The 104,827-nt window shown below is 43.9% G+C and overlaps 1 protein-coding gene across 1 annotated transcript; it reads right to left on the reverse strand.

The window, feature by feature from the left end:
- Positions 1–595: 595 nt before the first annotated feature.
- Positions 596–90,412, reverse strand: PTN (pleiotrophin). Its single transcript, XM_083701028.1, has 5 exons — positions 90,079–90,412; positions 23,103–23,212; positions 20,201–20,374; positions 18,800–18,961; positions 596–1,234 (listed from the first exon to the last, which is right to left on the reverse strand). The coding sequence occupies exons 2-5, from the start codon at positions 23,209–23,211 to the stop codon at positions 1,182–1,184; spliced, it is 498 nt and encodes a 165-aa protein (XP_083557154.1). The 5' UTR covers position 23,212; positions 90,079–90,412; the 3' UTR covers positions 596–1,181.
- Positions 90,413–104,827: the final 14,415 nt, after the last annotated feature.

The raw sequence follows: 104,827 nt of genomic DNA on the forward strand, positions 1-104,827 counted from the left end.
GCAGATATTGCTTGGCACTGTGGGTTAAACCACAGAGCCTAGGACTTGCCAAACAGAAGGTCAGCGGTTCGAATCCCCACAATGGGGTGAGCTCCTGTTGCTCGGTCCCTGCTCGTGTCCACCTAGCAGTTCGAAAGCACATCAAAGTGCAAGTAGATAAATAGGTACCGCTCCGTCGGGAAGGTAAACGGTGTTTCCATGCACTGGTCTGGTTCGCCAGAAGTAGTTTAGTCATGCTGGCCACAAGACCTTGAAGCTGTACGCTGGATCCCTTGGTCAATAAAGCAAGATGAGCGCCGCAACCCCAGAATCGGTCACGACTGGACCTTTTGGTCAGGGGCCCCTTTACCTTTACCTATTGCTTAAGGACAAAAATGAACAACATCAGCACTGACCCACTGTCAACCCATCCATATGGGTGGGGTATAAACAGACTATTTTCAGGTGGGGAAGACCTTATTAGCTCTTTTAGCATTTCAGTTCATGGTGGCAGAAAGTGAAGCCTGCCGTGCAAACATTATTTTCGTACTTATTCCCTGTTCATTCATGGGAGGGAAAACATTTTCAGGAAACACATTAAGAAATCATTATGGACTAGAGCCTTAAGTTGTTTTATTAAAAGGTGTAAATTACAACCAAGTTAGTTATTTCAGGGCAGGTACAATCTGGGGACAGAGACCCACTCTTGCTGTTATAAAACGTAAAAAGTCTGTTTTACACATCATAAGACGGCCAGTCTGCGCAGCATACGGACAGACCATTCTGACATCATGGAACCTCGATAGAACACGTCCTGTGGGATTTCCATGTGGGTCATAAGTCCTGCCCTTAGCATGCAGAGTCAGGCCTTAAGAAGATTGGACTCCAAAGGAGGAAAGGGGGGGTGGGGATTTGGGATGAATCTAGACTTTCCAATATACAATAGTAAATCAGGTACCTAATGACATTACTGCCTTTTTATGGCAGACTTCTACAAATGTGGTTAAGGTTATACACTTAAAACACTAAAGTAAAAAATAAAAAAGAAGAAGAATAAAGAGGGCGAATTGGTACGTTTATTTCTTCCTATTGTACAATTAAGCTATAAATAACTTCTGGATAAAACGCCTAGCTGTCAATGAAACTTGTTAACCGATTACATTCGAGGAAGTCCCTTTCCCGTGTAGCCCAGCACATCTTGACTATTCCAGTGTCTTCTCCTGTTTCCTGCCTTCTTTTTTCTTTTTCTTGGGCTCTGTTGGCACAAGGGAAAAAAATGACAGTGTTACAAGAGCATCAGAAACAACTCCACAAGGTGCCATAGCTGGACATTTGCTAGGGCCCCAGGATTAGTAAAGGAATCACTGCCCTAACAGTGGTCCCATTGCTCACTTTGGGGATGAAAGCATGCCAGAAGATCAGATGCAGCCTAAGAGAATGCTCACTTTGCATGCCTTGTTTCCTCCAGGTTTGGGGGCTATCTGTGAGTGCCTCCAAAATCCTGGTGCCAGAAATGATCAGAAACACAGCCAGAGTCAAAGAAAGAAGAAAGGTTTCTTCCCAAACATATAGAGTGGCCTTGATCCTACCTGAATTGAACTGAAAGCCTTGCAGACTCTTCAATTTGGGTCGGGAGGAGGCAGGAGAAAGAAAAGCAACAAGGCAGACTCTCCTTGCACCTGCTCCAACCCTGGGAAAATCTAGGGCTGCCTCAACCAGCTCCAGCAAAACCCTGGTTGACTCAAATTAGCCTGAGGAGTTGCAGGGTTCAGGAGTCATCCAGAGCCAGTGCACTGCCGGTTACTAAAGCACACCTTTTTTTTCTAGTGGTATGTTTCACTCAGACAACCAAAACAGAGTTGATTTTAGACTATGAAAATGTAATAATTACACTCACTTAGAGCAGTCCTGGGTCAAACTTTGTAATATCTAAAACCTCTTCCTGAACATTTATTTTTTATTTTTGGTGGGAGGGACATTTTGGGAGGGGGATCTCTGCTCCTCTGAGCATTTTTATGGGAATGGAGTGATTTTTACAGGGATTTTCAATGCTTACCAGAAATAAATGTCTTCAAACCTCCACTGAGCTGATCCTACCATTTTATATTTTCCAGAATGTTTCATTCCAATACAGTGGTACCTCGGGTTACAGACGCTTCAGGTTACAGACTCTGCTAACCCAGAAATAGTACCTCGGATTAAGAACTTTGCTTCAGGATGAGAACAGAAATTGCACGGCGGCGGCAGCAGGAGGCCCCATTAGCTAAAGTGGTACCTCAGGTTAAGAACAGACCTCCAGAACGAATTAAGTTCTTAACCCGAGGTACCTCTGTATATCTTAGGCTGCAGGGGCAATGATCAGAAATGAAAAAGGGGAAAATAAAAAATGGCAGCTGCCAGCCTGATGAGTTTTATCCTACCCCCAAATCACTAGAGAAAAATTTGTCCCTACTTTTGTGGCTTGCAGATGAGGCCATGAAATGGAGGGAGATTTGGATAGAAGATCCTGCTTCCTAGGTTTCTACACAAGTTGCTGCTCTGAGCATGTCTTCTTAGAAAACAGGAACCCATAAGGTGGCCCATACCCTCCCAGTGCCACAAAATGCTGGGATAATCATGAAAACCCTTAAGCCATTGCGGCTTCTCTCTTAGTCACAGAGAGCCAGCCATTGGGGGTGGGGTAGAGGCATTGGGAAAGAGGAAGGAGGGCTTCTTCCTGAAGCCTAGTTAGTGCTTACTAGGCTTTGAGAAGAAGATGGGTGGACTGTAGGACCCTGTCAGAGCCCTCACGCCTCCTTCCTGAAGGACCTGCTTTTACCTTTCATTGCCAGGCACATGCTGGAATGCAGCAGAGAGCTCTACCCATTGAACTTCCTCCCTGGAGGGCTCCTCTCATCCAGGGAAGGAAGAGCAGTTGCCCAGTTATGCCTGTGTGTCTCGCTGCCTCCTTCAATTGCTTCACCAGGCAAGGGAGCCAGCCTTTGTTGACTTCACTCTGTTTCTCCATCCAGTTAATTCCATTGAACGAGGCAGAGCTTACTTCCAAGCAGACGTGTTTAAGATGGAAAGCAAGAGTAAGTTATTCATAGGACAGGGTTGTGCAGGGCTAGGTTTCTTAGGGGAGATGAAGTAGTTGCTCTCGCCGAGCTCGATGAAATGGAGTAAATATGCGAAGTAAATAAGTGAAGAGTCCTACTGCACACAAGCACTGACCTGGGATCAGGTGGGACTTACTTCTGAGTAACCTTATACAGAGGGCGAAGCTCCAGGATGCAATCTTCCGCATACACGTCATGAAAGTAAACGTTCCTAAACATAATGAGACCTGATGTCATGGACTGACTGGACACAAAGGAATAGTGGGAGGCACCAGCTGGGGAACCAACCACCAAGGGAAGTAGGTTCTGAGCCTGGGGAGTGGTGGTGAGACAACGATAAATGGTCAGAGGTAGAAATCTGAGAGGAGTTGTCAGAAGCTGAAGAGGTAACAGGGTTTGTTGAGAAGGGAGTGTCTGGCAGAAAGAAGTCCAGAATCAGAAGCTGCAGCAGGAGAGGATGGAGGCCAAGAGATGGAGATGAGTCAGGCTGGTGAAGAAGCCAGGGTGTCTCCCTCTCCTGCTGTGACCAGCTCCCCTCCCACCTGGTCTCCCAGGATCAGAAGAGGTTTGAAGAGTGAGGAGCAGAGACAGGTGTGTCAGTGCAGTCTCAGATTGCTTGGGAAAGACCCAGAGAAGGAGATTATTTAGGCAGCTATTGTAAGGTTGGGATCTTCAGCCTCCACAACTCTCTCATAGGGAGAGAAGATTTGCTGTGCTCCAGATCATATGCAGAGTACTTTCTCTCTGCTAGAGGTGAAGAAAGGCCAGGACTCCAGTCCCAAAGCATTTTTTCTCTCAACTTCATCAGAATCCAGATGGCTCTCCAAAGCAGCCTCTGTGATTTTATCTCCTCCTCCTCCTCCTCTTCCTCCAAATCCTTGTACAGAGGTTGTTTCCATTTCCACATCACAATCGGCTTCCTTCAATTTAGTGATTCTGTTATCCAGTCCTCCCAACTTTTCATCAATTTGGTCTGAAGCTTCTGAGTATTCCTCATTTCCACCTCATATTCTTCTTCTTCATCCTCTGGCTCATTTTGTTCATCTTGACCAAACATTGATCTGAACATTTTCAGTTGTTCAGTCATCATCAACTGTTTAACAATGCCAATGGTCACTTATTGATCCAAAAGTACCTTTGTCATACTGGATGCTTTTGATGTTCTGGATATCATTAGGCACCCAGTCCACCTTAATCCCCCCCCCTTAGAATCACAGCTACAATAGCACATTCCTTTCTCATGGCTAATGATGGGCAAAAGGGGTGCCTGACCCTTTAAAGCAGTGATGCTGATGTAGGATAGAATGCCCCTATTTTCAGCTGAGGAATGTTGGAGGGCATGCCATCCCACTCTGCTTCCTCTACAGACGTGTGCTAGCAACAGTGCCAATTTCTGGTGAGATCTCAGGAGATCTTGCTGAAACCTTGTGAGACTTCACTGTAACCTGCCACCGCCACAGAATCCAGGTAAGGGAGGCTTCTGCAGGAGGTGGCAGCAGAGAAGAGTGGCACTTTCCCGTTTCACCTCAGGTGTAATGGGATGAGCCACCCCTGCAAGGAAGCAATGATCTACTCCATAGATGGACCACGGTGATGGACCACTGATGTTGTGGACTATTACTCCCATCATCCTTTACCATTGTGCATGCTGACTGAGGCTGATGGAATGTGTAGTCCACAGCGTACCTGGAGCACCACAGTGGTCTACTCCCAGTGCATATATTCAATGCCACTTTATAGACACCTAATACGCATGAGGATTTTTCTTAAAATAAAAATTCAAAAAGAATATTCAGGGGCTCGGAAGCAAGGAAGGAGTGATGAGGAATAGTCTCTGGTTGAGGCAGAGGCGTTCTGATCACAAGTGCCAGCTCTACTTGGCATGCGAGGTATTGTCTCAGGGTCTAGCTTAGAACAAACTGAAAATAGCAGGCAGCTCCTGGAGAAACCAGGTCACGGCTCAGTGGAAAGCAAGGGAAAGGTTTTTACACATACATCTATAAACACAAAGACACCAAGACACCTCCCAGCTTTCCTTCCTTATTTACTGCGGAAACTGGGTTTACTTCCCTGAAAAACTTATTTGACCCTGCTTCCCACCCCCAGTCCCCTTTCTCTGCCCCACATGCTGGCTGTATTCCCCCCCCTGTCTGCTAAGGGTATAGATTTTCCTTTCTTCCAGAAGAGAGGCAAAGACAGAGAGATGGCAGATAATGGAGGCCAAGCTACCGAGAGATTTATGGAGGCAAACCGATCCAAACATGTTATAGGATCATAGAATTGTGGCATCGTAGAGTTGGAATTTCACTACTTATATTTAGAAACATTCATGGTAGTTGTTTTTAAATAATCTGTTGATATTATCTCATTTTGATTTTATAGTGCCTGCTATTTTTAAGTACTATTTTTATTGCTATTTTTAATGCATTTATACCTACTTTTTTGTAAACAACTTATTTATTAAGCAGTATATAATCCTTGTTAAATAAATAAATTACGTAATTTGGAAAATCATATCACAGGAAGTGGGAGGCCTATATTGAATGATCTGAAATTAGGACTAGTTCTAACACTGGGCAAACTGAGATGTCTGGACCAGGAGGCTGTGAGGACAGCAGCCACAACCTAGCTGTTCCTTCTAACGCTCCACCCACCTACTGCTTCCCAGGAAATTCCTCTCTCCCAGGACCAAATTATAAAACTTGTGGTCTAATTAGACAACTGCATGGTTCTTTTGCTCAATTTTACACCATAACTAGGGGTTCTAGTTCAACTTAAAAAGCATACCTTATGCAAGATGGAAGCCATCTATCTCTGGTTTAGGACACAATCCACCATCCCATTATTTTCTTTTGATCTGCCATAGACCAATCTAATTAGCATCCATTTCCGTTTTGGAAAAAGCTGCTCCAGTTTAGGCTACACAGTTGTCATGGACTGGCTGGATGCAGAGAGTGGTGGGAGGTGCCAACTGGGAACCCCCCCATAGAAACCCCCCAGGGGAAGAAGGCTCAGAGCCAGGGGATTGGTGGTGGGACAATGATAAGTGGTCAGAGGGAGAAAAGGGAGCAGACTGGGAGGAAGGTGTCGGTAGTGGAAGAGGCAACAGGGTATAGTGAGCAGGAAGAGACTGGGGCAGAGAGCAGTCCAGACTCAGAGGCAGAGGGAGACCAAGAGGCAGAGATGAGACAGACTGGTGAAGAAGCCAGGGAGTCTCCCCCTCCTGCTGTAACCAGCTCCCCTTCCTCCTGGTCTCCCACAACACAGACAGAAATGAAGATGGAAGAAAAAAGAAAGACAAAATGAAGGAATGTTAGGTTTCTGGGAAAGGAACCAGTGGGAAGACAGGACCATCAGTCCTCTCCCTCATTGGGGCAAGACCTACTGGGAAGAGTTGCTGTGATCATTAGGCCTGCACTGTTTTGGTTTCTTTGAATAAAGAGTTAACTTCACTGGCACCAGGTGTTTTATTGCTAACCTACTCCTGACTCTGGCTCCTCACAACAGTTGATGTCAAAATTCATTATTGCATGCAGTTTGTATCACAGTATAAGCAGCTATTCTGAATGTGAAGTCATTCATATTGACTCCTTAATGGAAGATAACAAAATCAGAACAGTCCAATGAATCAAGTTTACAGGCCTTATTGTGCGGGAATTTAAATTCCTCTACAAGTGTGCTGATTTCTCCAAACGTATGTTTGCTTCGGCAGGTTGGAGCCATGATTCAGCATCATTTGTATGGCTTCCATGGCTTTTTAGGATGCCATAACAACTCACAGTTGTTAAAACTGAGCCAGCCCCTCCTGTTACAGAGAAAAATAAATTGCGAAAAATAAAGGTAGTGCTTCGACTCTTGTTTTCCATTTGTGGCTTTAAATTGTGGGTTGCTTCTAGTCCTTGGGCACTATCTCTTCAACATAATTGCCTTCCCCCTGCTGCTTTTGTAGTAAAGGTTTATATACATAAAGTAAAGGTGATGGCTTAGAAAAGGCCGCCTGCAGCTATTCGGCACCGCTGAGCATTGCTATCAAATTACTAAGAAGTGATGCTAATCCATCACGCCTAGACCCAACAAAATCCACAGGGCTTATTCCTATGTTTGGTTAGGATTGGGGAATTCATTCCCAAGATTTCTTGCTTAACAGGTTTGTGAACTGAGCCTAGTGTTGGGATGTTGACTGTTTGCCAGCTGTAATTGATTGACCCCTGGATCTTGGCATATGACAGGTCTCCTTGTATCACCAACATTTATAAACTCTAAGTGATTCTGTTGGCACTATAACACGAAGCAGTCACTTAACTCTTGTGGCTTTGCTCAAGGGATCTCGGGCTCTCTGGTTTTACAAGAATGATGAAGAATCTCAAAATATTCCTTCACAATGAGATCGGCTGGGCAAGGAAAACTCCCCGGTTTCATGGTGATGGACAGGCTGCCAACTTTTCTCTGATATGGCTGCTATGCCTTTAACAGATGTATGGCCGGCAGAAACTTTGCTGACAAATGAAATGGGAAAAGCCTCCCCTGTTGGATGTCCACTTGGCCCACATCTCTTCAATTCACAGCCTACAAGAGTAATGCTGGAAATCTTAAAGTCCGGGCCATGAGCAGAATACAAGCAGAATACACCAAACAGGTATCCTTTATAGAAAGATCAAGATCTACACTAAATCCAAACTACACATCTTCACGGTCCCCACAAAGCCTCAAGTTGCTCTTTATACAGCTCTTTTCTGTGTTGCACGCTGCTCTGCATTTTCCCACATCTTTGTGTGTTGTTCCGTTCCATAGGTTATGGAAGAAGTGAAGCTGTCGAAAACGTTGCCTGCGAGGCAAAGAAAAGTTCCATGCTTTTGCTGTTGTTGAAACACAGTTAAACCTTCTTCTCTTTCTCCTCCTAAATTCTTTTATTAAATTTACAACCCGATCTTCCTCTCAAAGGAGCTTAAGGCAGCAATCACTTGGAGGCAGAGCTTGTTCCTTGTTACTACGTGGTCTGATGTGCTTCACACCATTGGTGGTGGGAAATAAAATACTCAGCAAAAAAGATACGAAGACATGGAGTAAGTTGTCATTTGCCTCATAGATGGGAAGAGAGAAAACAGCACATGGCTGCCATTTTCAGCAACAACCCACCATTTCTTGTCACATAAAGTTCTGTCCTAGAATTCAAGCTCTTTCTCCATTCCTTTCTCCTTTTCATTTCTATATAAATATAACAACAAATCATAACTGCCAAAACTGAATATAGACAGTTCTTCCAGATGAAGACAACCCATTAGATATCCTCTGCAGATTGAACATGTCCTCTTTCCCAAAGTTTCCTAACAATTTCAAGCTTCTTTCACCTTCTTGTTCTTTCTGAATAACTTTCTGCAGCTTGAAAATCTTATTACATTGCCATTGGAGTCACCATCAGAGCTTCAACATTAGTCTAAACTCCATACCCTCCAACATTTCTCCAATTAAAATAGGGACATCCTAAGAAAAAGTGGGACATTCCAGGATCAAATCAGAAATCAGGACGGCTTCTCTAAATCAAGGATGCCCCTGGAAAATAGGGACACTTGGAGGGTCTGGTATATAGAACTTATAAGTAAATAAATATATGTTGACATAACAGGAAGATGAATGAGCACCACAACAGTTTGGAAGCATAGCAACTATCTTCCAAAGGTTAAAAAAGGCTGGAAAGAAATTGAAAAGAAATTGATAGTGATTTGCTAAAGTCTCCAAGAAGGCTTGCTTGCTTCCTTTTATAAAATGGCAGTATGATTGTGTTGTTGTTTATTGTCATACCAGCTGCATTAACCTACTGATAGGATCTGTGTTTTAAACTGGTGGCACAGCTTTGCTTTTATTATTCCACAGGTGTGAGAATTGCCTCTTGAAAATTCCTGTGAGATGCTTACAGAGGACAAAGGGTGGAGTGAAGGAGACAAGAAGGAAGGGCGAAATTAAATACAAGAAAGAAAGAAAGAAAGAAAGAAAGAAAGAAAGAAAGAAAGAAAGAAAGAAAGAAAGAAAAGGAAGGGGTGTAGAAGCCAGAAAGGAAGGAAGGAAATGATTTACCCATTTAGAATAGTAATGAGAATAAACATTTGCTTATGCTGGATCTTTTTATCACGATAAGCATAATAGCTCCAGGCACTCTTGCTGGTGATGGGCACTGCTGAATGCCAAAATATGCCACTGAAGGAAGAGGCAAAGAAAAATATATATTGCTAGTTCATGCAAGCAGCACAAAAAGTGTCCTAAACTCTTCCTGAACCGTACCACTTCAGGGTGTCACATGTGTGTGCATGTTTGATACTGTTGAATGTTCTCCCCGCAAAAAAAGCTCCCTGCACATATTCAACTAGCTTAGACAATGCTTTTCAACTGTGGGTCCCCATATGTTGTTAGACCACAATTGCTGTCATCCCTGGCTGGAGATGTTTGGAGCTGTGGTCCACCAGGACTTGGGGACCCAAGGTTGAAGAGCACTTGTCAAGCAGATGACCCTTCTCCCTGAAGGAATCCTTTACAACATGCAATGAAATTTTTAGATGGGGAGAGCGTTCGGAATATGTCCCCAGTCCTCCTAAGATCAGAAGTGGTAAACTCCAGAATCCTACCACCACCATCCAGCTCATTTGACATATTGTGTAAATCAGATATAATAAATTATTTGCTATTATGATTTATTGCATTTGTGAGTTGCTTTATATTGCACAAGGCAACCCAAAGTGACTTACAATCCTCGATCACAAATACATGAAAACCAGGGGAAAGGATACATTAAAAACATCTCAGTCACTTCTAAAGGTCACATATAGTTAGGCCATCTTAAAAACATGATCTTAAATGCAGAGACATTACCTTGCCAACAAAGGTCCGTATAGTTAAAGCTATGGTTTTCCCAGTAGTGATGCATGGAAGTGAGAGCTGGACCATAAAGAAGGCTGATCGCCAAAGAATGGATGCTTTTGAATTATGGTGCTGGAGGAGACTCTTGAGAGTCCCATGGAATGCAAGAAGATCAAACCTATCCATTCTTAAGGAAATCAGCCCTGAGTGCTCACTGGAAGGACAGATCGTGAAGCTGAGACTCCAATACTTTGGCCACCTCATGAGAAGAGAAGACTCCCTGAAAAAGACCCTGATGTTGGGAAAGATGGAGGGCGCAAGGAGAAGGGGACGACAGAGGACGAGATGGTTGGATAGTGTTTTTGAAGCTACCAGCATGAGTTTGACCAAACTGCGGGAGGCAGTGGAATACAGGAGTGCCTGAGGTGCTCTGGTCCATGGGGTCACAAAGAGTCGGACACAACTAAATGACTAAACAAAAACTATAGTTAGGCCAAAGGCCTGGTTATAAAGGAAAGTTTTTGCCTAGCGCCTAAAGGTAATGATGGCACCAGGTGAGTCACCCTAGGGAATGCATTCCGCAAATGGAGGGCCACCACTGAAAAGGCCTGTTCTTGTGTTGCTTCTTTCATAATCAGATTTTCACAGTTGCCTTTTTCATATATAGGCTTTCTAAAGGGAGCAATCTTTGCATTTTTCAAAATCTATTTACTGTTGATTGTTCCATTATCCCGTTGAACTCTGCTAAGTAGTAACTGCCAGGAAGAAGCTGAAATTGACAAGCTGTCCTAAGAAAGTCGAAGGACTTGCTCCAGAGTTCAGACAGGCCCCATTTTGATGGACTCACATCAGGGCTGACCCAAAACATTTTGGCACTGAGGTGAACCACAAAATGGTGCCTCTTCCCAGCCAGGAAAGATGGGGGAAAGTGAAGACTGACATCAGGAACAAAGGGGAAAATAAAGAGCTACATCAGGATTCACTGCCCCTGTGGATTCTGCTGCCTGAGGCGTTTGCCTCACCTTGTCTCATGGGTGGGCCAACCCTGCCTCACAAGTGCTTCATTCGTCAAGGCAATGGGCAATGGAGCTGAGCAGGAAATCCTTGGCTGTTCCTTTGGTTTTCCCCATTCTCCAAAATAAGCTCTTTTCACATGCCCAACTTCCAATCAGAATGAAAGTGAAATCATCACTGAAATCATTGGCTGGGAGAATGTTGTTGTTTTTAATGCTTTTAGAGTCTTTTAAACCAATTGTAATGAAATTGAGTTTGCCACCCTGGGTTCCTTTGGGAGAAGATACAAATTGAATAAATAATAATAATACTTTTTTTTTAAAAAAAAAAAACCTTTTGAAGCTGAGAAAATCCCTCACTTTTCTGTCTAATTACTGTGAGCAGCAGCTTATTCTTTTGATTTCTGTAATGCTAATGTATACTAAATTCCTGTGAGTTCACCTAATGAACAACATTAAAGACAGAGGGACATAATAATCAATCATGAAGATGCGTCTAGAAACACAATAATACCACATGAAGGGCAATGCAGGGCCTCATTTCCTATTATGGTTGCATTTTTCTAATAGGACTGATGAATGATTTTTAAACTGATTGCTTGGGTGCGTTTGTTGTTTTTTGCAATTAAGTGTTAGACCTGAATTCTTCTTTCAGTTACCAAAATCATAATTTGGGTGCTTTTACAGGGATATTGAAAGGATGGAACTCTTTTACCTCAAGGATCAGATAAACCAACTTAAAAAAAAAAAGCAGCCATCATTGTTAAGATGAGGCTGGCTTTTATATTTTCACCTTTGGATGTCTGAAGTATAGAATATTGTATCCAAGGAGGCTCTAAGACATTTTGCTGTCTGAATAGAAACAGTAAATGGTGCTCCCTCCCCAAATCAAGCTATAAAGAAACCGAGGCCGGTCAAGTTGTTTTGGTACGTGAGGCAGATAACCTTACAAGTACCTCTTCTTGGGAATAAAAATATTGCAGTTGCAATGGCAACTAGTATACACTACTATACACCAGGACTCACAACTTAAATACCAGTTTGCTGCTCTTTCATCATTAAAAGCAGCTGCCCTCCATTCCTGTTTTCTGAGGCCTTCTTATGATGGCCCCCCTATTTCAAGAAGGTCTTAAGAAACAGGAGGAAAACCTCATTTCCCATTTCCCAAAGTCTTAGAACTTCTTGAAGTGACAGTTTCCTGAAGCAAAAAAAGGCCCCTACTAAAGGTAATAGGGATGCAGGTGGTCCTGTGGGTTAAACCACAGAGCCTACGGCTTGCCGATCAGAAGGTTGGCGGTTCAAATTCACGCGACGGGGTGAGCTCCCGTTGCTCAGTCCCTGTTCCTGCCAAACTAGCAGTTCAAAAGCACGCCAAAAAGTGCAAGTAGATAAATAGGTACCGCTCCACTGGGAAGCTAAACGGCGTTTCCGTGTGCTGCTCTGGTTCGCCAGAAGCGGCTTCGTCATGCTGGCCACATGACCTGGAAGCTGTACGCCGGCTCCCTCGGACAATAAAGTGGGATGAGTGCCGCAACCCCAGCGTCAGCCACGACTGGACCTAATGGTCAGGGGTCCCTTTACCTTTTAAAGGTAATAAGAGATGTGGGGACAAAATGTGTCTTTGACACCTAAAAATGCCTGAAATAGCTAGCAAGGGATGTGTGGATGTGAAGCAAGCAGAAAACTGGATTTAAGAAAGACAATCTGAGGGGGTTTGAGGAGCCACTTTAAAATGTTGGCAGGGGGATCTGGCCTGTGGCACATGGGTTAGCCACCCCTAGGGCTTTTTTTCAGCTGGAATTCACTGAAACTCAGTTCTGGCACCTCTCAGGTGGGCGCCATTGCCATTCTAAGAGAACAAGGAAGACGTTCATGGTGAGTTCCAGCACCTCTTTTTCTAGAAAAAGAGCACTGGCCATCTCTGATGGAATGTGCATAGTTCTCCTAAAATACAAACTGGAAACGGTCCTTCTTACAGTGCACTCCTATACAGTGAAATGGCCATGTGCCTTACTTTACAAAGGTCAATCCTCCATTTGACGGTCTGTCAGTCCTCTGTTTTGAATGTGCCCCCACTTTTAAAAAGGGGTTGTCCAATGTTCAGTGTAAATACGGGGCGAGTTTTTTAAAAGAGGCCCTGTGGAACATGTGTACTCTGTATCCACGGGGCCTCTTTTAAAGGACTCACCCTGTATAAGGAAGGAAGAACAGCAAAGGAACTTGAAGCTGCCCATTAGCAGTTAGCTTCTGAACAGCAGAATTAGCAAGTACCCCAAGAACCTGGTCACAGTCGTTGCCTATAGCAATGATCAATGAATGTGCATCAATACATATGTTAGCATATTTTATGCATATACGTTATACACATTTTATGCAAATCTGGATAATCTTGGGCTGAGTTTGAGCTGAGCAAACTTAATACAGAGCAACTTCACTCCTCTCATTTTACAGGGCTGAACTGAATGGCTGTGGGTGGTTGAGAAGACCCATTCTACTGAGATTCCCTGGGAGAGTTCAAAGAAAGAAAGAAAAAAGATCTTCCTCCTTTTCAGCCCACTAGAGAAACTCTCTCATAGATTTGGTAATTCAGCCAAGATACTCATTGGGTCACCCTTTACAAGAGGCAGTTTCAGGTGCTCTCAGCCTCCAAACTCCTGTTAACAAGTCTCTGCAAATGATCAAGATGAGTGGTTCTCTCCCTGTGACTGTTTACAGCTGACGTTTGTAGGTTCTATTTGTAAAAAACAAGCATCTTTGTTTAAATGTGGGCTGCTTCCTATTTGGGTTTTTGGAACCCTGGTGGAAAGACACTTGTCAGGAAACAGCAGCACCTGCTGGCAGAAGGCGGCACTGCAGGCCACACCATGAGCAACAAGCGGTCGACACAAGCTACAAAAAAGAGGGACACCTAGGGGTGGAATTAGGACCAGAGACATGGCAATGTGTGATGAGTTGCCCATTCAGCTGCTTCCCCTCCATGGAAAAGCCCTTCAAGTCACAGCAGTCCAGATGGACTCTATCAGGCGCCAAGCAGCAGCCACAGAAGGGGATCTCCGGGAAGCAGCAGTCACCAGAAAAGAACTCCCAGGACACAGCTTGAAGGCCCACAATAAAGCAAACATGCCACACCATTGTTGGTCAAGGTCTGGTCACTGCCTAATGGGACTCTGCCTTGAGTTCCAAGGAAGAAAGATGAGCCATAAATGCAATTAATGAATTAAGAATTGATGCTTCAGCTGAGACTCCTGCATTGCAGGTTCCCCAGAATGATGTCTTCTAAAAGGCAGATAGTTGTTTATCTCCTTGACATCTGATGGGAGGTGTTCCACAGGGCAGGCACCACTACCAAGAAGGCCCTCTGCCTGGATCCCTGTAACTTCTCTTCTCACAGGGAGGGAGCCGCCAGACGGCCCTCAGCGCTGGACCCCAGTGTCCGGGCTGAACGATGGGGGTGGAGAAGCTGGACTCACCTTCCACTCTCTGTACACAACTGTACATCTGGAAGGAGGTGCTTGCATGGACACCCCTTTCAGGCATCAATGAAAGCGTCGAACAGAATGGTTGCAGCCCATCACTGTCCCCACCCTGTGTTTATTGCCTTTGTCAGTGGAATATCTAGAAGGGCTCTCCAATGCTGGTGGTTTTAAAAAACCTCATGAGCAGACCCCCATTAACACTCTGTATCCAAGGGAATTTTTTAAAAATTGTATTTTAGGTGGTACTTATTAATTTAACAATAGTGATACCTTTTTTGCTTTGTGGCATCGTAACTATTTTCCAGTGTTGGTGAGACACTAATAGATCTGAAACTACCATTTGCTGACTTTCTGGAACACATTTCTTACAGCAAACAGACCAGATGATTACAGTGGACGTGCAGGTTGCGAACGTGATCTGTGTGGGATGCACGTTTGCAACCCGCAGTGTTCGCCACCTGCGGCGGTGCATCTGGGCACGCATGGATTGCAATTCGGAACTTCTGCACATGCGCAAAGCACATGTGCGACCGCCAAAACCAGGAAGTAACCTATTCCGGTACTTCCGGGTTTCGGTAGGTTCGTAATCCAAAAAAACGCAACCTGAAGTGTCTGTAAACCAAGGTATGACTGTATATGGTATAGAAGCATTCAACACATTCTCTTAATTACTATATTTCAACTTTTTTAAAAAAGCAAAACAAATGCAAAGCAAAACTTTACTGCCACCACATCTGTATAAAACCACCTTGTGTTGCATAATATACCGGTAATTGCCATTCTACTGTTTGTAGTATTGGCAATAATATCAAATTCTGCAGCACTGCGGTGCTCCTCTAAATCTATTGGCATGCAGACTATAAATTGAGCTACCAATGTCAATTGCAAGGAAACGATGTTTCATTTATCTAACTTTTAATTTTATTTATTGGATTGGTATAACATCCTTCTCCCAAAGATCACGGGGCAGTTCACAACACAAAAATACAAAATGAGAACACAAAATACATGATAAAAAGAAGAACAAAAACAAACCAATGACCCCTCTCCCACAAACACTTTAAAAGGACACAGAATGTTAATCAGTCAAAGCCAAAGGTCTGGTTAAACAGAAACACTTTTGCCTGGCAGCTAAAAAAAAAAAAAAAATGAAGGCACCAGGTCAGCCTCCCCGGAGAGAGCGTTCCACAGACAGGGAGCCACTGAAGGAAAGGCTCGTTCTTGTGTTTACACCCTCTGGACCACTCATGGAGGAGGCAAATGGAGAAGGACCTTAGGTGATGGTTGCAGGGTCCAGGTGGATTCTTATGGAAAGAGGTTGTGCTTAAGGTATTGTGGTCCTGAGCCATTTAAGTCTTTATAGATCAAAGCTAGCATTTTGAATTGGGCCTGGAAACTAATTGGCAGCCAGTGCAGTTGAGCAAAGATCAGTGTAAAATGCTCAAACCATCTTCCCCCGGTGAGCGAATTTCCCAAACCGTCTTCAGAGGTCTTCTTATCCTCTCTATCTAGAGCAAATGTTTTGCATGCAGAAGATCCCAGATTCCCTCTCCAGCGTCGCCAGGTACGGCTGGGGATGTCACTGGTCAGAGAGTTAGTTGGTGTAATCAGTGTAAGCCATACTGAGTTAGATGGATTGATAGTCCAACTCGGTAGAAGACAGCTTCCTATGTTCCTACATTTTTTTGTGGCTCACATGTCAACACTGAACAGGAATCAATGATCTTCACACAGCACATAGTCCAACTATGGCTTTCACTCCTGTGGGATGTAATGACGGACACCAACTCGGATGGCCTTAAAGGAGGATTAGGCAGATTAATTGAGGATATAGCTATCAATGGCGACTAGCCACAATATCTATGCCATATCTTTTCTATCAGAGATAGCATGCCTCTTAAAGACAGCTGCTGGAAATTGTAATGTTGTACTCATGTCCTGCTTGTGGGCTTCCTACAGGCATCTGGTTGACCACTGCAAGAACAGGATGCTGGACTAGTTGGACCATTCGCCCAATCCAGCAGGATATATATAGAACCATAGAATTGTAGAGTTGGAAGGGACTACAAGGGTCATCCAGTCCAACCCCCTGCTATGCAGGAATCTTTTTCTCAAGGTAGGCCTTGAATCCACAACCCAATCTCATGCTCTGCCAACTGAGCTATGTTCCCTCAATGTACAGCTAAAGAACAGTGGTGGGTATTTTCTAGCTTCTCCTCTTGGTTTGCATGGAGTCATGATAATTCCTTCCCCCACTCTTCCTCAAATCTTCTGCAGTGCAGAGACAAAACGTCAGCATGAAGTCTTCCCTGAAGGTAAAATGTTTGAGACACACAGCTTTAAAGGGCTCCTGCCTCCTTTGTTTTCTATCCTGCATCCGTCTCATTATCCAGAGCAAGTAAACCAAAAGAAAACTGTGATATTTGATTAGGCTCTCCTGTTTTTCAGGTGGCAGCAGGAACTCTGAACCAGTAAACAAGCATCCATGCAGTGCACCTTTTGTGATGGGCACAGAATTCCTTGTCTTAGACACAGTGGTACATTTCACAGCTTCAGTTCCTGCTATCAGTTCCCCTGTGCACACAGCACTTGTTACAGCTGCAGAGTTCATTAAAAGGCCCAATTAATTAGAACTTCTCCTTTTTTAAAAAAAAACAACCTTATTTATCTGGGATTGACACAGGTATGCCTGTGGTTGAGCATGCAGATCTCTGTGTTCTGGGGCTTACATGGTAAATTATTCCTTCACATTTTTCACTTTTCTGAAGCTGTCCAAAATCCGCAGCAGCAGCAGCAACAGTATCATAAACATCATTACAGTAATAAGTGTCTAATAATACCTGGGCATTGTATATTACAGTTAAACGGCAAACAGAAACGTGTTCCTGGCTGCAGAGTCAAAGTCAAAAATCAACCACTAGGAAGGGTAAGGAAGTAGACATGGTTTAGGAAGAAGGAATCAAATGAAAGGAAAAGCAGAGGTGGAGGGGAGGATTCCAAACCATAAACTAGAACTGCTTCAGTGTTTATAGAAGTTTCAGGGCAGAATAAATAGGTTTTTAATTTAAAAGACAAGAAGGGCAAGGACAGATAATGCCCTTCTTATTATAAGATCACCCTAAATATAGCTCAAGTGTAAACCAAGCACACAGATTTATCTTATCAGAACATTTGTCATTGGGGGACCTACAAAACAAAAAGAATCTTTCTACAACTTTTTTCAGTAGCTTGCCTTTCTTCTTAGACCTTGACAAAATGGCTTAGTTTTATCTTTAAGGCAACATTCCCTATCCTTCACAGCCAAAGGAGGTGTTCCCTTTCTTAATTTATTTATGTATTATATACCTCTTGAATGTAACAAAACCTCTAAGCGTTTTATGGTGGCAAACCTTACTTTCAGTCAATTGTCTATAAATCCTAGATCTCCTTTATCAGTAGTTTCTTTCAGACAATATAAGATGCATTGACAAGATCTATTCTAAAGGGATGCCATAGCCAGTCATTTCATTGGTCGTCTTTAGTTCAACCTGGCTAGAGGGTGATGCAACAATGGGAGCTGCAGCAAGGGATGCTGAAGGATTCTGTCAACAACAGAAATGGCAGAGGAAGATGCCAATGTAAAGAGATGGCTTGATTCCATCTTTTGGTTCCATCCTTCCTCTTTCAGACTGATGCTTACCAATACATCTGATTGAGGTTTCATGCTTTGTGGGTGGTAGCTAATGAAACCATGCAAGGGTACCATGAAGTTATCAACCAATTTTTGCAAGTGTGGGGTGTAGGGAAAAAGAGGGGAAATTATTCAAGTAATAACATCTGACACAAATAGCTCCAGTTCTGCCATCTGAATATGAGGCATTGACAATAGCACCTGGAGAACACAGTGCAGGACTGTCTGTCTGTTCCACTGGGGAAAAATTGGCCTGGACTGATCAGAAAAGTCTTCTCTTGAAGATTACTCTTTCCTGGAGGTGTGTTTTAGCTTGCAGGGAGCCATCTTTGAATGGTAATTATATTCCCTCTTGTGACTGAAGCCTTGTGGATGTTTGTTTTGAATGGTTGCATGATGGCTTTGTGGGCATGTTCATTGTTTTGCACTCGGTAAGACTGGGTTGTCCATTTCCGTTTTGTGGTCTGAGTTTTTGTTCCTGCTTACACAGTCTGCGAAACTCTAGTCAGCTCTCAAACAGGCCTGTGCCCCTGCTTACCTGTCCTTTTAACTAGGGATGCTGAAGACTGAATCTAGGGCTAGCTGTACAGCAAGCCACTCAGCTATGGCCCTTCCCTGCCAAGGCAAGATTTCAAAGAGACCACACAGCTTTATGTGTGGAATGTTGGAATGATGGGAAAGGCTCTACATCAATGATTTGTGAATGTGTGTTACCTTGAGGTTTGGGTTTGGTAAGCTTCCCACAGGGCTTTGAGATGGTGACCGTCTTCTGGCAGTCTGCATTGTGTAGGGCTCGCTTGAGGTTCCCAGTTCGAGTCTTCAAGGCAGTGTTTAGGTCACACTCTCCCCATGCCTGGAACTGGTATTTACACTCCGCTGCAAAAAAAATAAATAAGTGAGCACATAATATTTTATTATCAGCAGTTGAAAGGTAAGAACAAAATATGGCTACTTGAACATCCTTGTATGTAGGGTAGCTTCCTTCCCAAACAGGGCAAGAATGGTATTGCTTTTTTGTTCCAATTACTTTTGCTAATATTTATGTTAGGTCATCTAGGACCAACCTCTTTTATATCAGGGATGGGGAGCCTTTAGCCCTCCAGATGTTGCTGGACTCTAGGGCCACACTCTGAGGCCACATTTACACCATGCATTTAAATGCCTAGGATACCACTTTAAATGGTCATGGCTTCCCCCCTAAAGAATTCTGGGAGCTGTAGTTCATTAAGGGTTCTGAGAGTTGTTAGGGTAACTATATTCGCCTCACGAGAGCTACAATTCCCAAAGGAGCTTAGCAATCAATCCCTCTTCCCTGGGGACTTTGGTTTTTTGAAGCCAAAATCTGCATTACAGAATTTGGAGAAGGGCAAAATCCAAAGGGTAACTGTGTTTCACTCTGCACATTCATCTGGGGAGCTGCAGAACTTCTCAAGTCACACACGCACACAAATGCAAAAAGTGAATTCCTTATACCCAGAATTTTTCAACATGATCATGAAACCAAATGAATTATCTCTCTGCCCACCTGTCTGCCTTTACTTATGTTTTACTACAGAAAATTGCCTTGTGGGATATTGCATTTTCACTAGGTTTTCCTTTCACCCTGCATCAGAAAAATAAACGCTCCACAAATCGTAATCCTAATGGAAGAGAAATGCCTAATTTAGTAGGATGATATGCTCAAATCTCCAGCAAATGAAGGCAACAGAATGTTGCTCCTAATTACTTTTCACCATTGCTTTATCATTTAACTGTCTCATCAAACTGACTTCCTGTTGCTCAAAATTTCCTGTTCTCCCAAAGACTTTGATGAGCTAATTAACCTACTCAGTCTGACATGGCCATCTTAAAAAAAAAAAAAATCACTCTGCTTTTTTTTTTTTTTTTTTGAACTTTTGGAGAAATGAATGGAGCTTGGAAACTCACTTTTGTCCTATGACGCCTCCACAGCTTCCTTTTTCTGATATGTCATCCCATGGTGGCCCACAGCACTTCCTCAAAATTCCAAAGGTGCCCTCCGGCTCAGAAATATTGGTAATGCCTACCCTAACAAATGGTTCAAGGTATGTACTCATACTTAGCATAATGGTTAATCTCAGCCCTGTAAACATTTACCTCCAAATTGCTTCTTCCAGTTGCAGGGGATCTTACACCTTTGTGTCTTCATTGTTTGCTTACAATCAACTCCAGTCCGGGTGCCTTCACGGGTCCCTAGACCACAGTCTCCGCTAGTAGGGACACAAACGCTCCATTGCCATTCTCCACAGTCAGATTTTTTCACCTTCTTCTCTGGAAAGAACCACAAGGAACACAACTCAGAAAAAAATAAAGGTCAGGGTGCACCTAAAGTAACTCGTGTGGACTGCCTGCTTGGGACGGGAGGTGACTGCAATGCCGTAGCGTGGTTTGCCAGCCACCATGGCTGTGCCAGGTAGAGGGGGAGGAAATGGATGGAGTACACATAGGCATTCAACTGCCTAACAGCATTTCCATCACCCAGCGATCACAGCAGCAGAGATAAGAAAAGAAGAGTTGTTCCATTGTCTGGAGAGGTCACTTCCTGGTTTGCATGGAGAAGTTGTTTTCAACAGAGGCTAGCGACGGAAGCACGCAGCTGTATTGAGGCAACATTGAGTGTCAAAATTTTGTACCCCTAACAATTTTGTGCCTGGGGCAGCTGCCTCTGTGCTACGCCACTGGGTAACTGCATCCTTGTTGTACTCTACTTAATACAAACCTTGAGGCAAGTCTGAGATTCCCCTGCTTAACCACTTATATATGATCAAACTGTATAAGATCAGAGCTAGTTCTTTGCTAAAATTAACTGATCTTGGGGTTCAGCAACCTTTTCTTTCTCAAAAGTTTCCCCCTCCCTCACGTAGCGATGCAGCCATTCCAAGACCTTCCTGAGTCAGACAGTTTTGAAGATATGATGCTATATTTCTTCCTTGCTGTAAGCCAACGACTCCAGGGATGTCAGATTCTGCTGCATTCAATTCCTCCATTGCCATTTACAATGAAACACAGCATCAGCAACTTGTCACTTCAGCAAGTCCCCAGTCACTTTGTCAAAAAAAAAGTTAATGGTTTCTTTGTATTTCATAACAAAGCACAAAGTACTTGACATTCTCACATCAGTTGAATCTGTCCCCTGGGAGAAGAGAGAGTTGAGGAGCCTGCCCAATAAAACCCTAATATTTGTCATAAGGTTTTGAATGAGGAACAAGGCAAATTTTGAATGAGGCACAGAACCTGAAAAGCCTGAGTAGTTTTCCTATCCTTCAAATGAATCCTGAGAACCAAACAAGACATTTTCATCCCATAGCATAAGTAATATGACCAAATGATGACCACTACTATGAATAGAGACATTTGACTCAATTTGCAGTGGGCTCAACCAAAGTTACTTAATTTGGGATCATTTCAATCTAGGCATGAATTAAGGTGGCCTCCATTCTGAGCTAATGAGAAATCACTCTCCTGATGATGTCATCAGAGGGTGACCACTCCTTGAGGTCTCCCGAATCCCATTTCCTATGAGCCCCACACTTAAAATGAAACAAAACCCTGGTGGTAGCAAGGCCTCACAATGGCGATGCCTCACTATCAGAACTTTGATATCCAAGTAAGATCTACAGGATGCAAGGATCCCTATGGATCCTTGTGCCTGTTTTGCTGTGATGACGCTCCTGAAAGTGTCATGCAAACCCTATGGAAAGGCTTCCCCCAGCATAGCTGAAGTTTGAACAGAGGTTTATGGGAGGAAATGTCGGGCCAAAGTACCAACAAATATTCATGAGGATTTTATTTATATATAAAAGAAAATTGCAAATGGTTGCAGAAATAGTTCTCGGTAGTGGCGCCCTCCCTGTGGAACACCCTTCCTTCTGATGTCAAGGAGATAAATACCCATAGAACTTTTAGAAGACATCTGAAGGCAGCCCTGTATCAGGAGGTTTTTAATGCTTGATGTTTTGATGATGTTTTTAGATATGTTGGAAGCTGCCCAAAGTGAATGGGGAAACCCAGCCAGATGGGTGGGGTATTATTATTATTATTAAGAACTTATTTTAAGATTGGGAAAATGAGAAACCTGGAGGGATGAAATGGACAAATGTGTCCATATTTTCTTCATACATAGGAGTGGGGTGGCAGTCCAGCACTCTAGCCCTAGACTGCAATTGCTGTCCATCCATCATCTCCATGGCTGTGATGTAGTGATGCACCTACAAAGTGTTTTAGGTGACTGATAAAGGTAAAGGTAAAGGGACCCCTGACCATTAGGTCCAGTCGTGGCCGACTCTGGGGTTGCGGCATTCATCTCACTTTATTGGCCGAGGGAGCCGACGTACAGCTTCTGGGTCATGTGGCCAGAATGACTAAGCCGCTTCTGGTGAACCAGCGCAGTACACGGAAACGCCGTTCACCCTCCCGCCGGAGCGGTACCTATTTATCTACTTGCACTTGACGTGCTTTCGAACTGCTAGGTTGGCAGGAGCAGGGACCAAGCAACAGGAGCTCACCCCGTTGTGGGGATTCGAACCACCGACCTTCTGATTGGCAAGTCCTAGGCTCTGTGGTTTAAACCCACAGTGCCACCCGCATCCCAAGATGACTGATATGCCCCTCCCCAAAAAAGTGGTGGTGTTAATGACAATGGGCAGGATTCACCTGAGTGAAATCAGAGGAAGCTTGCACACAGAATTCTGCAGCAGGACATTCTTCTTCCCCTCGTGCCCCCTAAAACTGGCTTGGGGGGAACAGGAAAACCCCAGAACAGGATGTGGAGGGAAGCATATGTTTCCATCTTGCAAGCTGAAATGCTTGTGATGATGGAACGACCAACATAGCAAGATGTTGAATTCCTCTTCCCAACATTTCCCCAACTAGTCAAGGTAGGGGAAAAGGGAGGGGGGAGAAAACACTTTGTAGACCAACACATGTATAAAACAGACAAGGAAAGTGAAAATTTCCCCACATTTTCGAAATTACTCGTAATAAGCAATAGCATCCTTACCTGGCTTTTCTTTTTTCCCTGCCTCGGTAGTGCTCACGGCTGCTAGCAGGAAAATAAACGCGAAGAGGACAGCTGTAAATACGCGACTCTGTTCTTGCCGTTTCTGCATTCTGGGAATTAAGAGGCGGGTAATATATCAGAAGGCAATACATGGTATATGCAGACAATATATAGGTAAGATGCTCCAGAGCGACTAAATAAACCACTGTTTGTACTCATAATGTACTGCTAATGGAATAAAGCACATTCACGTACAAGGAGATCAGGGATCTTATTAGGAAGCTAGAAGATGAGCTCCAAGAAATGTCCCCCAGATTTGATACAAAGTCGAAGGTTCTTCTAGCGACCTGGGAGGCCTTGTGGTGGCGGCCTCAGTAGCAGCCTAGCAGGCTTGCACCAGTGGCAGCAGTGGCAGGAGGTGGAGACAGAAGCACAACATTGTGGGCAGGAGGCTAAGCATGGAGCCCAATGCTGTGCAGCTTCAATGGCCACAGCTCCTCCTCTCTCATGCTCAGGAGAGGTTTGTCACTGATGCTGTGCCACTCTCAGCTCCACCCTCAGCCCCCTCAATATTGGGGGTGCTGAGCCCCCCTATAAAATTTATTGAGAGGGCTGAAGACACACCTCAGCCCCTAGGAGTTGGCACCTGTGGCTTTCATAATTCCGGGACTGTCCCTGGAAAATAGGGACACTTGGAAGGTATGTGGTTTTCTCATTATAGGTAAAGGTAAAGGGACCCCTGACCATTAGGTCCAGTCATGGCCAACTCTGGGGTTGCAGTGCTCATCTCGCTTTATTGGCCGAGGGAGCCCATACAGTATCTATAGACTTATGAAAAAGACGTGCCCATTTAATCATGCATTCTTTAACTTGTTCATCTTCCATTTCAAATTTCAGCCAGTGTTTATACATTTTTGATATAACATGTTCATCATCATTACACAATTGCATCTCAAAATCCATCTTACTTTGTTCCATGCCCCATCTTTTAATCCAACTTACATCTCTCTGCTAGTTGTAAATAAGAAAACCACTGAAACTCGTGACCTCCCATTACTAATTGCTCCATTAATTTATTTATTTTTGTCATCTCCTTGATGCAGCTCTGTAATAACTCTCAATGGGATAATCATTTCTCTTTTCCTGCCACCATTTTGTTTAGAAAGCTTGTTTAGAAGCTTTCTATAGAAATCTGTTGGGGAGTGCTAAGCACTCTCAAGCCTTCCTCAACCTTGTGCCCTCTGGGTATTGTTGGACTTATCCCTGACCATTGCTTCCTTTGGCTGCTGGGTATGTGGGAACTGGGCACCCAAGAGCACGAAGGCAGCAGCAAATTGGGAAAGGTCGAGCTTATCTTTTGACCAGTGGAATTAAAGGCATATTGGAGAAGTGGGGACTATCAGTGGCAAAGCAGCATTAGAGAAAAGAATGAAGAAGTTTATATCTCAACCTGCCCCCTAATTCTACACTAACTGACCAAGCTAGTGCCCTCTAGATGTTTAAGACTACAAGTCCCACCATGCCCAAGCAGCATACGTCTACTCAGAGGAAAGTCCTATTGAGTTCAGTGTGACTTTTTACAAGAAATGTGGGTTTTGCATTGCAGCCTGATAATGTGGTCTGCCCACATTCACCACAGCAAAAGTTGGAGAAGGGGGAACTGCAGCAACAGAAATGCTGTAGAATCCAGATGCTATGGTTAGCATAAAAGCTGATAACTAAATCGCATGCGGCTGTTTCAACACAAACAGCTAAAAATGCCTTTGAGCTTCTCATAGGTTAATGCTTTTAGGTGGAACAGAATGCAAAAGAGACACATTTTAAAATCAAAAGCACATTCTTTTTAAGAAATCCAGTCCCCCCCCCCATTTGCAAATGGGCTTTTCATGCTACATACACAGGACCATGATCTAGAATCACCTTATAGTTTGCTCTTAGATTATCGCTTTGGGGGTTTTGCTGGTATTATAAATTGCTGTTTATTATTGATACATTATCATTGTGTTTTAAAAGCTTTTCAAAAACTGTTTTGCTTAGGACTCAGTATAAACTACTTAGCTTGTTCATAATAAATGCTGAAAAAAGTGGACCCCCTTCTAGTGATTTGGGGGGCAGTTGTTGTGAACCTCTTCATATTGTTCTGAAACTTCTATAAAGTTAAGGGGGGAAGCATGCTGTTAGTGAGGCAGGGCCATTTTTTTTACAATTCTTATATTCTTGGCAAAATCAGCATATTTGATGCAGCCAAAGTAATCCTTCTTTTTCTCTCCTTAATACACATACAATAATAACAACAACAGCAGCAGCAAGAACCTTAATAGTCACAGTGTTTCAACATTCTTCAGTAGGGCTGTACAACCATTTTGTCTGAAACCCAAACTGAACTGCATTGTTTATTTTAACCATTTGTGCTGAATCTGGATTGGGCTGAGGTAGGGACAGATCGCTACAGAGAGGCTTGAGTGGACCGAAATCAATTTGTAGCCATTTATGCCAATCCATAATGAGAAAAAGGGACATAGGTGGTGCTGTGGGTTAAATCACAGAGCCTAGGACTTGCTGATCAGAAGGTTGGTGGTTCGAATCCCCACGACGGGGTGAGCCCCCGTTGCTCGGTCCCTGCTCCTGCCAACCTAGCAGTTCAAAAGCATGTCAAAGTGCAAGTAGATAAATAGGTACCACTCTGGCGGGAAGGTAAATGGCATTTCCGTGCACTGCTCTGGTTCGCCAGAAGTGGCTTAGTCATGCTGGCCACATGAGCCGGAAGCTGTACACCAGCTACCTTGGCCAATAAAGCGAGATGAGCACCACAACCCCAGAGTCAGCCACGACTGGACCTAATGGTCAGGGGTCCCTTTACCTTTATAGATACTGTAGCTGACAGAGAATCAGAAATCTTTTTTCTTTTCAAATAAAAAAAATTAAAAAAATGTGTTTGAGTAAACACTTACAATTAACAAAAGAATAAGTATAAAAACTATAAAGATGAGGATAGACGGATAAGAGACAATAACAATTAATATAGAGATATGATATGAAGATATCTGAAAGCAAGCAGGGGGAATCAATATGGGGGGGAGCAGAAGAGGAAGTTGAGGGAAGTTGGGGGGGCAAATTGGGGGAATGTATATTATTGAGTTTGATGATCTGATATGTTGCAATATGATAAAAATGTAAAACCTAATAAAAAATTATTAAAATTATTTTAAAAAGAAATCTTTTTCTTTTCACTTCTTCTTTATTTTCTCTTTTTCAGTTTTTATGTTAACCTTTGTACATTGTTTTTTCTTTCCTTTTAAAGCTTTAATAATAACGAAATCTTTCATTTAAAAGAGAGAGCACTCCCTTAATACTCTGCCATTCGGGGGGGGGCTGATGCACCCACAGAAAAGAGGAAATTCATAATCAAACAAAAGAACAAAAGACAGCAGAGATTTGAATACAATTTGCATATACTAATGTATATGTATGGATTCAAATTTAGAAATCGCACCAAGAAACAGTCCTCTACCCCAAGAATGCATAACCTGCAGTTCTCCAGATGTTGCTGTACTACAACTCCCTTTCCATTGGCCTTGCCTGCTGGGACTGATGGGCAGAGGACTCTGACAACATCTGGAGATCCACAGGTGCCCCATCTCTTCTCTACCCACCCTCCAACTCCCCACCCTATGGAGATGGGGGCAACTGGAGGACAGTACCCTCCCAAATAAATTTTATGCAGACTGATATGGGGAAACTGACTTTCATCGCTCTGATTTCAGCACAAGACAAAAGCAGTACATAAACGAGCCTCCAGTCTTCAAAAGCTAAGGCTTTAAGTTCACATTGAAAAGAAAGTAAAAGGACTCTGTCTCTAATCCGACAAGGGAAGAAGCAATTCTCACCATGAAATGTGTTTGAAAATGTCATTTGGCACTTTTAAGTGTCTCCTGCTGGTTGCCTTCTCGCTGAAAAGTCACATAATTGCTATTGATGTGCACTACTGTGAAGGGAAGCCCAGTATCGGGGAGAATAAAGTGCTAACTTCTTCGGCGTTAGAGGACATATTTTAATACATAAAGATGTTGATTGCAATAAAGCTAATTGTATGGCCATGAGATGATGATGTAACAGCATCCCTGAACAGCCCCGTTATGACACTATAGTAATCTGTGAAGAAGAATCCGTTATGTACACACCATTCCCCAAGCATCATTTGACAAATCTTGCATGAGGGTCACCAATGTGGGCACAAATGTACCCACTGGTACCTCTTACGTTGCTCATGAAAGGTTTCTGTAAATATTTCCTCAAGAATCTGCAATGCATGAGGGACTGTTTGTTCTTCCTGCTCACTGCTTGTTTGCACTTGCTTTGCCTTTCAGGCACTGAACATGCCCTATCAAACATGCCCACGTTTCATTAGATGCCAGGATTGGACACCCACACTTCCATCTGTTCTGAATTCAGGAAAGGTGCAAAAAGTCACCCTCCTTGCAGGATTGCCATTGGCTATCAAGCTGTTACTGGGCCAAGTTCAAGGTGCTGTTACTTACCGGTACATATGCAGCTAGACTGGTGACTGGGAGCGGCTGCCGAGACCATATGACACCAGTCCTGAAAGAGCTACATTGGCTCCCAGTACGTTTCCGGGAACAATTCAAAGTGTTGGTGCTGACATTTAAAGCCCTAAACGGCCTCAGTCCTGTATACCTGAAGGAGCATCTCCACCATTATCGTTCCGCCTGGACACGGAGGTCCAGCTCCAAGGGCCTTCTGGCGGTTCGCTCCCTGCAAGAAGTGAGCTTGCTCATGTGCCCACTGGGTCAAAAAGACTGATTCCCCCTATATTCCATGCTTTCTAGATTTTGTGGTCCCACCTGGGAAATGGTGAATCACTCTACTTCCAGCCCATAGCATTTTCCCATTTCTTCACCCTTTAGTCCATTCCATACCTTTTGACTCATTTATTTGTGGCATTAAAAGAAAAAGGTTTTGTGGGGTTTTTTTTGCAGGAAAGCACATTTAAATGCTCATTAAAATTTTTTAAAATGCATTCTTTCTCAGAGCAGGCATTGATATTTTTCTCTCTCAAAATACTTGTTTTCAAGTGTACTTTTTCTACCTTTTTTTTTTCTTTTTCAAAAATATGACCTTTGCATTGGAATGTTTGGGAAGTGCAAAGCTAGAAGGCAACTAAGTTCTGATTCACACATTAGTCCAGGGGCTTATGGAGCAGGTCACTACAGACTGGAATGGACAAAGATCAAAGTCTTTTAGCCCACCCACACATCAACAATATCCAGATTTTGTTTGCAACAGGGAGAGGCAATTACAGAGTCCAATGATTGCTTCCATTCACTCCGTATATATGCAAGACCTGGGGATGAATGGTGTCAATGGCTTGAGTCTTGAGGAAAGTTCAGCCACCTTCCGATATATCCACATTAGACTGTGAAACCAGGCATGCCTCTTATGATAAATCTCATTTCAAGGTGAGACGATCCCATATTGGACCCTAAGGCATATGTTCCGCTCTTCAATTGTTTGGCAGCGAAAAGGTAGCCTCGAATAGCCCTGCATTTCAGAGCAGTCCTCTGCTGAATTTCCCACAAAGATGGATATTCCCTGCAATGGAGAGAGGCAACATACTCACCCAAACCTCCGCTGCATCCAGTCTCATGATCGTGTTGACACACCTGTTCATGGTCATCATTCTTGCAATCTGTTACTGAAGAATACATTTGCCCCTATGGATAAGGCAAGTGGGTTCATGTTCCCTGGCATTGAGATGCTCACTCATGTGCATCCCACTGAAGGTCATGTGATGCAGGGGCATGGCACCTGCAGCTAGATGCACATTTAAATGCACCGCATTATTTCCAGTGAGATAGGCTTTTGAGTGAGTACCTTAATGCCAGGAAGACTTGGCTTGGTTACCACAGTGTTTCCTCTGACCCTTTGATGCCCACCTGCTTGTGACACATGCAGTTTGATCTCCCTAAGGAGGATTCACCTACCATGGAATTGTTGTTGTTACTATTAATAATAATAATAATAATAATAATAATAATAATAATAATACCCTGCCCAACAGATAATAATGATAATAATAAAAAGTGATAGAACATTAAACATTAGAAACTTCCCTAAACACGGCTGCCTTCAGATGCCTTCTAAAAGTCAGATAGTCAGCCACGACTGGACCTAATGGTCAGGGGTCCCTTTACCTTTACCTTTATCAGTCACCTAAAACACTTTGTAGGTGCATCACTACATCACAGCCATGGAGATGATGGATGGACAGCAATTGCAGTCTAGGGCTAGAGTGCTGGACTGCCACCCCACTCCTATGTATGAAGAAAATATGGACAAATTTGTCCATTTCATCCCTCCAGGTTTCTCATTTTCCCAATCTTAAAATAAGTTCTTAATAATAATAATAATACCCCACCCATCTGGCTGGGTTTCCCCATTCACTTTGGGCAGCTTCCAACATATCTAAAAACATCATCAAAACATCAAGCATTAAAAACCTCCTGATACAGAGCTGCCTTCAGATGTCTTCTAAAAGTTCTATGGGTATTTATTTCCTTGACATCTGATGGAAGGGCGTTCCACAGGGCGGGCGCCACTACCGAGAAGGCCCTCTGCCTGGTTCCCTGTAGCCTCACTTCTGGCAGGGAGGAAACTGCCAGAAGGCCCTCAGAGCTGGACCTCAGTGTCCGGGCTGAACGATGGGGGTGGAGACGCTCCTTCAGGTATACTGGGCCGAGGCCGTTTAGGAAGTTGCAGAAACCTCCAATCCTGATTTGTAGCATGTTGTTGCCAAAGCATTATGGGAACACTGCAGATAGTGAAGCTGCTCAGCCCTGACCTCACTCTTCTCTGAACCATTTCAGAGAGTCCTCCCAAGAATTGTTGCTTTCACTTTGGGCAAAGCAGGAAATGGTTCCTATGTCTCTTGATGATCTCTTTAGGAAGGGGAGACGTCTGCTTGTATGGCTTCGCTCATCCTCGCGTGACAAACTTCATCTGCTTAGATAATTCCCTCTTGTGCCCGATTGCTAGAGGTACGGTGGGTAATTAGCAGGTATGAAACAAAAACACAACTAAGCAACACATGAACTGCAAGCTGCCAGTCATGTTTATCATTTACACAGTGCTAATGATGTAGAAGGAAACTGTAAAGGCAATTCTTGAAAAAGCGGGAGGACTCTTGGCAAAACCTGTTTCTGGGGAATGATGCTCTTGGGGTCATTTTCATGATCCAGGAACAGCAGCTTTAGCTATTCATCAACGTTTGTTAGGATGTGTTTAAATCTAATTCCAAAGAATAATGCATGGGTTGGTGGGAAAAGCTGCCAGAACCACGATTTGATAGCTCAGGGATGGATGATCAAGTACAAATGCTTTGAATGGAAGGTCTGTTGTGTTCACATGCTGCCAGAGGTTTTAACGTCCAGCCACTACTAATTCCATTTTTTCTCACAATAGGTCAGTATGAGGTGATCATTCAGGACAATTAAGTCATTCTGAGCTAGAGTAGTACAGTAAAACAGGTTGTGCTTGTACTTTAGACCTATAGGGCTGTCCCTGGTGAACACAGCTGTTTCAGGGAATGCATCCTTAAACCAGTAGGGGAAGCTGGAGTTTTCTGAAAAGGGGGTTTATTTGGACCCTCAGAGCCCATGATGGTAGCATGGCTGTCAAAAGGAGGGCCTGAGTCGATTGTGAGCACTGCTTCCCATCTCCTCCTCAGCAAGTTGTAAGAACAAAACTTTTGTTGTTGTCGGTATGAGGCCCAGCATAGCTTATCTAGCAGTGGCCAACTTTGCTCTCACAAAACTTCCAACATTTTACAATGAAAACAGGTACACTCCTATGCAGGAGAAAGGTTGAGGGCATGATCTGGAAGCTAAAACACAAATGTCCAAATGACAAAAGACAAGCAAGGCATGCCGCTGGCTAGGATAGTGATGGTGACTATTTTTCTGCGCAAGGACCACATTCCTTCATGGGCAACTTTCTGAGGACCACATGCTATGAGTGGGTGGAGCCAGAGGCAAAAGGGAGCAGAGCCATTGATGGGAATTTCACCTTCGTACAGTAGGCAACTTTCTGCATGCACACAGTCCTCTTTATCCTACATCCAGATGAGCAAGAGTTTTTAGTGTTCAGCGACACAGTCCAGCCAGGCCAGAACACTCAGATGTTGTCTGGGGAGCATGGTTGAAATAAAAACACAGCATTGAATTCCTGCACCTACATACTTTGAGAGCTCAAGTAAGAGTGGTAGGAGACATGGGAGTAGTGAAAGGCGGGGAATTCAATCCACATTGAAAGGAGGAGCTACCCAATTCCCACTTTTTGGAAGAATGTGAGAACCAAAACATAGTCATCTTCAAAATTCACACTTATCTGAATTTTGCGATGAAGTTATCCGGCCAAGTAATGTGTACAGATGTGTGCAAAAATGCATACTATGGAGAAAATAACATGTGGAAATGCATTATAATGCAGCAAATTGCTTTGCAAAAATGTGTGTGTTGGGCAAAATCGAATACAAACATAAATATTAGGAAACATTTGCACTAAAGTGCTGATAATTTTTCATTTTTTTAAAAAAAGGTGATATAGAAATCTGAAGAACTGAACTTAAGATTGGAAAAATGAGAAACCGAGAGAAGACAAATTGGTCACATTCGCCCATCACTACACGGGAGTGTTGTGGTTGTGGGTTGTCTGTGCACAGAAATGCACACTAATGTAGATTAATGTGGTGGGGACTTTAAGTCAATAATAGTCTGTCAAATCAAGCCATGGGGTGGGGGGACACACATCACACATCTCTTAGAACAGGTGGTCCCATTGGGTTCTGGGGTTTTAGTCAATTGATTGGTTAGATTAATTAATACATCGATTCATTTTAGCACAAGGCTTTTGAAGAACCACAGGTGGCAGGAAACACATTGGAAGAGGCACCCCCCACCCCATCTTCTTCCACACATGAAGGAATGTCTTTCTAAGATGGGTCTGACATCTTAGCATCCTCTGAAAGCTAAATGCAGCCATGGGCCTATGGCAGAAAATAATGAGAAACTTGAAGGTGCTAAATGGAACACTGGAAACGAGCCCCAACCAGAAATTAGCAGTGGGACCACATAACACCAATCCTGAAAGACCTACATTGGCTCCCAGTATGTTTTCGAGCACAATTCAAAGTGTTGGTGCTGACCTTTAAAGGCCTAAATGGCCTCACCCCTGTATACCTCCACTCCCATCGTTCAGCCTAGACCCTGAGGTCCAGCTCTGAGGGCCTTCTGGCAGTTCCCTCCCTGCGAGAAGTGAAGTTACAAGGAACCAGGCAGAGGGCCTTCTCAGTAGTGGCACCCACCCTGTGGAATGCCCTCCAGTCAGATGTCAAGGAGATAAGTAACTATGCAGCCTTTAGAAGACATCTGAAGGCAGCCCTGTATAAGGAAGTTTTTAATGTTTTATTATTATTATTGTATATGCTGGAAGCTGCCTGGAGTGGCTGGGGCAACCTAGTCAGATGGACGGGCTACAAATAATAAAATTATTATCATTATTAGTGGGCCTTAGCAGGACCCTGAAAGCTACCTGTGGGTTCCGATGTCCTGAATCCTAGGATTTTTGAAAGAGATCTCTTATTGCTACCTAACTGTTAAGAAGATATGCATTTTCCCCTATTTTCTGTCTGGTTCAACAGAATATATTTAGAGAAGCCTATGTTGGAAAGGACCCTGAGCCCTGGAGGTTTGGGCAACTGGCACTCTCCCTCTCTAACCATCCTTTCCCCCACCCCATCAAGTAATACAGCTCCTATCTCCAGAAAAGGGTGGCTAGTTCAGTTACAGAAAGGTTTGATCTGTGTGAAATAAAGAATCCCACAAAGGCACATTCTGTTCTTTCATCCCTGCTTGGCCTAATTGGTTCATGCAGCTAATCAAATATTTCATTATCCCGGATAAATATTCTTCTTTTGTTCTGCTCCTGTTTCTGAAATAGATGGATTCACAATGCCAATGCAGGGCTGAACGATTCCATGTAAGGGCTGAAGCCAATGCTCTTAAATGTGTTTTGGGTACATTTCCATTTAAATGTAAAATCAATGTGAAAGAACGACTCCTCGACTAAGCACCAAGTTAAGGTAGAGGGATATAAAAGGGTTGATTGCCCCAAAGCAAGGAAATGTCTAGTCAGACACATAACACCGCCCCAAGTGTATGGGCTTGAGGAGAGAGCAACCAAATCAGAACCTAAAACAAGTCCTTGTTGAGAATATAGAAACTGTAAGACAGGGCCTTTCTTGGAATAGCTTTATGACAATTCAAATGTAGAATTGTTTATTAATTGATGAAAGTGTTGTAAATCATGTATAATACACACACACCGAGAGAGAGAGAGGTCTCCCTCCATTTTCTCACTATTCTGCTGTTTGCATTCCCTCCCCCATCACTTCATTCTAACATTATGGCAGTATGGCAGAGCCAGAGGCATTACTTTTGCTTTAAACAAACATTTGCCTATAGCATCTTCATTACACTTGGACCACTGAGATGCCAGGAAGCACTTGGAAGCGATCCCTGCTCTGATTTGTACCACCTTGCACAGAAATTATTTGAATTCAATCAGAGAGAGAAAGAGAGATGGTCACAGATATAGGGTGGTTGCCAGTGCTAGTCCTACTCAGAGGAGACCCATTAAAATGAACGGACTTGAGTCATGCCTACTAATTTCAATGCATCTACTATGAGTAGGACTAATACTAGGTGCAACTAATAATCCTGAACCTTCTCTCTCCTTGCCCCTAACCTGTTGTTCTACTTGCTGAAGGAGGAAAGTCCATGATTTGGTTGGGGGGGGGGGAGGCTCTGTTTCTTCAAAGAGTCCTTCTTATCCCTCAAAGTCTCACTGAGGCCACTAGAGAAGGGTTTAGATGAGGAAGTGGAGCTCAGGTTCCTCACTGGGCCTTCTCTCCTCCTGCCTTCTTCCTCAATCTGAGGCTTTTCAGCTAGATACACAGCTTGTAGTTCCTCCACAAAATCCACGGACACTCTCCTCTCCCCCCCCCCCCTCACACCAAGTGTCCTCTTCCCTCTATTGTTGTTGTTTAGTCATTTAGTCGTGTCCGACTCTTCATGACCCCATGGACCAGAGGCACTCCTGTCTTGTCTTCTCTCTATAGGACCTCTTGATTCCATTCTGCCTCCCAGTTTTTCTCATCTACCTCTGAGACTTGGCTATTAGATGAAGTTACTCCTGTCCAGGGGTGTCCATGTGACATCATCTTTGGGTAGCTGTGATTGGACCACATGCAGTCCTTCTTGCAGCGACAATGAAAGGGGAGGTCGGCTAAACCAAAGAGTGCAAGCTGAGGGTTAATTTGTTCTAAAAGTTTTAATGCAGTCAGTAGATACAGTGACAGGAGTCACACGGGGATGCTTCCAGAGAGCATGGGTCTATAAGAGCCAACTGGTAGGGGGCAAGGTCCCTTCAGGCCCCCCTAAAAAAATTTGGAGGACGCCCCCCGAAACAAACTTGATGGGCATTGCCATTCAAAAGGTGTGCTTGTGCCATGTCATGTGATCAATTATTTGGGATGGGGGGTACCTCCCCCCCCATTTTATTCAAGTTGACATCCCTGCATGGGTTGTAAGGAGGACAGTTGGCAGTTGCATGGAGCAAAATGAATTTCCTCCAGCCTTGGTTTATTTTGTATAAAAGGGGCAGGAGATTCATTCTGTTAGAAGCCTATCCTGGTATGTTGTGTTGTATGATGAGTTCCCGCCTCCCCCCAGTGGAAATAAAGTCATATGACACAATTAATTAGGCTAATGGGCTAAAATGGCCAAAACTTTATTGGTTATAGATGATGAGCGGTATTGGCTTAGGCATTGGTCCTAACCAACTATCCGGCTTCAGCCTGATTGCTTGAAGTCCAGGAAGGGTTAACCATCAGTAAGGGGAGACCTGCTGATGCACATGAACTAGGAACTCCCCCGGGGTCAGCGCTGCGTCTGATGCTAGGAGGAAAGCCGCAGGCAGGCAAAACAGGAAGGCAGAGAACACCAGGCAGGAGAAGCTCCCCGGCAGGTGCTAAAACAAAAACAGCAGCAAAGAGGGGTTCCCTTAACAGAGGCGGGAACTGGTGCGGCAGCAGCAGCAGGCAGGGAACTCTGACCCAGGAGGAAACCTCTCTGTTGGAAGCAGGCAACGACACTACTGCTCAGCTCTTCCCTCCTGCGATGCAAGGCTATGATGCTCCAAAAGCAGGAACCGAGGCTGGAAAATTCGCTGAGCTGGGACGGCAAAAGAGGGTGATCCCCGGGCACACCTGTGCTAAATAGGGTAAGCCACACCCCCTAAGCCAGCTAATTGGATGGCTAGGGGATGACGTGGCCAGGGATACCCTCATTCTGAGAGCCAGCCTCCGCGCACGTGGAGAGGGCGTGAAGCCTGCGACTCCACCTCCTCTCCAGTTCAGAAGTGGCTCTGCCATATATAGGACTTGGTCTGTAAACTATTAGGTACAGCATTTTTACTGCTACAGTTTTAAATGGCCTATTAGTTTAGAAGTTTGACGGGTCCTGTGTTTTCTGGATTCAGTCTGTTTTCTTCAGCTGCTTCTGCTAACATGCCTAACCTGTGGCCACAAGGGATGGCAGGAGAATCATCAGTGAGTTAGGGTTGCCATGGTGGAAAATCCCAGGCCCAACAAGGACCATATGGTCTGACTCTGTTCAAGGCAGTTTTACATATTTAGAGCAGCAACGGGAAACCTCCTGGCCCTCCAAATGTTTTTTGGCTCCAACTTCCACTTGCCAAACAACATCTGAAGGGCTACAAACCCTCCCATGCCTGGTTTAGAGTTCATGGAGCAAGTTCCAGCTTCTGAAAAGGGGCAAAAAAATCAGACCACCACTCTGTATTGATAATGCACAAGAGAACCAGATAAAAGGAAGAGGGCTTCAGAACAGTTTAAAGGGGTGAGTGGAGCTCACAAGACAGTTAAAGAGGAAGTGAGAAATAAAATGAGAGAACCAGCAGTTAATAAGAGCTCAGTAGCCGGAGCCACGAAAGCGTGAGACGGATAATGAGAAGGAAGAGGCTGCCTCAGACAACTGTGCTGTCAAGTTGCTTCTCCAGAGGAGCATGAGGGACAAGCATTACTGAGAAGTAATGGTTCATTTCACCATCGATCCCTGGTGGAGGAAAAGGAAATAAAATGCAAGGGAAATAGGCATGAGGTAATCAGCAGAAGTCATTTGAGTTAGCGGAGTTTATGAGAAGCCCTGAAATGAGAACCTAGGATTTCTTCTAGCAGAACAGGGCTTCTCTCTCCCTCCCTCCCCCCCTTTTAGAATATGTCTATTGTAAAAACAACATTTATTTGGAAACAAAAATACCCTGCCTTATTGTGCATAGAAAGCCCAAGGCCCACATTCTCTTGTGCGTAAGAACATAATGTGAGCCTGCTGGATCAGGCCAATGTGCCAGCTTGTTCAGCATCCTGTACTCACAGCAAGCACCCAGGTGCCCACAAGAGCACTCGCCACTCCTGTGGTTTCTAAAATGCATTCAGAAGTATTCCTGCCTCTGACCATGCTGGGGGAGCAAAGCCATCATGGCTTGTAGCCATCCTTGTCCTCATACTTTCTTTTCTCTGCCCTGAATCTTCATTGTGAGCAGCCTTCCAGCGGCCAAGACAAAAGTTGGGCAGGGCATGTAGCTCTTACCTTTTGTACCTACATTTCAGCCATGCAAGGACCAGAGAGGTTTGTGTACACACACATCCATCAATCTGAAGAAGAGGCATTATTGCAGTTGAAAGACATTGTCTAGCCAGGTAAAAGCTGTTGAGGAGGGTGCACAGCATCAGTGAGGGGTTGTTTGTGGGGAGGTATATAGCCTGGGCAGAGTCCTGAGGGCCAAATGGGGAGACCTGGGGGGCTGCATTCAGCTCCTGGGCCTGAGGTTCGCCACTCCTGGTTTAAATAACAACAACAACAACAACAACAACAAAGAACATTTCTATCTGTCACTTCTTTTTCCATATCCAGTCTTAACTAGATGCATTTGTTCCAAGTCAGAACTCCTAGCAGACCAGAGAATTAATAAAACAGAATATCACCCCCTTGTGTCACACACTTGTCAATTCAGAGCAGCTGCCTCACCCTATCTCTCTGATGTCTGCTGAAAGAGAGCTCTGCCCCGGCATTCACCTTTTCTCAAATGTAGAACATGCCATCCCATAAAACATCACCTTAATCATAACAACTGCATTTCCAAACATGGAACGGAGCATTTAATATATAATTGAAAGGTTCATGGGTGTTCCAATGAACCCACAAAATTAGCAAGAAGCAAAGAACTCGCAGCTTGGTGAAAGAGTGCCTGCTTCACAATTCAGGTTCAGCCTCTGTCACCTGTATATATCAAGCAGAAGGTGATGGGGGAAAACTCCAACTACAGTGGTACCTTGGGTTACAGACGCTTCAGGTTACAGACTCCGCTAACCTAGAAATAGTGCTTCAGGATAAGAACAGAAATCGGGCTCCGGCAGCGTGGCGGCAGCAGGAAGCTCCATTAGCTAAAGTGGTGCTTCAGGTTAAGAACAGTTTTCGGTTAAGTACAGACCTCCGGAACGAATTAAGTACTTAACCCCATGTACCACTGTACTACGATGAGAACTTAATCATTTCAGTATCAACCACTGCATGATTATCTGCAATGGGGAGGCATGAATGGAGCTGTCCCTGGTACTGAAGTGAAGTATGCATGGAGGAATCTGCAGGATGTGAACTGTGGAAAACCCCTAGCTGTTGCACTCTGTGCTCCCTGAATTCCCTATCTCCCGTGTCTCTGTTGAGCAAAGAATGCTGTGGTGGTTTTCTTCATTGAACCATTCATTTATTGGGTGTCTATTTGTTGTTTTATTGTTTTATTTGTGAACTACTTTGAAATCTCATGAATAGTGGTGTGATTAAAACATACAAACAAATAATAAAGCACATTAAATGGAGCCAAATAAATCCAGCACCATTTGTTTATTTAAAACATCTAGATGCTGCCTCTCATTAAAACAACGTGAAAGTAGTATTCAACAGAAGTACCACCTCAGAGACACCCATAAAGGGACTCCATCAAAATCTCCTTACCCATGCCGGAGTTACACATATAATGGTGCTAACAACATTTGCCAGACATGTAGGAGAAGAACCCTGAATATGCTTTTCCTTCATTATATGACCATAGGCACTAGTGAAGCATGGTGGAGTGAAACATAGATGCCAACTATAAGCTCTGATGATGCTCCAAAGTGCATGGCTGTTGTGCATGACTACTGCTGCTTGTGGGCTTCCCATAGGTATTTGGTTAGCCAGAGAACAGGATGAGATTAGATAGGCCACTGGTCTGATCCAGCAGGAATTTCTTATGTGCTTATGAAGCGAGCCCTTTTGAGTTCAATGGGACTTACTTCTGAGTAAGTGCTTATAAGATGGGCAGCTCTGATTTTGAAAATCCTCCCATGCTTTCTTCCACCAGTCGGTCACTTTAATCATCCATCACTTTCTTTCCTCTTCCATATCCAAATGAATGGCAACACATGTGGCATAATAACTGTGTAAGAATGTGTAAAAGTGTGAAATAATGTGGAGATATTCTCACTGGTGTGTATTTTAAAGAAAGAATGCATGAAAGACTCATTTTGTGTCAGTTGCTTTTAGAATCCATATCCTGGAGGTGCAAAGTCCTGTTATCTTAACTGATTTATTTTTGACAGCTTTCAGGCATCCACGTGTCCAGCCTTCTTACAAATGCTTTACTCTCCACTGCAGGGTTGGGGTCCCCCGCTGATGGCTCTCAGGCAGTGGCTGATATGATCCCTCAACTTGTCACCCCAAATTATCCTTTTCCTTTCTTTCTTTCTTTCTACCTCCCCCATACAGAGCTCTGCCAAAGCACGGGTTGATCTTTCCCCTTTTAGTCCTAACTGTGCCTCAGGATTCTTTGTTTAATTTTTATCTGTGAGTCACTTATTCCTACACTATTTTTGCTAACATTCCCGTCCCTGAAGCCCTTCTGAGAATAGCTACTGTAAACAAGCAGATAATAAATATATATTTTTTTCTATTAAAATTTCCCATGCTACCACTTAAAACAAATTAAATGCAAATAAAGCTGCAGGAAAGCACAAAATTGCCACTATTATTATTATCGTTATTATTATTATTATTAACAAAAAAAGAAGATTCTTATGATAATTGCTAGTAATTTAAATATCACTTCTAACAGTAGCAAAGTGCTTAATCAGAAGCAGGGCTCAACAAATCATGTCACTAGTGGCAGGAAGCAACTTCTAATGGGTTCTTGGTGAACAGATAGCAATTTGTTTGTACCTCACAGACCCATCGGAGAATATAGTTCTTTCCCCCTCACCCCCCTTTCTTTTTGTTTAAAAATGGCAGGATAGGAGATTCTAATTCAATCTTAAAATGCTCTTTCAGATAGTAAGAGTGGTTTTTATGCAGAGGTTGGATGGCCCTGTGTCATGGATGCTTTAGCTGAGATTCCTGCATTGCAAGGGGTTGGGCTAGATGTGGTCCCTTCCAATTATTCCTCATCACAATTTTCAACCAAAAAAAATCTAAATTGGAAAATAACTGGTACAGGCCTACAGGGATCTGCACCCCAGTCTCTGCGGGTCAAATCCACCACCCTTTTTCTGTATTCAAGACTGAATCTGCACTGGGATTTTCAAAGGCACAACTCTTCAGTGCTCCATTGTTTTCTTTATTATTACTTAAATTCATGTTTGCATAATCTGTCATTTAAGCCATCACAATTATATATAGTCAGTGAATATTCAGTTCACAGCTTCAAAGTGATGAAGCCACAATTCAGATGATAATGAAAAACAAAACCCCTCCCACTTCCTTGAATAGAGCTCATAAAGCTCAGAGTCCATTCCAGTCACTGGGAGTTCTGCATTGACTTCCCTGATGAATTATATTCAGGTCAGTGGATACAAAATGAACAATACAAAGTCAATGAGAAACTCCCTTTGATTGGTATGAAGTCTTTAATATACAGCTGTGCATTGATTTTGTATGGTTTTGTATTTTGCTTTGTCTGCAGCTAATGGGATGGAGAAATGTAATTGCAATTTTTTGGTTGTTGTTTCTAGAAAATGGAAAATGACTCCTGGTTCGGGTGCTGTGCTGCATGCAGAAGGTTTTGGTGCACCATCTGAAATGAAATTGACTCCAAGCAAGTGGGGAAATTAGTGCTACCCCACTTGCCCTTAAAAAAAAATAAAATCTAAAACACAAGTAGCAAATGTGATGCCATCCAGATATTGTCGGACCACAATCAGTCTCATCCAGCATGGTTAATGGCCAGGGATGATAGGGGTTGTAGTCCAACAACGTATCTGGTGGGCACTATGTTGGCTACCCCTGGACTACAACATGCCTAGGGTGAGATTTGCTTCCCTCCTCTGCATTGATAAAAATGGAATGAAAGAATCATGAGGGAGGTGCAGGATCGTATAGGATGAGTGTCCACGTGCCTCTTTTATACTGTAAACTATGTGCAGGGAACTCAAGCCTGTAGCCTCTGAGCTACTTGATGGGTTCGCCCACACTTTGGCTTGTGCTGTGCCAAGAAAGCATGGGTCCAAGTGGTTTTTCACTTGACCTGCACCTTCTAGGCATGGGTCCAAGCAGTTTTCCCCTTGCCCCACTCACTGCCAAGCAATAGATCAGAAGAAATGGTAAACTAGAGGAAACCCGAATTGCCATTTACTCTAGCTGAGTGCTAGGCTTGTTCCACTTCCTTCTTGAGTGTTTTGTGTTGGAATGTGGCTGGAATGTGTCCTTGAGCTATGATAATACCTCTTGCTTGCCTGAAAGGAGAGGTCTGTTTTTGTAGTTTGATGTAAAGCCCACCCTGACTTTTGCATGGCTGGGATGTAGCTTACCTGTAAAGGTAAGAGTTACACCCACTAAACCATTACACCTGCAGCATAATAGGTCAAACGTAGGGTCTACTAGTGAAGTCCTAAACATGTCTACTTAGAAGTGAGCCCTGCTGCGTTCAGAGGGAGTTGACCTCATAGATGCAAGGCAAAGATTGCAAAGTGTTCCAAATCAGCATGTATGCATATTTTAAAAATCAGTGTAAACAAGGCTTCAATTCTGTTGCTTTCTGTTGCATAAATTGTGGAATTTATGTGGTATACCCAGAGGAATGGAACCCTACTCTTGATTTGATTTGTTCATTAAGTATCCTACATTCATGGTCTATTCCCTTGACTGTCTTGAAAAACACAATATTATTAGAAAGCTGTTTAAGATGGACACATATGACCTTTCACCTCTGCCCTCTATTAATCTTTCCACAGATATGCAGGCTGCTTCGATCCATCCAGGAAATTGTTTCCCCTTTTGGAAAAAATATATATAGAAGAAACACTCAAGATGTGGGCTGGAGGGAAAGGGGAACAACTATAAAGAAATGAGAGAGAAAATTAATTCATCGAAAACAAATGCACTGTTGCAAATGACTTCTGTTTTTCAGCCCACCATGTGATTGTAATTACAGAGGCACAGAGCTGGCTTTTCAGTCACTTTCTGGGTAAGTAATTTGTTTTCAAAGAACTGGACATCTGCAGAAGAGGCTCACTTGCACATTGCAAAAGGAGGAAGCAATTGCAATAGTTCCCCCATATGTTGATTAGTCATGTTAAAATCACTCCAATGCTTTTTCTCAGTCCTGTGCATAGGGTATCAAACTAAGCAGGGTGTGACAATCCTGGAGGATTTTTTCTGGCCTAGGCTGACACTACCACCCACCTTGCCAGTGCTGAGCGTCTGCCTATTCCCTAGCCCAGGCATAGACAAACTCCGCCCTCCAGATGTTTTGGGGCTACAACCCCCATCATCCCTAGCTAACAGGACCAGTGGTCAGGGATGATGGGAGTTGTAGTCCCAAAGCATCTGAAGGGCTGAGTTTGCCTATGCCTGCCCTAGCCCGTTAGACAGATCCCATCCCAAGACACAGCTTCAGCTACATATGCACTGCAGTGCACATTTGAATGGTTCTATGACTTTTACCCCCCCCCCAAAAAAAGCCACCATTGTGCTAAATGGGGTGTAACTAGCTCCTCTAGTGGTGGGGCAGGGTGATCCACGCACAGGGGTGCCACATGGGGGCATCGTAGCGATCCGTCCAGGGAGGCAATGCAGCGAGCTGCCCATGGAGTCTGCCTGGCGGGCGCAAGCCCCATGCTGCCATTTCGAGCAATGCAGGGGCCCAAGCCACCGCGTCACTCCTAGGAGAGACGTGTGGCTCAGGTGCACTGCAGGCCAGGCCCCACAGTAAGTGCCGCCCCCACGGTGTGCCATTTTGTCACCCCCCCAAGGGTGATACCCGGGGCGGTCTGCACCCCCTGCACCCCGCTTCCTATGCCCCCACCAGTGTGGTGTAGTGGTTAGGAGCGATAGACTCGTAATCTGGGGAGCCAGGTTTGTGTCTCCGCTCCTCCACATGCAGCTGCTGGGTGACCTTGGGCCAGTCACACTCATCTGAGGTCTCTCAGCCCCACTCACCTCACAGAGTGTTTGTTGTGGGGGAGGAAGGGAAAGGAGAATGTTAGCCGCTTTGAGACTCCTAAGGGTAGTGATAAAGCGGGATATCAAATCCAAACTCTTCTTCTTCTTCCTGTGTGCTAGATCATATTACAGACAAATCTCACTTTGCAGAGGGAGGGATATTGTGATCCTAAATAGATGAGATGAGGAGGAGCTGTAATCAGATCTGCTGCCATTTAAATTTTTAGCACAGACCAAAGACTGGGGTTGTGGGGAAGGAAGCATTTTGGATTGGGACCCAAGCACGGATAGAAGAGCTGTGAATATAAATCAAGAAATAGTGTGCATGTGGGTGGGTGGGTGGGTGGGTGAATGGATGTGGAGACTGAAATTATGCAAGCAGAAGCCTAGGGTAGTTTGCAGTATATTATTACGCAGGTAGAAACCTAGGGTGCCTAGGCAAGGAGGAAGGGCTGGCAATCTAAAACTACATAAATCACACAGCTCTAACATGCTTTATTTTTTCAGCCCTTTGACATGAACTTCCTCCCCTTGTAATTATCCTTCCACATGACACCTTGTTTAGTCCCTGTTGATTTCTCTGCCCTCTTCCCCAACCTGGCTGTTAGTATAAATAGACATTATTTTGATGGGATTTGTTAATGAGTCAATCAGCAGTTTATGCCTCCTTCAGGTGAGGGAATTCTATCCTGATATGAGTGTGTTTGAGAAAGAGGGTGGGGGAGGTGGAAACAAACACAGTGGGAGCTTTACAAAAAAGCACATGTAAGAAAATATTATAGCCCAAAGAAACTAGGCTTTTTTGCACAAGATAGAGGCTTATGTTATCTATTCTCTGGTGGGGGAACAAATAAGCTTGCTTCCTTTTTCTTGCTTGTTAAGATGTTGTTTCTTACTATTTGCAGTAAACAGTCAGCAGTTTAGCTAGACAGGAAGGCAGATTCTGCTCTGGAATCAAAGAATCACAGAATTATAGCATTGGAAGGGAAACAAGGGACCATGCATATTCCAGCCTGAGAACATTAGGCTGGATATTAAAAGGAGTGGGAAAATTCATGGGGTGATCTGAAGACAGAGAATGCATACATTTTCCCCTCCCTACACCCTTAGATCTGCTCTGTATCCCCTCCTTTACTAGTGCAAGACAAGTGAGGATGCAGACAATGTTTTCCTTGGGCACCTTCTCTTAAAGAATAGTCTATCAATACCAATAGCCTTTGGTTATCTCCCTAAGTGGGACACAGGTGGCGCTGTGGGTTAAACCACAGAGCCTAGGACTTGCTGTCAGAAGGTTGGCGGTTTGAATCCCCGTGACGGGGTGAGCTCCTGTTGCTCAGTCCCTGCTCCTGCCAACCTAGCAGTTTGAAAGCACATCAAAGTGCAAGTAGATAAATAGGTACCGCTCCGGCGGGAAGGTAAACAGCGTTTCCGTGCGCTGCTCTGGTTCACCAGAAGCGGCTTGGTCATGCTGGCCACATGAGCTGTACGCCGGCTCCCTCGGCCAATAAAGCGAGATAAGCGTTGCAACCCCAGAGTCGGCCACGACTGGACTTAACGGTCAGGGGTCCCTTTACCTTTACCACCTCCCTACTTAGGCTTTGCCAATGGGTAAATATGTCTCTCTTTAGGAGAGCCTTCTGCAGATAGGCAGTTCTGACTGACTCTTGGGTATGCAATTCTTCACAGGATAGAGCCTATATTTTGATGATTTTAAGTAAGTTTGGTGAGTATAAAATATAGATATTATGTGGGCCACAGACAGCAGGAAACTCTTCAAACAAATGCATAGCCAGTCTTCTTTCCACTGGTCGCTCCAGTATGAGATACATTATGTGGGAGCCTTTTAAACTGAAAGGGATTTCTGAGTCAATATGATTCATTGGTTAAATGGGGCAGGGGGAGCTCTCCTTCTTCACTCAACCAGCGGTATAATGAAAGCTGCCACTTCTCTTGCCCTAGGTTGCCAGACCATAATTACGTTCCAAAATTCCATACAGTATTTTCAGGATGAAGAAACTGGCAAAGAGAGAAAGTGTTCTCTTGGCAGCGGTTCCCTGTGGGGTCATGTCAACAAACAACCATTTGCTTGCTTCCACAGGCCTCCCATTCTTCCAGCCAGATCATTCAGGCCAACTCCAGATCAAGATCTGTCACAAAGCTCACCTTCAAAAGACCCCCTTATTATCAAGAGCCCAGGCGCCAGCAGTTGGGAGTCCCCTGTCCAACTGAGAACCTGCATTGACAAATTCAACTCAAAATATTGTAAGGGAGCACATATTAATAATTTTAGTCTGGACATAACAGCAGGGCACTGTTTGGGCTACAACACTTGCAAGGATCATCTGCTTATCCTTTAACTGTGGCCTGATGGGGGGGAGCTTGCAAGGCCAATTGGGGGAGCAATGCATGACATCCAGATGTTGGGAGCAGCTGGAGGTGGAGACAAACGCGGTAGCTATGCTACTTTGACCCTCCTTCCCCCATGTCGCAGAAGGAGGAGGTGAAGGAGCTAGTCACTGAAGCAGTGACACAGTTGTGTCTGTGCTTCACCTCCACACTTTTTGGACATTGGGGGTGTGTGGCACCTACCCCAAAAATATAAGGCGGGTGGCAAAAGGGCTCAGCTCCCTGGAGCTGGTGTCCCCTGGTTAAGCTACTGATTTTGAGGGCAACTTCAAATCTGCCTTGTAGGAATATGTCATAATCTGTAAAAGACAGGTGAACAAGAATAGTTTCCCACCATAACTAGAGAGCCGTTGCAATGAAAGTGACCCCCACCCAAAGCAACAGCACATTTGTGGTATTAAAAAATATAACATGATTATAGCAGGAAGCTGCAAGACATGCACTGACTGAGCCACTTGTGAACTTTTGAAAGAGCAAACTGTATCGAAAAGGGGAATCATGTACAACCAACGCGAGCACAGATCATCATTACAAATGCACAATAAAATGAAAGCCTACAGGGGTCCTCTGCCTTTGGGAACAGTCGCAGTTCTCAAGCATATAGCTCTCTATATGCAGCTCTGTACCGGGTGTTTATATACAAGCTGCAACAAGATTAATTACATGCTGGCTTTCTCATTTCACGTGGAGGACCCTTGCTATCACTCTCTGCTAGGCATTCCAGCTTGCGGTTTCCCCAGTTCCACTTTACTGCAGTGAATGCGCAAACTCAATTGGACAAGGAAAGGGACCCCACTTGAGGGTGAATGGGTGGGTATTGCAAGGATCAGAAGGCCTCCTTCTCTGTGTATTACTTCAGCACAGAATAACAACACTGGGAAACAACAGAGGAGGAACATCCAGCTGTGTGGACTCCCCGTCCCCTGCTTACCATTCCCTATAGTGTCTGCAGAATTTACTGGTGCCCAAATGACATGGAATGATTTCTTGCTACGGTAGTAAGTCTGAGGTTTGTGACAACTGCCTGTGTCCTCCTATGCCCAGAGATTATGAACAATGTTTATTGCCAGTTTGTGTGTTTTGGTTTGGCATATGGTTCTGTTCGTCACCCCAAAGGAATCTTGCGAAACTATGCCGTGGAAGGGAAACGGCTGGCCTCTGACAAAATTAGGTTAAAAAGTCATGGTGGGTTTGCTGTGTTTTGCACAGTGAAGGATGTTGACTGCAAAACTCCAGCTCCCAGAGTCTTTTGTCTTGCTTTCTCTCTCTTATTAAGTGCACACATTTCATTGTATATGAAATATGCTGTTCTGTTCAAGCAGTCGCCGTTCCTTATCGGGAGTCCTTGTGATTAATTCAGTGAACTTCTTTCTCTCTGCCAGCACAATGCATCACAGCCCTCTGCTGGAACATGCTAGAGCTACTCAACGCAAGAGAGTTTTCTGGTTCTGGTCGAGAGTACAAAAGCACTTCCCACCTGCATTTTGCAGTGTGAGACATCCTGTGACAGAAGACGGCTTTGTGTAAGATTCAAATGCCTGTCTAGTATGGCAGGAATGAGTGAGGTACCAGTGCAAGCTGTCTTATTTGGGGTGTACACAGCATATGTATCCCTTGATTCTAGCCAGTGTGGAAGAATACTTTGAGGAACTGAGTGATCCCAGATCAGTCCATTGTATGCTTTCTGCAGAAATGAAGTGAACAAAGCCTCTCTGAGAAGAGATGGCAGGGAGTAAGTACTGATTGGGTCCTATACACATGTGAAATCTAAGGCTGCAGTTCTAACCGTGCTTGCCTAGGAGCAACCCTCTTTGGGTTCAGTAGGGCTTAAAGCTGCCCAACACTACAGATAGAAGGTTTAAGGTGAATCTTGTGACTGGTGTGCACACCCAGTAAAAACCATCATTTACTCTTATATATGAAAAAAAAACACCATTAGACTTTTAATTTTCCAGCTGGCATTTGAGTTGCCAAGCTGACACCTGCTTTAGTGACTCTCAGGAAAATCTGCTCTCCCCTTGTCTTTTTTGTCTGTTTTTTTAAATAACAACAACAACAACAACTTATTCTTGTGACATTTATGTTAAGCTGCTTTGAGCATTTGTCTGAAAGGGAAAGGTAGGGCATAACGGAGCAAATAAAAAGAAACTTTTAAAACTATATCTGTTGTGCTGTCACACAAAAGGCTGCTTATCACTTTTTAAAACTTATTTAGTTATTAAATTTGTATCCCACCCTTCCTCCCAAAGGAGCCCAGGGTGGCAAAGACTTTTGCATGAAAAAGCAAAATACACTGAAAGGTTGTGGGAGTGGAGAGGCCAGAGTTCAAATTCCCACTTGGCCATGAAATTCGCTGGGTCTGTCACAAACTCTCAGCCTAACCTACCTCATTGGGTGGTTTGGGGGGATAAAATGGATAGGATAGAGAGCCATATTTGCCACCTTGGACTCTTCAGAGGAAAAGCAGGATATAATGGGAATGATAAATGAATAAATGCACTCTGTGCTGTAAAATTTTTTTGCAGGCCTTATTTGTGGCCAGTGGAGTTGTAGCCCTTGTGTTGTAGCCCGGCTCTTGAGCCCTGGTTCTTTATTCCTTGGTCAAGACTCAGGGCACCTACAGATTTAACCCTTTGCCCACAGGGAGAAATCTCCAATTGGCAGCATCTTCCTTCCCTGTGTGTAGGTAGAAATTTAGCCATTTTAAATGAAAGGTATACTGAGAGCCACACAGATATATATTATTATGCTAGCAGTCCTAGCAAAGGAGCTTTCCTGGAAAACAAACCGCAGTACAAATATGAGTCTAAATCTCAACCATCTGTAGAAGCAGCTTGGGATGAGACCTGAAAAGTCACACAGAGGTACCAAAGAAAGCCATTGGTATTGGTGTGTGTATGTGCTTGTGTGTGTGTATTGCAAAGCTTGAATGCTGAAAAGTAATTCTTTCCCCAGTCCCCCAACTTGGAGTTAGTGGCACATTAATCACAGTTGCAGTTTGCAGAGAAGTATAAATCGCACACAGCTGAGGCTTCGCTGATAACTGAACGTTGTTGTTTTAACTCAATCTGGGGGGGAAACCTGAAAAAACCCACAGAACCTCTGGTGGTGTCCATTCATCCTCTTGCTCAGCACACAACTCCTATTTGCAGCTTGGAGGATACTCAGTTCTGCTGCAGGGCAAAATTGAGAGCAGTGGGAGAGCATGAGCAGATCTGCAGAAGAACATTGGCACATCCCCAAGAGCTTAAAAAGGCAGGTAGCATCAGGCAAATCTGTTGCTATACATACACAAAGACACACACATACACACACACACACAAGCAGCAGCACTATATAGAATAAGAATCAATATATTTGGATAAGGATAGCTGCAATCCTCCATCTATAGTTCCCTGGAAGTAAGCTCTATTGAACTCAGTGGCCCTTACTTCTGACTGCATAAGTTGTTCAACTTGCCAAACAGCTGGAGCCCCTCAGCCTGCTGAAATGGAGGCTTTCCCTTTAAGAAATGCAAACCATCTTGCAAGGAAGGGCTGCTATTGAAAAGGCTAGTCAGAAACAGGGAGCCCATCAAAGAAAAGGAAAGATGTGTCCAGTGCTATTTTTCTAGAAAAAGAGGTACCGGAACTCACCATGAACGCCTTCCTTGTTCTCTCATAATGGCAATGGCGCCCACCTGAGAGGTGCCGGAACTGAGTTCCAGTGAGTTCTGGCTGGAAAAAAGCCCTGGATGTGTCTCATCTCTACATCAATGTTTCCCAGACTTTTCCCCTCATTTGTTATTTGAAAATTGCTGGTGGTCTTGGCAGACCACTTACTGCTTTTCTGTCTGTTGTAGCAATTGTAATATGCTGTGCCAGATGCTATACGGTTTTTTAAATTGTATTTTTGTTCCTTCTTTTATTTTAATTGTATTACAGTTTTCATTCTGTGAGAGAAAAATTAAAATACAATTCCAAATCAATATGAATATTTAATATGGACAATACCATGTACCACCTGAATGAAGCTGACAGACAACTGGTGGTCCACAGACCATAGTTTGGGAAGCTCCACTCTGCATTCTTATTTTCCTTATTCATTCTTACTTCCCCCATGCTAATCTCAGGTACTCTGGCAGATGAAACCATTGCTCCTGCTTGGGGGAAATCCTGAAGATGTTCATCTTTGGATTCCCCCTCCACAACACCAAGGTAAGTAAATGGATCACTGGAGCAGAGGGAGAAGGAAGCAGCCTTGATAGCCAGGCATTCACAGGATCCAAGCATATGGGGTCCAGTTCATCTCATACCTGCTTGCAATACCTTTATTAGGTCAACCAAAAATATCATGTCATTGTGGATGTCTTTATTCAAACACACATAATACCTGTCTGGATGTGAGCACACAATCACATCTGAAGGCAGCCCTGTTTAGGGAAGCTTGTAATATCTGAAGGACTATTGTATTTTAATATTTTGTTGGAAGCCACCCAGAGTGGCTGGGGAAACCCAGCCAGATGGGTGGGGTATAAATAAATAAATAAATAAATAATCCTTTTGATGCACCAACTGAATCCATGTACAATGGAGCACAGATCATGGATGTGTCTGCTGTTGGAAGTGCAACACTAGTTTGAAATTCAAGGGTTAATTCTGTTAGTGTTAAAGGCAACTAATCAAATTCAAATTCAAAATCCTTTATTAGGCATAGCACACCACACATAAATAACATAATACAATATAATATAAAATAATAATACAACGCAACAACATCACCTACCATTAACAACCACTAAGTCCCTTTATCATGGCCCATTCTTTCTTCATGGACAGCTCTTAAAAATTCGGCTGCTATTAAAGTAGTTTGATCATCGCTGTCCGCCAGCATGTCCTGAACAGTTGGTTGAGTAAAAGTCTGTTTATTAAATTTTAGGGCCTCATACAATTGTATTCTGGCATAACTGCCAAAATCACAGGAGAAGAATATATGTTCTAGAGTATCTAGTTCCTTTTTACTGCATTTGCAGAGACGCTCTGATTCTGGGATAGCTAAATATCTTCCTCTCACTACCGCCAAGGGAAACATGTTAAATCTGGCCAACATAAACAGCCTACATGATTCATGTTTCTTCAGATTTGTCATGTATCCCTTTTGGAAATCTCTACACAAAGGGAGATTTAAGTGGATAGGAGAGCAGGTGCTATGCTTTGCAACCTCAAGCATGGCGAGAACACTTTTTTCTGTGAGAGTCTTCCTAATAATTTCCCATGTATCTTTGGGATCAGAGATTTCAAAATCAGTTAGATTGAGCCCTATAGAATCCAGTTTTCTCTTACATATCAATGATAGATTGTAGATTGCATTATCACTTAAAAGATCGTAAAGTAGAGAATTAGGGGATAGGGCTCTATAATGGAGGAAGATCCAATATTTCAAGGTCCTCGGCCATGCTCTTACTGATAAAGGCAATATTCCCAGCTCACAACATATTGTTTCATATTTTACTGAGTTTGCAAGTCCTAATAATGACCTCAAAAGGGAAGCGTGAAATTTATCCAACCTCTTGAGGTCGCCTGAAATCCACACTGGTGTGCCGTATAGAAGTTGGGCACAAAGTTTCATATCAATCACTTGCAATACAGCAGGGATGAATCTGTTTCCTACTGGAGAAAAAAAATAGGATTTTATATGGTGGGCAGTCACTTTGGCCTTAGCTATAGCAGCACATATATGTGTATTCCAATTCATATTATTTTTAAATGTAATTCCCAGATAATTGAAGTGTTTAACTTCCTGTATTAGATGTCCATTAATTATACAGCCTTTTGGGTTCCCTCTCTTTCTGAATTGCATAATCTTTGTCTTATCATAATTAATTTTGAGATTATTAAGAGAGCAGTAGTTTGAAAAACTCTTGAATAATTTTTTTAAACCCAAAACAGAGAGTGAAATAATTACAGCATCATCTGCATAAAGTAGTAAAGAGAGTGGGCAATTGTTTAAATAAGGAGTATGAGTGGTTGCGTTTTGAAGGAATAATGGTAGGTTAGATAAAAAAAGATTAAATAGGGTGGGGGCCAAGATACAGCCTTGAGGCAACTAATCAAAAGTGGGAGGTGTTGCTTGGCAACCAAGCAGAGTGGCATGATCTTCCCTGAGGGAGCACATGCTCTGACTGACTTTTGCAGTTCTGAAGGAGGTCATCCTTCCATGTGCAAGGCCTGAACAAAGAGACGCAAATTCTCTCTGCTTGTTTCTCCTCAAATTATATACTGTTTTTGTTCAGTTTGCTTACTCCAGTGTTATCAGGATTTGTTTTCTCTCTGGACTCTGTCTGCATTATTTAAGGGACTTTGCTAACACATGTGTATCGATTAAATCAGAGCAGAAAGAAGGACTCCTGACGCAATTGTGTGCACATCAAGATGCCTCTTTGGGATGTCATTACAGTGGTACCTCGGGTTAAGAACTTAATTCGTTCCGGAGATCCGTTCTTAAGCTGAAAGTGTTCTTAACCTGAAGCACCACTTTAGCTAATGGAGCCTCCCGCTGCCGCTGCGCCGCCGCCACGCAATTTCTGTTCTCATCCTGAAGCAAAGTTCTTAACCCAATATACTATTTCTGGGTTAGCGGAGTCTGTAATCTGAAGCGTATGTAACCTGAAGCGTATGTAACTCGAGGTAGTAAACTGTAGGGAGAAGCATGGCAGTTGGTGGATAAAGTATCCACTCCAACATTAATTGCAGAAATTCCCCAAATAAAAATGGATAGAATACAGAGTTCTGGGGCAGAGGGAACCTATGGAGCAAGGGGAAATCTACTAATCCACAGAGTTTCTGTGTGAGTAGCACACAGGGTTCTGGCTACACACATTGCTTCTCCCTGCTACAGTGAAACCAAATCTTAAACCTTCTGCCTTTCCGGTTACTTCCTGCAACCAAGCCACTATCGGGGGACACAGGCTGAGTTTTGTGCTAATTCTGCTATTGCTGATCTCGCAAAAAGAGAAAGAGAGAGAGAGACAATAGGGCATTTCAAACATCATGGCTTGATATTGTGCGGAATGGGATGGCAGCCAAGGAATCAGGACATCTGGTAATGCAGCCATCGTGCAGAAGTCCTTGGGGACTGGGAGAGAGTCTTAATTAAAACAAGGAGCTCTTCTCTTTTTGCATTAACCTATTGTTATCTTCGCTGAAAGACCAGACTCGTTCAATCCCTCTCCTTCCTCTCTGACATTGTTTCATTACCCTCTCTCAGCAACAAGGCTTAAATTGATATCAAGTCCATTTCATCTGGTGTGCAGATCGAGTGAATGGGTGAGAGCACTGGTTTATTAGGAGAGAGAGGGTTTCCAGCTGAGTAGATACCAAATGGACCATTTACGATGGGACTAGCATGATGCTCCCTTCCATAGCTGTCAACTTACAGATTTGAAAATAAGGGACCAGCAGCCTTGAAAATAAGGGACCAGCAGCCAAAATAAGGGACCTGCAGCCTCACCTGTTCCAGGCACTCCAGTCTTCCTGTCCTCCTGCAGTCTGGTCAAACTCATGTTGGTAGCTTCAAGAACACTGTCCAACCAACTTTGTAACCAGAGGTTCAACTGAATAGAATCTGAATCACATGCACCACAAAGCCTATGCAGCCTCAACTTAAGATGGCTCCCTGGCCTGGCTTTGCACTGCAAAGTTTGCAGCAGCACGTGCAACAAAATGGTGTCCAGCATTCAAAACCCCCCTCAGCTTGCATTAACTAGCCACACACAAGGCATGCAAGCTCCACCCCCCAGTTGTTCTTAGACTTCTTATTGGGTGAGCAACACAGCCAAGCAACACAATTGAAGCCTCCCTCCTCCCTGGCCAGCAGGGAGGGAGGGAGAGAGAGGAGCTGCTTCCTTTCAAATTTAAGGGACATCATTTAAGGGACATCCATCAATAAGGGACAGCAGCGAGACATGGCGCTGGAATAAGGGACTGTCCCTTCAAATAAGGGACACTTGACAGCTATGCTCCCTTCTCTTCTGTACTGTATGAGAGTGGTATGAAAGTATATGCTTACCACTGGGTTCTCGTGTACCAAAAAGTATTACAATTATAATCACCCCTCTACCCAGGAGTTCCAGCAATCGTGAGCACTGAGTATCTTCACAATAGCTTTCTCAGGTAAAAAGTTATTTTCCCAAGGATAGCCTTCATGAATGAATTTGGACCCAGCTTCAAATTTCAAATCTTCTTCGTCTGTAAGTTTCTGCTTTATTGCTGCATTCTTCATTTTCGGTGTTCAAAACTTCTCTCTCTCTCTCTCTCTCTCTCTCTCTCTCTCTCTCTCTCTCTGTCTCCAGCAGTGTTCTTGAGTATCCAGATGTTGTCAGACTACAACTCCCATCATCCCCAACCACTTGGCTAAGCTTGCTGGGAGATGATGGAAGTTGCAGTCCAATAACATCTGATGGGACTCCAAGATTGAAGAGCACTGCTCCACAACTTCCAGTTACAAAATGCAGTTTTAATTCGTATAGTTTAGGTTAGGATTCTAGTTCAGCATGTGCTTTTCCGAGTGCTCTGCTGCACTCACCCACCCACATGTGTCACTGTGATAATAGCTACATTCCAGCCCATGCCTTATTATTTATTCCCTTGCTAAAGCTTATTTCACCTATATGGAAAGTTGTGTGCCGAACACTACATTATCTAGCCTGCCTCTCCTCTCACATCAAGGTGTTCTATGACTCTCAGTGGGTGATTGCCTCTGTCTAAAAATAAATGGTGTTATGATTAGTTTTCACTTGTATGTTGATTTAATTAAATTCTGCCATCATAACATGCACCGTGGTGCAACGGTGTCATCCTCATGTTATTAAAAAGGGCCATCTTTGTTCTTTTTCTGAACTCCTTTTCTTTCCTCCTTTCTCAGTGGTTTCATTTTTGATTGAAACTGTTTTCAAGCCAGGATCAGCTGCAATAAAATAAACCTACAGAACCCAAAAACGGGGGAGGGGAAAAGAGAGCAACAGCTGGAAGTCAAAATTGTGGCAAAAAATTGTCAAATGGCTTATTTTTCAGCAGACAAAAAGATTTCAACAGAATTATTGCTGTTTCACATTTTCAAAGTGCAACTAGCTTGCACCACTACATTATTTGTTACAGTAATATTCCACTATTTTCTCCAAGGAGCTTAAGGTGGAGTACAAGGTTCTCCCTTTCCTCTACCTGTGAGGTAGATTAGACTGAGGGACTCTGAAATGTCCAAGATCGCCCAGTGGGATTCATGACTGAGTGGAGATTTGAACCCTGGTCTCCCAGGTCCTAGTCTGACATTCTAATCCCTACATGACTCTGTCTGTCTGTCTGTCTATCTATCTATCTATCTATCTATCTATCTATCTATCTATCTGCACCTAATGAAATATGGAGCAGTTTGCAGCTTTTTTTTTTACTAGCCACACATTTTAATCATTGTTTAGTATTGGTTTTTTTTAATGATGTTCTATATTTTACTACCTTGAGAAACTGTTGGAAAACACAAAGGTATATAAGTGTGTGTGTGTGTGTGTGTGTGTGTGTGTGTGTGTATCAAGAAATATACCCTTTCCTAGAAGTTGACCCACTGAATTCAATGAAACTTACTTCTAAGTTGACATGCATATGCAGTCCTATGCATATTCTACTTGGGATAAATTCCGAGTGGACACAGTGAGGCTGACTTTTGTGTTAACACAAATAGGATTGTGCTAATTCCTTAATGATGTTAGAGAACAACTCCAAAATGATCATGCTTGGTGTGGTGAGGCAAGACTTCATAGGAAGTTCAGACACACAGGATTCACATGACCCTGTTCTCTTGTGGTCACAGAATCCTCAAGGCAACAGTGACAAGAGGATAGGAAGTCCCAAATCAAAGACTTGGAATGTATGAAAGCAAACAAACAGGACATTCCCACCCTAAGCAGCATAAAGTTACCAGTTTTACTGACTCAAATGTATAATCTCTGTACAAAATACACAGAGGGGCAGAGGGATCATAAAATGATCATAAAATGATAAAAATATCAATTGTCAGATTTATACCCATATATGCTATCAACTTCTTGTCACATGAAAATACAATTCACAAAGGTGCATATGTTGATCGTGCTAAATCGTGAAGGTTGGTCAGCCCACTCTTTTCATAAGGAACTTATTCATGAGTAGATATACTCAAATAAGGCATCAGTGCTCATGCAACCATTACCTGAGCGAATTTACCAAGGAAGTTATCTGCTAGTTTCTATGAAGACGAATCTTCCAGACCAGCCTCCCTCAACCTAGTTCTTTTCAGGTGTTTTGGCCATCAATCTCAACCGGCATGACCAATGTTCAAGGATGAAAGGAGTTGTGGTCCAAAATATCTGTAGGGGAACCAGCTGAGGAAGGCTGCATTGGAATGAATTAGAAAATTCTTCAATCTACTAGATACAAACTTCTAGTCTGTATCTCCTATTTTGAGTTCTTACAACTGTATCTGTAAAAAGTGACTCAAGACTTGTGGAAAAGAAAGGGGTGGAGAGGGAAAATGTAGTTAATTATAACCTCTGTTTTAACTTGTCCTTGGACACAGCATCATGTCACGAGGGATCCCCGCAAAAACAAGAAACAGGCACATGTTTCTTGTCTCACATGTAAAAAAGGGGGAAAGGGGGCAACGAGTTTGGCATGATGTATAAAATATTAGATAAGATAAATCATAGAATCATATAACCTTAGAGACGGAAGGGACCCCAAGGTTCATCTAGTCCAACCCGCTGCAATGCAGGAATCACAGCTAAAGCATCCATGACAGATGGCCGCCCAACCTCTGCTGAAAAACCTCCAAAGAAGGAGAGTCCACAATCTCCCGAGGGAGTATTTTCCATTGTTGAACAGCTCTTACTGTCAAAAAGTTATCCCTGAGGTTGAGTCAGAATCTCCTTTCTTGTAACTTGAAGCCATTGGTTCCAGTCCCACCCTCTGGAGCAGGAGAAAGCCATCTTGCTGCATCTTCCATGTGACAGCCCATCAGATATTTGAAGGTGGAGATCATATCTCCTCTCTTCCAGGATAAACATACCCAGCCTTCAACCACTCCTCATAAGGCTTGGTTCCACACCCTCATATCTATCTTAAGCACATCCCCATTCTTGCTGTCCAGTGGTAGCAGAGATTGCATGTATTGCATGAGACATCCACCTAGATATGAGCTAAGAGCTTAACCCACTGAGTTGGAAGGGGACCCCAGGTGTGATCTAGTCCAACCCCCTGCAATGCAAGAATCTCAGCTAAAGCAGCCATGACAGGTGACCATCCAAGCTCTGCTTAAAAACCTCCAATGAAGGGGAGTCCACAACCTCCCCAGGGAAACCATTCCCCTGTCAAACAGCTCTTACTGTCAGAAGGTTCTTTCTGATGTTTAGTCGGAATCTCCTTTCTTGTAACTTGAAGCCATTGGTTCGAGTCCTACCCTCCAGAGCAGGAGAAAACAAGCATGTTCCCTCTTCCATGTGACAGCCCTTAAGATATTTGAAAATGACTGTTTTTTTTAAATTCCAAAGGTACATTGAATGTACATTTTTTAAAAAAAAGTATGCCCAAAGAAAAACTGGGCAGAAATAATCGAGAGCAGCAGGTATCAAAGGAAGGCCTGCCAAATACCTGACTTACTCTTGTGCTGAATAAATCTACCGCAGAGCATTTCCCACTGCATGTGCGTGGTGTGGAAGAGGCATACTGCATTAGGAGGCAGCCACAGAAAATAAGAGAGAAAAGCCAGAGTGGAAGATAAGAGATGTTTTGGCGACATCTTGTCTTATCTGTCCTCTCCCTGAGAAAGCTGTTACAGAGGGGACATGGACAAACAAGGTTAGTTCTCTGGGGCTGTGTGCTCTTAAAAGTTGTCTCTTTATTTGTGGGCAGAGAAAGGAGGGGCGGAGAATGGAGGCTGGTCCCTTAGGGCAAATGGGGCACTGCCCCACCAAACTCAGTCTTGATCCCCGAGCCCACCAGCGTTCTTCCTCACATCCAGATCAGTGGGTGCCCCTGAATCTCTGCTTCCTCTTCCTTAGTCTTCCTGAGTGTTGTCCTTGCAGAACTCGGCAGGGAACAGGATGGGGACAAAACTAGAATTAGTCCCCATTCCCACGATACCTTTAAAGCACAAGGATGCCACTTTAAATAGTCGGAGCTTTCCCAAAAGAATCCCAGAAACTGTTCAGGGTGTTGAGAGTTGTTTAAAAAGGTAAAGGACCCCTGACAGTTAAGTCCAGTCATGAACGACTCTGGAGTTGCAGCACTCATCTTGCTTTACTGGCAGAGGGAGCCGATGTTTGTCCGCTCCACAGACAGTTTTTCTGGGTCATGTGGCCAGCATGACTAAGCCGCTTCTGGCGAAACCAGAGCAGTGCATGGAAACGCCATTTACCTTCCTGCCAGAGAGGTACCTATTTATCTACTTGCACTCTGACGTGCTTTCGAACTGCTAGATTCTAGAGTTGTTAGAGGACTCTTATTCACTTCTGAGAGTTACAATTGCCTGTGAAGAGGGATTCATACTGAAAACAGCTCTAGAAACTGTAGCTCTGGGAGGCGAATAGGGGCCTCCCATGCTTGATCTAGTTCATTATTGTCTACACTAACTGGCAGGAGCTCTCCAGGATTTCCAAACTCTCGCTGGGGATTGAACCTGAGATCTTCTGCATGCAAAGCAGATGCTCCTCCATTGAGCTATGGCCACAGGTAGAAGTTGCAGCAGGAAATGAAATCCTGTATGCATTTTGGTGGGGGAGCTGGGGAAGAACCTCTTAACAAATCACTGTTTGGATCCAAATGACAAAATCATCTCTGAAGTATGGAATTCAGGCCTGGCAAATTGAAAGCACCCTTCAAATGTTCATTTCTGCAATCAAAGAAGCAATCAAAGAATCCAAAGCAGTGTGTAAGCAGGGAAACTCTTTATGTGAACTCAGCCATCATCCAGCCCTGTCATTTAAATATGCTTCTCCTCCACAAGAGGCACAAAGCCGCTTCTCTGGAGTGTGTGTTGGGAGAAGAGCAAGGGGAGCGTTTCTGCAGGTAATTAGCCCTGGCTGCTAATCACATCAGCCAAAGATGATGAGCAAATTAAAACTTCAGCCAAGCAGTTAGTCTGAAGGTTTCCTCCTGAGTCCCAGAGCAGCAGAGCTGGTTACCGTGAATCTCCGAACTGTAAATCCAAGCAATGGAAGGAGATCAGGGCTACATTCCCACGGGAACTGAAAGGCCGGCTGTCGTTCCAGGCTGACAACATGTAATCTCTGAAAGGAATTGGTGGACCTCTGCTCCATCTGCTTGCCAAAGGCCCCAGGATGTGAGCAGCCAATGCAGAGATTTGAACTTCAGACCAGTTGTTGAAATCCAGCCCAATGAAATGAGAGCCAAAGGGCCAAATTAAATGTGATGTCAAACTGGTGCGACTGCAGTGAATGTGTCTCCCTTTTTTCTTCTGAGACCCCATCCTCACTATGCATCAAAGGCATCATACCACTTTAAACAGTCATGGCTTCCCCCAAAGAACCCTGGGGAGTGTAGTTTGCTAAGGGTGCTGCGTGTTATCAGGAAATCCCTATTCCTCTCACAGAGCTACAGTTCCCAGAGCTCCCTGTTAAGAGGGATTGATAGTTTAAACCACTCTGGGAGGGGAATAGTGCAGATGGGACCATAGTAACAGCCATGGTGGGGTGCTGATCTAGATTTGGACTACAGTATGGGAGGAAGGAGGTTTAACTCTGCACACACACACAAACACACACAACAACCCTGATAAAAATTATCTTTCTATTAACTGTGTAGTGCTGATGGAAGCTTCACTCCTGGGGCAGGTAACAGCAGCTTTGGTGAAGGAGCTACTTTCATCAGGACCATAGTTTTGGGAAGAGCTCACCAGCACAATGTTGCCCTTCTCCCTACCATCTCCCAGATGCTCTTTGACACTCGAGATATAGGGATGGAGGAGAAATGTGCTTCAGTTTGCATTTAAAGACAAGCCTAATTCATGCTTTCCCAAACAAGACACAAACCAACATTCACACTGCTCTGAATGTTGCAATACAATTCTCCAATCAAGTATTGTGTACCCAAAATGCACGAAGCGTGCATATAAATCCATATACAGTATTCGTGAAAATGCATTATACTAGGGGAAATTGCTTTGCAAAAATGTGTTTGCGGGGGGGGGATTACACACAAATTCTAATTAATTTTCATGAGGGCTTTTTAAAAAAAAGAAAAAGAAAAGAAAACTGATGTGAAAATGTGAAAAACTGAACCTAAGATTGGAAAAATGAGAGGCTACGAGAGACCAAGACTGAGATTTGCATATCATGGCATGCATACTGTTATTGACTGTAAATTGTTTAAACTGTTTTTTAAACTTGCATTGTTTTGAAGTTGTAACCTACCCTGGGAAGGACAGGTAAGAAATAAATAAATGGTCCTAATAAGGATGATTAATAATAATGCTTTATTCAGCTCTCCTTTGAGAATCAGGCATTTCCTTAATGAAGTTTCAAGGAGGAGGAGAACAAGTCTTTGACAATGGAAAGAGGAAGGGACCGAGTAAAGGGCAAGAGTTTAATTTAGCTTCATCTTCTTGCAGATAAACATTTACGTTGGTCTAAAGGCCACTGGAGAAGTTAACTGCGCCCATTCTGCGTCAAAGATGTGGGAATTCTGCCACCTGCTTCCAGCTCTGTTACGCGGGCTGTCCTATCCCTTTTCCTCCCCCAACTATTTATGGATTCCTCTCCCCTTTGCAAGCTGGGCTTGTAAGCAGCTTTCTGCCAAAACAAGCTCTGATGATTAAGCTAACTACTTCACAAGGCTCAGGGCTTATACCTCCCCTATTTACTGTTCCAGAAATAACTTAGGAAAAATAAAAGCAGATCTAAAAACCTCAGATATGCAGAGGAATATTGGGGAGGTGTTGGAAGAGCCAGGTACCCTCTCCTGATCATGATGAGGAAATGTGATGTCAGAGGAGCAGAGGGTGGTCTGTTAGGGCAGATGGGGCAGTGTTCCACCAAGCTCAGTCTGGTCTCAACCAGCTCTCAATGACCCAGTGGCATAGTGTGGGTTGCCAGTGCCCGGGGCTGCACAGAGGGCGGGGTGGGAGGCAGGAAAATGGACAGAGTACGCATGCACATTTGACTGCCTAACAGTGTCTACATCACCCAGGAGACTGCAGCCGCAGAGATAAGTAAAGAAGAGTTGTTTCACTGTTTGGAGAGGTCATTTCCTGGTTCACATGGAGAAGATGTTTCCCACAGAGTCCAGCGACGGAGGTGCACAGCTGTATTGGGGCAGCACCAGGCATTGAAATGTTGTGCCACCTATCAATTTTGCACTCCAGGCAACTGGAGATTCGGGACTTGGTCAAGTTGGACTGAGACAGCCATGGATCACTCCCAAAAGACTGTAGGAGCCTGACACTGTCTGCCTTTCCTGTCTGATGCCCTGTTCCTGAAGCAGCACCCTGCGGGATCCATGCCTCCATACAACATCTGTTTCACAGAGGTATCAATCCTGCAGGGATTGTTATCCTTCACAAGCCAGTTCCCTGCACAGATTCCAAAGGAACACCCCATATAGAATTGAACCCCTGCCCATACACTCTTGACTGGCAGGGATGAAGAAGACACAATTTCTCCTTCTTCCACCTGCCATTGGATGTGTAATAATCATAATCATAATATTTGTACCCCTTCCATCCAGCTGGGTTGCCCCAGCCACTCTGGGCAGCTTCTAACATATACGAAAGAAACATAATAAAATATATTTAATTAACTTTATATAGAGAGTGAGAGAACTAATTAAACATTAACCCCACCCCAAAGTAATTCAGGACTGGATCCAGGATGTGGTGGTTGGTTCCTTGCAGGAATGGACAGGAATGGATTGACAAGGGGGAGATCTTTACCAGCCCCAGCCCCACATGCCATCCCATTCTAGATGTTCCCCTACCATCAGCAACAGATTTGAGCAGTGCTGGATTTAGGGCAGTGTGGGCAGTTCCCCTGCATAGGGCACTGACCCAAGGGAGCACAAAATTCAGAAGATCCAAAGTTGATGAGTTCCATTGAGAAGATCCATTTTCAGGCAACATATTACAAAAGCCCACCCCTAGATTTGTGGGGAGTGGGGCTTAAGAGGGCCATAAATACCTGTCTTATGCTGAGTGTGTCCTTGGTCCATCTTGCTGAGTACGGTCTACACTGACTGGCAGCAGTTGTCCAGGGGTTCAGGCAGGACTCCCTCCCAAACTAGAGAGGCCATGGATTGAACACAGGACCTGCTGTATGTACAAGCAAATACTCTGCTTTTGAGCTGCAGCCCTGGAAGCAGAAATGCCCTGTTCCCTATGCAGAAGAAAAGTTTGCTTCCAAGACTTCTCTATCCAGCATCCTCAGACCCTCCAAGTGTCCCTATTTTCCAGGGATGTCCCTGATTTAGAGAAGTTGTCCCAGTTTCTGATTTGATCCTGGAATGTCTAGGATGTCCCTATTTTCACTGGAGAAATGTTGAAGGGCATGGAGCTATCTGACTTCTGAGCTGTCTGAAGGCAATCCTTTATGGGGATGTTTTTTCTAATGTTTAATATATCTGCCCAGAGTGGCTGGGGCAACCCAATAAGGTGTGTGGGGTATAAATAATAAAATTATTGTTATGGAATGGGACATCCCTATTTTCATCAGAGAAATGTTGGAGGGCATCCTTCCCTGTAAACAGAGATAAGACTTTTCCTGTAAGAAGAACCTCAGGAGCTGGTGCCTCACACAGTTGGACCCTGTCAGGGCAGCATATAAGAGCATTCTGCACTGCACACTAAGCTCAACACACATTCTGTTGCCATTAGCTTTTCTTACAGATGCATGGAGGCATCTGCCTGGAAGAAGGGAAAGGGCACGAACTTTTCCCTTGGTGTGGCAGCAAGGCCTCCTGGGAGCTTCCCAGCCACCAAACGCATTCAACAAACAACCGTCCCCCTGCAGTACTAGCCCCACGCTTGAATGGTGCCACAATAAATCAGCGTTCTGTGCACATTACAGTACATGGTCTCCCTGCAGTGTGCTGCACCCTGCTCTCTGCAGCTCACTTTCAATTCCATCAGAAGGCACCGTCTCCCTTCCAAAAAATGCCCAGTCTTCTAGCCACCAAGCAAAAAAGGGAAAAGGATCAACATTACCATCCACTGCCGAGTAAGTACATAACTTGTGTATATACATATTTTTTGCAAAACAGTCATAACTCAGACTGTCAGCTCCCTGAAGAAAGCATAAGCCCTCAAAGCCTGCTGGGGATGCTGGATCCCTATCCCTGACCTCCACATGTTGAGTTCACAAAGCTGGCAGGCATAAAAGCTGCGGACAAGCAGGCTCTGTATACACAGAACTGATCAAGGCTTGGAGGTCAGGGGGAGATGACAGGACACCCCGTGTCCACCTTTGCGCACTCTGTCAACACATTCCAAACATGTGTAAAAGGCTTTAGCTGATGACTCATGTGCATTTTAATTGATTAGTCAACTAATCCGTCCAATTTGCATATGAACCACGCAACCATTCTGAAGGAAATAAAGCAAATCTCTATAAAATGAAACGACAAGTAATGGGAAATGCAGCATTTAGTTCTTATACCGCAGACAGGATTTCAAACAAATTAACTGGTTCACATCTGCAGAGCCTTAGCTTTGTGCAAGAGATACTTTCCTTTTCCTTCTACTTCAAAGATTCCCCCTTAAGACCCTGGAAGGTAAGGTAAAGGACCCCTGGATGCACAGAAATGCCGTTTACCTTCCCGCCACAGTGGTACCTATTTATCTACTTGCACTGGCATGCTTTCGAACTGCTAGATTCAAACTGCAGGACTAGGACAGAGCAACGGGAACTTACCACGTCACAGGGATTCAAACTGCTGACCTTCCAATTGGCAAGCCCAAGAGGTTCAGTGGTTTAGACCACAGTGCCACCTCCAGTTGGTGTAGACCGTTAGTCTGAGTCCTTATAAAGCAGATATCTATATTTATACCTTTCTCCCCCACCACTGGAGTTCTGAAAGGTGGCAACATGAGAACAGGTATTTTCAGCGGTGGCTCCTCACCTCCCTGGGGAAGTACACCTGGGGCCATCTTTACATATTTTTCGACGCCAGGTGGAAATATTCATTTCACTTTTAACTATATAGGGGCTTTTGGCGAGGGCAATTTTGTTAAGTGCTGGGTTTTGTATGTATGTGTTTGTTTGTTTGTTTCTTTCCTTAAAATATTGTAAGTTACATTTCGTTGCCATGGCAAAAAAGTGACTAGTAAATTTAGTTACTTAGTTAATAATAATGTGCTCTTTCCTGACTAGCATCATTCATCACACATATTTCTTTCTTGTGACAGAAGAATGCCAAGGTATGTATTTTTACTGTGTGTCCTCACTGGGGGAAATGCTCGTGTACTTTTAACCAGGGCACCACCCAGGGGGAGGGAGAGCTACGCTTAAACCTGGACCCATTGTAGTAATAGTCCCTCTTGACTGTCATAAGCTTTCTTGAGCACAAGTTGAATCATCTAAATGCTTATCTTTCCGTTTTCAACTTTAGAGACTTTCCTTCCTGCTTGGATCCTACACATAGCAGAGGAAGCACTTTTCATAAGCACTCAAAGTGCTTAGGTTACCCCAATAATCTTTGCCACAAGCCAGTAAAGTAGGCCAGAGTGCTTATCCTGCATATTACAGTTCGGGGAGGAGTTGAGGCTGAGAGACAGCGGGTGAGTTCCCTACCCAGCAAGTTTATAGCTAAGTGAGGACTGGTAACTGAGGATAGGCAAGTGGTGTCCCCCAAATGTTTCTGAACATCTCCAGTCGGCTCACATCACTGGTCATGTTGGCTGGAGCTGACTGGAGATGGGGATCAAACAGCGTCTAGAGGGTGCTGCATTGGCTAGCCTGGTATAGCTTGTCACACCATTTCCTATGTTTCTCAAACAACATGGCAGGTATCCCCTAGGAGAGAGGCAGGGAACCTTTCTCTGACAGAGGCATTCCCATATGGAGTACTTTCTGTGGGTTGCTCGGCAGTAGTGGGTGAGGCTAAGGATTAAAGGGGGTGGGGCAAGGGCACATTTGGCTGCATTGCAGCCTCGTCAAAGTTTTCTACATCTTCTTCTTTGGCGATCACTTGTAGCCGAGTAAGACTGTCTTCCATAAACATGGTTTTAAAAGTGAGTTGGTAAGTGACTGTGGAGGCCAGTTCTGGAGCCACACGTCCTTCCACAGTGAGGACATAAGTTTCTGGGTTGGAGTTGATCATGGTGAAGGTTTGCCAAGCATGCCTTTCGTCCTGAGTTCAAGCGTCTTCAAAACCATGACACCTTTGGTAAAGGCCGTTCTCCAATTGGAGTGCTTGCAGGCCAGTGTTTCCCAGTTGCTGGTCTTTATACTACATTTTTTTAGATTTGCCTTCAGAGGGTCTTTGAACCTATTTTGTTGACCACCAGCATTGCGCTTACCATTTTTAAGTTCAGAATAGAGTAGTTGCTTTGGAAGACAATAATTAGGCATCTGCACAACATGACCAGTCTAACGAAGTTGGTGTTGAAGAATCATTGCTTTGGCACTGGTTATCTTTGCTTCTTCCAGTACACTGGCATTAGTTCACCTGTCTTCCCAGGTGATGTGTAAAAATTTTCGGAGACACCGTTGATGGAATCTTTCAAGGAGTTTGAGATGGCATTTATAAGTGGTCCATGTTTCACAAGCTTACATAGTACAATAGCTTTGTAAACAAGCATTTTGGTTTCCCTGCGAATGTCCTGCATTGCAGCCATGTCAAAGCTTTCTACATCACAACCACAACCACACACCTCCCCATTCAAACTAGCAAAAGGCATTGTTTCAGTTCAAGACACATTCTGGTTGGGAAAAAGAAGGAGCAAGGTTAGTGAGGGGCATGACCTGGAGAGAGGGTGTGATTTATTAAGAGTCTTAAAGGATAGATATAGAGGCATTGTGGGAGGCACATTTGGCCTGTAGCTCTGGGAGGGGAATAGGGATCTCCAGCAACTCTCAGCACCCTTAATGAAGTAAACATCCCAAAATTCTTTGGGGAAAGCCACTAGTGTTTGAAGTGGTTTCATACTGCTTTAAATGGATGGTGTGAATGTGGCTACTGTGAATGGGATGCAAGCCAAATCACACACACACACACCGCCGTCCCTAATCTCCACTTGAAGAAATGAGATCTGTTAGCGTTGTCGAGGAAGGACTCTCCATCACTCGGGAGCAGACTTGAAGAGTTGGGCCGCCGAAACATGGCACATGGCTACACAAATGAATCACGGCTCTATTAAGTTGCCAAATGTAATCCTGACAGAGACGGCAAGAGCTTAACATACTCTCTCCCTGATCTCTTCCCCCTTCGTCTCCTCCCTCCATCTCTCTCCCCCCATTTTTTTTTTTTTTTTTGCTTTGATTCTTTTGACAGCCAATTTCTTAGAGAGTTACTCTAGGTTACATTGTGCCACCTCTAATGGAATTCAAAGCTTTAATTCAGAAAGTGGCCACTCTTGACCTCCAACCCCATTGCCACCCACTCTGCCACCCCCTTCTTTCTCCGTCACCATGGCAATGAATAGCGAGTAGGGAAAAATGGGAGCAAGTGAAGTCTAAAGCTTTTCACACCAAAAAAAAAAAACAGAGAGAAAGATGAATGAAACTCATTCATCACTGAGTGAGAGACCCAGAGAGAAGTACGACTGGAAAAGCAAATCATAAGAGAGGGGAAGGGGGAGAAAGAGATGGAGGGAGGGGAAAGAGGGGAAGAGAAAACGGGAAAGAAAAAGATGACTTCATGCAGGAAGTTATGTGATCTGAGAAAGAAAATAAAAGGACATACTGGTAAGAATGCAGTCCTCTTTATAAATTAAGAGCTTCATTCAACAACAAATCAAGAAGATGAAGAAGAAGAAGAAGAAGAGTTTGGATTTGATATCCCGCCTTTCACTCCCTTTAAGGAGTCTCAAAGCGGCTAACATTCTCCTTTCCCTTCCTCCCCCACAACAAACACTCTGTGATGTGAGTGGGGCTGAGAGACTTCAGAGAAGTGTGACTGGCCCAAGGTCACCCAGCAGTTGCATGTGGAGGAGCGGAGACTCGAACCTGGTTCCCCAGATTACGAGACTACCACTTTTAACCACTACACCACACTGGAAGATGAAGATGAGGCAACTTCCCCCCCCAAAAAAAAAAATTTGCAGGGAGGGGGAGGAGGGGTTATTTGCATGGATATGTCATAAACCCAATTGAGCATTTGGGATGCTCAAATTCATGCCATGCCAAAACCTCCAATTTTTCAGACGTTTTCCACCCCTCCAAAACAGATCATTATTTCCCATGGCACTTTAGAATTTCCTCTAAATTTCTGTGGATGCAAATGTTCTCAGCTTATCAGTGCAAGGTAGCACATTTTTTCTTCCCGATAAATACTTGCCCCACACTTTGCAGCCTCGCCAGCTGCCCATGCTTCCTGATCTGAAAAATCCCCAGGAGAGTTCTCTCATGACACCATCCCCTGGGCTTTCATTGCAGCACAGGCACCTGGGAAGGCTGCATTGCATGAACTGCTGATGAGGTGATTTGCAGAATGAAAGAAAGGACTCTCACAAACACCCTTTTGCCACCTTGGGTAAGTCAGGTAAGCATACGGAAGGGGGAAGGAAGTAATTCCTCATTCTGATGGAGAGAAAATTCCAAGTGAAAATTTACTCCACCATTCCAATGAATGGGGAAGAATGTGGATACAGAAGTCCCTACTATAACTCTTCCTGTCACTGGGATTGCGTAAACACAAATTTGGCTTTTTTATAGATAATAAATAACCAGAAATAAATCCTTAAACGTACAATAAATTGGACATTACTGGAAATAATTATTTCTCCAAACTTTTAAATTTAGATGTCTAGTTTACTGGTGCTGTCCATTCTTCTTCTTTGGCGATCACTTGTAGCCGAGTAAGATTGTTTTCCATGAACATGGTCTTAACTTTGAGACTGTAAGTGACTGTGGAAGCCAATTCTGGATCCACACGTCGTTCCATGGTGGGGATATAGGTTTCCGGGTGGGAGTTGATCACGGTGAGGGTTTGCCAAACGTACCTTCCTCTTAGCTCATTTCTCCTTTTCGCCCTGAGTTTGGCTTCTTCAAAGTCCACGACACCTTTGTTAAAGGCTGTTCTCCAGTTGAACCACTCGTAGGCCAATGTTTCCCAGTTATCTGTGCTTAAACTACATTTTTAAAGATTTGCCTTGAGAACGTCTTTAAGCCTCTTTTGTTGTCCACTGGTATTTTGCAGGTTGTGCTGTTAGAATTCTAGCCTGTAATAGTTACATGTAACTCAGAGTAACTGTGTATACCCATGGCAGGGCTGAAATCCCACTCATCCTCTTTGCTGCCTCATTCATAAGAAATGAAGAAAAAACAACTACCTGACTTTTAGAAAACATCTGAAGTCAGCTCTGTTTTGGGAAGTTTTTAATGACTGATGTTTTAATGTATGGTGTTTTTAATCTTTTGTTGGAAGCTTCCCAGAGTGGCTGGGGAAGGAAGGAAGGAAGGAAGGAAGGAAGGAAGGAAGGAAGGAAGGAAGGAAGGAAGGAAGGGAGGGAGGAAGGAAGGAAGGAAGGAAGGAAGGAAGGAAGGAAGGAATAATAGCATTATTATTATTATTAATTTAGTGCTAGGGGAGTCTTTTTCAATTTGGATGAGCAAGGACTAGATTCCAGATAGTGGGTTCACCATGTGTGAACAGAGTTCTGACATCTCCTGTTTGCCCACACAACCTCCATAAAACACCACTATGGGATGATGTGGCATCGCTGTAACAGGGACTTCTGGGTTTTAAATAAAGGCACTTCTCAGTGCCAGCTACAGGGCTATCTCCCCTACCACCAAAGCACTCACCAGAGCAATATTAGTGCTATGTTTCTACAGGGATTGTTGGTAAAATAGCCACCATGAAGAGAAGCAAATGTTCCCTTTCGTTGTAAAAGCAGATATGTGCACTGCTGCAAGGGAGCCCCCCATCCTTCCCCTTTACATGCATAAGCATGCTGATTAGCAGGACATTGGGGGCAACAAAAATAATGACTTATAGCAGATCTAAATATAGATCTCCCGAGAGTTGTTACAATAGCAAATGGGGATGGATGAATCTAACCATTGCGGGTTCTCTCATTTTTCCAATCTTGAGTTCAGTTCGAGTTTGTGATTAAAAAAAAAAAGTTTTCCTGAACATTCATCATCATTTCATTGCAAATTTATCCTAATATACACAATTTTTGTATGCAATTTCCCCTAATATAATGCGTTTTTGTACATATTACTTGGCTGGAAAACTATTTCAAAATTTAGAGAAGTGCTCGTTTCAAACAATGGCTGTGTTTTGTTTCAAATATTCAGTCACCTACCCGCCCAGCAGCACTTAAGAAAGTGCAGGTACATTCCTAACAATACTTTTGTTAGGAATGGTAAAGGTAAAGGTAAAGGTACCCCTGCCCGTACGGGCCAGTCGTGTCCGACTCTAGGGTTGTGCACCCATCTCACTTAAGAGGCCAGGGGCCAGCGCTGTCCGGAGACACTTCCAGGTCACGTGGCCAGCGTGACGAAGCTGTTCTGGCGAGCCTGCACCAGCGCAGCACACGGAAATGCCGTTTGCCTTCCCGCTATAAAGCGGTACCTATTTATCTACTTGCACTTGGGGGTGCTTTCAAACTGCTAGGTGGGCAGGAGCTGGGACCGAAAGACGGGAGCTCACCCTGCCGCGGGGATTCGAACCGCCGACCATGCGATCGGCAAGTCCTAGGCACTGAGGTTTTACCCACAGCGCCACCCGCATCCCTTTGTTAGGAATGGTAGGAAATGAAATAAACAGAAAAAATTATGAGCTTTTTCTATACGCAGTAACAGTGGCAAGAATACTGCTAGCCCAAAAATGGAAACATGAAGAATTTACTGGAGTAAATTTGTAGACTATTTGAAAAGTATTTGCAATGAACAATTAATGTTTGTAAGTTTTCAAGAGGCTCTGTGAAAATAATATCAGAAATATTGTAAAAGGGAATAAGACGGAGGAGGTTTTTAATAAAAGGCAATATTAGATTAAGAAATGAGGAAGAAGGACTAAAATGGAGGATTTGGAGAAGAGCTGAGGGAACTCCAAAAAAATGTATTTGTGAAAAATTGTGTTATGTGTTTTCATATTTTTGTATTGTAAAATGAATAAAAAATAATTAAAAAAAAAAGTGCAGGTACAAAGACAGGGCTCAAAACTATTAAAGAGCCAAGTGGAAATTTATATCTTTGAAAATCTACAGCAGAAACTGTTCACGGTCCAGTTTCTTCTCGACAAGTTCTTCCTTAAGTATTCTCTTTTTGTGTTTCTTTATAAGCAAGATAATTGGATTGGAATGGATTTAGCAGACAGATCCCCCCCCCCCCCCCCGTACTCAACATACTAACTTAAGCAGCTTTTAGGTAGAATGCTGCGAATGGACACTGGATTAGTGCTGTCTGTCATCATAATGTGATTTTTATTTTTACAAAAACATTTAAAGTTTTTCTTATAACTGCCAAACCTTCATTGGGATAACCTAACATTGCAACTCCTAGACTGGAGGGATGAATCAGGTCTCTATTGAGGGCCACATCAGGAATTTAGCATGAAGGTGAAAAATGCACACAACACCCATAGAGCACAATTCATCAAGTGATGCAACCCTCCTTGAAATTAAGGTGGTAAACATGGACAATCCTTGATAAGCACATAGGCCTGGCATTCTTAACCTTGGAAACGCAGGGCCAGAGCATTCACCAGTAATGTTGAAGTAACACCTATAATGCCATGGCTTGTGACGTATTGGTAAAACAGAGGGATTGAACTATTCAGAAAAAGTGCTTGCACAAGAGGTCTGAGACTGGGGTGAAAGGGTACAAGAACTGCCTGAACCCTTATATTCCAGCTCCATCACTGAAAATACTTGCTGGAGTATCATTGGTCATGTTCTGAGTTGGCGAGGCTCATTTGACAACAACAAGGAACTGAGCCTTTTGTGTCACCAAACCATTCCTTTGAAGTATTCTGCCAACAGATATTCAGCAGGCATGTTCTGTTGCAACTGTTTAAACAACTGCTGAAAACTTTTCTATTCCATCAGGCTTACACAAGCAAGTAAGAATACATCTCTCCACAACAGTTATCTGTTTATGGCCTTAACCTTTTTTTATATATGGTGTCTATTGTACCTGTTTTAGGGACGCGAGTGGTGCTGTGGGTTAAACCACAGAGCCTAGGACTTGCCGATCAGAAGGTCGGCGGTTCGAATCCCCACGACGGGGTGAGCTCCCGTTGCTCGGTCCCTGCTCCTGCCAACCTAGCAGTTTGAAAGCACGTCAAATCAAGCAAATAGATAAATAGGTACCGCTCCGGTGGGAATTAAACGGCGTTTCCGTGCTCTGCTCTGGTTCCCCAGAAGCGGCTTGGTCATGCTGGCCACATGACCTGGAAGCTGTATGCTGGCTCCCTCGGCCAATAAAGCGAGATGAGCGCCGCAACCCCAGAGTCGGTTACGACTGGACCTAATGGTCAGGGGTCCTTTACCTTTATTGTACCTGTTTTATATGAAGTTGTTGTGAAATGCTTTGTGAATTTACAGTACATACATATTTTTAGAGGCAAATATAAAATAAATGAGATACACTAGCTTGATTTAATAATATCACCTGAGCACTTGGCGCTCTCTCTCTCTCTCTCTCTCTCTCTCTCTCTTTCTCTCGCTCTGAAACGCTTCACAAATTTGTGTGCCATCCTTGCACAGGGGTAATGCTAATTTTTTCTGTATCATTCCAATTTTAGTATATGTGCTGCTGAAGTGAGCACAGCACTTAGCTCTCTTGAACGCTTCTTCTGTAACTGCCCATCTTAAAAAGCTAAATGTTTTCTCAGTTTTGCCTTGTAAGGCTATGCAGTGAAGGCACACTTGTTTGAGAAATTAGCTTTTGTCATACTGCACTTGTGGGTCCTTTTATTATGAACTTCCCATCAGCCTCAGCCAATGTGGACAATAGTGAGGGAAAAGGGGACCAAAGATTCTCCACCACTTTTCTAGATTCAGGGAGAAAGAATCTTCCATTTTAAGATAACTGGATATGATAGAAGATCAATAATGAAATTAGGACAGTCTTCCCAATCTGGTGTAGAAAAGGACAAATCTGTCAATTTTGGTATCTCATTTTTCCATTCTTAAATTTCATTTCCACATTCCCATGTCAGGTAGTGTTTCTTAAACAAAGTCCTCATGAAAATTCATCAGCATTCCAAGGTGAATTTCTCTGAATATACACAATTCTGTTACCTTCTTCACCAAATATAGATTTTTATGCACGTTTTACCCTGGTTAATGCATTTTTGCACACATTACTTCGCTGCAGAAATGCATTGCAAAATTCAGAGAAGTATGAATTTTGAAAGAGCATGTGCTTTTTTCAAGAAGTACCGACTAAGTAAGTTCACCTTTAAATGATCCAAATTTCTTCCCCTATCCCTGACTTGGTGCTTTCCAGATGCGTTTGGACTCCAACTCACCAGTCAACCCCAGTCAACATGGCCAAATGCCGGACATGCTGGGAATTGGTTCAGTATCATCTGGAAGGCCACAGGTTCCTGTTCTAAGACTTCACAGTGCTGCATGTTGGGCTCCATGATTTTATAATAATTACTCAACACATTAGTGAACAATGGAGGGGGGGAAGATGATGTGATAAAGGTTCAGAAATGTGCCATGAAGGGTATCCTAATTCAGTTATGAAACCAGCACTTGCCTCCTAGCAAGCAGAGATGGTACTGAAAATTAGAACTTATGCAGTCAAAGAAAGGAAGTAAAAAAAGAAAAGGTCCCCTTCTAAAAAGAAATTGGATATCCAAGCCAAGTGATGCTGATGGAAAGGAGCAACGTTGGCAGGCAAAATGTAAATTGGAGATTTAAGAGAAGCCTAGTAGCAAATTTGAAGAACGAGGAGGCAAATGCAGGCCGACAAGTCATAAGGATTTCTTTAAGTACACCAGAAATAAGATGCCTTGTGGGAGAGATGGTGGGCCGACAAGACTGGGAAGCTATGGAGGGGCAATCAAAGGGGATAAAGAGATTGTCCAGAAACTAAATCATTGCTTTGCTGCAGCTTTTTCTGCAGAGCACAAGGAAGAAATGCAGAACCTTCAGGGTTAGGCAGGTATGCAAGCCATGAAGCAGCTGGTATGATACAACAGCAGTCAAGATTTCATAGGATTGCAAATTGGCTTTATGGAATCACCTAGTCCAGTGATGGCCAAATTTGGCCCTCCAGCTGTTTTGGGACTACAATTCCCATCATCCCTGACCACTGGTCCTGTTAAATAGGGATGATGGGAGTTGTAGTCCCAAAACAGCTGGAGAGCCAAGTTTGGCCATCACTGACCTAGTCAATCAAAATTGGCAAATTTCCTTTTTTCGCACTGCCATGAGACTCACTCCTTCATTTTTCAAGTGTGCTAACTTAGCAAACCTGGGTTTTGAACACAAGCCCTCTTCAGGAATTCGGAACCCAGGAATAGCGAAGGGGCTTCTGAGACACTGATGGTGGAGAGCTATGGATTTATTCGGATTATCCCCAACCCACCAGCTGGACTTCAACACATTGAATGTTTGAAGGATCAAGGCTGAGATTCCCTTGGAGGGAGTTCTGTCAGTTTATTATTATTATTATTATTATTATTATTATTATTATTAATAATTGTTATTATTGTGTTTCATTTATGAATCACCTTTCATGTACCAGTAAGTCTTGAGGCACTTCACAGGCACGTAAGAAAAACCACAAAACTTAAGTTTAGAAACAATATAAAACACAACTAAAGATTGATAGCAGAAACTGCATTCCAAATGCCTTGCCCAACATATTTTGACTCTTAAGAGTCTTTGTCAGTGGAATATTTGGACAGCTTCTCCTTCTGCACAAGGAGTGTTATAACACACTGCAAATGCATAGAAATGTAAAACCATACAAGATTATCCAGTTATTATTGCATATCCTATTGGCCATCAGCCAGATACTGTACTCTTGCATATATATGTTAAATAAATATACCATATTTAGTTTCTTTAGACCTAGTTGCGGGGGTTTTTGTATTTAGTGTGTCAAGGATTGTGTTCTCCAGCACCAGCTTGATGAAGCTAAGCCGGTCTGGATCTGGCCAATGTGTGGATGGATCTGGCCAATGTGTGGATGAGATTCCTTGATGGGGGAAGAGGGGGAATACAAATGTAATAAATAAATCAGAAGTACCGTAACCCATTCTTAGCACAGAAAGGTTGCTAAGAATGGGGGAAGAATGGTAGGTAAGAATGAACAATGCTGGCCATTCAGTAGCAGTCAATGCACATTGCAACTGTTAAGAGCCACTGCCTGGATTTGATGGTTTTCCTTTTTGCCTTGATTCTTTTTTTCCCCTAATGCGCGGTATGTACTACATTTCAAGCCTGCAGACGGAGCCAGTGTTGTTTGCTGATTTTCGCACAGCACCTAGAGAATTTTCAAAGCTCTGTAAATAATGCATAACTACAACTTGCTGGACAGCCAAGTGATTTGTCTGTTGTCGAGCCAGCTTGTGTAGGGAAGAAAAAAATGATTAACTCCGCCACCGATCACAATAAGCTAATCTGGCCAGAGAAGGCAGTAATTGATCATTTGGCCAGACATCCAGATGTACTGCATGTTGAACTTGTCGCATGGCCAGGACTAATTTCAACCACATGAACATCTCGCCACAGCAATGTGCAGGCAATGGAAAGCTATGCAGTTGATTGAAATGATTAAAGATGGTGTACATGGGGACCAACCACCTTCATGGGCTAAGGTCAAGGGTCAGCATGAACAGGCCCTTGCCTAGGATCGGTACCCCAACAAGGGGTCTACTGACAAGAGTCCCCTGGACCTTCTCTTGCTCTTCACCATTGCAACCTACATGTTCATATGCACCTCCCTCTGGCCCAGAGGGAATGAGATCGCAAAGGATAGCAGTGGCAAGGAAGAGGAAGAGTAGCTGTCATTGTGTGCTTCCTCACTGGCTCCGCTGGGCAAGCAGGTGGTAGGAATGAGGAAGCAGAATAGCAGCAGCAGCTGGCAACAACAGCAAGATGCTGGTAGAGTTTTCCCGACCAAAGGCGGCATTTTCTCATGGGCAACATTCTGGAGGCCACATGGCCATGGTGAATGTGGCCAGAGGCAAAAGTGGGTAGGCTTACATATAAATGTGGGTGGGGCAATGGATATGACTCTTATCTTTGTACACTAAGCAAATACCAGCCATGCAAAATCCAGAGGGTTTGGCTCACATGCCCACACACATCCAGGCAAGCAGGAGGCAGGGTCGTGACTCAAGGCCACATTCCAGCCAGGAAAAGGCAGTCAAGGAGGTTGCAGAGCAGGACTGGTGAGGGAGATGGCTGAGAGGCAGATAAGGAGGCCTGTCTCTAGGCCTGAGCTTACTTACCCCTGGGGTAGAACCACCGGGGGGGGGGAAACTGCAGATGTCTTGTGGAAGCCCCTCCCCTTAAAAAAAGAAACTTGGTGCTTGCACTCACCCCCTGAAGTGGCAGGCCAAATCAACTAAAGTCAACTGAAAGTCAACTGAAATCAACCAAGTCAACTGAAATGGCCTATATATATAGACACATATTTCAGGATTCTAAATTACCAGTACTGCCCTTGAGGCTGACAAGTATTGCCTAATGCTGCTTGTAATGTTCTTTCTGTAAATATCCACAGCAGGGTTATTTTCTGCTTCCATGGATGGAAAGAACTACCCTGAGTTACAGTAATTAACCAACTCAATGGAAGCATCATGGGACCAGCCCAACTCTCAAAAGTCGGTGGAGTTTCCGGCAAACAGCAGCCTCAAACCTCTTCAGACGAATAACCACAAAAGTGCTCAGGAAATCCAAACTCTGTCAAAGAAACGTTGGCTTTCCTCAAAGTGATCCTCAGGTAAAATAGTTGCGGATCACGGCCAAGAGGATTTGGGAATAAATGGAGAAAGTCATCCCAATGAACTGGCAACTTTCTTTAAAATGCATCTCTGCTGCTCAATTGCTACAGCTCTACAATGACTTCTGGCTACCACCATGACAACCATAATTCTAATATTAGAATATCTGGATCTCTTTGACATACACATTCCAGAGGCAAGGCAGAAAAGGGTGGAATGAGCTTTGAAATATGACTGAGCTATTATCTTAAATTGTCCTTTCTGCTAAGTGTGGTAGACAGTATATCCCTGTAATTTAATTATAATGATAGGGCATACTCCAGCCAAAGTTAAGCACTGTTAAGGCTCATCTATTTCAATGGGAGAATTAAGTATGTGCTTAAATCTCCTCCACTAAAATTAATGGGATTTAGGCCATGTCCCAGCATTACATTTAGCCACAACAATATAGCTTGTTCCTGTGCAAAGTCATCTGGATGCTCACCTGGAACATCTATGCTCTTACAGATCTATGGGGCGGCTCTTTTTCATACCAGCGCTGCCTATCCTGAGAACAGGAGAGGGCTGGCATAGGATGTAACTGCAGCTTGGACTTCCTCTAGTCTGGTTCTAAGAGATCTCCATTGGCTCCCAGTATGTTTCTGAGTGTTTAAAGTCCCAAACGGCTTCAACCCTGTCTATCTGAAGGAGCATCTCCACCCTTATCATTCAGCCCAGACACAAAGTTCCAGCTCCGAGGACCTTCTGGTGGTTCCTTCACTGTGAGAAGTGAGGTTACAGGGAACCAGGCAGAGGGCCTTCTCTGTAGTCACACCCGTGCTATGGATCACCCTCCAGTCAGATGTCAAGGAAATAAACATCTATCTAACTTTTAGAAGACATCTGAAGGCAGCCCTGTACAAGGAGGTTTTTAATGTTTGAGGTTTTTGTGTTTAAATATTTTGTTGGAAGCCACCCAGAGTGGCTGGGGCAACCCAGTCAAATGAGCAGCATATAAATAATAAAATTATTGTTATTAGTGTGACGTCAGCCTAGGACTTGCTGATCAGAAGGTCGGCGGTTCGAATCCCCATGACAGGGTGAGCTCCCATTCCTCGGTCCCTAATCCTGCCAACCTAGCAGTTCGAAAGCTCGTCAAAGTGCAAGTAGATAAATAGGTACCGCTCTGGCGGGAAGGTAAATGGCGTTTCCGTGTGCTGCTCTGGTTTGCCAGAAGCGGCTTAGTCATGCTGGCCACATGACCCGGAAGCCAATAAAGCGAGATGAGCTCCACAACCCCAGAGTCGGTCACGACTGGACCTAATGGTCAGGGGTCCCTTTACCTTTACCTTTAACTAAGGTCCAACAAGCAGCCCCCACCACACCCCCGGTACGCTGGACTAGGATATTTTTTAAAGGGGAAGGGAGGAAACTCACTACAAAGTAGCACACATACATACATAGTCTTACATATACATAGCATGCCTGGGAGCTGCTGGTTTGGATTAAGGGTTTGTTGCTTGGGAGCTGTAGTCCAACAGCACCGCTGGCTTACATGTTGAACTCTGGTGAGGGAAATCTCCCCCCCCCCATTTTTCTTTTGTGTGGGTATGTGCCAACTCATGGGGTTAGAGCTGTTTTGGACCCACCCAATATCTTTTGGGAGGTTCCTGCACAATGTTGAGGGGCTGGAGGAGGGCAAGTGTGGAGATGACAACAACAACAACAACAACAACAACAACTTTTATTTATATCCCATCCTCCGCGACCGAAGTCGGGCTCAGGGCGGCTAACATCAGATATATAACATTGGTAGAAAATAAAACAATAATTAAATTACCTCCTAAAACACGTCAAAATCAAATCAAACTCTAATTAGATGGCTTTCCACAGGGTTAGGGTTGGGAACAGAAAGTGCTCACCGGCCCAACTGTTTACGTTGATCTTGTATGGGCCTGTGAGAATGCTTTTCTTATACAAAAGAAAAGGGGAATCAGGCTGAGCACCAATCAAAGGCCTGGTGGAACAACTCCATCTTGCAGGCCCTGCGGAAAGATGTCAAATCCCGCAGGGCCCTGATCTCTTGTGGCAGAGCATTCCACCAGGCTGGGGCCAAGATCAAAAAGGCCCTAGCCCTGGTCGAGGCCAGCGTAATCTCTCTGAGGCCCGGGATCTCCAAGGTGTTATTATTTGCAGACCGTAAGGTCTTCCGTGGGGCGTACCAGGAGAGGCAGTCCCATAGGTATGAGGGTCCTAGGCCATATAGGGTTTTAAAGGTTTAAACCAGCCCCTTAAACCTGATCCTGTACTCCACCGAGAGCCAGTGTAACACTGGATGAATGTGATCCCGTGGTGAAGACCCCTTAGGGTCTTCTCGAGATGAGCATGGCATGGCTTCAGTGGCCAGCTCTTCTTCCTCCTGCCATGGAAGGAGGAGTCACCCGCCATTGTAGCCAAGCCGCCTTCAGCTCTGCACTCGACCTCTTCCCAATGATGCGACAATGCACACATGATGTCACGTTTGTGTGTGATGTCACACATGCGACGCCAGGCCCCGCAATATCTATCACAAGCTGACGCCTCTGGTGTGTGTAAAGCAGCTTTTCAACAACCTTGCATTTCGTCTGGAAAGAAATGGAGCTACATCTAACGGAAATGCTGATGCAATTGGAGGGAAATTTAATGAAGAAAACCCATGACCCTTGACTGAAATGTACTCTGATTTGGTCTGGGACGGAAACCACTGGTTGGATTTTCTTTCCTTTTTCTACCCTTGCCTTCATTCTCACTGTAGGCTCAGCTGCACCCAGGCGATCTGTTAGTGGAAGTGCTGGAGACTCTCACACAAAACAAAAACACCATTGTGACCTCCGGGAACAGAGCAATCCAAACAAACAAGCGAGTCAGGTGACCCAGGCCACTGGGAGACAATCAAGGCATCTCAGAGGCCTTCCTTCAGTAACAGCAAAGATTCCTAACAAGAGGATGGAGAAGCAGGTTGGCTTAAAAAATAAATAAATCATTCTCTCCTGACAGCAGAAAGCTAACGACATCAGGTTGTGGTGTCCATGGTACCTATTGCAAATCTCACGGGTGCAAACTGTGAAAGGACACTTTAGAATGAGTGATTTGGGCACATCAACAGCTTGAGATCCAAGCCCAGATGTAAGCATATCTGTTCCTCATCAAGAAACCCATATAAGCACACTGATACCCTGATCAAGCTTTATGTTATGACATCAAGGATATGGTTGTTTAACACAGCATTGAACAATGCACTGTGACAACTAAAAAGTAATTAAAAGGCAGCTGAAATTTACAGAAGCCTGAAAAGCACTTTGAACATGACCCTATGTTGGTGTTTTTAGTTTTTTTAAGCTGACAAACACTATAGATGAAGGTGACTCCAAGCCAAGAAAATTGTAGGCAGTTGATGGATTCCTTACAGATTGCTGGCTTTTACCTGCTAGATAATCATCAAAATAAAGATATTGAGAGATCTGTGATGGGCATATTCTGTTGTTACTGATGATAGGCCTTATCTGAGCTTAATAGAAGATCAAAATGTTCCCTGAATCAATTTGAAAAGGCTATTGACCTGCTTTCTGCCAGAATCCCTCTTTACTGTAAACATATGACTGACCCCAAGAGAAAGAGTTTTCACAAACTGCCTGACACTCAATACAGTGGTACCTCGGGTTACGAACTTAATTCGTTCCGGAGGTCCGTTCTTAACCTGAAACCATTCTTAATCTGAGGCGTGTTTTCGCTAATGGGGGCTCCTGCTGCTGCCGTGCTGCTGACACACGATTTCCATTCTCATCCTGGGGCAAAGTTCTCAACCTGAGGTACTACTTCCGGGTTAGCGGAGTTTGTAACTCGAAGCATTTGTAATCCGAAGCGTTTGTAATCCGAGGTGCCACTGTAGTCACAATGGTACAGATACATAAACACACTACAGTTATCACTATTAGAGGCAAGGTTTGCATTTGTCAACATTTCCTAGATGCCTGTCTACAAAAATAAATCAGTCATCAAGTTTGTAAACATTTGCATCAAATCTCAGACTGCATGAGGACTACTGTGTGCAACCGCTGCACTAAGGGACTGCTTTGCAACCCACTTTGAGGTCATTGGTTTTTTGCAATCAAGTGGCGCATGAAATTTTGTGAAATGAATATGCAGACAAAAAACACCCAAGAAGCAGCTCAAGATTTATGTATTGATTCATTTCATAGTAGTATTGTACGTAGACATTTCCGTTGCCACAAAAAGCTTTGGTCAAACCTTACTATTAATGACAACAATCACATGGGGGTATATGATCATATATAATTCCAGGGCGTCCCTTCCTTCCTTATTTCCTTCTGTACATCCATCCATCCATCCTTCATTCCTTTCTTTCCTTGGAAAAAAATAACCCAACACTGTCACAGCTACGATCACATTATGGTCACAGCTGCAATTACGCCAGCCTGCAGCACACTTAGAAATGTCAACGATGCATTCTACGTGCAGCCGAAACCAGGGCACAGTACAAAATGCATGTGTTGGATAAAACCCCATATATCAAATGTGCGTCCACCACACAATGGCCTGAGTATATAGTACTAAATATAGATAAAACCTTAATAAGTAGCAAGAAATCTGAAGCCCATACCGAGGGGAGTGGGAGGAACTTGACTGACAAGACTTGATATTTGGGAGGTACACTCAGAGATGCTAAGAGTCTAGCCCAGGGGTCAGCAAACTTTTTCAGCAGGGGGCCAGTCCACTGTCTTTCAGACCTTGTAAGGGGTCAGAGTATATTTTGGAGGGAGGGAAATGAATGAATTCCTATGCCCCACAAATAACCCAGAGATGCATTTTAAATAAAAGTCCACATTCTACTCATGTAAAAACACACTGATTCCTGGACCGTCTGTGGGCTGGATTTAGAAGGTGATTGGGCTGGATCCGGGCCTCAGGCCTACCCATGATCTAGCCCTTTCCTGATGCTCTGGCTCAAGCAAAGAGCATGGAAGAAGCCAAACTACCTGAGATATTTGTATCCACCTTGTCCTTTAGGCCCAACACCTAGGGGTGTCACAACTCCAGCTGAGAGATACGCCACTTTCAACAGCCAGTATTGAAAACACATCCTCCAGAACCACTTTTGAATCAGTTCCCACCTACCCACCCAATAAATCCACTGGAGATATTAATCTGTTGTACATATTTGGAACCTCTTTGCACTGTTCCTTTTCTGAAATACAAAATGAAGCCAGCATGCAAAAAAGAGCTATTTTGCTTACTTCAAAAGTTATATGTACAAAAGGCGTGATTGCGATGCACCAAATGCATGGCATTTCTTTGTGCCATTAACTATGTCTGGCCTTCCAGATGTTGTTGGACAGCTTTCATCCTCCCTCACCACTGACCATCCTGCACAACCCTATCATAAACTGTTTTTCTGATGCCCTCAGCTGAAGTGTATTGATATACCCGCTAGTAATATCTAGGGATGTTTTTTATTTTAAACATCAGATTATTATTATTTGATGTTGCTGTTTTGTTTTATTTTTATAGGTGTTTGATTTTATTGTTTCTTGGAGAACTGCCCCAGAAATTGTTACTGAAAGGTGGCATATACATTTGTGAAATAGGTAAAAGGCCAATGCAGAGGGCCACCATGCCATCAAAAATTGAGGTCAACAATGGTGCTTAAGAGCACAATGGAAGATCAGATAAAACCAAGGTGGCTGGGTGATGGAAAGAGAAAGACACGCCGTGCTCAAGCTGGAGAGTGGCCGAGAGAAAACCAGGAAACTGAATGATCATGAGGGCTACTTGTTCTCTGTGGACAAGGAAGATAAAATCCCAGGCAATTACACAAAAGATATGGGTCAAACACTAGCAAGGCACCTGAATCCCACGAGGAATTATGTGCATGAGCATGTTAGGTTAGTTACAGTGTCCTGGTTTCATACCAGATCACATATTGATTGCTGTATGCTTTTCTTGGAGATAAAAAGTCACAAAATGAATCCCATGCATGCAACATATATTTCTGCTAACAACATATCGCCAATCCATTAATTGAAGCTATATTCTCCAGCAGAAAATACTTGCTTACCTTTAGGGGAAATAATTATGACCTTACCAGAAAGATATGCTTCTTTCTCTCCTTTGGTTTAAGCAGGGAAGCAGATTCACGTTTTGGAAAATATGCTTTTGAAGGGCAAGGATATTTGACCATTGGAACCAAGGCATATTAGACTATTCAGATGAATTATGCTTGGGTGATACCATTTTAGAACGAAGGGCAGGACCACAGTTTGAATGCTTCCTCACATAAAAACGTATCTTTCCACAGAAGTCTGGAACATTGAGAACAGTAGGATAATACACTTCTCCCTGATATTCCCATTGTAGGAGAATTTGGATGTTGTGGAGCATTCATTCGTATCATACCATTCGTATCTTATTTTCTGAAACTGGATAGAACTATGAAGTATGCCATGTTCTTTACATTTAAGTGTAGATACAGTTTTACTGAAAACCAATGAGGAAAGAAATCCACAGCTTCTCCAGAAAAATGGCAGACTTCCTTCTTCAGGGTTTTTTTTTGGGGGGGGGGGGAGTGAACAGCCATCTTTTATTAACACACTGAGGTTGGAATAACTTGTCGGCCATTACCATTCTACTTCTGAAATGTTCATTCCACTGAACATGGAAGGGACAGCGGGATCATAATGGCAGATCCACTGTGTGCAGGTCCCTGGGCAGATTTTTCCTGTGACTGAGAGTCCTGCAGGATAAGTCAGGGTCCAGGCTGGTCACTGCAACACACCCCACCCCAGCTGTGTGTTCGTGATACACACAGTGGATGTCTGCAAAGACCTATGATCCTAAACAATGGTGGTTTTACACACAAAACACATAAACAGCTGGAGTTTTCAGTTTCATTACACAAACATATCTCTAATAAGCTCAACAATCTTCATAAGCTCAGAGCAGCTTTGGACAATACAATCAAGTCACTTGTGATACTGCTTCCCCATTTGGCTGACGGCTCTTGTCTGCCAGGCTGGACAAATCATCTGTGTTGCAAATGTATTTGTTCTCCCGCAAGTCCACTCTATCCTGTTAGAAACACACATTTCTAGCTGCATTTTCTTTTAAAAGGTGCTTTTAAAAATGCATCTTATACTTAAAATGCTGGTCACTGTATTGGCACATTCTAGAACTTTGAAATATGGCGAACAACTAAGGTCTGATCTGCACGAGCCCCAGAGATTGGGTTAGTTTTCATCAGAATTAAGGATGGGCAAACCTGTCAATTTTGGTTTCCGTCAGTTCTCCCCATGCCCACCTCATCTTAGGTTCAGCTATTCACATTGGCACATCAGTTTGCAATTTTTTAAAAAATCCTCACAAAATTATTCAGCATTTTAGGACACATTTCTCCCAATCTACATAATTTTAAATTCCAATTTGCTTATTATATATATTTGTTGCAAGCAATTTCATGCAGTTTTGCCCATTATATGCAATTTCCCCATATATAATGCATTTTCAATTGTTATTTTCAGTAATGTAAGTGTTCTGGTACATACTCTGCTTCAGTCAATTACTTGGCTGGGGAACTGCAAGGCAAAATTCAGAGAAGCGCAAATTTTGCAGGATGGCTCTGTTTCAGTTCTTGTGCTTTGGAAAGTATGGACAGTGGTGTCGTAACGGGGGGCGTGGAGGGCGGTACACCCTGGGTTCCATGTTTGCGGGGGAGATAAGAAATCACCCTGCGGGGGCTCATGACAGCACGAACAGCCATCGCACCACCGCAGCCGCCTTTGGAGGATCCTCCGTTCGCAGATGTACCTGTGAGCAGAGGATCCTGGCACTGGCAACAATCCGTTAAGTACAGCACATGTGTGGCGTTGCATGCATGCCCTGTTTGTAGTGACGCCACACTTGCGCTGTGTAGCAGTTTGCCGCTCCAGCGCCGTACTGGCGGTACTGGGATCCCTCCATCGCCACTACAGCCACGAATGCAGCTAAAGCAGTGACGGAGGATCCCGGCACAGTCTGTATGGCGTTGGAGCGGTGCCAGCAGTAAAGTGCTACACAGCGCATGTGCGGCAACGCTACGTACGGCGCATGCGTCATACGTAGCAACGTCACACATGCATCCTACATCGTGATGCCCACCCTGGGTGTCTCGATGCCTTCCTTTGCCCCTGAGTATGGATTAGGTAAATTCATTGTTACTTGGAAACTGAATTAAATTCCCTCCATCCTTAATCAGAATCCACATAGGCTAAATCCCTTAAGCAATCCTCTTTGCTTGTAATGTCTGAAAAGTCTCACAGTGTCTGAGAAGGATCTTATGCACAACATTTTACATCTTTTTTCTGTTCAATTGGCTAGTATGTTAATGGGTCTGGTGCAGCAATAAAACTTCCAGCACATCTGCAAAGCTAAGCAGGGTCTAGTATAGTTTCAAACTGGATGGGGACCGTATGCTTTGCAGAGAGTTGGACTAGATGAGCCTCCCAACTCTACAATTCTATGATACAACACATTACTTAACGCCGAGTATGATATACCTTAGTGCCTTTGGAATAATATTTGTTGAGGAGTATGAAGGTCAACATTGGTTCACACAGAGCTAATAATTTTAGAAGATCATGATGTTTTCTGCAGAAAAAAAGAATTCTTCCTCACTCTTAGCTGCCCTCACAAAATTGACCTTAAAATGTAACTGTAGATACTCAACAAAATAAATGCAAAACGAATAATCACCTGTTAGTAATTTAATCAATGTAGTTCTCATTGGGGTGACATGTTTTTCAAGAAAAGGAAATCTCAGGATTAATCTTCTTATTAAAGGGCAGTGTTTGACCCTAATCAGTTGCCATTGCACTGAGGACAGTCCCTGACTCCATCGTTGCTTCTTGTCTTCCTTGAGTGCATCCTCTGTCCGTAGAAAAGTCCAGACAGAAACTCAATACTTTCCTCTCCATTTCCCTCCGCTTCCTCAAAGCTTTTTAATATTTATCCATATTGATCCACCATAATTTCAGAGTGATGTTATTACCAAATAGCTAAATGGAGCTCTCTGCTGTTTCATCAAATCCACACTTAGCTGAGATCATGGAACTTGTTCCATTATCCTATTAGCCTTCAGGGGTAATTCCCCAGGGGGTCCACTGAATCTTTTTCGCTTCTTGTGTGTCTGGCAGAGAAAGAAAACAGCTTGTAGGGTCAGCCACAGATGAAAGTAGGGAGAGAGGGCATTTCCTTCCACCACCTCCGGACACCAGAAGCAGAGAAATCAGCTCCTCTGAGTTTTATGGAAGCAAAGGTGGGAAGAAAGCCTTCCTGTGTGCTAAATTCAGAGGCAGCCAATATGGCGCTCTTAAAATGTTGGACTCCATCAGATGCAGCCAGCATGCTCGGGAATGGTAACAATTGTGATCTAGCAACATCTATAGGGTACTGCATTGGCTAACCCTGTGCTAACTCTCATTTTTGCACATATTGAAGATGCAAGCCTTCTAGGTTTCAGATTTATTTGTTTTTAAAGTTTGCTGTGTGCTTCAGTGACCGGGGGTCTTCTTTCCACACCAGCACTTTTTTCAACATTCCCTAAATTGAATCTAACAAAGTGTCTAGATGGATTTTGAAATATACTCTGAGAGAACCCTCAGTTTCATAGAGTTTATTTCTGTTTGTAATAGAAACAGTCAGTCATCGGGTGTGTCTGTCAGTGCTTGTGTGTGTCTGGCCCCTCCCAGACCCTAGGCTATATATCCTTTGTTCACACCCCAGGTCACACCTGATAGGCTGATTCAAACTTCCCTTCTGGGCCAGACTGGACAGCTCCAACGGCCAATCAGATTACTACAATCTAAAATCCTACCTGCCTATTATTCTGGGATTGAAGCTCCAGACATAACAGATTTCTCACATGGCAGCAGTGGGTTGATGGTGGAATTAGGACACGGCTGAATTTTCGCGCAGTTCAGATTTTCATTATGAGAGGAAAATCTGTTTCTACCTCCCCACCCCTGTGTGTGTGTGTGTGTGTGTGTGTGTGTGTGTGCTTCCCAGACCTCTTCACAGCCACTGATTCTGAAAAGGTTCAGAAAATGGCAACCAAAACCATCAAGGGTTGCAGCATTTGGGGCCTGTAAGTTTAGAGGAAAAGCATCTAGTAGGCGGTATGATAGAAGTGCATAAAATTATGCAAACTGGGGAGAAATGGACAGAAGGAAGTTTTTGTTCTTTTCTAGCACTAGAACCTGCGGATATCCGTGAAGCTGAACATTGGATAATTCAGGACAGAGGAAACAAAGAACTTCTTCACCTAGCACATAGTTAAACTACGGCCTTTGCTCCCACAGTGATGGCCACCAACTTGGATGGTTTTAAAAGAGGTTTACAAACATTCATAGAAGAGTAGGCTATCAAAAGCTCCAAGCAACAATGGCTAGATTCTCATTCCAGGGCTGGAGGTAGTATGCTTCGGAATACTGGTTGCTGAACACTATAGGAGGGGAGAGAGTTTTTGCACTCAGGTCATGCTTGTGGGCTTCCAATAGACAGCTGGCTTGTCACTGTGAGAACAGGATTCTGGGCTAAGTGTGCCACTGACTTGATTCAGCAGGCTCTTCTTGTGTTCTTAAAATAAAACAAACCATGCAAGCAAGCAAGCAAGCAAGCAAGCAAGCAAGAATAGGTGTGTTCAGGCTTTTATCTTTCCCACAGCAACATATAGATGCTACATTTTTCAAAAATCACTATTTCCATTACACCTTTGGCCCAATTCTTCAGTCCTCATTCTCAGCTGAACCAAAGCATAACAGTACAATCCCATGCATGTCTCCTCAGAGATCGGGATGTCAGAGAACTTTGATGAAAATGGAAACAGAAGCGGAAATTGCCATTGTTTCCTTGTTGTCCCATGTCTAGAACAGAACTCCATCCAGTGAATACAATCGGTATTGGATGTTGTTGTTGCTTTCAGTGCACAAATGATATGCAATTGATTATGTTTTTCTGCATATGCATTGTGTTTCTTTTGAGTTGAAATGGATATGGGGTGGAACTACATAATGACAACATAATTTTTGCCACAGTGGACAGCAAGACAAATAACGTAGACAAACTGCAACAAAACAGAAGCAGGCCTGCATGTGATGAAAACAGTGTGGAACAAAAAACAATGAATTCTTGCAACCCTGCACAGAGGTGAACCCCACTGAGCACAATGGGACTTACTTCAGCTAATTGGGTATAGGATTGCAGCCAAGCAGAGCAAAACTAATTTTCCTTTATGCCAAGGGTGGAGGAGATCTACTGATATAGCTACTGCCAGATCTATTGAGCTGCTGTTTTGTAATGCTCAGAGCAGGAGGTGAGAGGCAGCATTTTCTCTCCCCCCCCCCGCCACCCACCCCCATTAAATGCAGTTGAAGGCAACTAACTATGCCAGCCACAGGGTTAGCATACAGTTTAACCACTATAGTTTGGGGAAGCAAAAGAGCTGGAGATGTGGGACATACCCCTGGCCCACAAGCCCAACAGCACTTCTGGAATATCTATGTCAGTGGAGCCAAGGCACTTCCAACAGTGTAACTCTCTTCCCACCAACATATCTCTCCCATTCTTCTAGCCTCCAGAGGAGGACAGCATTTCCCCCTGAATATTTGTAATTCGGTTTTCTGCCCTTCATCCCTGGCTAACACCATCGCTCCCTCCCTTCCCTTTGTTACCCTACTTCCTGTCTAAATTTGGGCAACCTTCTTTTTCACTTACATTACCCTGAAACGTGTGATGTGGTGAAGGGAGAGACAACCGAGTGTCCATTTGGGGGGAATATGATACCATAGGAATAGAGAGAGCAGACTCTCGCATAGCAGAGTGACAAAGTGAGATTTGCACTGCCCAATGAACCAGTGATTGCCTTGGCTCTCACCTTTTTATCGCTATCAATTTAACCCAGAAGCAGTTGACATGGTGTCATCCAACAACATCTGGAGCCACCACATTGGCTCCCCCGTTGGCCAACAACAACCCAGTTGTCTTGCCCCTGGATCCCAGTAACATTTAACTAAAGCAGAAGTGTAACATAAGATCAGTTCAGAATCTGACACTCCATGTCATTGATTATCACTTGTGTCAATGATGTCATGTCATAACTTGTGTTAACTTTGGCCATAGTAGGGTTCACTCGAACAGCCTCTGTACACTTTCATGTGCATTGGCCAAAGCCAAAATGGGCTGCAGTTAGTGCCACTGTGAAAGAGCTGTCCATGCGCATAGCAAGGTGCCCTTGAAATGTTTTAAACTGCAACTCCCATCCATGATTTCTGGGGTTGGTAGGAGTTATAGTCCAAATTTTTGGATAGCATCAGATGGACAAAGGCTGATGTATGGTGAGAGATGGAAAAGAAGTAGAGAAAGGGCAGATGCCTTAGCTTTAAACTGTAGTTAAATCCAAATTCTCAGATCCCACTGAATACACCAGGCCAGATTTTAATATAAGTGAAGACTAGTGGGTCAGTATTTTTTTAAGGAAAACTGGATTTAGATATTTAATTTTAATAAAAGCTACTGCAGCCCAGAAACCAAGAGTGGTGGCAGGAATGTTGCCCATGTGGTCTTTAAAAATTGATTTTAAGATTAGGGTTTGGCAAGGGCAGGTTGGAGTATCTAGGGCAGCCAGATCTAATTCCAACCCATCTTGGTCTATTGTTGCATCATCGTTTATTATTCACAGTTCAGATAGCTGATCTCCCAGAGGAAGAGTTCTCTTTAATTAGCATCAGCACCACAGGGTGAATGGTCATTTGACTGATTTTGCCTGGCAATGAAACTTTAGAACACCTACCATCATTTTAAAATGCAGTTAAGGAAAAAAATTAAGAATAACCACACAACTAGTTTTGCCATAGGATGACATCTACTTGAGCTGACTTTATCAGGACTTTATCATGATTGTATGATCATATATCATCACAAAATCATGATTATATTTTCATATGGCCTGCTTAAATTCCTTTAACTTCACCATCAGTATGAACCCCATTGCACCCCTTGCCAGAACAGATGATATCCTGTTGCACTCAGGTTTTGCTTGTGGGTGGGCTTCCCGTAGGCATCTGGTAGGTCACTGTGAGGACAGAGTGCTGGGCCAGGTGGGTGTTGGGCCTGATCCAGCAGGCCTTTTCTCAAGTTGTTTAGATCTCTATGTACCACACACAACAAGAATGGGGAGCCTGTGCCACCCCAACCCCATGAGAGGTTGTTGGACTCCAACTCTGATCATCCCCAACCATTGGTCTGACTGAGGCTGATAGGAGTTGAAGTCAAGCAAGTTCTGAAGAGCCAAGGGCTCCCCATCCTTGGCACAGAGGGTTCCCCATCCTTGGCACAGAGGCACAGAGTCCTGGGTTCATATCCTGACTGTGTGGCCTTAGTTAAGCCATCATCTTTCAGCCTAGCTAGTGGGGAGAATAAAATGGGACAGCACCACATATGGAAGACTGGAAACCCAAAAAACCCAACACCAATGAGGCCATGGAAGACTGTGTGATTGCTGCCCCTCCGTTCCTTGGACCTTCTTCTCATCCTATCCTCACACTTTCTATGGAACAATATTAGATTTCCATTTCCTATAAGAGGTGAAAAGGAAGTACGTCAGATGCCCAGTCTCTTGCTGCTTTGCTAACACTACAGGTGAAATTGGGTTCCCTGTGTTGCAATTGAACAATCAAACTGCCAGTGAATAGTTTGAAGGTACAGTTTAGTAAGATGGCAACCATGTTGCACCTCAGCAAGCCTGGGTCTGGTCAGTGCCACTGGGACACTCTCTAGACTTCCTTGGGTGCCACCTTAGCTTCCATAGAAAAAAAGTTAAGATACAAAATTTAAACACAAAAAAAGCAATCCCACACATATACACACTGCCCTGAGTTCTTTCAAGCTTGGGAAGCGGATGTGGCATGGGGGGAAAAGGCAGCTTTTAAAAACATCCCATTCATGACAGTTGCATTGTATAAACATCCTTGTAAAACTCCCGCTAAATTAGATTCTTGAAAACAGAGTTGCAGAAGCAGCTTTTTGCTGCTTTTTATGCTAGAAAACCTCACTTGGCATCCAACCATCTGCAGTCTTGTCCCCGTCAGCCTCTAAATGTCATTTCATCCAATGGAGCGGAAGGAAAAGTGACCAACACTAGCTGGTACCGATGAGAGTATATGGAAAGCTCCACCCCTCTGCTTATGGCTGGGTACAAGAGCGCACACTCTCCGTGGGAAGAGATGTGGAAGAACAGGTTCTTCTGCACATCACTCAGCTCTCCTTCATCCCATCTCAATACACCAGCAGGGCTCAAACAACAGGAGGAATCCAAGGGGAACAATTGGGCCCTCGCTCCACTTCTAGCACTTCTCTTACAGCCTGCTAATGCAGAAGATACCAGAGAGAAAAGCCCAGGAAAAGTCCCCACACATTTTGCCCCTCGTAATTTGCTCAGAGTTGACCCAACTGGTTCCCCTGGTCAGTGCATCATCATGCCACCCATCTAGGACCCAAGAAATTCATGAATGGTGCTCCTATTATCTGGCACTCAGTGTGAACTTCTACTGGGAATACCAAACACTGCTATTGTTACACAGAAGGAACAGCACCCTCGCTCTGTTGGAAAACACAAAACACACATCCAGAAGCCACTCTGAGGTCCCCCATCAACTTTCTTCAATCCATGGAAACATTGAAAGTTAAGGATTTCTGTTGCTGAGCATCCATCCCCGTTTACACTGAAAAGAGGGGGGAAGAGAGATCAAACAGTAGCGTTTGCAAACCAAATCCACTTGTACTTACTTTGAGTTGCAAAATCTCCCGTCTCTGTTAAACAGTCTTCAATCCCCCGTGAGGACTTCTGAGCTTTCGCTACACCTTCACTCGGCAAATGCAGCACTTTTCCGCTTCTCTCTCTTTTTCTCCCCTTCTCGAAATTATTGACTCCTTTTCTTCCTTTGCCCCCTTTCCAATGTCCCTCTGCTCCTCCTCCTCTTCTTCTCAGTTTACCCTCTTCCTCTTTCAATTTCCCCCCCAGAATTTCTCTACTCAAGGCAGGGAACCTGATCCTTGCTTTGACTATAGAGAGAGCAGACTGTGAGTGACTGAGTGAGCGAGAGAAAAGAAAGGGAAGGAGGGGGGGAGAAAGCAGAGCACAGTTCCCTCATGTGATCTGACTGGGAAGCTTATTAAAAGCAGGTCACTCAAGGGGCAGTCTCTCCCACCAAGACCGATGGAAAGGCAGGAAGCGGGGAGGGGGGAATCAGAGAGGAACTCTCCATCAGGAATGACATCTTTTTCAAGGGGCTTCAGTCAGTGCAGAAGGAAAGTAAGAGGATACTATTCAGTTCCTCAGAAACTTCAGATGCAGGAAGCAGCCAATCAGTTTGTAAGCTTTTGCACAACCAGTGAGTATCAACCCTTTTTGCTCAGTCCGTAGCCAAAAGTCAGCACTTTTTCACAACAGCTGGCCGAGATGCATTTTGCCAAAGCTCATCTGAGCTGGAAACAGCTTGAACAAACAATCTACACAGGTGAACACTGCAATTTTAGTCACATACACGAACAAAGGATCACAACAGCTACATCTGTAAACAAGGGCCCAGTGCCAACAATTAGGGATAGGGATTCTGCCAATTTCAGATTTCCTCAGCTTCTCATTTTTTCAGATACAGTGGTACCTTGGGTTACATACGCTTCAGGTTACAGACTCCGCTAACCCAGAAATAGTACCTCGGGTTAAGAAATTTGCTGCAGGATGAGAACAGAAATCGTGCTCCAGCGGCACAGCGGCAGCAGGAGGCCCCTTTAGCTAAAGTGGTGCTTCAGGTTAAGAACAGTTTCAGCTTAAGTACGGACCTCCAGAACGAAATAGGTACTTAACCCGAGGTACCACTATATTAAGTTCTGCTCTCCACATTTCCACATCACTTGGTGTTTTTTAAAGTCCTCATGAAAAATTGCTAGCATTTCTCAGTGAATTTCTCCTCATAGACAATTTTCGCCAGGTACCTTAAAATATATAATGAAGGCACCAGGCGAACCTCCCTGTGGAAGCATTCCACTAATGGGGAGCCACTACAGAAAAGGCCTGTTTCCATGTTGCCACCATCTGGACCTTGTGTGGAGGAGACACACAAAGAAGGGCCTTAGATGATGAATGCAGCAGAGTCTGGGATAGTTTATATGGGGAGAGGCAGTCCTTGAGGTATTGCAATCCTGATCCATTAAAGACTTGAATGGTCAAAATCAGCACTTTTAATTGGGCCTGGAAGCTAATTGGCAGCCAGTGCAGTAGGGCCAGGATTGGTGTGATATGCTCAAACCATCTTGACCCAGGGAGCAAGCTGGCCAGCTGAAGCTTCTAAACCAACTTCAGAGGCAGCCCTATGTATAATGTGTTGCAGTAATCCAACCTAGAGGTTACCAGAGCATAGACGACAGAAGTTAAGCCATCCCTGTCCAGATAGGGGTGCAGCTGGGCCACCAACCAAAGCTGATGGAAGGCACTCTGTGCCACCAAGGCCACCTGAGCCTCAAACAACAGCAGATGATTCAGGAGTACCCCAATCTACATACCTGCCCCTTCAGAGGGAATTATGATGTGCCTTATAATATGGCAAATGAAGACAACTGACGACATGCATCTGGGGTACAAGGTTCAGGCATGTACTATGCATTATTCTTAGCCTTGAAAAGCCTCATCCACAAGACTTCAGTCCCATTTTGCCCTGCAAACATCCCACCCACCCTTGGGTTAGGGTCTCACTGTCACTGAGCTTTTTGAGTTGCTGGTTGACAGGACTGAAAAGGATATTTCTTCTTTCCAACCTCAATTGGCCTCCAGTTTGTGCATTTTTCACCTTTCCCTCAGTGAAATACGGCTTACTTGTATTAGGCGTTAACTGGTTTGGTAAGAACCATGGGTGGAAAGTGCATAGGGCAGGAAATACTAAATAGTAAGCTTGGGTTAGGGCCTCTGCTTGGCAGGAATCTCTCACCCTGGTCATCCAGTGAGGTCCTGGAGGCTTGGCTCGCACCACAACAGAACTCGATTCTCGGAGACTCCCAGGAAAGGGGCTATGCACTTCCCAACCCTGACAGAACAACTGCTCCTTACCCAACTGCCATGCCAACCTCAATAAAGATTTGGCCTGATTATCACTCAACACCTGACGTTCTGATGTTCTGTTTATTTCACCACTCCCAAGAGACCACATAATACACCTGCTTGGGCAAGCAGGTGGACCAGTGAAGCCAAACCTCCTTGAGAAAAAGTGTTTGTTCGCCGGTGATTGCAAAAAGCAAAACATTCCTCTGCTTAGGTTTTGATTCTTGCCCTCAGGGCTTCCTTCAAGCTCTTCAGTTTCAGATGGATTATGTATAAAGGTGATGTTTTTAAGGAGAGGGTGGGGGAGGAGAGGTAAGCGATAAAAGTTGCTGAAGTCAAATCCCTACTTTCAAATAGACTGAGAAAACAGCCTGCAAGGAAAAGGGGATCAGAATCGGTCAAGAATAAGGCATGCTGGGAAATCTCCATAGACTATGAAGCCTGAGCCTTCCTGAGGCAGTTCATTGAGTAAAAGGGAAGATATGATGGAGTTCTTTTGAAGAAGGATAGAAAAAGCTAGCATAAGTGTTCATCTGAAATCTGCTACTTTCTTTCAAGCATCTCCAGTAGGCTAGTCCTCCAAGGGGTGAGGTAGGTACCCAAAAATATCTGTGAAAGGGAACATAAGAGGAGCATGGCTGGATTAGGCCAAAGGCCCTGCACTCTGGTCCAACCAGATGCCCAGATAAAAGTCACAAGCAGAACCACTCCCCTCTCCTAGAGTTGGCATATTTCAAGCTTTATTTAGACAAAGTGATTTTTGGTTTACGTGCCAAAGATCCAGGACAAACCTCCGCCTTAAGGAAATTCCTCCTTGACGTCACTTCTACCTTTGAAATCCTGGTAATATCTGGGAAAATCTGGACGTATGGGCAGCCCTACTCTCCACATACAATGCCCAGCAAGTGGGATTCAGAGACATGCTGTTTCTGACAGTGGAGATGGAACATAGCCATCATGGCTGCTGGGAAATTGATTGCCTTACCCTCCAGGAATGTGACTTAATCCTCTTTTAAAGCCGTCCAATATGACATCTGGTGGGGTGCATGTTTCCCCTCAGAACTGAAGATGTTGGCACACTTGCAATTATTCTCATAAAAACATAAGTGTTTTCCTTTAATACATGCCCAAGTGTGGGATTAAGGAATATGATTCCAAAGAACTTCACCCATTTCAAGACAGGTATGAATATGTCTATTATGAGGTATATAATATATCACCTTAATCTGATGTCTCAGATGCAGCCTAGTTTGGGAGGGGGTCACTAAGAGTGGGGAGTGGGGCTCATATATAATTTTGAATGCCTTTAATCAGGAACCACCATCTATGGCGAGGTACTTATGGTAAGTAGCATCATCAATTGCCCTATGTCCTGTGGCTACAGAAGTAAGGGGGAGCTTGCAGTCTCTAGCCAGGTATTAAAGAGATGCTGGGAACTTTTTCCCCACCCCACCCCATAAGACTCACAGAACTGTAGTGTTGGAAGGGACCTTAAGGGTCATCTAGTCCTGCCCTCTGGAATCACAGCTAACACGCATCATAAATAAGATCTGAGGCCTGTTGGGATTTCTGCACACCCCACCTCGTTTCATCAATAAGTATGTTTCCTAGATCACTGCACTACTGAAAGCATGCATTGAAATGACATTCCTTATGTCATAAGGAGGTACATAAATCATCTCAACAATGCTTCTTTGGGGATGATTTACTTATTGCATTTATAGTCCACCTTTTTCTCCAAACTGCTCAAGGAGGCATACATTTTTCTCCCCCTCCCCAGTGGCATAGCATGGGGGGTGCAGGGGGGCCGGCCACACCGGGCGCAACGTCTGGGGGGCGCGCTCGCACTCACAGCTCTCTGCCCCTACTAAAATCCATGGGTTAGGGGGCACAAATTATTTGCCTTGCCCCGGGTGCTGACAACCCACGCTACGCCACTGCCCCTCCCCATTTAACCCCCACAAGGACCCTTCAAGGGAGGCTACTCTGAGAGACATGATCACACCTCAAGTACACTTTCCAGCTAGGTAAAACTCTCAAGGAGGATGTGAAGCAGTGCCAGCAGGCTGTGTGGCTAGGGAGGATGTTGGGTGAGTCCCATGGGCCGGGTTAAGAAACTTGGAGGGCCACATTCAGCTTTGGGCCTTAGGTTACTCATACCAGCTCCACACTGACTGGCAGCCAAGTTTCTAGTCCTAGAGGAGATGCTACAGAAGAAACCCAGGGCATTCTGCATGTTCTTCTACCACTGATCTATGGATGGCCCTTCTGGTATTTATACCCAAGTGTTATGTACTAATTTTGGATACTAGAACAATAGGCAAGTAGGATCCTAGAATGCAACTACTGATTGGCTTGCAGGAGAAGACTAATCAGGCTCCAGGAAGACCTTAATCAGCCTATTAGGCTGGTAGGATCGTAGAATGCAACAACTGATTGGCCTGCAGGAAAAGACCAATCAGGCTCCAGGAGGGAAGCAGAATCAGCCAATCAGACAGGACTCATTGTGTAAATAATGTATATAAAAACCTGAGGTTTGGGGGGCAATTCAATCACTTTTTTACAAGCTGCAATAACGAGCATGAAATCACTACAGGACTCTGAGTATATTTCACCAAGCATCTCTCTCTCTCTCTCTCTCTCTCTCTCTCTCTCTCTCTCTCACACACACACACACACACACACACCTTATTTGATCTGTCTGAAAGGCTGACTAAGTGGAATAGGGCCACACCACACCAACAAAAGTTTTCTCTCTTTCTCAAAGCAAACAAAATTGCACACATGGCTCCATCAGCAGGTCAACTCATCTTGATCTTATCCCTTTGTTCCAGATGGCCCAGAAATATCAATTTCTTTCTTTCATCCACGCCAGCCTTTAGCCTCTGCAAGCATGAAGCTGGGGGGGGGGGGGGAGAGAGCAACCCCATTCCAGGAAAACGAGAGAGAGAGAGAGAGCGCACATGACCATTTTAAAGATTTTTTTCCCCACCTTCTCCTCCACTGTTGTTTTCAGAGTTATTGAGCTGCCAAGCGTCAGCTGTGAGTGCCCACAGCTGCCACCTCATCTACCATGATCAGATTTCCATTAGCGATCCTGAATTATTTAGCTGAAATATCGAGCATGGGGCTTGAGCTGCTTTTGGTCTACCTTTCATAACATGCCTGTGCCATGACAGGAATCTCTTCTTAGAAATTAGTCAGCCTCTGGGGCTTGAGGGGCAGGCGGGTAAGCCGATGGAGAAACCTATGGAGGTTTAAACAGAACCAAGCACACAGTCACCCACCATACCATTTCAGATCCTGCATGGCAGAGACTGGCACAGGCCGTGGTCTAAAGGCAGATGGGGTGACCAGCTTCCTAAGCTAAGCAGATCTGGGTCTGGTCAGTGCCCGGATGGGAGACCGTGTGGCAATCACATGTACCCAGCTTTGGGTTCCATGATTGAAGAAAGGTGGAAGCAGGAAAGCAGGCCCAGAAAGGCTACCTGGGAAAAGCAAAAGTCTTTCTATGGGCACATCCACTTTCAGATGTGCTTAGAATCCTCAGTAAAGAAATAGGATGGTCTCTTTTGAAGATGCACTTCTCTGACATTTTGCAAACAAAAGGCCAAAACTCAGTTAAGTGATCCGAAAAGCATTCTTCTCCTGGTTGATAAGATTTTCACTTTGCGTGAACCATTAACATCAAATAACCTCTGCACATGTGACTAGAAAATAGCTGGCTTTGTAATTTTGAACCTGGAGTCAGCACTGGCTGGTACTGTACCAGAGAAAGAAAAAGTGACCTGTAAGGTAGCAGCTTTTCTGTGTCATTCTCAAAAATAAGTTTAAAGTGTTTCAGTCTTTACAACCCCCAATGGGATGACATCATTCAGCTGCTTCAGGATAGCCTTGTATAGTCTTTTTCTTTGTGGCGATTCTTTTTTCTGTTCTACTTGCAATCCTTTACATGGAATAAATTTCCTGCTCTCTGGGCTTTGAACTCAGAGACTTACAAGGAAGCATATACAAGCTGCAGTTGGGTTGCCCTGAGTTCCTGATTCACCAGCAAATGGGCCAAGTAGCAGCTGCCTGGGTCACCTTGCCCTCAGTACCCAGGCTTGCTCCAAGTGACCTTTATCCCTACAATGACATCTACTCTACTTAACCATTTCCAAAGTAAGTCTTGCTCACCAGGAGCATTGAAAATTGCCTTATCCCAAGCCAGACCATTGGTCCATGTAGCTGAGTAAGGTCTTCATTGAGTGACAGCAGCTCTCCAGGATTTCAGATATTCCCATCCCTCCTTGGAGATACAGAGAGGATCCACCTTGGGACCTTCTGTAGGCAAAGCTGCAGAGCTGCAGTCCTCCCTCAGGTATCCTGGACCCAAGCCACCTTTCAAAGGCAGTCATCCAAACTGTGATGTCTATCCCTGACCTAAGTTGTGAGAAGAAGCAGGGTTCTGTGGATATCAAATTCCCACGTGCCTCTTTCCTCTTCACTGTTTACAGTGATCCTTGAAGAAGTCTTGGATGTTACGCTGCAGCCTTCCGCTCTCCTGATCAGCAATTCTCAGGCTATTTCTCACAAGTGGGACAGGAACAATACAACTTCTTGAGATGATGGCTCCATTAAGGTGGCATATTGCACTATTATCTAGTGCACTATTATCTAACCATTGTTGGCAGCAACAATGCTGCAATATTTGTGTTTCGGGATTAATACTGGATATACCTTCAGAGGCTGTAACGCCATTAAACATATTTGTATTGTATTGTACCTTCAAAGGCAGTGTAATATTTAATAACAAACTCCTGCTATTAATTTCATCCTGTTTAGTCATTGCTGGCTCTCTTGCACTTAAATGTAATGCCCGTTGCTCTGGCATTAAAGGAGCATGAGTTCCTGCTTTTCCAGCTTAAATGCAGTCATACTTTTATGCAAAGGCTGCATCTGCAAATGGCACATAGTGTGTGTGTTTTGTGTTTTAATTGTTGACTTGGAAAGGACCACGAGGGTCATCTAGTCCAACCCCTCTGCAATGCAGGAATCTTTTGCCCAACGTGGGGCTCAAACCCATGACCTTGAAATTAAGAGTCTCATGCTCCACCAACTGCTATACCAAAATACACCAATTGTCTGTAATAAAACTTCTAAGCAGTTTACAAGTAATATTAAAATTATCAATAAAAACAAGTATGCATAAAAGTGTATATGTTAATGGAAATAACATAAAAAATGCATTATAGTGGGGGAAATTGCTTGCAGAAATGTGTGTATTGGGAGAAATTTTCTGATGAAGGTTTCTTTAATAATAATAAAAGAATTTTCAAACAGATGTGGAAATGTGGAGGACTGAATTGAAGGCTGGAAGAACGAGAAACTAAGAGAAACTGAGGAGGCCCTAAATATTGCTGATCTTTGAGCAGATGGAAAAGCCCTGCAGTCCCACTGCTCTCCTGATGGAATGGCTGCTGCAGCTGAAAGGTAAGGGCAGAGCCTGATGGGACTGGTCTTTAATGGAAAGGTCCTACTTATACTGGAAATGAGATGTATTTTCTGGCCTCGCTGGGAGGTGTTTCATCCAACTCCATTCAGAGAGCTTCATCACGTCACCGTGACCTTGAAGATACCAGAAGAGCAATGAATTCCTCAATGCTTGAATATGTGTGTTTTGCAATATAACACTTTCCAGCTGATGAATATAGGACTGATCCCCAGAGTGGTTAGCATTACACCTTTTGAACATTTCCTCTTAAGAGGATGCACAGGAAGAGAGAGAGAAACAAGAGCTAAACACTCTGAGCAACTGATGTGCTCTTCCAGAGAGAGGGATCAGACTTTCAGCTTCTGTTGGAATTTAAAAGTGCTCCAGGCTGCATCCCCTCTCTCTTGATTTTCATGTAATGACTCAGTCAATTACAGATAAGATTTCCAGGAGGAAAGCATTTATTCTGTACCATAAGCTTAAAAAACAACAACACACAGCACAAGAGGCAACACAATGTAATTTGGTTCAAGAGCGCACGCGCACGCGCGCACACACACAATAGTTGAGAAAAATGGGGTCCTGGAAAGCAGGGTGATTACAACCTGCTCAAGAGAGGCAGCTTATGCTCTTTGTCAAGAGCATAAGATGAGCCTGCTGGATTGGGGCCATGGCCCTTCTAGTCCAGCATCCTGTTTTCACAGCCCCAACCAGATGCCTATAGGAAGCAAACAAGCAAGACCTTGAGTGCAACAGTACTCTGCCCAACTGCAAGGCCCAGCAAGTGGTACTCTGAGATTCCCAGACACTGGTATATACCACCTCTGACAGTGGAGGTAGAACATAGCCAACACCTTTTGTAACCCATAATTGAATATTTGTATTATTTAACTTGGGAAAGGATTCACAAGCTGCGCAGTAAGCAAACAAGGAGTGTGTTACAGCTCCATCTGAATGAACTGCTGGTCAGAGAAGACAACACTGGGCTGATTGGGCAAACAGTTTGAGCTGGTAAGAACATAAAAGCATCAGAAGAGCTGGATGAGGCCCATGGCCCATCTAGTTCAGCATCCTGTTCCCACACTTGCCAACCAGATGCCTGTGGGAAGCCCACAAGCAGCACCTGAGCACAAGAACACTGTTTCATCTTTTGGCTCCCAGCAACTGGTATTCAGAAGCTTTGCTGGCTCTGACCCTGGAAGCAGAGAATTAGCATTGATGGCTAGTAGCCACTGATAGCTTTATTCTCCACAAATCTGTTGTATCCAAGTGCCATCCAAGTTGGTGGTCATTACTGCTGTGTCTTTCTTGCTGAAGTACAGATGGAGGAATCTGCCCATTGCTCTTCCTCTTGGGACCCAAAATGAGGGTGAAAGAAGAGGTACATGAAATGCAGCTTCATCTGCCCTCACTCACATCAGTTGGATAGGCTATGTGAGTCAATGACATCATCCTGTTCACTATGTGATTTCCTGATTGGCTGGGATCACCTTATAGAAAAAATAACCCCTTCACAGAAAATGGTGCTGAAACAACAGCACAGTGCAGAACATTGACTATTTAAAAATGGATGGGAAATGCAAGAGATTGGAAGGGACAACATAGGATAGCAGCAGAGGGAAAAGGTGGATAACTTTTTGCAGCCAAGGGGCTGGATCCCTAGGTTACCCAACCCCCGTGGACCATTTTGACACGTGATGTGTTATTCTTTACCTGTGCAGCTGGAAATCGAACCACGTGCGCAAAGGCACAGGCCTGGTGATCAGTTGATTGCAAACCCCACTTTGGGTAGAAAGCCAAATCTTTACCTGCCCCACTTTAGAGTGCTCAAAACATTTCAGCTGCATTGTCACAGATATCCCTGTAACAACCCTGCAAGGTAAGTATTATTATCCCCATGTTGATGATATAAAGGGCTGAAGCTGAGAGAAAGTATCTTGCCTAAAGCCATCTGTTGAGTTCATACCAGAGGCAATATTTGGACTGGGAACATTCAGATTTGTTGCTCAGCCTTTCAGCCAACTGCTTTACACCGACTCTTATTTACACTGGGCTCCTTAGAGAGTTTCTTCTACTAGCACCGTCTTCTGCACAAATCTCTCATTGCTCATCAGAAACAGCAGAGCAATCTCACGACAGGAGAAGAAAAGCAGTTGTTCCCTAAAATATAGCACTCACCTGCTTCGGGAGGTAGAGAGGAGACTTGATTTTGCTTTGAGCCAAAAATGACAGTGGGAAGAGATCACATCCTGTTTTATGCCAGTGGCTCTCAAACTTTATTACACTGAAAATCAACATTCATTTCTTTGTGGACCACCACATTTCTGTACCTTACAATAATCACATGTGGGAGCAATTGAAAGGTCCCTTTCCTGAACCTGCTACCTGATGCTGCCTGTTTGCTTCAATTTGTCCTGGTAAGCCAGAGATGGGGAATTGGATGGGGTTGGTGGGCTGCAATCTAACCTCCCCCAAAGCCTGTTGGCTGTTTTGACAGATAGGTAGCTTGCCCATCTGTCAATCACCATGGCTCACACTGATTGGTGGGGCTTGGAAACCCTACTTTTGGCAGGGAGCCACATCTTTACCTTTATAGCAGGTAGAGGTATAGTGATCATGGCTTGTGGGGAAATGACCCCATGGACCAAATAATGCCTACAGGCCAGAGTTTTCTCACTACTGTGATAAGAGTTTCTTCCTCTTCAACATCCTGGTGGAATGTGCTGCACTTCCTACTGCAGGCTTTCCACGGGAAACTTCCTGGTACCTGGTCCAAATGTTTTCTGCCCTGCAACTGGCTTTTTCTCCATTTTCTCCATCTGGTTCCATGGATCATGCTAGCCTTCTTTGTCATTTTGCAAAGGAGTGTCCTGCCTCATGAGAAGTGCAAGGGAACTGGATGGTATAACTTATACAAGAAATGCAAGCCCCATCAAAGAAGTGGGAAGGAGAAGTAGCACAACAGAAAAGATGAACACCTGAAGAAGCAAGAGAATTATAACACTAATACAGGATCTGCCAAACTGGTACCATTCAGATATTTTGGACTACAAGTCCCATCAGCCACAGCTTCCTGCTGGAACAATTGTTTATAGAGTCACATCCAGTAAACTGTGGCCTGTTGTCAGACAAGACAGTTTCAGGTATAGGTAAAAAAGGTAAAGGACCCCTGGACAGTTAAGTCCCGTCAAAGGTGACTATAGGATTGTGGCACTCATCTCGCTTTCAGGCCGAGGGATCCAGCGTTTGTAACAGACAGATTTTTGGGTCATGTGGCTCACATGACCAAACTGCTTTTGGTGCAATGGAACACCGTGATGGAAACCAGAGCGCACAGAAACATCGTTTACCTTCCTGCCGCAGTGGTACCTGTTTATCTACTTGCACTGGCATGCTTTTGACCTGCTAGGTTGGCAGGAGCTGGGACAAAGCAACGGGAGTTCACCCCGTTGCAGGGATTCGAACTGCCGACCTTCTAATCGGCAAACCCAAGAGGCTCAGTGGTTTAGACCATGGCTTGGTGACAGTGTATATGGTCATGTTTATAACTGTTGCATGGCTACCTTTGCAAAGTGCAACTAATGTTCCAGGACTAATTGATGGTTTTGTTAAGATAGATCATTCATCATTATTACACAAGACTTCTTGTTTTCCTGGAGCAAGGTGAGCATTGACCTGTTTATGTAAACAAGTCAATCACCATCTTTCTTCAAGGAAACAGCCAGCCTCATATAACAATTAGGGACTGTTTTGGTTGACTTGGTCTGTGTGCTCAGCAAATTCTTTTGAGTTCCTAATCATTCGTACCTGCCTGAAGCACTCATCTTTTCCTGTTGAGAGGGGAAAGCAATCACTTGACAGCATTCTACTTCGTGATTTATATTTTATACAATTCTGCAAGAGTCTCCAAGATAGAAAGTGTATCTTTTAAAAAATTAACATTTCTATTTTTGTTCTTTCCACTCCAGTTGAGAACCTCTGTTTGTGAACTCAGTGATCAAGTTGGCTTTGTATGCATTGGGAATTGAAGACAAAAATAGGAAAGAAAAAATACTTTTCCACTTACAGGAGAGAGAGAAAACAACCTCTGCAGACATTTCTCTCAACTCATCTATTCCATCTGAACTCCAGTTCTGGATTAAAGCACATCATTGCTACTCTCCCCCTGCCCTCCACAGCTTTTCTCTGCCAGCTGGCAGCCCCTCGATACACATCTCAGGGATACGCTGCAGTGTGGTCAGATGGCATGAATGAGCCCTTTGTGGTATTATTGCAGCACTTGGAACAGATGTGAGGTTGAATGATATGATATCAACAAGTTCTGGGGCTCTGGATGCTCATAAAATGTTAACTGAAGACATATTTTGTTGTTCTCCTTTTCAGCTTGCGTCTTTCATTGTGAGACTGAAAAATGTTCGAAAAAGAAAATGGGGAAGGTTCAAAACCTCCTTTCCAGCAGTATCACTAGGGATGTGCCAGCTGTAATTCAGGAGCCGTTTATAAAACATGCCCTATCCTCTCTTCCCCTCATGTGTGATGACATAAGAAGAGCCCTGATGAATCAGACCAAAGGACCGTCTAGTCCAGCATTCTGTTCTCACAGTGGCCATCCCAAATGCTTATGGGAAGCCTACAAACAGGGCCTGAGTGCAACAGCTCTTTCTTCACCCATTATTCCTAGCCACTGGGATAACTCAGTCAATAGAGCATGAAACTCTTAATCTCAGTCATGGGTTCAAGCCCCATGTTGGGCAAAAGATTCCTGTATTGCCGGGGGTTGGACTTAGATGACCCTTGTGGTCCCTTCCAGCTCTGCTGTTCTATGATCTTATGATGAACTGTGATCCAAAGGCATACTGCCTCCAACAGCAGAGGAAAAACATGGCCATCATAACTAGTAGCCATTGACAGGCTTAGTCTCCATGAATTTATCTAATCCTCTTTTAATGCCATCCCAATTGGTGACCAGCACTACATGTTATGGGGACAAATTCCACAGTTTAACTATGCACTCTGCAAAGAAGTTCTTTTGATATTCTCAAAGTACTCAGTGCTCCCCAGCAGCTCACAATGATTACTGGACTGAAGTTGCCTGCTCCAGGACCATCAGGAATTATGAGGAATTCTCAGTTCCTGGTGTTCTTACAATGAATTCACACCATCATACAAGAATGCACTCCAGCAGCCCTTTGTCCTGGCAGTTTTCCCATGTGACAGCCATTTAAATATTTGAATATGGCTATCGTATCTCCTCTCTGTCTCCTCTTTTCCAGGCAAAACATACCCAACTCCCTCAACTGTTCCTCATAAATCTTGGTTTCCAGACCCTTGATAATCTTGGTCACCCTCCTCTGCACACGTTCCAGCTTGTCAATATCCTTCTTAAACTCTGGCGCCCCAAACTTGATACAATACTCCAGGTTGGGTCTAACCAGGGTAGAATAGAGTGGTACTATGACTTCCCTTGATCTTGATACTATACCTCTGCTTAGAATAACATTCACTTTTTTGCTTCTGCATGACACTATTGACTCATGTTAAGCTTGTGGTTTACTAAGCCCCCTAGACAGTGCTATTTTTTCAAGAAAAAGAGGTGCCAGAACTCACAACAAATGCTTCCCTTGTTCTCTCATAATGACAATGGCACCCACCTGAGAGGTACCGGAACTGAGTTCTGGCTGGGGGGAAAAGCCCTGCCCCTAGGTCCTTTGCACATGTACTACTGGCAACCCAGGTGTCACCAATCTTATATTTGATGCATTCTGAATGCATCCTGCACAATGAAATTCATGACAATCTGGATTTGAAAACAGCTCAGAGCGAGAGCATTATAATTAATAGGATGGACAAACAATGCCTTGCTGAACTTCATCCCCCACAGTCGGTAATAAAACAGAGGGTCAAAGACATAAATCTGGCTTCTATTATCGATCAGAGCACATTGCCACTCAGTTAGGTGTAATGACAGTCTCATAAAACACTATTCATTCCCATATAAAATTGTCCCTTCTGTAACACAGAATGATGATATTGATAAGTTCTGCGTGCCAGGCTTTATATATTGCACCCATAACATAATAGTTTTAATAGCATTCAAGGCAATAAATTTGATGTGGCAACAGAGCAATGCAGAAATCAAGTGCCTGCAAGGAACAATGAAGCCAAGAAAACAAACCATGGCTGTCCTTTGTTGTTAAAGACATCAGGTGAGTCCTCCAGAATCAGCCTTCCTGTTCTCACAGGAGCCCACTGGATGAGCTGCTCCAGAAATTAATTTTGAAGGAAATTGCCTTCCAATACCCCAACTAACCAACTTTTACAGCCATGTTTCTGAAACACTGGGCCAGGGCTAGGGACAAGGGAGAAATCTGACTATGTTTGCATTTACAGGCTGACCTACCTGATTCCCAAAGCAATAGGTGAACAGAAATACAGACACTTTTTGAAATCCACATTTCTCTGAATTTTGTATTGTGGATCTCCAGCCAAGGAAAAAATATTTTTATTTTATTTATTAAATTTATATACCACCCTTCAACATAAGATCTCACAGTGGTACACAGAAGGCATATACTGGGGTAAAGAGTGCATAAGCGTGCATATACTGGTGAAAATAGCATGAAATGCATTATATTAGGAGGAATTACTTTGCAAAAATTGATATATTATGTGAAATTGTATTAGAAAGATGCATATATTAGGAGAAATTCACAGATGAGTTTTCATGAGGACTTTTTAAAAATAAAAATAAATAAATGCAAATTGCAAAATGGCATCCATGTTCTCATAGTGGCCTTGGTTCAATGTGTCCCTTTCCTTGATCTGCCATTTTGAAATACAAATCCTTTCTGTAGATCCATTGAATTACTAATGTGGATGTCAAACAAAGAGCACTTTGTGTTTTAAGGGAGGCTTCCCTTATGGTCTAGAAAAGCATTCTTTTCCAGGCCAGGTTAGTGACTTAGAAA

This window comes from Podarcis gaigeae (genome assembly GCF_964106915.1).
Source record: "Podarcis gaigeae genome assembly, chromosome: 10".
NCBI lineage: Eukaryota > Metazoa > Chordata > Lepidosauria > Squamata > Lacertidae > Podarcis > Podarcis gaigeae.

Bases quoted from the DNA above. Each gene is read 5' to 3' on its own strand.
- PTN (XM_083701028.1), bottom strand. From the start codon at position 23,211: ATGCAGAAACGGCAAGAACAGAGTCGCGTATTTACAGCTGTCCTCTTC. The intron at 20,375-23,102 runs GTAAGGATGCTA...GGTTCTTTCCAG, and splicing joins AGGGAAAAAAGAAAAGCCAG to AGAAGAAGGTGAAAAAATCT. The intron at 18,962-20,200 runs GTAAATGTTTAC...TTTTTTTTGCAG, and splicing joins CTGGAAGAAGCAATTTGGAG to CGGAGTGTAAATACCAGTTC.